Source organism: Primulina eburnea, chromosome 6 (assembly GCF_022965805.1).
Source record: "Primulina eburnea isolate SZY01 chromosome 6, ASM2296580v1, whole genome shotgun sequence".
Classification (NCBI taxonomy): domain Eukaryota; kingdom Viridiplantae; phylum Streptophyta; class Magnoliopsida; order Lamiales; family Gesneriaceae; genus Primulina; species Primulina eburnea.
In genome coordinates, this window is record NC_133106.1 from 29,719,207 (window position 1) to 29,863,385 (window position 144,179).

Here is a 144,179-nt window from a genome sequence, read left to right on the forward strand (position 1 = left end):
ATCTCTCCGCCAACATAGAGAATAAATGAATTGATATTAACAGGCTGTAATTCCGATATTAAAATCTTCTCTATTTTATATTGATAACTAAAATCTCTTCTCCTCGTAGGGCATGGAAATTAGAGCGGTCAAAATAAGTCGGTATGTCATTTGGTGGGATTGAAAAATTGTCAATTCAACTTATCTATGTAGCATTATAGAACGAACTGAACAATCAATTTTTAGTTATATTTAGTGGGTTAGGACGTGCTGATCCTCAACATTTCACAAACTTCTATTGGCGGGGCGAGACAGATAGACTGATTGTTTGTATGGGACGGGCAGACTCGGTAGATCTAATCCATTTTGAGAACTCTACTAGAAATTTCAGATATTTTTATGAAGAAAAAAATTTAAGGAGGGACATGGACCGTGGAATAGGATGAATGTGGGACGTATAATAAAAGGCGTAAGAAGTTGAAATACGAGGATAAATGTGATGGTAGAACAAAGTATTGATGGTGGGATAAATTTTAAGGATTAGATTAAAAAATTGTAACGGGCTTTTGACTTATGACTAATTTCTTATTGAAGAAACCAAACAAGGGATGTCGAGAGATTTATCAACTCATACTCGTCTTAAATGGAACACCAAACACAGCCTAAAAATATAATTTCGCATTATTATTATTTTTATATGAATGAGCATAAAATCAAGTATATCACAAAAAAATAAAAAATAATCATTCTCAATATTTCAGTGGTAAAACAAATTTTTTTTGGTTCAGAAATTTTTTTTTATTTTATTTTGAGTTTTGATTCAATAAAATTTCAAATTTTAGTTTTTGTACAGTAACTTTAAATTTTTTTTTTGTTTTTTTTTTTAAAAAATCGTAACTATGTATTGAACTTTTTGAAGTACTTAATTTTACTTGTGAAATACTTAATTTCAATTTTAAAATACTTGATTTAGTAAATGAGTGAACTAAGTACTTCAAAAAGTTCAATACTTAATTGCGAATTTTTTTTAAATAAAAAATATTAAATTAAATGTATATGTCATTCAAATACATCGGGAAGGTGGGGTGGAAAGAAAAGTTGACCAATAAAATAGGAATTTATTCAATTTTTATTAATCAGAAAGGATAAAAATGTAAGAATACATGAAACATGAAGTAAAAAATAAGTTGGACTTTTGTCGGTAGGTATTAAAACACAAAAAAAATGATGGGTATTGAATCTTAAATTAATTATAGACATATGTATTTTTCTCCAAATTGCCCTTGAAATAAACCGTCAAAAAACAAAAGTTTTTGTAAAAAACCAATTTTAAAAACTTAATAGATTAAAACCTAGGAATCTTTCAATTTAAATAAAATAATTTTAACTCGTTAATATTTTTAAATTTTTCTTGGCCTTAGTAGAGCTCTAGCTATAATTTCCCCTCTCACACTGTCCGTCCATAACTAATATAAATACAATCAGAACCCATAATCCATGCAATTACCTCTTCCCGTCTCTCAAATCAAAATCATAATATGCTGGTGATTTTGTAATATTAAAATAATCTGCTAGTAAGCGTAAAAGAAAAGAAAAAAACAAGAAATTTTCAAGAAATGCTAGCCTTAAACATCCCCGCGGCGTTCCTGGTGGTGGCAGTGATGGTGGCGGAGGCCGCCACCGGGAAGAGCGTGATGTTGTCTCTGGAGAGAAGGAACGACGAAGGAATGGAACTGAGTCGACTGAGAGCGCGTGATCAACTCAGGCATGGGAGATTACTGAAGGAACAGATCAACTCTACGGGGATCGTAGACTTCCCCGTCCAGGGAACCTATAATCCTTATCTTGTTGGGTAAAGAAATCTAATCACATATTTATCTTGTTTTTCTGTTTGCTGAAATTGTTGGAAAAATGGATTGTGTAGCAATTTAGAAACGATAATTACGTCGAACGAATCGGTTAATGAGAGAAATCTATATCGTTAATAGATTTTCGTAATAAAATTATTTCTTGATTATCAACTAGGTTGAGACTTGAGATGAATCATAATTCGAATTTCTTGAGCGAAAAGATTAATGAAATATATATATAAGAAAAAAAAATAAAAAAATTTACAAGAATTCACATGAATTTGAGCTATTCATTCGCAAGTGTGAACTGACGGGAAATGGTGTGTAGAACCCACTTCTATTTGCATTTGCATATTATTTTTTTCATCCATTCCTCTCTAATTTAGTTAGACATGCAAATATTTTGAATATTTGCACTTAAAATCCGAGTTTGCACGATATAAACTTTTGAATTTGAATTTTCTAAGCTTATATACTTAAAATTCAAACTTTTGAATTAAATCTGAGAGTTTTCTTCTGGTTTTGGATTTTTAAGTTGTTAACGCTTAGAATTCAATATTGAAAAGTTTGTACGACAAATTGATAGCATTCTAAGTATTTCTAAGTTCATGTAGCTTTAAAATTTATAGTAGTATCATTTCAAAGTTGATAGTAATTATCTTACAAACATATTACCAATAATCATGAGCACGGAAACAAGACAATAATGTGTCGAGGAAAAATAATCAAACTTTTGTCTCAGCTATTTTCCCATGAAATTTTTTGTTCACGGGCATGAAGCCCATGTATTCCTAAGACCTAAGCATGATATCATGTTTTTATTCTGATATGATAAGGATATTCTCAGGTAGAAAACATGATATATAAAATGGGAAAAAAATTAAATTGGCCTGCAGGTCCGGCCTACACAGGCGTTTAATTTATTTATTTTTTTTATTTTATCTGAAGCAGTTAAATTTTTGTTTTAATCTGTAGCTTAATAGGTTATTGCTATATATTTATTTTATTTTCTGTGTGTGTTAACACAATTTATTGCCTTTATTTTATTTGGTAAAATTTTATCATGCCAATTGGTAATATTAAGGATAGAGAAAAATTAATATGTATATTAGATATATTAATTAAGAGTAGGTCTCATGTGAGACCGTCTCACGGATCACAATCCGTGAGACGGGTAAACCATACCCATATTCACAATAAAAAGTAGGCAAAAACTTGTGTGAGACGGTCTCACGGGTCGTATTTGTGAGACGGATCTCTTATTTAGGTTATCCATGAAAAAATATTATTTTTTATGCTAAGAGTATTACTTTTTTATTGTGAATATGGATAGGGTTGACCCGTCTCACAGATTAGGATCCGTGAGACGGTCTCACATGAGACCTACTCTAAAAAGTAATACTCTTAGCATAAAAATTAATATTTTTTCATGGATTATCCAAATAAAGTTCCGTCTTAAAAAATACGACACGTAAAACCGTCTCACACAAGTTTTTGCCATTAATGAATATCTTGCTCAATAGCTTCTATGGGCGGCACCTCATTTGTAGGCTACCAAACATTAAGGACATTGCTTTTAACTCAAATTAATGGTATCCTATTTGTTACGGAAGTGTCAAATTTTGGACGATGTCTTAGTCGAAACTCAAATGTAACATTTCTCTCTCCCAACTCAAATTACTTGAAGTTCATTTGGTACGAAAATATCAAATTTGAGACGATGTTTCAAGTTCGAGACTCAAATGTAATAATTTTCTCCCGAAAAAAATTTAATAATAGAAGATTAATCTAAATTATTTTCATAAAAGATAGAGTAATAGTTTGGTAGACATGTTTGTATATTTTTATCTACTCTTTCGGTGTCACAAGAAGAACTAAATTTTAATATATTTTTATTATAATCTCTTGATTTACGTTTTATTCCTAGAATCATTTTTATTTCAATGAATATATAATCCATTAAAATTTGATTTTTCGAAATTCCTATATTTACCATATTTAAATTAGATATATGCAACATGTACTCATCGTTAAATATAAGCAATAAGATTTTTTAATGGTATGTAAGTTGTAACTCTCTAGAGACCAGGACTAGGGGTGTCAAAATGTGACACGACCCAACACGAAAAAAAATCAGATTCGGGTTGGGTTTTTCGGGTTCGGGTTGGATTCGGATTGGGTGAATTCGGGTTAGTGCCATGTTAGGCAGGTTTCGGGTTGGGTCGCGGGTTGACCCACGAACTTTTTTTTTGAAAATATTACCTATATTTTTATATATTGTATGTTTGAACAAAATTTATTGTATATTTATATGATAAATTTTCATCATTTAATATTTATTTTGCATATTTTTATTTTTTTAACAATGTTTTATTTGATTTAGTAAATATACTTTTAATTTTCTATGATTAAACTTTCAAATTTAAATAAAAAATTTTGTTATTATGTGTTTAAATTAAAATATTATTATTATTTTTTATTTTTTTTAAATTTTTTTCATTAATTTTTTTTAAAAAAATTAAAAAAATTAATAAAATTCGGCTTAGGCGGGTTGAGTCGGGTTATACGGGTTCGTGTTCGGGTTGGAAGTTTTCGGGTTGCTTCGGGTTCGGGTTGGAAAAAAACTAAAAAAAATTCGCGGGTTGACCCGAAACCCGACCCACCCAATTGGTTGCTCATGGATTCTCACTTGTACTCCCCATGAAAATGGCAAGGGTGCGATCCCTCCCCCCACCTCCTAGATTAGGGTTTCAAAAAAAAAAAGTTGTAACTCTCTAAGTGTGGGTTTGAATTACGTGATGAAAATTCTTGGATTTGAAATGGCATGACATCTAAGAAATAGATTTCTAATAACGAAAATAGCCAATTTAGACCTCAAAATGGTTTTTGTTTTTGGCTTTTCGTGAGTATGATAATATGACATTGAATATGTTAACAATGACTGGTATCACGTTAGTAATTACAAAACCAAATTGAATATTTTCTCTTTAAAATTTAATTTTTAAAAAAATTACATGGGGCCATTATTTGTTTAGGCTTAGTACAAATAGCTGAATGCAATTAAACTTTTTTTTTTTTGATGCAATTTAGAATTAGAATTTTTAAAATTTCTTGTAGATTTTATATTTCCCCCGCCTCTAATACAATTCAATTTTGTAGGCTATATTACACAAGAATTCAATTGGGCAGTCCCCCTCGAGAATTCTACGTACAGATCGATACTGGGAGTGATGTGCTGTGGGTTGGTTGTGAGCCTTGTTTGGGTTGCCCCTTAACCACTAACCTCAATGTGATTTTCCCCCTTCCATCTGTGAAATTATTTTTATTGTTTTTTCAATATTTATTATTTCTAATAAGCTATCGATAAAAAAAAAAAAAAAAAAAATAGAAGTTGCCCTATTTTGGTTCATATTATGTCCATCTTCGAGTCTACTAATAACTTTTTATTTCCGCTTGGACTAAACAACCAAATTTCGACGACTTAAAGAATGTGAACACATAATAGGTGAAGTTAGGGAATGATGTTTTTGGTAATTTGAACTTCTTCAAAATGAACATCTTAATTTATTTTAACTAAAAGCTTTTCTAATTTTAGTTAAAAAATTATATAAACAGTTATGAGGCTTATATTTTCTATGTTTGAACAGATTGAGCTCGAGCTTTACAATCCATCAGAATCGACGACATCTTCTCCAATATCTTGCTTAGATTCAAGATGTACTATGGGTTACGCATCTTCTGATTCGAGCTGCTCGATTAGCAACAGCTGCATATACGATTTCCACTACGGGGATGGGAGTGGGACGTCGGGATATTATGTATCAGACTTGCTGAATTTGAACATTATCTTGGGGAACTCGGAGACTACGAGTTCCTCGGCCGATGTTGTTTTCGGGTGAGTTCTGATCCTTCTTGTAATGTTCATGTGTTATATATAACTAATTTAGGCAGCCTTCCTTGTGTAGAACTACGTATTTATATGGTCCATTCGGTTTGTAAGCATTGTCCTAGGCGTTTTTTTTTTGCTAAAAAGAAGACAATGTCCATTTAGTTTCTGAAAATGTTATAAATCAAAATAAATGGTTTTCAAGTCATATATTAGGAAAATCATGAAAATTTCCCTCTTTTTTTTGGCTTTAAGTCTCTTTTCCTAACATGTCAAATATTGCTGATGTGACACATAGATATTGCCGAAATGACAACCGATGTTTTTGATTTGTAAAACGATTAAGACAAGAATTTGATTTTTTAGATTACTCACAAAAACGAAAAATCAAAACAGACTAACTTAGAGGATTACTTTTACAATTTTTTCGTTATATATCTAACTAACCTCGTTAGTACGGGCAGATGTAGCAGGTTAGAGACGGGTGATCTTACGAGTACTGATAGAGCCATAGACGGCATATTCGGGTTTGGGCAAGCTAGTTTATCAGTGATCTCGCAGCTTTCTTCGGAAGGAATCACTCCCCATGCGTTCTCTCACTGCCTGAATGGAGGCAGCGGAGGCGGCGGTATCCTGGTGCTTGGCCAAGTTGTCGATCAAAATATTGTCTATACGCCCATTGTCCCCTCGCAGTACGTATAACCACACTTCAATCATGAGTCTGATTTTCTTATTTAAATTCTGGGGGTTTACAATTTGGGGGGTTTTTTTTTGGTTGGAACATTGCATTTTTTGTCTATATTTTCATCAATTTGCGATTTTTTGTCATCTATATTGTCAAATTTCAGTCTTAGTTTATTACATATTTTTGTCTTTTTAGTAATTTTATTCATTTTTCTAATGTGACACTGATGTGACACCAATGCAGCGCTGACGTGTGTAGTGTCACATAATCGCTCATGATGAAAAATGACTAAAATTACCAATAATCAGAAGATACATTGACTAACACTTAAATTTGATCATATAGCTGACCAAAATCGTAAAAAAGCAAATATGCAAGACCAAAAATATAATTTTACCTATTATATATATATAAGATGATCGGCCGATTGTCTCACTTACAAAAAAAAAAATGTGGATCAATCAAAATTATTTTATTTTGCAGTTAGATGATCGACATATCATCTTATACAAACACACCGAGAGTAAAACTCCCGATGTAACATAGATTCACCTTATGTATATAATATTATTTGCTTACATTGTGCATTAGCATCCTAACTCGTACAATTAATACATTGAAGCAATAAAATAAGAATGAGAATTTAAATTAACGACAGTCTCCACCAACTTGATTTATTGTGTAGGACAGTAAAGTTCGGTCGAGTCCACAATAGATAATTTGGATGAATGTAGATTTATATGTCAAATATATATTATCATCGTACTTTAATTTCTTGGAAAACAAATTTTATGTGGGAAATATTAATGGTGAAACCAAGGATACAGAAAAATTACCAAATGATTTCTTGGAATGCTTCTGCTCGGAAATCACAATAAATCGTTATATCTCGAGAAACAAATTGTCATTAAAAATGACATGCCATTTGCATCTTTAACATGTTATTTCCGTGTCCTAATTCTCAGGCCACACTACAACGTAAATCTACAAAGTATTTCTGTAGACGGGAAGATATTATCCATCGATTCATCAGTCTTCGCGACAACAGACGACGGGGGTACGATAGTCGATTCAGGAACAACTCTGGCATATTTCCCCCAAGAAGCGTATAATACCTTTGTTCAAGCGGTGAGTGACACGAAAACGCGATTTTTAAATCGATACACATCAGAACTTATAAATTTTGGGACAAATAAATTGAAATACTATCATGTTTCGCAGATTACGGAGTCTGTTTCACAATCTGTGCAACCCTTTATTTACAAGGGAAACCAGTGCTACATAACTAATTCCAGGTTTTCTTCTAAATATTTTACCACATTGTGATAACTGCTAAAAACTATGGACTCGGTTATATTTTCGGTATTTTTTGATTTTAGTTTTCAAAAATTTATTGGAAAATGAAATATATGTATGATTATATTTTTACAAAAGAATAAAATTTACTAATAAAAGTCAAATCATATAATTTTGTCTCCCTGCTGATTTTTTAAATTATGTATCAGATATGCATTTAAAAAAAATGAAATGTTATGTAAATTAAAATATAATATTAGGAGATTGAAAATGGATTCCTACAAAATAAATTTAAATTGAGGTATTAGCATTATTTATGTTTTTAAATATGAGAAAATGTATTTAAAAACCAATAAACAAACAAATCCAGGGAATTTCCAAAATCTTCTTATAAATTGATCTATTTTGGTTTAGATCATTTAAATAGTCAAAATTTTGTTTCAGCGCAATAAGTTATTATCTTTGCTCTTTTAGTAATTTTTAACGAGATGGTTGACGTGAAATCAGACATGTCAGCTATATTCGGTAACACATCAGCACTATCGTAAAAGAAGACTGAAAGTACAAAAAAACAATTTATACCACCAATACCAAAATGTTACTATTTTAAGATCAACTTACGAGACGATTTTAGTAATTTACCTAATAAACACAACATAATTCCCATGGGATATATATGATTATGTTCTGTACTTTTCCCCTCTGTGTTTGAAACCTATATATTTCTTCTTGCTTCGTTTAAGTTATGATACTGCACATTTTTTTAATTATATACGATTAATTTAATTTAATTTTTTCCAGTGTCTTGGAAATATTCCCTCCCGTTGCTTTAAACGTTGGTGGTGCTGTATCAATGAAGCTAACACCCATCAATTATCTTTTACAAGAAAAATCTACAGTAAGAATATATTTTATATTAATTTTTTTTCTTTTATTTTCTTAATTTTTTCTTTTATTTATTTAAGTATAATATTGTATGAACACAATATGACTTGCTTTAAACTACTCTTGACGGGCGAGGTGTGGTGCATTGGGATTCAACCAGTTTCGGGTCAAGGATTTACAATCTTAGGAGGTATGTATTTTTTATAATCATATTTTGGGAAAAATTATGAGCAAACGTATCGGATAAGTTTTCGATATTTCTGTTTATAGAAGATGGCCCGAAATTATCTCGATATAAATGCCTCTCAAAATGTTAAATTGTATTTTTAGTCATGTATCTTAAAAATTGAGTCAGTTTTCCACTAAAGTGTTAACGGCACCACATACACTTAGCATTATTCGATATCATGTCTGTATTATCTGTCACAAAATCTTTACTTCAGCGAAGGACAAAATGTGCAAAAGAAACATAGTTATTGGACTAAGACACAAAAAATGTGACTAACTAAAATTCATAATCAAAATTAGGACAATTTACAGGACCTATTTTACAATTTTCATATATTATTTTTTTGTATCAGGTGTTGGATTTAGATCTGTATTTATTTTTCTTCTCCTTTTGACAGATATTATTCTGCAAAACAAGATTGTTGTGTATGATTTAGCTCGTCAAAAAATTGGATGGATGGATTACAATTGTAAGTTTTATACCACTCATTGCGCTTTTTTAATGAATGATGTTATTGGTACTCATTTTTTTAAAAATAAGTCTCTTGTGAGACGGGTCAATCAGATCTATATCAGAAATGAAAAGTAATATTTTTTGCATCTAAGTGGTAATTTACTTTTCATAGGTCGAGTCAGATATGAGATAATTTATATCGGACGTTGAAAAAAATCCTGGACAAAACATGCAAAGTCATGCTAAGATCAATTTTGGCAAATTAGATGACCTAAATCTATATAAACCAACATACATGACGAGTTTTACAAACCATCTGATCCGTCAATTTCTTGAGACAGATTTCCAACCCAATTCATGGAAAAATATTACGTTTTATGTCAAAAGTATTATTTTTTTTTTGCAGATATACAAGTAACAGTTACTCTAACGTTAATATCTTATAAAAGATTTATGTTTTGTAGGTTCATCGTCCGTGAATGTGTCAACTATAAATGGTACATATGAACTGATTAACGAAGGACAAACTGGAAATAACAATGGAATTGGACATAACAACTCGGCTTGTCACAAGTTAATACAAAATTCCTCTACATTATTCCTCATATCATTATTCGTTATTTTAACAATTATATAGCATTAATTGGACATGTATTTATATTCCTTAGTACCATTCTCCATTTTAATGTAATAAATTTTTTTTTTTGTGTGCAAAAATTGTCATAAAATCATGACATCTACTCATATATAGAGTAAAATATTTCTGATTTTAAATTATTCACAAATCACTAGCAATACCCCATAATTTTGTAAAAATTAAAATTTGGGTTACTAAAATAATATTTGAATTTCAGTTAGAAATCAACAAACGACTTAAATTTTTCATCATATCACATTAAAATAAATTTATTTTTATTTATAATGCATATTCTAAGAGTTACCAATAATGATAATACTTTCGAGTTCATAGTTGGTAATGAAGTAATTCAAATCTACACTAATTATCTAAGTGATTAGAGTTCCAATTTCTGCATTATATATATATATATATATATATATATATATATATATATATATATATATATATATATATATATATATATATATATATATAAATTATAGTGTAAATAGACGATAAATCCTTCATTGATTTCTCTATATGTTTTAAAAATATTGTCTTACATTTTATTATTCAAAATTTCCAATTTAATTAAAACTGATTAATATTATTTAAATGTATAAAAAAAATTAAAATTAAGAAATATTTGTAAAAGTAAATGCTATTTCAATTTCATTTTAAGTCGTGTGTATATATGATTGTCATGAAATTCTTAAAGAGAGTATCTAACAAGGAAATATAATTAGTTAGAAATGGAATGCATTAGCATAATATTTAAGGGACAACAACATTTTTTGTCATTTAACTTACACATTTTTCTTTTTTGTCATATTATAAATCAATTCACAGTGTTAGTCCAATAACTTGCAAATTTTTTTCATTTTGTCCTCTTTTTTTTTACTGGAATTCTTACGTGACACTGGAAAATGATAATATGACATCGAAAAATAATGACATATCACTGAACATTGTTGAAGTTCCGATATCATGCCAGCACTCAGGTGAAATATAAGAATAAAAATGAAAAATATTTCAATTTAATTTATTAAATCATGAGCCGGTCAATAACATGATAAAAAATTGAAAAAAATTGCAATTAACAGGATAAAAAATATTGTTTTCTGAACATTATACACGAGGGCTAAGGAGACACTGATCAAGGACCTTGATTATTGATGACATCTTCATACCGATCATCAATATTCATGTATCACAAAATTTTCATGCAGTGATTTTGTTGCTTTCCGTTGATAATGTCTATGATTATGGACGTCAACATGTGATTGAAAAATGAGAAAATAGTTACGATTTTTTTAGTTAGTGGAATATGATTATGAATGTAGTATGATATATGAATAATAAATAAAATATATATATGTAGATACCATAATGAATTTATGACTCTAATTCTTTGTAAAACTTGAACCAGACGTTGAATTAAACAAAGATTTATAATCAATAGCTCAAGCGTCACGTATCGGTTATTTTACCCAGAAAGAATAATTATTGTACACAGCATGTTTGCTATTAGGCTTTTCTTTAAATATTCTTCTAGATATCATAACCATATAATTAGGAGTTATAAACGACAGTGATAGCCATAACATCCTTGGTTAAAAGCATTTATTAGTAGATTTGCTGTGAGGGAGGGAATCTTGATAGCCATTTTGTTGAATCATTTGACATACCCTCGCAAAACCTTCTGCTCCTATTGCATACCGTTGAAGAGGCTCAAGGCTGTCATCAACGGTTTCTTGCTACTAGAAATTTTGGTGGAGGAATGCTCCGCTGAAATCTTGGAAGGTCTGGATGTTCCCCGAGCAAAGCAGATTGAACCATTGTTGGGCCGATATGTCCAGGGTGGTAAGGAAGACCCAACACTTGATGGGATCCGAGTACTGATGTAAGAGAGCCACATTTTTTTAAAACGTGACAGATGCTCTTCAGGGTCTCTCGTCCCATCATATTCCCCCACGTTCGAGAATTTGAAGTTCTGGTGCAAGCAGGGACGGATCCAGGAATAAGAGTTGGGGTGAGCTTGAACTAAATATGATAAGTTATATATTATTAAAAAAAAAGTACATTATATCGTTCAACGAAGTTGTGCCTTACGGGATTTTAAAACATAAAATTCATCAATAATAGAATTTACACCAATATGTTTAGCTAAATCTCGTTCAATATAGAGTGTCAAACAATCGGCAAGAAAGTCATCCTCCATTTTATTGCGAAGTGCCGTCTTCACATGCTTCATTGCTGAAAAAGCCCGTTCAATAGTGGCAGTAGACACAGATAATGTCAAAACAAGATGAATCAATCTAGTCAACATAACATAAACACTTGACCGTCCACTCTCGGTCAATTGCTGACACAACTCAACAAGTGTAGAAACCTTTAAATTCTGCATCACATCGAGTTTATAAATGTATCAATTCATACTTCAAAACAACAATTTCTTGATCTGTGAAATCTCCAGGATAAAACTTCTTCGCAAGCTTGCAAATATCATCACTGTTAAATGAGTCAAATGAATTTTTAGGATCTAAAGCTATACTAAGAGAAAGAAGTTTCACCGATGACTCATTGAACCGAGTATTTAACTCCATCAAAATGAAATCTATTGCTGCATTATAAACATCAAAGTGGTAATGATGTTCTATTGAATAAACCGTCGCTAATTAAAACCGCCGATCCACCTTTTTTTTATTTTTTAATAATGTAGCGACGGTTTTAGCAATAACCGTCGCTAATAATTGCGACAGTTTTTTGATAAAACTGTCGCCGTTCCACATCGGCGACAAGTTTACTAAAACCGTCGCAAAAGTAGCGACGGTTATCAAAAACCGTCGCTACAACCGTCGCTAAATAAAAAAATGGGCTGGTCTATAGCCCAGTATAGCCCTAGCGTAGATCCGTCTCTGGGTGCAAGTGTGCAACTATTCTGCCAATACGTCAGCAGAAAAAAGATGCATCAAATGAGAGGAGGTGGGGTTGTTCTGCTGCTCCCTCAAGTGATCCATGTCCTAAATCACCGTTTTTTTTTTCTTGCATATGTGCTTCGTGATCACCCCTAGGAGGAGAGTGGTTTGTTTCTTTGCCTCTGAGCTAGCACTTGGTCAGTGGTAGTAGTTATTAGTTGAGTGAGTTCACTAATATTGAAACATCGATTGCGTTGTTGTTGGCTAGAGTCTCCTTGATCTTCATGTTTAAGATTATTCCCCTACCTTGAACTCACCATCTTTTCTTTGATTTTTCACGGACGATGCAAATTGATGTAACCAAAATTTTACCTTAGGTTCGGTCTAGTGAGCACATCTTAAATATCTATGAGTTCGGGATGACAACAAGGGGTCGGAGGATCTTCATATATGAAAAAAATTAGATGGCACCAGAAATATTTCTAAGAACATAAAATTCAGATCAACCCTAGTATAAATTTGACCACGAGGCGGGTCAGACTTACCTAGGTTTCCTAATAGGACTCGAGTCGGATCGTGCTACGAGAGGTACCACAATCTGTAAATTTTCACATAAAATTACTCAATACAAAAAATGATTATATATCCAAACATTAGTTTACACACACAATACTTAATTACTCATCATGTTGCAACAAAAAAATTTAAAGTGTTATTATTTTTATATTAAATTAAAGTAGTCAATTTTTATATAATCTTCAAATATTTCCAAAAAAAATATTTCTCAGAACAAATATACCTATTAAGATTTTACTCTAAAAAAAATCAGATAGACTACCTGATTACCTTCTCGTAAAAAACTAGAATCCTCTTATTCATTTACGGTTAATGAGATCCTACCTATGTGGTCACTACCTTCACTTCATTTCAAGGTAAGATAAAATGGTTCTATATATACATGGAAAAATCTTGGCCATTCATCAGTCACGAAGACAATTCTCACATAGATAAGATGATTCATTTACTAGTCAGCTTACCCGACCGTCAACTAGACAATTTTGGTGGCCAATTTCAATTTTTCCAACGGCTTGTCGGTCTTCATGACTGGGGTTTTTTTTTTAAATAATATATTTTTAAAACTTATTTACTAAAATATTACAGATTCTAAAACTTTATCAAAATATAACAATCCGGAGATTGAAGTTCCGGATTCAGAATCCGGAACAGACTGGAGAATCCGTGCCCAATCCATGTGTCCGGATTTTAATTTTTTTTAAAAAAATAGGGCGATCGGCGACAGTTTAATCAAAACCTGTCGCATATGCGACGGTTTAAAAAACCGTCGCTATTGGCGACGGTTTTACCAAAAGCCGTAGCTAACTACCGTGACCCCACTTTCCCACCCCGTGACTCCTCCCTTCCATTCCCGTGACTCCTCTTTCCAATTTAAATTGCGCCGAAAACGTAACAATTCGAACACATTTTCTCAGCAAGTCTTCTTTGTTTTTCTTCTTCTCTAGATTCACTCATTTTTTGTTATGTTTTTTGCGGCGACAGTTTCGATTAATAAAAATTCGTCTCGATCGGACGTTGTGTTGATAAGCTTGGTTTTATCGAAAATTATCAGGTATGAAATTATTTTATTTTTATTGAATTAATGTTGTTTTATAATTTTTGTTTTTGTAATAAAGCTTAACTTTTTGAGATGTTATTTCATGCGAGTGAATCTTCAGAGGTAACATTATTTTTTTTAAATTTAATATATTATTGTTTTGGAATTAATTATACGAGTGAATTAATTGTTCTTTTAATAATTATATTGTAGATGTTGTGTTTTATAAGTTTAATTTTTAATAAATAATATAAAAATTCTCATAATTAACATATTGTATTTTAACTGTTTAACGTGTCAATTATAATAATCTAATAAAATATCTCGCGCATATGCGCGAGAGGTTCTGTCTCGCACATCCATTTACTCGCGTATATGCGCGCCTCCAGCCGCGCATATGCACCCAAGGTTCTGGACGTTCCGCGCATGTGCACGCATTCAAGCCACTCAAGTGCGCGCATGCTTCTGCATTCCTCGCGCATGTGCGCCCATACATGTCGCGCATGTGCGCGGGGATCCTTCCTTGCAAGTTGTACCTCATGCCAAATCTTCTTTCGGCTCTCCCGATCTGATCCGTTCCGTCTATAATTATCTCAATTAATAGATAATTCATTTCAGATTAATCTCATATTATAGTAATAAAATATCGGGATTTACAGTACATGCATTAAATTATCAATAATAATAATAATAACAAATTTTTTTCAATAATATATTTTGAATTAATTTACTTAAAAGACTTTTTTTGTAAGTAAATTAAGTTTTAAGGTAACATAAATTTTATATATAGTAAAACAATTTTGAAAAATTAAATTTATCTTGTAAATTTTTCATTTGTTTTTGTTTATTATGTTTTTTTTCTTTTTAATTTATTTATACTCTTAATTGTTAAAATTGTTCATTTGAAAATTGTAATTACATATATTTAAAAATTTTAATTTTTAATACTATTATTATCTAAATTTAATTACTATAAGTATATTTAAATTACTGTCATTAGCTATAAATAACGTAATTGTTTAAATTTAGCGTAACTTAACAATTTAAAATCCGTGCCTTAGCGACGGTTTAGGTTACACTGTCGCAGAAAGCGACGGTTTGCGGTTAAACCGTCGCCGCTTTCCTTTTTTTTAAAACAACAAATTAAAATCCGGATACATGTATTGGACACGGATTGCTATTCTCTTGTAGCCTAACAGCGACTCATTCATGGCGTCTACGGATAATCCTCTGCTCCTGGACTTCACCTTCCCGCCGTATGATGTGATCGAACCCAAACATATCCGCCTCGCAATCCGATCAATACTCAGCAAACTTGTGAGTGGGTAACTGCCCAGAATTCTTTACCAGTTCAATTGCATATATGCTTCAACCGCGTTTGATTAACGAAGTTGAGGGATCAATTTTTGTTTTATTTTTTTGGTTCCTTGGTAGACTATTTATAGCTTGCGACAACTTGTGAATGGGATTTGAATTGTTTGATTTCATGTTTATTTAAAGGAGTTTATGCATATCTATTAGATAGAGTTTGAACTATATCTAAATCCAAGTGCATCTTGAATCGAATGCCACGGACCGACCCTTACAATTTCTTTGGCTTGTGAGCTGTAGGAGGCTGAGTTGATTGAATTGGAAAATACAGCGAAGCCCACATGGCCAAAGCTGGTAATCCCTCTGGAGAAGATCATAGACAGATTATCAGTCGCTTGGGGGATCGTTAGTCACCTCAATTCAGTGAAGGATACGCCGGAGCTTAGGGCCGCGATCGAGGAAATTCAGGTGATAATGGATTATTGGTTGGTTTTGTTTCCATGGATGAAAACGGCTTTTCGTGGCTGATTTCTGTAAAAGAAAATAATGTAATTTGCAGCCCGCAAAGGTTGAATTCGAGTTGAAATTAAGGCAGAGCAAGGTCATTTACCATGCGTTTAAAGCTATTAGAGATTCCTCGGACTGGGAAAATTTGAATGACGCCCGCAAACGAGTGGTGCTCAGTGAGTTTACACTTCGGTTTAATTTCAACGTTTATCAAAATTCTTTTGACACATGCACATACATTTATATATTTAGGTCTCATGTGAGATCGGTCGATCTAGTCCATACATAAAATGTGAACTTATACTTTTGACATAAACAATAATATTTTCATGGGTCGTTTCTTATAACATATCATAAAATTAACCGGTGAGACGGTTCACTGGAGTTTTTGGGATATAAATAATCCAACCTAGTATGTTAGCAAAGGCTGAGCAAGAATACCATCCAGGCTGGACTTGAGGTCATGAGATTGATAGGTGCATGTCTCTTTCTTGATTTTGAGAGGGGCCGAAAAAAAGTGTAGTTAATCATTGTATTAGATTCATTGGTCCGAAAGAAAGAATTTTTTTCAAATTGAAATTAATGAATTTTTATCTTTGATCAATTATGTTGCAAGGAATGTTAAATGGATTGGTTTTGTTAACATTTATAAACAAAAGAGAGATCTTAACTTCTTAATTATGTAGACTTAGTTAATACTTGGTTTTAAAATGGCAAGATGGATTCTATGTAATTGAGATTATTTGGAATATGTTAGCCTTAATACAAATAGTTTAAATATTTTACTTTACTGTCTTTTTCATTATGTCTAAACTTCATGGGTTGGTTTTGAAAAACTCAAATTAATGAAAGAATTGAATGATGCACCCTATTGTTTGAGGTGCTCAGCTTTTAAAATTTGACTCAAACCCCAAAAAATCTTAGACCTGATTGCTCCCATGATTAAGAAAAGCAAAATCTTAGTGGCATTACTTTATTTAAAAATGAAAGATTATTGTATTGAAATTTAGGAATGTTTCTTATGGATCTTAATGTAATGAAAACTCCTGCAAAATAAATTTATTATCTTTAGTATAAAAAATATCGTCCTAAACGTAAGTGATCAAACAATTATTGCTATAGCTAGTTCCATCGAATTCAATTCTGAATTTTATGCAGTGAAGTTAAAAGAAGCAGTTCTGAATGGAGTTTCTCTTGATGATAGCAGCAGAGAGCGCTTTAATGAAATAGAACAGGTATTGGCCTAAGGAAATTTATCATCTACAATCAATGGAACAACTCATTTTTATTGAATTTCCTCAGACTATCAGTACAAGATACTTAAATTAATGACGCGACGAATCATTTTCCATTTTCCTACGTTTTCATGGGGATTTAGGAGCTGGAAAAACTTGGTCAGAAATTTGAAGAGAACATATTAGATGCCACAAAAAACTTTGAGAAACTTATAACAGACAAAAAGGAAATCCAAGGCTTGCCTTTTACCATCCTGACGATAGCTTCAGAGACTGCGATTCGCAAGGTATCATACAGTCGATTATTAATTTTTTTGAGCTGAATTTGAGGCCTTATTTCTCACTTGGGAAGTAATTTTCTTACTTTCTTGATTATTAAAAGGGTTATGAGGAGGCGACTGCTGATAAAGGCCCTTGGATTATTACCTTGGATGGTCCAATGTATCGCTCTATCTTGCAGCATTGTTCTAATAGATCTTTAAGAGAAGAAGTTTTCAGGGCCTATGTAACCCGTGCGTCGTATGGACCTCTAAACAATACGCCTCTTATCGAGCGGATTTTGCAGCTCAGATTGGAGAAAGCGAAGCTTCTTGGTTATTGTAACTATGCTGAGGTATCTTTAATTTCACGAGTCTTGAGCTGAGTTTGTTTTCTTGCACAATGTTTTTCTCGCAGAAGCTCACAAGTTTCATATTTTAGGTCAGCATGGAAACAAAAATGGCTACCATTGATAAAGCGAATGATCTAATAGAAAAGCTTCATAATGCTTCTTGGAGTCCTGCCGTTAAGGGTACGTAGATGGATGATTTTAACTTGACATGTTTGATCAACGCTTGAAATAATGATATGTGACGGAATATGTATGAATGAATGTTGAGTGAAGTGGTGATATTATTACAACTCAAATTTATTAAATTTTTATCGGTATCTTGAACTTTTAGAATGTGTGATCTCATGGGCCCAAGTGGCTCAGTTGGGAACTTCTTTTATGCCTGTATATGATTATGATGTTATAGATATTTAACTTTTTCTTGTATATTTTTGTGGATTATTTTTTGGGATGCCTGTAGACATGGAAGATATTAGAGACTTTGCTATAGGTCGAGGTGCTGAAGAGGCTAAAGATATGGATCAGTGGGACATTAACTTCTGGAGTGAAAGGCTCCGTGAGTCCAATTATGACATAAATGAGGTTGGCTTCCCTCCCTAGTTTATCTTACCAATAGAATGCTTCAAACATAACATTTTTTGAGAATGGAATAAGTTTTATGTCTAAAATTTCACATTGAGATGGTAATTCTGATTTATAATGATACACTTCCAACAACCAGAGTCATTCACTTTATCATCATACCATATGCATTTGTATTCTAGTTCCTGTTAGGTAAAAACCACTGTTCAAAAGGTGGCGCCTAGGTCCTAGGCGGTCACCCACCGTATCGATTTTTAGAAAATCGGTGACTCTAGGCGGTGCTGGAAAAATCGTTTGCCTAGGCAGATAACAAATTTTATAGGCAGTTCGATTTTTTTTTATAAAAAATAATAAATTTTAAAATATTTATAATGAAACTGATGAGCACATTTATGCATGTTCTGACTACACCTTGATAACGACATAAAGAAATTGGTTGGATAGTGAAGCAAAGTTTTAGTTCAATTTTCTTCAAGAAATCTACTTTTTCAGGAAGAACTACGCCCATATTTCTCTTTGTCAAAGGTCATGGACGGTCTTTTCAACCTGGCAAAGAGGCTGTTTGGCATAGACATTGAGCCAGCTGATGGCATTGCTCCGGTAAAGTTTCTTAAAAATTCTGCTGCTTTAGGTTGTCTTTCTTGTTGAGAACCCAAGACATGTTTGGACATTTGTGCTTCTATGCAGGTTTGGAATAAAGATGTCAGCTTCTACAAAGTCAAGGACTCTTCACACACTACCATAGCATACTTTTACTTTGATCCTTACTCTCGTCCATCAGAGAAACGCGGCGGAGCGTGGATGGATGTCGTTGTTGGTCGAACTGTTGTGTTTTCTAGTGACAATAAGTCACCTAGGTTGCCAATTTGCCATGTTGTGTGCAATCAAACACCACCAGTTAAAGACAAGCCTAGTCTCATGACAATCCGTGAGGTGTGCATCAGAATACTATTTGAGTCTAATCAAAACTGTGCATTGAACTTTAGCTTCATTCAGTTATCTCTTACCATCGCCCGACCCCGTGATTATTTTTTAATTTTTTTAGTTTTTATTTCCATTATTCAGCTCCTATAAGCCATAGTCAATATATATGCATCTATTTGTTCATCGGTTTTATGATACATCTTTATTTTTCAGTGAATGTTCATAATTTCTTCAGGTTGAGACTGTCTTCCATGAATTTGGCCATGCGCTTCAGCATATGCTCACCAGACAAGATGAGGGTCTTGTTTCAGGCACTAAAGGAATAGAATGGGATGCTGTAGAAATAGCTTCTCAATTTATGGAAAACTGGTGTTACCAACGGTAAATGATCTCTACTTATGCATCCTTTGTCTTCTACCAAATTATAATGTCCCTACTGTATATTCTGAACCCACTGTAAACATTATTGAACTTTATGTGCTTTGTTACTAATGATGAGATAAACAGGCAACATGACTTTAGTTTCTCCTCCCCTGGCTACCGTAGCACCTTTGCAACTCATATTTATGTCATATTTGATGTCACTACCTCATGAATTAACAATATCAGGTTTCCAAATTATGTGTGCACGCGGTCTAAATTTATGAAGGCTGTTTACGTAATTACGTGAGTTATTTGAAAAATGAGATAAACGGGCAACTTAAGTTTCCACCGAAACTCAAGTTATACAAGTTGTGGCAGCAAAACAGTGGCTAATAATCTTGCATGCCTTTTCAGGGACACTATGTTAAGCATAGCCAGGCATTATGAAACTGGAGAATCTCTTGCAGAAGAGACATGCTTGAGAGTTCTTTCTGCAAGAACATTTAGGGCCGGTTCACTATTGCTTCGTCAGGTAAACTTAAAGCTAAAACTGTGAAAGGTTTTTTTATCACTTTTTTCTCTATCTATTAATATGGCCATTGAGAGTACCTTTCTCTACTATTTCAGAACATGTAATGCTTCTTTCTTGATGATTGCTCAATGGTTCCAAGACCATCAGAAAATAAGATTCTTGAACGGTTGAACCCTTTGATATTAGAGTTCAGGTCCAAGGCTAGGTGGTGTCTTATCGAAGGGATTCCTATGGCTAGCCATACGTCTTAGCTGTCAAAGGCTTCCTATGATTTAATATGGTAGAATCTAAATATTTGAAAATAATTATAGTAGACGATCAATTATGTAATTTACAAACTATTGAACATCAATAGAACAAATAACCATTATCTATGAGAAAATAAGATAGTATCAGCCAACACCCCTAGTGGTCTAGTGGCACAAACCTCTCCCAATTGAGGATTAGCCAACACCCTAGTGATCTAGCGGCACAAACCTCTACCAGTTGAGGAAAGGCGTGGTTTGAACCCACATTAAAGCAAAAATCTCCCCCCACACCCGGGCTCATCTTTCAAGGCCAAGCCCTTGCTTCTAAGCACAAGGGTTGTCTATGCAAAAGGACGGGCCTCGATGGGCATTGGGCTTAGTTGCACACCCCATGTGGACTTGTAATAACTATGCTCAAACTTTATTTTCCTTTATAACTGCTTTTTGAGCATTATTGATAAGATAAAAATGACTTATCTACCACCATATACGTCCAACTAGGAACAAAGAGTACTCTTTGATGCCTTGGGTGTTAGGTGACTGTCACCACTAGTTCATCATAACTATATTTCGTGGTATATTTGTATGATTTTCAACACCATTTCGTGCTTGCAGCTACGTTATGCTAGCTTGGATTTGGAGCTACATTCAAAATATGATCCACGTGCGGCAGAGTCGGTACATGACATAGATCAGAGAATAGGAAAAAAGACTCATGTAATTCCTTTGCTTCCACAAGACAGATTTCTTTGTAGTTTTAGCCATATCTTTGCAGGTTGGCCGACTGCGTATCTTCTTTCATCCAATCCAGATTCATGTTCGACTGTGATTTGACATTTTTTTTACCATGTATGTCCAAAATGCAGATAAATATGCAGCTGGATATTATAGTTATCAGGTTGATTCCCTAACTGATTCTTTGAGATATCTAGTTACTCATTTAATATTTTGAAAAAAAGAACCCCCACTAATTTTTTCGCTTCAAAGTTTGCTTGAACTTTGATCAAAATTATGATGTTTCAGTGGGCAGAAGTGTTATCTTATGATGCTTTTTCAGCATTTGAAGAAGGTGGTTTGGACAATGAACATGTTGGTATTTTGGCTCCAAACTTTTACCTGCATCGTGTATCTTTTTTTAAATTCAGGTTCAAGTTTAAACTTGATGCATCTTCAACAGGCTATTAAAGCAATGGGCGGTAAATTTAGAGAAACAATCTTGGCCATTGGAGGTGGAAAATCTCCTAATGAGGTACTTGTAACACCAGATCGCGTGTTATCATACACAAGTTCTCTGCAAATGTTAATCAGAATCCATTATCTCACACAAGTTTTCGTCTAATGTTAATCAGAATCGATTATATTTATAAATTTATGCTGATATTGTCAGTCGAGTTATATTTTCATTTTGCTTCTCATTCAGGTGTTCATGGAATTTCGAGGGCGCGAGCCTTCACCTGATCCATTTCTCCGTTACAATGGTTTACTACCTGTTGTTGTACCTTAGCGATTCTCAAGTCCTTCAAAATAATGCAACAAGAATCCAGGCATGCAACGCCATTGTCCTCCAAGCCTCGTGGCATTCGATATTCGAAGGCATTTTAAACCAGTTTGTCCATCTTTGATATAGAATAAACGAGGTGATTTTCGATATATCGAAGAATTCCGTATTGCGAAAAGAATACTGGCATTGATTGGTGCTTGCGATTCCTCAAAGAATTCCATAATGCGAAAAGAATTAAATTCTAATTTATTACTGTTCTCTAACAAAGTGTTATATTATATTTTAATATTTAATTTTTTTAGAAATATCTCTATAGAAGTTTGATTAAATAAATGAATCTGCTTGAAAATATAACTTATTTATAGTTTCAAAAGCTGGGTGTAATTTTTAAAATTTTAATTTATGCTGATGTTCATTGTATGTTATCAAAAATAAATTATTAATCAATTATTCAAATCGTTAATATTGAGATTTAATTGTAGTGTCTCTTATATAGATATTTTTTTTTTCAATGTAATTAGAGTTAACCAATCAATTTATAACATAAGAAAATAATCAATTTACTTGATGATATATAATCGTACTAGAATAGTTGGGTAGTTTTATTTTTATTTCTTATAACGATATATTAATTTATATTTATAGACTTGAGTTCTTACAAATCACCACACAACCTAATTTCGATTATTTCCCACTTTTGTTTAATTTTCCAATAATTTGTCAAGATAAATACTCAAGCCTATAAATAATTACACAACCCACTAGTTTTTTTTTAACCGCAAAACTTGTAATATTATTGAGATTGAAAAGTATCATAAATTACAAGATTTACAAACCAATAAGGAAAATCATCGGGCATCCAAACAAAGGAAGTTGGGTGAGAAATAACAAAAGACGTTAGTGAATCTGCGACGACGTTCGCAGTACGTCGAATGTGGTTTCATTTTGTTGATTCAAATTAAACCCTCCGATCCATTATGTTATAGGGTAGGTAACTTAAATATATAATCAAACAAAGAAGTGCAGCCCGATAATATTGCCATCGGAGTTATTCGGGTAGTATTTTTCTACCATTGTTGCCAAACTTTTGGTTATAAACATTTTATGGGCAAAAACTTGTGTGAGACGATCTCACTGGTCGTATTTTGTGAGACAGATCTCTTATTGAGTCATCCATGAAAAAGTATTACTTTTTATGCTAAGAGTATTACTTTTTATTGTGAATATCGATAAAGCTGATCTGTCTCACAGATAAAGATTCGTGAGACCTTCTCACAAGAGACCTACTCCATTTTCAAAAGCAAGAAATCGAAACGATAATTTTTTAAAATAAAATAAAATAACTAGGGTTAGGTCATATGCGGCAATAATAAATAGAAATATTAAAATAAACATTAAAACCATCACCATAACTATTATGGTGAAAACAATAATTATTTATATATGTATTACAAACTCTATCTATATATAATATAAAAATAAAAATTAGATTTCCCATTTGACAGAAAGGGCCTTGGCTAATGTTGGTAGGATCATACTTACGTCTATATATTAGAACTTCTAATGTGACAATCAGTATTGGAAAACTAAGGAATCCTGCAAGCCATACGATGCCTGCAAATACTTCGGCAGATGATATGAGCATCGGCAGACTTGGCCGTGACTATGGGGAGCCTCAGCCGCAACATCGGCAAAGGATCAGCAATAAGCCCAGACACGTACTCAGAACGCATCTGGAAAAAGATGATGACATTGTACATGTGAAGAGCTTAAGTGAAAGTAGCTTATTGTATGGTCTCTATCAGTTTTCACGTCCATATACCATACTCGGAACGGTGAGTAACATTTTTTTAAACCGCTACGGCGGTGTCAGCTAGCTAGATTCGAAATTTCAAGCAACGAGGGGTGGCTTGCTATATTTTTTAAGGGATGAAACTTATAATAATATTTCTAGAGAAATAATTATGGATCAGATTTGAAAGTTGTTTTGATTTGATCAATATCAGTTAGAGCTACTTATTGACAACATAAATGGCAGATTCTGGGCATAACATCAGTTTCCACTCTGGCCTTGAATTCGTGGACTCAAGTGTCACCTTTTTTTCTTTTGGAAGTGTTCAAGGTTATAACTCTTTCTAGCTAGAATATCTTCCATTTCATCTTTAACGCGAGCTTGTGTGTATGTATTTCTTCCTTACGGAAAATAGATCAATAAGTTGTTTTGTTTTGGCTTACATAATTTCGATATGAATAGTAAAATTTTAATTTTAGTCCGTTGACACCAAATACGTCTACAATATCCAACACAATTTTAGCAATTTATTAGTGTTATGTCAGGACATCGACGAAAGAATGATGAAAGTAAAAAATTACAGAAAAAGACTAACTTATTGAACTAAGAACGAACTTTTACTATTTAAAAGACAAAAAACTAGAACAAACCAAGTGACATGATAAGGGGCGGAGCCACCCTTGGGCTAGGGTGGGCTCCAGCCCCACCAACATTTTAAAAAAAAAAATTAGTATTTAAATTTTTTTTAATTTTTTTTGTCAATATTAAAAATAAAACAAAATTTTTATCAGTATTTTTTTTTAATTATTTTTTAAGTCTCACGTTTAAAAATTAAAAATAAAACAATGACCACAAATCATAATTCATTAGTGTAATTGATTGGTTTAGTGTAATTGATTGGTTTATTGTCGTATGTTATGAAATTATGCAACTTTGAGATAAAAATTCGACAACTCAAAAATTATATTGAATATTTAGTTGTGATTATTCGAGTTGCAATAATATTATCTTATGATGTATATGAATTTTGGAGTTTGAATTTTTACCCTAAAAATCTTATATTGTACTTTTTTATTTTAAACATGATTATTTTAAAAAAAATTAATTAATCTAATTTTTATATTGTACTTTTTTATTTAAAACATGATTATTTTAAGAAAAAATCTAAAATTTCGATTAATCGTGTTACTAACCGAAATAATCGATTTTTTCGATTTGGTTTGTTAGATTTTCGTAGTAAAGTTCGGTCGGGTTGGTTTGTCGAAAAAAAGTTCAGTTAATTCGATTTTAGAAACTTCGGTTCGATTTTAACCGAACCTATTACTGTCTAATACAGGACGGAGTCAGCCCCAGGTACCTATGAATCCTGGCTCCGCCCCTGGACATGATCATTCTTGCAATGTTTCCTGTCTTCTTTAAAATTTTTAAATTTAAGAATAACTTATTTAAATAATTATTATTCATAAATGCCAAAGAGCAATACTGTATACATATATTGCCAGGTTCATGAAGTTTCTTGTTTGATCCATTTGCAGGCAATTGTTCCAACCCTTTTTATGAATATATTTGTGGTTGGACTCAACCAAATATATGATGTTGAAATAGACAAGGTAATGACTAAACTTCACACTTTCTTATGCATAGCTTTTGATTTTGATAAATGGAGATTTCAAATCCTTCATTTCTCAATTTAATCTCTTTGTTCACCTATTTTGTTACTTTTTGAAGTTTTAGTTTAAATTTGGACTCTTTGAACCTTTCCATAACATCAAATATCCCAAAAAGAAATAAATCAAATGAGTGCGAGAAAGAAAATAATATGAGCCAAAGGATATATATATATATATATATATATATATATATATATATATATATATATATATATATATATATATATATATATATTTATATTGTTAAGAGCTTTTAAATAATAGATTGGAATAATATTAATGAAATTATATTAAAACTTTATAATAACCTGGTGACTTGTTTTTAAATATTATAAGATCACACACAATCATACCCCTATTGAAATTTTAGTCCGCTATATAGTTAAATCTCAGTCTTAGTCATGTATGTTTAATTAATATATGGAAATTGTGGTCCGATTTTGTCCGGAAACCCGGCTCTCCAGAGTTTGATGATTTTGCGTCGAATATTTCCTATGGTATAAAATTGAGGATCCTTCAACCAACTGTTCAAAGGGATTCAAGAGCATCTTCTTTTCAAATCGACATTTCTCAACCACATTTGAAATATCCCCAATTTTTATGCCTTGTAAGCAAGCTCCGACGTCAAATCATCAAACTCCGGTAAGTAGGGTTTTTCCGACCAAAATTGCCAAATAATAAACATACAGAACTAAGATTACAATTTGAATATTTAACGGCCTAATCTCAATTTTCCCTGATAAATAAGTTAAAATTCCGCGAGTGATTTTTATGGAATTTCATAATAGGCTTCACTCTCTACATCAAATATTTAAACCATCATTATTTTTTTTTATTTTATCATTAATTTCTCCATTATATATACCAGTTAAATGAACCCGAAATATAAATATATTTTTATTTTTATTATACGAAATGCAAAATCTGATTAATTTTGAGCATACTATATGTAAAAATTTATCACTTCTTCTTTTCAGGTGAACAAACCCTATCTTCCTTTAGCTTCTGGAGTAATTTCAATGAAGTTGGGGGTTGGAGTCGTGGTTATATCTCTTATAATGGTAACTAAATTGTTAATTAATTAATTAATATATATTCCAATATGAGTAAAATACTTACTCAATTAATTAATTGATACATGCATTGTGTATAAAATTGAAAATTAAATAATTTTGTTCAACATGTTTTTTAAAAAAATACATGAGATAATTAACTTTGAGATTATAATATATATATTTTCAGAGTCTTGCCTTGGGAATGATATCTGGATCACCGGCCCTAATGGTTGCTCTCCTTTGCTTTTTTTTATTAGGAAGTGTATACTCCTTAGAGGTGACACAAATCTATCTACATCTTTTATGTATTGAATTTAGTATATAGAATGATCCGGTTTCATTTTTCGTTCCACGACGGTTCATCCTAGCTATCAGGTCAAATGATTATCTGTCTTCGTGTTGGATTCGATGATTTTGAAACCGGATTAGTAGTTTTGTAGCCAATATTGAATTTGACTGAAAAATAACATGAATCGTATATGATAAATGAATAAACACGATTCGATTTAGAATCTTTTTGTAGTTGATGATTTACTAACCTTCCTTCCGACGATATGTAATAATGCTTCACAATGATCCGATGTACATCATGAATAAAAATGAATCGATCTGCACAGTCCAAATGCTTTTACAATGGTGATAAACTTTCGTGTTTGCTAAAAAAAATGGAAGTTAAGTCTGGCCGCCTTTTTGTTTATAATGTCTCGGCCAACCCTTTGCTTATTTTGATAACTTTTTTAAGGCAAAAACTTGTGTGAGACGGTCTCACGGGTTGTGTTTTGTGAGACGGATCTCTTATTTGGGTCATCCATGAAAAAGCATTATTTTTTATGCTAAGAGTATTACTTTTTGTTGTGAATATCGGTAGTATTGATCCGTCTCAAAAATAAAGATTCATGAGACCGTCTTACAAGAGACATACTCCTTTTTTAAATTAATCACTATCCAAAACAAAGGAAAGATAGGAAATCGTGATATGGAAAACTACTCCCTCCAAAACATTCGAGTATAATATTTGAATGCATTTGGGTCGGGTGGGGTCGGGTGGGGTCAACCCTCATGGGAGACCCGATAACCTGGTTTTATTTCCTATAAAATTGAACGATCTACTTTTGCTTCGTAGTTACCTTTTATGAGGTGGAAACGAGATCCATTTCTTGCAGCAGCAACCATTGTAATAGCTCGGGCTCTAGTGGTTCAATTCGCTTACTTTATTCATATACAGGTATTTTACAAACTTTACAATTAGTCGCAAATCGCAATATAAAAAATGTATACTTTATTAGGATCGACCAATTGATAATAAATGGTCGATACTACTAGAATGATTTTTCTTTGGATAATAGATATTGTAACTGTTATTATTGTGGTTGGTTTAGTAGGTATTCTCTTTAATGGTTTATATTCCGGATTAGGTTCATCCCTGTAGTAATCGGATGAATTGAGTTGTTGACGTAAAAACCCTGCATGATTCCCTTCTTTGTTTGTCTGATTTAAGGGGAAAGGGCCCGTTGGATTCTTAAGAATCGATCTTTTTTTGGTATGCATGACAAAGTTGATTTAGTTCTCTGCTGTTTTAAATAACTCCATTCTATTTTTCTGATTGATGATTCTTTTTAGAAATATATGGTCAATAGTAACATTGTTACTTTTATTTTTATGTTTTAATTTTTGGAGACATCGTATGAGTTCCAATATGAAGTCTCATTTATTTGAGGGAGTTGGATCAATCGATATACATCATGTCGTATTGAAATTATTTTTAGAATCTATAAATTACATTTTTCACACATAAGATTAAAAGAGATTTACCAAAATCATCCTCTAAAATAACTTTTTTATTTTGGTCATTAAAATAGTCAAAATTTAGTATTATTTCAACGAGTTTTTTTTTTTAATTTTTTTTAGAGTATTGACATAGACTGGATTTGAAAGTAATATCTGACACGTAAACAATGTTTGCTATCATTATTTCGGTACTTCATCCAATAATGCCTAAAAATAAAAATAAAAATAAAAAAAAACAAAAACAAAACAAAAAAGAAAGAGAAAGAGAAAATCAAATTATGTGCACCAACACTAAATCCTATGTAGACCAAATTGTAAGATGATTCTTATAGTTTTTTCCTATAAGATAAAATAGGGGCGAGGAAAAATGCTAAGATTAAATACCTATCAAATTTAAATTAAAGATATAATTTTTTTAGAGTATATCTTTTGTGAAACGACCTCATGGATCTTTATTCGTGAGACGGATCAACCATGGTCATATTTGCAATAAAAAGGTTAAGCTTTTGGCATAAAAGGTAATATTTTTATGGATGACCCAAATAGAATATTTGTCCCACAATATTGACTCATGAAACTGTATCACAAGAGTTTTTTTGAATTTTTTTATAGGGAGATCCTGATAGAACACAACTAACTATTTCACATGTGCCGACAAAAAGCTATCATCCCATCTCGATTAATTTTTTTTTGAAAAGATTATAAAAATAAACATTGCACACTTCAACTATATAAAAAAATGTATGTGCGCGCGTGATTAATTCGTTATTTAAATCTTCGAAGTTTTCTTGATATGTGCAGATGTACGTTCTTGGTGAACCATTAGTGTTTTCCAGGGGAGTTATATTTGCGGCTTGTTTCATGTTCCTATTTGCCAGCGTTATTTCCTTGTTCAAGGTACTTATTTCTTACATAATATTACATACAATATATTAGGTAAAACAAAACTTGTATTTTTGTAAATATTAATATACATGTAAAAAAAATCGGAAAAAAATCTATATATTTCTTAAATAATATGAAATATTGTAAATTAATTAATAGAAAGTCCCTAATGAAATATAATAGTCTAAAGTATAAACATTCCACTGGATAATATATTTAGAAAAAAAATGTATGTAACGAGAACACGATTAAATTAATTAATCATATATTACCTTTAATTTTAAAATTATATATAAAAATGCTTAAAATCACATTATTAAAAAAAAAACTTAAATCCACATTAATTCTTTAAAAAAAAAAACCTTACAGGACATACCTGATGTTGAAGGAGACGAAATGCATGGTTGTAAATCATTCAGCGTCATGCTTGGACAAGAACGTGTAAGTGATACGTAATTTCTTTCTTAGAAAATTATAATATTTATTCTGTATATTTGTTTTTGTGTGATTTCGATTCATCGTATGGTCAAGACTAAGTCATAGTCTCTTACCTTTTAATTTTTTTTTTTTAGTTTTAGTTTTTTATGTAATTTTAGTTTTTAATACTATGTGTCATTGTACATGTCAGCGCCACATCATGAATTACTAAATAAAATTTTTAATATTATTTTTACAATATATATATATATATATATATATATATATATATATATATATATATATATATATATATATATATATATATATATATATATATATATATATATATATATATATATAAGAGACTAAAACCTTAAGTTTTGTATATTTAAAGGGTAAAAATTTGTGTGAGACGGTCTTACGGGTCGTATTTTGTGAGACGATCTCACGGGTCGTATTTTCGTGAGACCGTCTTATAAGAGACCTACTCTATTTAAAATCGCAATGAACAGATTTCGAATTCTCTCATTTATTTTAATGATTTTTCCTGTCAATTTTGAAGGTATTTTGGATGTGTATTAACATACTTATGGCGGCTTATGGTGGTGCCATGGCCACAGGAGTTTCTTCCTCTTATTTATCGAACATAATTGTCACTGTGAGTATTTTCCCTATGGTCTAATTTTAATATCTTATTTACTGGATAAATATCATCGATTAAAAAAATATTAATTTATTTATTATTAAAATCAAGGGTAAATTTGCTTTAAATTCATACACTCAAACTTAAATTTGCATTCAGTCTGTTTCTATTAAAATTATGTATTTGTAGTCTCTGATCCACAAGAAAATATATTTGCACTACGTGAGGTCGCATCTTTTTTTCAGATGAAACTCGGTACAAAACATTAAAAATATGATACTGATATATAATATTTGAGTACCAACTGTGTCAGATCTTTACTGATATATGATTTTTGAATATCAAACACATATAACAAATATTGGTATTGTTTGACACAGTTTAATTTTCTATAACACTTTAAGTCAACAAGGAAGCAAGCAAAAGTATTCTCTTTATTCTTAAAAAAAAAAAGAGCATCGTCTCTTTACAATAATAGTTTATTAAAAAAACATATTATGAGTTTTTTTTTCTATAAAAATTATAATTTTGTTTTTCCTTTTAAGTCTACGATTAAATTTATCCCGTACCCTTTTAACATTTAATAGTAATAATAATAATAATAATTATTATTATTATTATATATGTAGGTTTTGGGTCATTTTTCACTTGCATCTCTTCTCCTGTATCGAGCCCTCCAGATTAATATATCCACTGCAGGATCTCTCCATGGTTTTTACATGTTCATTTGGAAGGTAAGTAGACATGTATGCTGCTCAAATTTAATTTTGTTCCAATTTATTTTGAGATTTAATACATACATACACACACTCACGTGTGTAAAAAATTAACGGTAAACCTAAAGTGTATAAAGATATTAGGTGGTGATTATTTTACTTTGAGATTATAACAATACACTTTTTGAGAAATCGACGTCCGCGATGGATCAGTTTGAATCAAACCTAGCCTCAAAAAAATTTATTACTCAATAATTTGAAGATTTTGTTCCATGAAAAGTTAGCTAGCTTAAGCCTAATGCATGAATCCTTAAACATTTTGTGGGTTTTCAACTATCAAACTAACTAAACTTTGCTATTATTGTGGCAGCTTTTCTATGCAGAATATTTCTTGATTCCTTTTATGCACTGAGACAGAGAAAAAAAAGGAAGTTTTCAAGTTTAAAGGAGAGCTTGCTGATTGTTGAATCTGAAGTTTCTTTCTTATATTTTGTCTTTATCAGTATCTTATCATAATTTCATCTGTTCTGAGTTGTAAGACAAATATTTAAAGAATAATATATATATTTACATGAACATGAGTTGGTATATGATGACACAACAATATTTCTCGGTTTTAATGTTTCAAAAGTTCGCCAACATCAATTGTACTTGTGTTTTAATCTGATTTGGGAAACGAACTATGAATAATTTCTTGTTTTGATTTGAGTTGGGATATAGATGCCAAAACTGACTAACAGAGCTGGCCATCTTTTGGCGGGTTGGAAAATTATCGGCTCAACCCACCTATTGTAGATGGCCGGAATGACCGATCCAACAGACTTAGCCAATTTTATATGTAATTTGGCAGGTTGGTGCAGGCTGCTAGCAACCTGCCTCAATGCACTACAATGCTGGAGGGTAGGCCCACTATTTTGATAGGTTAGAAAATTTTCAATTCAATCCATCTATTTTATGGATGTTCGGAGAATGAATACTCCTACGTCACCCCTTCTTCCTTCTTAAGAAGGTTTTCAATAAAAGACTTTGGCTCTACAAACTTTTTGCAACAGCCCACTCCAATCAGGACTTATTACACTGTCTGTTTTGGAACTCTTAGTGATCACTTTATACTTCTGGATTTAAGAACACTTTGTTGGGGAAAACCCATAAACCGCAGAATCCATCACGTTAAATAATTAAGAATTTGACTGAAAACTTAAGCGGAAGCGTACTTGAAGCCATAATTCTGAATTGTTTAGAACGTGTCTTGATCTTCCAGATCTACGCGCTCTTTCCTTGAGAGAATCATTTAGTTTCTCTTAAGAACTATTTTCTTAATGGGTGAGAGAATAGTGAAAGTAACAACGCGAGATCTGGGGACCATGACCCTTATTTATAGATAAAGTTTACCAATATCTTCTGATATTTCTGTTTTAGCCCATCATAAAAACAGAAATTACACTTATGTCTCTATACATTAAAGGCCCACAACCCATTAGATACATTAAAGCCCAATAATCCGAAACATTAATTGATCACTTTATTTTGGGCTTAACTTAATAGACAACCCACAACACATAATTATTCACATATAAGCCCATATAAATAAATTGATCCACCAATCTCCCACTTGGGCTATATGTGCAACTTTATAATTATGTTTGTGAAAATAACCTTATGAGCTCAAAATTGTTGTCATTCCGAAATGTATCTATAACCAATCCGGTCCATCAATTACATCAATATAGGATCAAAGCAGTCTTCGCTACACTAAGGTAACTAGACCCATCAATTGTCACATATGCCAACACAACTGAATGACATGGATCATGAAGTGGATGTGTAGCATGGAAATTTCATGCAATGTGACCGTAACATGCCTATTTCCAACTGGTCCTCCCTTTAACTTTATTGAGATCAAACTTTAAATCATAATCAGAGTGTGACTTAACTTGAAATTTATTTCTGCAGAAAATAAATTTACATAACTGTAACTGAAAATGTCTACAACTGAAAAAGCATTTAAAATAACAAACTCCCACTAAAACTGAATTTCCTCAATTGACATAACACCCATACTAGCAGTGTGCTCATGAAACTGTTTGGGTGGTAGTCCCTTAGTAAGCGGATCCGCAACCATGGAGTTTGTACCGATATGCTCAATAGACAACTTTCCACTCTGAATTCTTTCTTTTACAATCAGAAACTTGATGTCAATGTGTTTTGACTTCGTCGAGCTCCTGTTGTTATTGGAATACATAACTGCTGATTTATTGTCACAATGTAATCTTAGTGGCTTTTCAATGCCATCAACAATGCGCAGTCCTGTGACAAAATTTTGCAGCCATATTCCATGATTGGATGCCTCATAACATGCTACAAACTCAGCTGCCATGGTGGAAGAGGCTATAAGTGACTGTTTAGCACTCTTCCAGGAAATGGCACCTCCAGCAAGAAGATAGATGTAGCCCGATGTAGATTTCATACTATCTTGGCATCCAGCAAAATCGGAGTCAGTATACCCAATGATCTCAAGCTGATCCAACCTCCGATATATGAGCATGTAATCTTTTGTTCTCTGTAAGTACCGTAAAACTCTTTTGACTGCTTTCCAATGTTCCACTCCTGGATTACTTAAATATCGTCCCAACATTCCTGTCACGTACGCAATATCTGGACGTGTACAAACCTGAGCATACATCAGACTCCCCACTGCAGATGCATAGGGAACCTTCTGCATTTCTTTTTCCTCAAAATCATTCTTTGGGCATTGTTTGAGACTAAATTTGTCTCCCTTAGCCACAGGGGTATCTGTTGGTTTACAATCTTGCATCCCGTATCGCTTGAGAACTTTCTCGATATAGCCTTTCTGAGATAATCCAAGAATACCCCGAGAACGATCCCGATGTATCTGAATACCCAGTACAAAAGATGCATCACCAAGATCTTTCATCTCAAAATTCTTAGCTAGAAATCTCTTGGTTTCATGCAACAACTCTATATCGTTGCTAGCGAGCAGAATGTCATCAACATATAAAACCAGAAAAATATGCTTACTCCCACTGAACTTATGGTACATACAATCATCGACCAAATTCATCTCAAAACCAAACGAGATGATCACTTGATGAAATTTGAAATACCATTGTCGAGATGCTTGCTTGAGCCCATAGATGGATTTCTTTAATTTGCAAACCATATTATTTGTGTCTTTGGACACAAAATTTTCTGGTTGCACCATATAAATCGTTTCATCAATGTCACCATTTAGAAACGCAGTCTTTACATCCATCTGATGAAGCTCAAGATCGAAATGCGCCACCAAAGCCATTATAATCCTTAAAGATTCTTTCGAAGAAACCAGAGAGAAAGTCTCTTTATAATCAATACCTTCTTTCTGTGTAAAGCCTTTAGCGACAAGACGAGCCTTATATCTTTCCACATTGCCTTTCGAATCCCTCTTGGTTTTAAATATCCATTTGCAACCAATGGGCTTCGTACCTTTAGGCAATGGGACAAGATCCCATACGTCATTATCCTTCATGGACTTTATCTCTTCATTCATGGCATCATTCCACTTTTGAGAGTTAGAACTTTCCATGGCTTGACGGAATTTAATAGGATCATCCTCCATCAATCCAATGTCTGCCTCATGTTCTTGAAGAAATACGATGTAATCATCTGGCACTGCATTTCTCCGCTCTCTAGTGGATCTCCTTGATGACATAGGTTCTGGAGGTGCTTGAGTTTGTTCATCTGGAATGAGAGGATCTCTAATATTGTCTTCATCTATTGTGTCTTGGTCAAAGTGGGGAATATGATCCTGATCAATGTCCAAGACACCTGTGGGAATATTTACATATTCCTCTTCAAAGACAATATCCCAGACTTTATCTCCCCCCGCAAACTCAACATCCTCAAAGAACCGGGCATTTTCCGACTCAAAAATCGACTTACTTGTGGGATCATAAAACTTGTACCCCCTGGATCTTTCAGAGTATCCAATAAAATAACAACTAACCGTCCTTGAGTCCAGTTTCTTTTCATTAGGCTTGTAAGGCCTTGCCTCAGCTGGACATCCCCAAACGTGCAGATGCTTAAGACTGGGCTTTTTACCCGTCCAAAGTTCATAAGGGGTTTTGGTCGCTGCCTTAGTTGGAACCCTGTTAAAGATATATGCTGCGGTCTTTAGTGCTTCTCCCCAGAGTGATTCTGGTAAGGTAGAATGACTGATCATACTCCTCACCATGTCCTTAAGCGTTCTGTTTCGTCTTTCAGCAACACCATTCATAGTGGGCGAACCCGGCATAGTGTACTGTGGGACGATACCGCATTCCTCTAGGAATCTAGCAAAAGGTCCTGGACGTTGTTCACCTGAACCGTCATATCTACCATAGTATTCACCACCACGGTCAGATCTAACGCTTTTAATCTTTAAGCCAAGTTGATTTTCAACTTCAGCTTTATAGTTTTTGAACACATCCAATGACTGTGCCTTTTCATGAATGAGATAAATGAAGTCATATCTTGAAAAATCGTCTGTGAACGTTATAAAATATTGCTGACCATTCCAAGAAGCCGAAGGGAATGGTCCACAAATATCAGTATGTATAAGTTCTAAGACGCTTGAACACCTATTGGCTTCAAATCTCCTTTTGTTGGTTTGTTTTCCCTTTATACAATTAACACAATTATTAAAATCTGTGTAATCTAAAGGTTCGAGAATTTCGTCTGACACAAGTCTCCTTATTCTCTTTTCAGAGATATGACCCAATCTTTTGTGCCATAACGCAGCTGAATTCTCATTGGTTAATTTTCTTTTAGTGCCTCTACTTGTTTGCAGGGATTCATTAAATGAAGCAATAACATCCAAAGAATAAAGATTATCGTATCCTGATAAAGAACCTAGAACCAACCAATTTTGAATCGAGAAACAAACTGAATATTCCATTTCCAAAAGAACAAGAATAACCAAATTTGTCCAATGCAGAAATGGAAATCAAATTCCGTCTAAAAGACGGCACAACAAATGTTTCATAAAGATCCAAATATATTCCAGTCTTTAACAATAATCTAAATTTTCCTATTGCCTCAACTTCAACTTTGTTGCCGTCACCAACATAGATGAATCTTTCAGCATCATTTGGTTTTCGGTAATCCAGGCAACCCTGCATGGACACACTGATGTGAGTTGTTGCACCAGAATCTATCCACCACGTGTGTCTAGGCACTGAAGTTAAATTAACCTCAAAACAAACCATATTCAGAAGCATATCTCTCTTAGCATTCCAAGCGTGATAATTACTGCATTGCTTCTTCATATGCCCATCACTGCCACAGAAAAAACAACCAGAACTTTGAGAATCACTAGGATTCTTCTGTTGTTTCTTCGGAGGCTGTGTATCCGCAGCAACCTTATCCTTCCTTTTCTTTCCTTTATCCTTCGAGGTAGAGGTATAATGAGCACTTTCTGTCTTGTCTTGCTTCAACCTGTCCTCTTCCTGGACACAGTGCGAGATGAGTTCATTCAGAGACCAAGTCTCTTTCTGACAGTTATAGCTCACCTTGAACTGGTTAAACTGAGTAGGAAGAGATATCAAAACCAGATGCACCAGCAAGTCCTCAGAGAGGTCAAGCTTCAGTGCTTTCAACCTTGAAGTAAGATGAGACATTTCCATAATGTACTCCCTGATGTTGCCCTTACCCTTATACCTCATTGAAACTAGGCTTGCCAAAAGTGTACCAATTTCAGACTTTTCACTTTTAGCAAACCTCTTTTCGAGATCTTGAAGGAAAGCCTTAGCTGTAGCAATGTCGCTAGACATTGTGCCCCTGAATGTTTCTGGAATGGCCCTCTTCATGATCATCATACACATGCGATTCGATCTCTCCTACCTTTCAAACTCCCTCTTTTCATCAGAGGTACTCTTATCCGTAATGGCGGGAGGAGAGTCAATCCTTATCGCAAGGTCTAAATCCATGACTCCGAGAACTATCAACAAATTCTCTTGCCACGATTTAAAATTTGAGCCATTTAACATAGGAATAGAATTTATGTTGGAATGAATATTTGCAGGAGTCAAATCTGAACAGAGAACAAAAACAAAACATACATGCTCAACCAAATATCCAAATAAAATAATCAATAGATTCAAATAATGTAAACCCCCATAAACAGAATATCGAGCACTCCATTAATGTTTCATCTTTGGACAAAAGATTAACTTGTAAGTGATATCCTGGCGCAGCAGTCAAACACTGATAGTAACTATCATGTCAAATAACAACCTTCCTTTGGGCCGATTTATTATTCAAATGAAAACCGAACAACTATCACATGTTTACCATCACAATTGCATATGTGATTATATTAAATATTAACCTTCCTTTGTGCCGATCAATATTCATATAAATCCCATATACCCAAAATCCTTTTGTATTTCAAAATAAAATTAATTTCCATAAAAGAGGTCACTTTGGCGACATTTTATTTCAATTAATCAATTTTAAAAATACATATAACCTTATCATTATTTGAATTAATGAAAATTTAACCTTAACCGAATAAATCTGAACCGAAAAAAAATATATTATTTTTTTTAAATTTTTTCGGAAATTCCGTACGGGTCGGGCCGACCGACCCGAATCCGTACGGTTCGGGCCAACCCGGTCCATAAGACCCGACCCGAATCCGTATGGGTCGGATCGACCCGGTACGTAAGATCCGGTCCGAACCCGTATGGGTCGGGTCGGCCTGTTCCGTACGACCCGACCCGAAACCGTATCTTTTTTAAAAATAAAAAATAAAAAAATCCGAATTTTCGATTTTCCTCTTGAATATTTTTGTTTGTCGCGAAATTTTGCGGGCGTGCCAGGCACGTGTTCGTGCCAAATATGTGAAATAATCTGACTTTGTTTACCAAGCGTTGCGGGTCTCGATTCGGCCGTAAGTTATAACTCCTTCGAAATGACTCAAAAACGTAAACACGAAATAAGGAATATGACAAAATTATAGAAGGAATCCATTAACAACATCAAATTTAATTACGTTGCTATGAATTTGAACGACATTATCACAAGAAAGTTGGAGGAATATGCGAAATATGAAGAAACTAAAATACTGGAAATTGAAAAATGAGCGTGCAATTGATGATAGAATTCTGCAGAGCTTTTACTGTAGATTTTTGTGTGTAGTTGTTGAGAGTTCTTTTCTGATCGTCTTTACCCACTTTTGTTCCACTATGTACGACAGTCTTCCCTTCCCCCGTCACTCCACGTTCTTCCACTTCCTTCCACGTCGGGTCCGTGGCAGCGAACTGCTATCACGTTTCTTCATTGGGCCACTGTATTTTTACTTGGGCTTTTTCTCTGCTTGGGCTGTATCTCTTGGGCTCCCAAGACTTTGGCTAAATAACTACAAGTTGGGTAATGGCCCATCTATTTGGGCTAAACAATTGCCCCCCGTAGCCAATTTGGCCCATGGGCCAATTTGGCTATGTTTTCGCACGTCCCTTTTCAAACACGTAGAATTCCCTCGCACATTTCCAAGCATTTTTATTTCCTTGGAGTCCTTCAAAAATGAGTTTGAAAATGTACCCCCTTCACAATACAAGATCCTGGCTTGTTTATATTTCTATCACAAACCTTATTTCCCAATTATCTTCCTCGATCTCCGCACCAAATCCCTAAACCTCCTACGCATTCCCTTCGTTCCTTCCATTGTATCCTCATCACCACACTTCTTCGCTGGAACACAGAAACAAAGCTCCCTCCTACCGCCCTTCGTTCCTTGATTTTGCCCATTGTCCGGACGCTTTTAGTCGATTACGAACCTCAGAGTGTGGATCGATCTGGGCGCAACCGAGGTCTGTTCTTCCTTTGCGTGATTTGGTTCCTCCTCCTCGCACCTTGCTGCCCGTGCGACTCCAGGAAGCAGGTAGGTTCTTGGGTTCATACTTTCCTTCAATATGGTGGAATTAATTGTGTGGACATCCTCTATTTTTGTTCGAAACTTTGCATTGATACCTTCAGGTGGGCGTTGTTCGGGCACTTGTGGTAATGAAATCATTATGCCGTTTAATGCTCTATCCTGTCAATGTTAATTTTTCCTTTGAAGAGGTTTCCTGATTTAAGATATGAAGTAGCTCGTGTGTATTAACTCACAGGGACAAGCAGTGATTCTTCACTTGTGAGCACCTATCGTTTTACCCGTAGGAGCCAACCTCTTTCCCCTAATAGCAGATTTGTTACTGGGATGTCTACTTCTGGGTATGTTTACTCTTTATCTGGACGTCTTTGATAAGCCTCAATTCATCTCACTTTGAATTTAATGCCATTTGCAGACCCTCAACGATCATCGAGGAAGACTCGAATTTGGTGGAAATTTTTAATCATGCCATTGATCCTTCCTATCTCCATATTCCCTTATCCACCGAGGCCACCAACATGCTTTTTCCTCTGCCCATCCTTGAGCCAAACGTCTTACTGCTAAATCGCACTGTTGTACCACCCTTTGAGTTTGTCAAATTTAAATCTTTACCCAGAGGAGACGTTAACTAGAATGTTTGGGTGGAGAGGTTGAAAAAATTTGATGGGGGAATGTGGCGAAAGCAAGGCCTTTACCAATTCATCCAAATGTCCACCACCGACCGTACCTTCAATCTTGACCTTCTTGAGGGTGCCATTCGGCTGTGGGCACCGCATTGTAATTCCTTTATTTTTCCATGCGGCCATATGTCCATCACTCTTCAAGATGTTTTGCATCTCACTGGTCTTCCCATTCTAGGAAACGACTTTGCTAGCCTGGTAGATGCCCGGGACGTACCCCAGCTCCCTGAACAGTATTGGAGCCCTTCTTCTTACTCTCAGATTATCAGGTCTTGGAGCGCTCTCAAGAGGACTTCCCCTACCAGCGAAGAACGTATATCCTTTATGTGGGTACTGATATGTAAGTATCTTTTTTGTCCTTCTTCTGGTAAGCCGACTATGGAATATCTGGCCCTCGCTCGGTCTCTGAACACTGGAAATGTACACGGTCTTGGTGTGATGTTTCTGGGATCACTCTACCATTGGCTGAATGTTGCCGTGAATGATGTGCCCCTCTCTAGACTTAACAGGGTGATGTGGTTTCTTCAGATGTGGCTGTTCTCTTATTTTCCTGAGTTAAAATCCCCACCCGGCCTTCTTTCTGAGAGGTTGTCACGGAGGGAACTAATGGCTTGTCAGAGTACTTTCACTGTTGCAGGGGTGTGTGCTTTTATGCGATCTCTGCCCTTCTCTCGAGCAGTTCACCGGCCACCATTCCTCACCATCACAGCCGAGGATTACTCGTGGATTGGGTATATGGCTACCAGTAAAGCGACAGACGTAACTTCCTTGGTTAACAATGTGCGGATTGCCACCCTACATCCTCGTTTCCTAGTACATGACGGGGTGTCCCCCCGTGATCAGAGTACCCATGTTTTTGAGTTTTACAATCCAACCTTGTACCTCTCCCAGCTAGGTTTGTGTCCAACCGTCCCTTCAAACGCTTTGTATCTGCCTCGCTCCCTGAACGAAATGATGAAAGCGGAGTTGTCTCAAAAAAAATTCACCTCCCTATCGTTGATCGAATTATCGGAGCAAGTCGAATATTTTAAGACTCCTGTTGTGGAGGCCCCCATTTCAGTCTCCGATGACTACCTTGCATGGTGGACTGCGAGATACAGTTGTATTATCCCTGCAGAGCTGGACATATCAGGCATATTTTCCCCTGCTTTTGTATGATTTTCTACTCTGAGATTTTAAATATTATGTATTTGGACATGTAGATCCTCAAAGTCCTCGACCAGCCTTGGATCTGTCGGTTGCAAGGAATGATAAAAAAGGCAAGGAGGGGAAGCCCAATCCTACCCCAGTGATTCCGTCTGTTCAAGTGAAACAAGTATCTGTTCCTTCGCCGTCGAGACGGCGGACTCGATCTACCACTCATTTGTCTCGGGCAATCCAACCACTCACCTCCATTCCTTCAGCTGGCCCTGTGACGGTGGAAGAACTTGACTCCTCCTCAACCTCCAGTCCTTCCAGAAAAACCGAGTCGGATGAGCACATCCCTTTGGCCACTCCTCTGGCCGCATTCAAGCGTAGAAAAGTTCTTCCCGGGGGTCATTTTGATGATGTGGTAGAGAAATCTCCCTCGGCTGGCTCCCATTGTCAGGTAATAGCCATTCTACTCTCCCTTTCATTGCCAGTTATTGTTTGGGTCTCACCTTCTCTCTGGTTTTGTAGGATTTATCGGCACGGAGGGCGATGGTCTCTTTGGTTGAAGAGAATCAGGAATTTGACTTTAGCTTTTTAGATTCCGGGGCCTCCCCTATGGTTTCTTCTTCTCATATTCCTACTGGCTTGGAAGAAGCCACCGCCAAGGCTTCGCTGCGGCATTTTCTAAATATAAATCTTGATGCCTTAAGAACCATGGAGAGAAGCACCATTCTGTCTGCCATGTCCATACTGCAAAGTAGCCCTGATTTTTCCTCCGCATCCCCGTTGCATGATATACTGAATACTCTGCCATCTATGTTTTCTGCTTTTCAGGCTTCAAGTTCCACTTGTTCCGAGACATTGACTCAGGTAAGAAATTTCAAGGGACAGAAAGAAAGATTGGATAGCCTACTCTCCGAGAGACAAACTGCCTTATCCATTTTGCATCAAAAGACTGCAGAGTTTGATGCCAAGGAGGAACTGGTGAAGAAACTAGAAACGGAACTCGCTCAACACAAAGCTGATATGGTAACTCTTCTGCACGAGAGTGAGGTTGTAAAAACTTCCTCCGATAAACTCAAGCTCGACATTCAATGTCTGGGTGATGATTTGATGAATCAGAAACAAGCCTATCAACAATGGGAGGATGACTTGAGGGCTGCTGAGCGAACTCGAGCCGAGTGCCTGTCCAAATGGGAAGAATTGCGCCAACTTGACCTTTCTTGATACTCCGTCTCATCTCAGTTTATGTTTGGTGTTTTTGGGAATTTTCTAGAACACTAATGTAATGTTTTCTTGACATATTACACTTGTTTGCCATGATTTGGCTTGTTCTTTTGTTTCGTGAATGTTGGTGAATGACTAGAAACCCAATTTTGCTGTTGGAATATAATTTTGTTTGGATATCTGTTGCTTGGGGGTTTGTTTGTAGGTATTCACATTTTGGCATACTACATTTACAAGGGAAACTCTGCCAAAATTTTTCTAAAGAGTGAACATCTCCTAACGACGCAAATCAACGCAAATCAACACATATTCCCAATGAACGGCCAAACCACATTGTTCCCAATAAAGTTCAGTGAAGTTTCAAGTCCTGCACTAAATGAACTTCGTTACGTCGTCGACTTGGCCCACTAGCACCATGAGCATTTTACCTAAACTAATTACAACGGACTCCATGAGCCTAATTTATTTATTTACATGTACTTCATCACTATTTACAAACAAGTTCAACAAGGAATGGCTTAAAAGCCGATTCCTTGCATATTCATATGCACTCCTTACAAATTAATTACGACAGATCTAAACAAAGTGGTCATTTAGCCTACTTAGTACTGCACTCCTTCGCATCCCGCTTCATGAACCCTTCGGCTCCGACATCTCCACCCAACTACTGGGATAATAGTGCTTTAAATACTTGCCATTGATGCATCTTCTATGTGGCCTCCCATCCAGACTGGACAGCCAGTATGCGTTTCCATCTAAAACTCGATAAACTTTGAATGGCCCTTCCCAATTGGGCGACCATTTGCCGAATTCCCTGTCTTTGGATCCAAGAGATAGGATCACCTTCCAAACCACGTCTCCTTCTTCAAATATTTTCTTGTTCACACGTTTATTGTAACTTCTGGCCACCTTGGACTTCTGCAGCATCAAAGCATTATATTTCTGCATTCTCAGCTCATCCAAATCCTCAAGTTCCATGATCATAGCTTCAGTGTAACTCTCTGGTTCCAAATCATTTTGCTTCATTACTCTCAAAGAAGGGACTACCACTTCCATAGGCAATACTGCATCATGCCCATAAGTCAAGGTGAAAGGGCTTGTACCGGTAGCACTTCTCTTTGATGTCCGATAAGCCCATAAAGTTTCTGATAACAGACGGTGCCAATCTCGGGGGTTATCCTCCATCATCTTTTTCAATATTTTGATCAATACTTGGTTTGAAGCTTCAGCTTGACCATTGGACCTGGGGATAATGAGGTGAAGAATTGATCAACTGGATTCCATAATCCTCGGCAAATTCCTTCATTTCTGACCCCACGAACATAGTTCTCTGGTCAGTGGTGATCGATTGCGGGATTCCAAATCTGTGAATAATATGTTCCTTCACGAATGTAACAACATCTCTCTGTTCCACCTTCTTCATAGGAAGGGCTTCAACCCACTTGGTGAAAAAATCGGTAGCCACAATTATAAAGGAATGTCCTTTTGATGAAGGAGGATAAATTTTCCCTATCAAATCCATGGCCCACCCCTGAAAGGGCCATGGTTTTATGACGGCATGCAATTCATCAGCTGGTATTCTCTGGATATTTCCGTGTTTTTGGCACCGTTGACATCCTCTCGAATATCTTATACAGTCCTTCAGCATCGATGGCCAGTAATGGCCATGTCTGCGGATTAACCACCTCATTTTAAACCCTGACTGGTGTGCCCCACATATTCCTTCATGGACTTGCTGCATTACTCTCATGGCCTCTGGGAAACCCAAACATCGCAGCAACAAACCATCATCCCCTTTCCTGTACAGTTCATCTCCCATCAAGATATAATGTAAGGTCCTCACCTTCAAACCATAATGCACCTTCTGTTCAGGATTTCTCAATGCATCTTTTATCTCATCCCTCCAATCTCCAGCGAGGTCAACATCAATATCGAAAGTATCCACTTGTATTCCCCGCTGTTGAATTGAAGGGTGATTTCTTTTTTGTATCAACAAGAGTTTGTGGGTGAGCTCGGGCGACATCTTTAAACCGGAAGCAATTTGAGCCAATTCATCAGCTTCCCAATTGTCTTGCCTTGGCACATGTTGGAATGTCACATCTTCAAAATCATCAAGAAGCTGTGAAGCAGCAGTAAAGTAAGGGGCCAACGCCAAACTCGAACATTTATACTCCCCTGACATCTGCTTGAGAACCAACTGGGAATCTCCTATAATCAATACATCTTTAGCGCCCAAATCTCGTAAATTCTCCAAACCAATCACTAATGCTTCATATTCAGCCTGATTATTGGTGCAAGGGAAGTCTAGGTTGAATGACAAGGCAGTCTTCACACCCGTTGGGGATGTTATCACGACTCCCACCCCTGATGCCCTCTCTGTGCTGGAGCCATCAAACTTTAATATCCAAGGATGATCAACATATAATACTGGGATATCTACTGGTGCACTCCCTGCCGCATCAACCATAGGGTGGTCTGCCAAAAAATCCGCCATGGCTTGGCCTTTCATGGATTTTTGGGGACAATAAATCAATGTAAATTCGGCCAAAGCCAGCGACCATTTGCCAATTCTCCCAGTCAAGATAGGCCTGTGAAGCATGTATTTGACAAGATTTGTCTGTGAAATCACATAAACTCTTGAATGAATCAGGTAATGCCGCAGTTTAGTACATGAATAATACAACGCCAAACACAACTTTTCTACGGCTGAATATCTAACTTCCACCTCTGTTAATGAACGACTCAGATAATAAATGGCCTGCTCATGATTCTCTTGATTATTTTGTGCTAAAAGACATCCAATAGAATCCTGAGCGGCCGATCCGTACAATTTGAGGGGAAAACCATGTTTTGGGGGCATCAAAACAGGAGGTTTAGACAAATACTCTTTTATTTTATCAAAGGCTTCTTGGTGACACTTTTCCCATTTAAATTCTTCCGATTCTTTCAACTTTAATAATAGAGAAAATTCACGAGTTTTACCTGCCAGGTTCGAAATAAATCTTCTTAAATAATTTACCTGGCCGAGGAATCTTTGTAGCTCCTTCTTATTTTTCGGTGGCATCGCTGCCATAATAGCTTTAGCCTTATTTTTGTCCACCTCTACTCCTCGTTGGTGAACCAAAAACCCAAGGAAATTCCCAGCCTGTACACCGAAAGCACATTTCAAAGGATTCAACTTCAAGTTGTGCTGCCTCATCCTTATAAAAATCTTCTTAAGATGGCCAAAGTGATCTGCTGCTTTTCTTGATTTCACAAAAATGTCGTCAATGTATACGTCCAAGCATTGACCAATCATGTCATGGAAAATGGTATTCATGGCCCTTTGGTAGGTTGCCCCTGCATTTTTTAATCCAAATGGCATAACAAGCCATTCAAACGTGCCAATCGCTCCAGGGCATCTAAAAGCTGTCTTGGATAGATCCTCCTTTGCTATTTTTATTTGGTTGTATCCTGAAAATCCATCCATAAATGACATCAACTCATTTTTTGCCACTGCATCAATTAACATATCAGCTACTGGCATGACATAAATGTCTTTCGGGGTGGCACAATTTAAATCTCTGAAATCTATGCAAACTCGAAGCTTCCCATTCTTTTTCATGACCGGGACTATGTTTGCCAGCCACTCCGTGTACCTTATCGGACGGATGAATTTTGCTTTAAGCAATTTTTCAATTTCTTCTTTCACCCTTGCTTCAATCGCCTTGGACATCCTTCTAGCCGGCTGTTGGTATGGTTTGAAACCATCTTTAATTGGTAGTCGATGTTCCACCAATTTACGGTCTATACCAGGCATATCTTCATATTCCCATGCGAAACAATCTTTGAATTCTGTAAGAAGTTTCACCATTTCCTTTTGCGTCTCTTCCCCCAATAAATCACTGATGTACGTGGGTTTAGGGCATTCCACAGTTCCCAGATTCACCTCTTTCAAAGGGTCTTGAGTCTCCGGCTGCCGATCTTCCATTTGAGCCGGAGCTAAGACTATGTCTTCCAATTGTAACTCTGTTTCCTCACTAATATCAAATCCGTCTTCAAATATTACTTCAGTTTCATCAATGTCCCATAATTCCTGAGATTGGATTTCAGTCACCAGCTGCTGCAATGTGGCTTTCCACTCGGAAGTTGCAGCCAGTTCCATTTCTTCTTTAGTGAACTTAATCATCGACCACCTCGATAAAAGGTCGAACCATGGGTCTAGGAGAGACCATGGCAGTGGGTTTGAGAATTTTTTCAACTGCTTCCCTTACCTTCTTGGTGTCCATGTAGACTGCTCCTTGCTGCCCATTCACCTTGTACTCACGAATTCTGATAGGTCCGAAGGCTCCATAATAGTATCTAGCTTCTACTGCGTTGGAGTTTGACTGATACGGCTGTGAATCAGCCTGTACCACTTCCACTTCATCCCCTTTCCACATCAACAATAACTGGTGCATGGATGATGGTACACAATGATTGGTGTGAATCCAATCTCTTCCTAACAAAGCGTGGAAACTAGCACTGGAATTTACCACAAAAAAGGCTGACAACGAAGATCGGGAGCCTACAGTGATGTTTGCTGGCAACACCCCAAGAGTTTTTGTAGACTCTCCGGTAAAGGCTGCCACAGAAACTTCAGTGGGAATCAAATCCTCCACCTCCTTCCCCAATTTCTGAAGAATTCTGTACGACAAAATATTCACAGCAGACCCATTATCTATTAACACTCTAGACAACGGCTTTCCATTCACATGCGCTACAATATAGAGTGGTTTAATATGCTGAGTCATTTCATTTGTGGGTCGTTTCATCAATACTCTTTTCTCTTCATCGACAAAAACACCGACGCTTTCATTCAAAATCTCAGTCTGAACAGGTTGTGTATCATTTTGATTTCCAGCGAACACTTCGGACTCACACATCCTTTTGCGTTTGAATTCTTCTGGCAACATTAACGAGCCAGTGGCACATTCAAATGAAATCAAAATCTGCCCCACTTTGACAGTAGCCCTCTTGACTAGTTCACTGTCTTCCTCCGATAATAGATCATCATCTTCCTCCTCATTATCTTCAGTAGCCTTCCTCCCAAATTTTTTCTTCTCTTTAAATGACTCCTCTACCCCAGACCTACGTTCGGCAGCTTTTTCTCTCAACAAACGTCGTTTTTGGGTTCTAGAAAGAGGCTTTGGGAATTTTGGATGTTCTACTCGCCTCCATACACCATCAGGGATTGCTCTGGGAGGAACAACAAAGCGGGAATTCCTCTCATATTTTTTATCAGTGTTCATAAGAGATGGCCTCTGTATTATCTTATGAGATGACTGCTGGCCATTTCTTCTCTCGTTATTCATCGACCAAGAATACGGGCTCCTTCTGAGGTACTGGTTCACCGGCCTTCTGGCCATGGATTCCCTGTCATACCTCATATTCCTTCCAGTATAATGCAGATCTTCCTCACTGTAATAGCGGTCTTTTCCATGACAAGTTTCTGATTTCTTCTCTTTAACCTCAAACATCATTTTCCGAGGTACCCAACACTTCTTTACAGTAATTCTTGGCCTAATGGACATGTCCATGTTTCCACTCCTCCTCCTCTCATTGATCAAGAAGCGCAAGTCAGTACTGCTCATGTTCACATTGGCTATCGGGGGAAAAGGATCTTCATCCACGATCATTGCCTCTTTTTTCTCGGGGAATTTCAAGATCCCCTTGTTGATTCTTTCCTGCAAGACATTCTTGAAAGCCCAACAAGCATTAGTATTATGATTGAAGGAATTGTGGTACTTACAGTAATCTCTCCCTTTCAATTCCTCCCTAGTGGGCAGCTTATGGTCTGGGGGGAATGTTATAAAATTTTCCTTCACTAAATGATCAAAGATTTCCTCCGTCCTTGATGCATCGAACGTATAGGGAGTTTGCGCTGGAGGCATGTTTTTCTTGGAAAGTTCTTCACCCTTGCGCCTCAACGAAGGGACAGTGCGTGATCTGGAATTTGCTACTTCTGCCAATGCAACTTCCTCCACTTCCTGGAAATAAGAGCCCCCTGTAGATTTTCTTTTATGGCTCTCCTCTCGTAACAATTCCTCATACTCTGACACTTTGGCAGCGAGTTCATAAAAGTCACGGAATTCCATCCCTTGGAACTTCTTTCTAAGTTCAAAATCGAGTCCTCGCTGTGCCATCTTCACGTACTCTGATTCAGGAAGGAAAGCTCTGCACCTGCTTCTCACCTTCTTGAATTTACAAATGAAATCATTAGCAGATTCCCCGGGTTTTTGGACCACTCTTGACAATTCTGCTATACTAATCTCAGGTACCGTCCTGAAGAATTGTGTATGGAATTGACGTTCCATATCATGTCAAGTCATAATAGAGTTCCGAGGCAGCGTTGCATATCATGTGAAAGCAGTACTGGTCATGGAATTTGGGAACAAACGTAACTTGTAATTAGAAAAGTTCTCCAAATTTGCCAATTTCCCACACTGAATTGTAAACCTGGCTACATGTTCCATGCTGGATTGACCGTCTTCCCCGGAGTATAACGTGAAGTCTGGAATGCAATATCCTCTTGGGTAAGGGTTTTCATGATCCACGATATCAGGATACGGTTTATGGAATTCTGGTCGGTTGATTGGCCTCACTCCTGGGCCATACAACTCTTGAATCACATCACGTACCATCTCAAAATCCAACGCTGGAGTTTGTCTTAAATGGTGAGGAGAATAGGTTGCCCCCCGAGTATTATTCCCCGAACCTGGCGCTGGATATCCACGCACTCCCCCGTCAACATACATCCCTGGATGTGAGTTAGGAGACGTCACAGAGAACACGTTACCAGCCATTTGTTTGCCATTGTTGCAGTTTTGGAACTTCAATCCCAATTCCTCATCCCTCTTGTGCGGAGGAGTGTATCTCCCTCCCCTGGAAGATTCTGGAATTCGTGTTTCCCCCAAGCGGCGATTTTCACCTGCTTGAGAAATTCCTGATCCCTGGCCTTGATCTTTTGGCAATTTAACGTCAGTTTCTTGGAGTTCAGCATTTTCTGGTGTAACAGCCTCTCCTCTTACAGATTTCCTCCATTCCTTCATTTCTGCCACAAATTCCATCATAACAGTAGAGAAAGTTTGGGTCATTTCCTTGAAATCACAGCGGATATTTTTCTCCATAGCCAACATAAAGTTCAGCGAAGACCCGTCACCACCAGAAATAGCAATTCCTTCTTTCATAGTTTCTTCCTCGAACTGGTGTACAAGCCTTTCAACCGTTCTTCCTTCTGCATCAGTTTCTTCCTCCTGTGAACGATGATTTTTTCCATGTGATGGAGGAATTCCTTCATTCTTCTCAGTACGCTTTGGAGGCATTTGGTCCCACCGGGCGTGCCAACTTGTTTGTCGCTGAAATTTTGCGGGCGTTCCAGGCACGTGTTCGTGCCAAATATGTGAAATAATCTGACTTTGTTTACCAAGCGTTACGGGTCTCGATTCGGCCGTAAGTTATAACTCCTTCGAAATGGCTCAAAAACGTAAACACGAAATAAGGAATATGACAAAATTATAGAAGGAATCCATTAACAACATCAAATTTAATTACGTTGCTATGAATTTGAACGACATTATCACAAGAAAGTTGGAGGAATATGCGAAATATGAAGAAACTAAAATACTGGAAAATGAAAAATGAGCGTGCAATTGATGATAGAATTCTGCAGAGCTTTTACTGTAGATTTTTGTGTGTAGTTGTTGAGAGTTCTTTTCTGATCGTCTTCACCCATTTTTGTTCCACTCTGTACGACAGTTTTCCCTTCCCCCGTCACTCCACGTTCTTCCACTTCCTTCCACGTCGGGCCGTAGCAGCGAACTGCTATCACGTTTCTTCATTGGGCCACTGTATTTTTACTTGGGCTTTTTCTCTGCTTGGGCTGTATCTCCTGGGCTCCCAAGACTTTGGCTAAATAACTACAAGTTAGGTAATGGCCCATCTATTTGGGCTAAACAATTTTGTTGAACAAAAACTGGAAGGAAAATCGAAATATTATACCAAATCTTTAAATTTTACAACCAAATCTTTTTACCAAAACTGAAACTTTAAAAGATTTGGTTTTCAACCAAAATATTTTCCAGATCTAAAACATTATCAAAAAATTTTCAGATCTAAACCAAAATAATTTTCAAATCTGAAACCGTATCAAAATATTTTCAGATCTGAAAACATATCAATATATTTTCCAGATCTGAAGCCATATCAAAAAAATTTTAAAAAAATTTTATTTTTCAGATCTGGATCCAAAAAGTATCCAAAAACTTTAAACAAATCTCAATGATTCAAACATGAATGGCTCTGATACCACTTGTTGGGGAAAACCCATAAACCGCAGAATCCATCACGTTAAATCATTAAGAATTTGACTGAAAACTTAAGCGGAAGCGTACCTGAAGCCATAATTCTGAATTGTTTAGAACGTGTCTTGATCTTCCAAATCTACGCGCTCTTTCCTTGAGAGAATCCTTTAGTTTCTCTTAAGAACTATTTTCTTAATGGGTGAGAGAATAGTGAAAGTAACAACGCGAGATCTGGGGACCATGACCCTTATTTATAGATAAAGTTTACCAATATCTTCTGATATTTCTGTTTTAGCCCATCATAAAAACAGAAATTACACTTATGTCTCTACACATTAAAGGCCCACAACCCATTAGATACATTAAAGCCCAATAATCCGAAACATTAATTGATCACTTTATTTTGGGCTTAACTTAATAGACAACCCACAACACATAATTATTCACATATAAGCACATATTAATAAATTGATCCAACACACTTAGTTCACCAGAAATTGAGACTAAATCAAATAACCAAAAGGTTACTGATATGAACAATCAGTTTGTTTTGAGTAGCACGAAATTGATCCTTAGAAGATCGAATGTAATGATGTTTAAAGCGTGCTGAGAGCGATGAAGTATGTAAGCTTACCAGAATATTTTGACGGTTGAGACGAGGATAGCTTACAAGAATATTTTGATGGTTCAGGCTCAAGGAGTTCATCCGCAATGCTCTGAATAATTTGATCAATGTTTTCAGTAGAAACGGACGGTTTAGATCCAGTGACGTCTGGTTCCTCTGGTTTTGTTGGCGGAGAACTTGGTGGAGGAGAGTTTGCATACATACATCAAAGGATTGGTCAACTGTGTTGTATGCAATTCCTTGGGAGAGGTCAACAGCTGTTCTGAAAGAGCTGTTGGATCATCCGTGGTGGGAGAACCTAATGGAGAGACTGATTTTTCTTGAAAGGTGATAGCTTTATCAAAATCGGATAGAAACTTCTCTGCCTCATCAACAGAAACAGTTTGAGCAGCTGAAAATTGAAGTGGAGGCAGTTGAGCAGACGTATCAATGGCAGAGATTGTTGGAGACTCAGATGGAATGTCGGTAGTAATCTGATGACTTTGTGTTTCTGCACTTGGAAAGTCTTCGGGCGTGATTTTTCCAGAAGGAGACATAGTGTTCTCTTCATCAGCCGGTTGAGTAATGGGGATGGCTTGAAACTGTTCAGAGCTCATATCTTCATGTATTTCCATCAGAGAGTCGAACTTTCCCTGTTCTGTAACTGCTTCATGATCCCTCCCTAGAGGAGAGTGGGTTGTTTCTTTGCCTTTGAGCTAGCACTTGGTCAGTGGTAGTAGTTATTAGTTGAGTGAGTTCAGTAATATTGAAACCCCGATTGCGTTGTTGTTGGCTACAGTCTCCTTGATCTTCATGTTCAACTTATGCAAATTGATGTAACCAAACTTTTACCTCAGGTTCGGTCAGGTGAGCACATCTTCAACACCTATGAGTTCGGGATGACAACAAGGGGTTGGAGGATCTTCATAGATGAAAAAAATTAGATGGCTCCAGAAATATTTCCAGCCTGACATGTTTGATGCCTAAGTCATAAACTAGACGACGATGACAAAAAAAAGTTCAAAATATAACAATGCTAAGTGTAAAGATGAGTGAATGAATTCATGGTACAACACACCTTGGTATTTATAGGGGTGGCTGGACTTGTTACTTTATCTAGATAGATTACCTATTAGGTAAATTTCCTTAGATAAGATATTGGGTTACCAGATTTGTGATGATCTGCACCATATTTCAAAGACTCGCGGCTATCCAAAATATCCGGGATTTTTCCCTTATCAATGGAGATTTGTTAAGTGTATTCATGTTTATCATTTGCAAATTGGGTCATTCATAATGGCTTCTAGGGATAATCCTCTGCTCCTGGATTTCACCTTCCCGCCGTATGATGTGATCGAACCCAAACATATCTGCCCTGCAATCCGATCAATACTCAGCAAACTTTTGAATGGGTAACTGCCCAGAATTCTTTACCAGTTCGATTTCATATATGCTTCAACCGACGTTTGATTAACGAAGTTGAGGGATCAATTTTTTTTTTATTTTTTTGGTTCCTTGGTAGACTATTTATAGCTTGCAACAACTTGTGAATGGAATTTGAAGTGTTTGATTTCATGTTTATTTAAAGGAGTTTATGCATATCTATTAGATAGAGTTTGAACTATATCTAGATTTAAATGCATCTTGAATCGAAGGCCACGGACCGACCCTTACAATTTCTTTGGCTTGTGAGCTGTAGGAGGCTGAGTTGATTGAATTGGAAAATACAGTGGAACCCACATGGCCAAAGCTGATAATTCCTATGGAGAAGATCATAGACAGATTATCAGTCCCTTGGGGGATCGTTAATCACCTCAAGTCAGTGAAGGATACGCCGGAGCTTAGGGCCGCGATCGAGGAAATTCAGGTGATAATGGATTATTGGTTGGTTTTGATTCCATGGATGAAAACGGCTTTTCGTGGCTGATTTCTGTAAAAGAAATAATGTAATTTGCAGCCCGCAAAGGTTGAATTCGAGTTGAAATTAAGGAAGAGCAAGGTCATTTACCATGCGTTTAAAGCTATTAGAGATTCCTCGGACTGGGAATATTTGAATGACGCCCACAAACGAGTGGTGCTCAGTGAGTGTACACTTCTGTTTAATTTCAACGTTTATCAAAATTCTTTTGACACATGCACGCACATTTATATATTTAGGTCTCATGTGAGATCGGTCGATCTAATCTATACATAAAATGTGAACTTATACTTTTGATATAAACAATAATATTTTCATGGGCCGGTTCTTATAACATCTCATAAAATTAACCGATGAGACGGTTCACTGGAGTTTTTGGGATATAAATAATCCAACCTAGTATGTTAGCAAAGGCTGAGCAAGAATACCACCAGGCTGGACTTGAGGTCATGAGATTGATAGGTGCATGTCTCTTTCTTGATTTTGAGAGGGGCCGAAAATAAAGTGTAGTTAATCATTGTATTAGATTCATTGGTCCGAAAGAAAGAATTTTTTTCAAATCGAAATTAATTAATTTTTATCTTCGATCAATTATGTCGCAAGGAATGTTAAATGGATTGGTTTTGTTAACGTTTATAAACAAAAGAGAAATCTTAACTTCTTAATTATGTAGACTTAGTTAATACTTTTGGTTTTAAAATGGCAAGATGGATTCTATGTAATTGAAATTATTTGGAATATGTTAACCTTAATACAAATAGTTTAAATATTTTACTTTACTGCCTTTTTCATTATGTCTAAACTTCATGGGTTGGTTTTGAACAACTCAAATTAATGAAAGAATTGAATGATGCACCCTATTGTTTGAGGTGCTCAGCTTTTAAAATTTGACTCAAACCAGAAAAAATCTTAGACCTGATTGTTCCCATGATTAAGAAAAGCAAAATCTTAGTGGCATTACTTTATTTAAAAATGAAAGAATATTGTATTGAAATTTAGGAATGTTTCTTATGGATCTTAATGTAATGAAAACTCCTGCAAAATAAATTTATTATCTTTAGTATAAAAAATATCGTCCTAAACATAAGTGTTCAAACAATTATTGCTATAGCTAGTTCCATCGAATTCAATTCTGAATTTTATGCAGTGAAGTTAAAAGAAGCAGTTCTGAATGGAGTTTCTCTTGATGATAGCAGCAGAGAGCGCTTTAATGAAATAGAACAGGTATTGGCCTAAGGAAATTTATCATCTACAATCAATGGAACAACTCATTTTTATTGAATTTCCTCAGACTATCAGTACAAGATACTTAAATTAATGACGCGACGAATCATTTTCCATTTTCCTACGTTTTCATGGGGATTTAGGAGCTGGAAAAACTTGGTCAGAAATTTGAAGAGAACATATTAGATGCCACAAAAAACTTTGAGAAACTTATAACAGACAAAAAGGAAATCCAAGGCTTGCCTTTTACCATCCTGACGATAGCTTCAGAGACTGCGATTCGCAAGGTATCATACAGTCGATTATTAATTTTTTTGAGCTGAATTTGAGGCCTTATTTCTCACTTGGGAAGTAATTTTCTTACTTTCTTGATTATTAAAAGGGTTATGAGGAGGCGACTGTTGATAAAGGCCCTTGGATTATTACCTTGGATGGTCCAATGTATCCCTCTATCTTGCAGCATTGTTCTAATAGATCTTTAAGAGAAGAAGTTTTCAGGGCATATGTAACCCGTGCGTCGTATGGACCTCTAAACAATACGCCTCTTATCGAGCGGATTTTGCAGCTCAGATTATAGAAAGCGAAGCTTCTTGGTTATTGTAACTATGCTGAGGTATCTTTAATTTCACGAGTCTTGAGCTGAGTTTGTTTTCTTGCACAATGTTTTTCTCGCAGAAGCTCACAAGTTTCATATTTAGGTCAGCATGGAAACAAAAATGGCTACCATTGATAAAGCGAATGATCTAATAGAAAAGCTTCATAATGCTTCTTGGAGTCCTGCCGTTAAGGGTACGTAGGTGGATGATTTTAATTTGAATTCTTTGATCAACGCTTGAAATAATGATATGTGACAGAATATGCATGAATGAATGTTGAGTGAAGTGGTGATATTATTACAACTCAAATTTATGAAATTTTTATCGGTATCTTGAAATTTTAGAATGTGTGATCTCATGGGCCCAAGTGGCTCAGTTGGGAACTTCTTTTATGCCTGTAATCAGGGACGTAGCCAGGAAATAAACTGAGACCGGGCTGAATGCCTACTAGCGACGGCTCTTCCAAACCGTCGCCGATTTTAGATCGCCGACGGTTTTGATAAACCGTCGCTGATCGAGATCGGCGACGGTTTTTGGTCCAAACCGTCGCTAAATAGCGACGGTTATAAGTAAACCGTCGTAATTTTAGCGACGGATTATATAAAACCGTCGCTAAACCATACGTTTTTTTTTTTTTGTACCCTGGGCTATGGGCTAAAATTTGTTATAAATTCAAAATTTTAGCGACGGATATAGTAAATCCGTCGCTAATTCATCCATATTTTTTAGTAGGCCGAAAAATCTAGCCAGGGCTGGAGCCCACCCCAACCTTTGGGGTGGCTCCGTCCCTGCCTGTAATATGATTATGATGTTATAGATATTTAACTTTTTCTTGAATATTTTTGTGGAATATTTTTTGGGATGCCTGTAGACATGGAAGACATTAGAGACTTTGCTATAGGTCGAGGTGCTGAAGAGGCTAAAGATATGGATCAGTGGGACATTAACTTCTAGAGTGAAAGGCTCCTTGAGTCCAGTTATGACATAAATGAGGTTGACTTCCCTTCATAGTTTATCTTACCAACAGAATATAACATTTTTCAAAGAATGGAATGAGTTTTATGTTTAAAATGTCATATTGAAATGGTAATTGTGATTTATAAGGATACACTTCCAACGACCAGAGTCATTCACTTCATCATCATACCATATGCATTTGTACTCTAGTTCCTGTTATGTAAAAACCACTGTTCAAAAGGTGGCGCCTCGGTCCTAGGCGGTCACCCACCGTCTCGATTTTTAGAAAATCAGTGACTCTAGGCGTGGCTGGAAAAATCGTTAGTCTAGGCGGATAACAAATTTTCTAGGCAGATCGATTTTTTTTTATAAAAATAATAAATTTTAAAATATTTATAATGAAACTGATGAGCACATTTATGCACGTTCTGACTAATTTTTTATATTATTAAATATATTTTTGTATATTTTTATAAGTAATTAATATATTTTAAAGTACCACCTAAGCGCCGTATAGTGGCCGCTAAGGCACCTAGAACCTTGGTAAAGACATAAAGAAATTGGCTGGTTAGTGAAGCAAAGTTTGAGTTCAATTTTCTTCAAGAACCTAATTTTTCAGGAAGAACTACGCCCATATTTCTTTTTGTCAAAGGTCATGGACGGTCTTTTCAACCTGGCAAAGAGGCTGTTTGACATAGACATTGAGCCAGCTGAGGACATTGCTCCGGTAAAGTTTCTTAAAAAATCTGCTGCTTTAGGTTGTCTTTCTTGTTGAAAATCCAAGACATGTTTGGACATTTGTGCTTCTATGCAGGTTTGGAATAAAGATGTCAGCTTCTACAAAGTCAAGGACTCTTCACACACTACCATAGCATACTTTTACTTTGATCCTTACTCTCGTCCATCAGAGAAACGCGGCGGATCATGGATGGATGTCGTTGTTGGTCGAACTGTTGTGCTTTCTAGTGACAATAAGTCACCTAGGTTGCCAATTTGCCATGTTGTGTGCAATCAAACACCACCAGTTAAAGACAAGCCTAGTCTCATGACAATCCGTGAGGTGTGCATCAGAATACTATTTGAGTCTAATTCAAAACTGTGCATTGAACTTTAGCTTCATTCACTTATCTCTTACCATCGACCGACCCCATGATTTTAATTTTTTAGTTTTTATTTCCATTATTCAGCTCCTATAAGCCATAGTCAATATATATGCATCTATTTGTTCATCAGTTTGTGATACATCTTTATTTTTCAGTGAATGTTCATAATTTCTTCAGGTTGAGACTGTCTTCCATGAATTTGGCCACGCGCTTCAGCATATGCTCACCAGACAAGGTGAGGGTCTTGTTTCAGGCACTAAAGGAATAGAATGGGATGCTGTAGAAATAGCTTCTCAATTTATGGAAAACTGGTGTTACCAACGGTAAATGATCTCTACTTATGCATCCTTTGTCTTCTACCAAATTATAATGTCCCTACTGTATATTCCAAACCCACTGTAAACATTATTGAACTTTATGTGCTTTGTTACTAATGCTGAGATAAACAGGCAACATGACTTTAGTCTCTCCTCCCCTGGCTATCGTAGCACCTATGCAACTCATATTTATGTCATATTTGATGTTACTACCTCATGACTTAACAATATCAGGTTTCCAAATTATGTGTGCACGCAGTCTAAATTTATGAAGTTTGTTTACGTGAGTTATTTGAAAAATGAGATAAACAGGCAACTTAAGTTTCCACCGAAACTCGAGTTATACAAGTTGTGGCAGCATAACAATGGCTAATAATCTTGCATGCCTTTTCAGGGACACTATGTTAAGCATAGCCAGGCATTATGAAACTGGAGAATCTCTTGCAGAAGAGACATGCTTGAGAGTTCTTTCTGCAAGAACATTTAGGGCCGGTTCACTATTGCTTCTTCGGGTAAACTTAAAGCTAAAACTGTGATAGGTTTTTTATAACTTTTTTCTCTATCTATTAATATGGCCATTGAGAGTACCTTTCTCTACTATTTTAGAACATGTAATGCTTCTTTCTTGATGATTTCTCAATGGTTCAAAGATCATCACAAAATAAGATTCTTGAGCGGAGGAACCCTTTGATATTAGATTTCAGGTGCAAGGCTAGGTGGTGTCTTATCGAAGGGATTCCTAAGGCTAGCCTTACGTCTTAGCTGTCAAAGGCTTCCTATGATTTCATATGGTAGAATCTAAATATTTGAAAATAATTATGGCACACGATCAATTATGTAATTTACAAACTATTGAACATCAATAGAACAAATAACCATTATCTATATGAGAAAATAAGATAGTATCAACCAACACCCCTAGTGGTCTAGTGGCACAAACCTCTCCCAATTGAGGATTATCCAACACCCTAGTGATCTAGTGGCACAAACCTCTCCCAATTGAGGAAAGGCGTGGTTTGAACCCACATCAAATAAAAAATTCTCCCCCCACACCCGGGCTCATCTTTCAAGGCCAAGCCCTTCCTTCTAAGCACAAGGTTTGTCTATGCAAAAGGACGAGCCTCGATGGGCATTGAGCCTAGTTGCACACCCCATGTAGACTTGTAATAACTATGCTCAAACTTTATTTTCCTTTATAACTTCTTTTTTAGCATTATTGATAAGATAAAAATTACTTATCTACCACCATATACGTCCAACTAGGAACAAAGAGTACTCTTTGATGCCTTGGGTTTCAGGTGACTGTCACCACTAGTTCATCATAACTATATTTCGTGGTATATTTGTATGATTTTCAACACCATTTTCGTGCTTGCAGCTACGTTATGCTAGCTTGGATTTGGAGCTACATTCAAAATATGTTCCAGGTGCGGCAGAGTCGGTACATGAGATAGATCAGAGAATAGGAAAAAAGATTCACGTAATTCCTTTGCTTCCAGAAGACAGATTTCTTTGTAGTTTTAGCCATATCTTTGCAGGTTGGCCGACGTGTATCTTCTTTTCATCCAATCCAGATTCATGTTCGACTGTGATTTGACATTTTTTTACCATGTATGTCCAAAATGCAGATAAATATGCAGCTGGATATTATAGTTATCATGTTGATTCCTCCCTAACTGATTCTTTGAGATATCTAGTTAATAATTTAATATTTTGAAAAAAATAACCCCCGCTAATTTTTTCGCTTCGAAGTTTGCTTGAACTTTGATCAAAATTATTATGTTTCAGTGGGCAGAAGTGTTATCTTATGATGCTTTTTCAGCATTTGAAGAAGGTGGTTTGGACAATGAACATGTTAGTATATTCGCTCTAAACTTTTATTTGGATCGGTGTAACTTTTTTTAAATTCATGTTCAAGTTTAAACTTGATGCATCTTCAACAGGCTATTAAAGCAATGGGCGGTAAATTTAGGGAAACAATCTTGGCCATTGGAGGTGGAAAATCTCCTAATGAGGTACTTGTAACACCAGATCGCACGTTAGCACACAAAAATTCTTAGCAAATGTTAATCAGAATCCATTATATTCATCATTATCTCACACAAGTTTTCGTCTAATATATGTTAATCAGAATCGATTATGTTTATAAATTTATGCTGATATTGTCAGTCGAGTTATATTTTCATTTTGCTTCTCATTCAGGTGTTCCTGGAATTTCGAGGGCGCGAGCCTTCACCTTATCCATTTCTCCGTTACAATGATTTACTACCTGTTGTTGTACCTTAGCGATTCTCAAGTCCTTCAAAATAATGCAACAAGAATCCAGGCATGCTACTGTTAAGGATAATTACGAAGATCAAGAGATGATTATCACCAATAAAGGAAGAAATCGGTATACTCAAATCAAGGATCATCATACACATTGATTGACATAATTAGAGATTGACATATGCAATTAGTTTCGGACTTTCCTTTTTACCAAAACTTGTACTTGTATTTATTCAGTGTAAAATCATTGTAAGAAATATACTGAGAGAGCTTCCGTTCACTTATTCTCTCACTTCACATGGTATCAGAGCTTGACCCTACACCAACAAACCAAAACAAAATGTCTTCAGCTTCTTCTTCCTTGCTAAAGCAAGAACCTGAACTCAATTTGCAGTCATTTCACCAATGTTTTAGTTTGATCTCCATCAAACTAAATCCAAGCAATTTTCTTCTGTGGCGATCCCAAGTCATCCCACTAATCCGCAACCTTGGTATCTACCATCACATCCATGTGAATGAAAAACCAACAGAAGAAATTGTGAATGAAAAGGGAGAAAAACAAATGAACTCCCAATATCAAATCTGGCTAACAAATGATGGACTCCTAACTTCGTGGCTCCTTGGAACCATGACAGAAGATGTCCTTAGCACGATTTTTGGAGAAACAGGAACTGCTTTTGATCTATGGACATCACTGAGTGTTGGTACAGGTTTGATTATTCTTACCAATCAGACGACTTACCCCAAGCTCTTGCTGCAATTAATCTTAACAGTGAAAATGATCCATCATTTTACGTTGATTCTGGGGCTACTGCGCATATGACAAATGATGCAGGTAAATTATCATCCTTAAAATCTTACAAGGGCAATGACATGATTTTTGTGGGTGATGGAAATGCCTTACCAATCTCTCATGTGGGTGATGCACATGTTTCTACCAAAGAAGGGAAATTTAAATTAAATGATGTGCTTGTCGTTCCGCATTTGAAAAAGAATCTGATATCTGTTGGAAAATTTGCATCGGATAATTATTGCACCTTTGAATTCACATCTTCTGATTTTGTTGTTAAGGATCAAAATCAAAGGATAATTGCGAAGGGGCGTAAAAAGGGACAGTTATATGCCTTGGATGGAGTTTTTCATGAAGCCTTGAGCGCAATAAAGAAAGGAGGTTCTACGTCTACACTATGGCATCAACGATTAGGACATCCTAATTCAAAGTTATTATCTTTGTTAAAAGAGAAAAATGTCATTGATGTTTCTTATTGGATAGCTAAATCAAACATATGTATCAGCTGTCAAATGGGAAAAAGTTGTAGACTCCCCTTTAAAACCAATAATAAGATCTCAAAGTTTCTCATTCAAAAAATTCATTGTGATCTTTGGGGGCCAGCTCCTATAGCCTCAAATCAAGGTTTTCGATATTATGTGATTTTTGTTGATGACTTGAGCAGATTTACATGGTTATATCCTTTAAAGAAAAAGACAGAATTTCTTGATTGCTTCATCAAATTTCAGAAACTTGTGGAGAACCAATTCGATCAAAGAATCAAAATTTTTCAATGTGATGGTGGAGGAGAGTTCAGTTCAAATACTTTTATTGATCATATTCAGAATTGTGGAATTGATTTGCATGTTTCTTGTCCTGGAACTCCCCAACAGAACGGTGTAGCGGAACGAAAACATCGACATATTGTTGAAACCGGACTTACCATGTTATTCCATGCAAATTTACCTTTATCCTTATGGGTTGAAGCTTTCCTTACTGGTGTATATTTGATTAATCGTCTACCATCATCAGTTCTGCAGAATGAAAGCCCTTATCACAAGCTTTATAACAGATATCCAGATTATAATGGCTTGCGAGTGTTGGGATGCTTGTGTTTTCCTTCCTTGAGACATCAAGGTGGTTCGAAGTTTGTCAAGAAAACATACCCATGTGTTTTCATTGGATACAGTCCAATACACAAAGGGTATCGATGCCTAGAGCCAAAATCAAAACGAGTATACATTTCGCGACACGTCATTTTTGATGAACAAGCCTTCCCCTTCAAACCAACACAGCTGGTCCAAAAATCTCAAAATTTTTCCCTGTCAGAATTTCCGAATTTGGATGAGCTGATTGGCACGTCGGAAGATTTTTCGAAACAGGATAGTTCTCAATCCTTAATTGCTCCTAATTTCATAAATTGTTGTGACAATATTTCAAATGCAGATGTCAATACTTCCACAAACTTGGAGATGTTTGGTGCTGATAGTACAGAATCTCAAATCATTGACTCATCAAAGTCATTAACTACAGAAACTCGTGGCCCTTCTACACAATCGCAAATTATGCAAAATGACTATGAGCATGCTGAAGAAACTTCGATCGAGCCAAGGATAGAGTTATTATCCGAACAACCACAAAATATGGAATCTCAATCACCTCTCATTGAACATTCTGAAGCAATTTCTCAAACCACTGCTCGACCAATGAGACAACGCAAAACGCCTTCATATTTGCAAGATTATGCAATTGTTGCCACAAAAGAATCCCTTCCATCAGAACCAAACAGCCTCAAAGAAGCCTTAAAAGATCAATGCTGGATAAGTGCTATGCAAGATGAACTTGATGCTCTCAAGTCAAATGGTACGTGGGATTTGGTTCCTAGGCCCTCTGGCGTCAACATTGTTGGCTCAAAGTGGATTTATCGAATTAAAACGAAACAGGACGGAACAATTGATCGCTTCAAAGCTCGTTTAGTTGCAAAAGGCTTCACACAAGTCTCGGGTGTCGACTATGACGAAACCTTCAGTCCGGTAGTTCGTCCAACTACCATACGGCTGGTGATTGCTCTTTCATTGTCATTCAAATGGCAGATGAGGCAACTCGATGTTAAAAATGCTTTCTTGCATGGTAATCTTAAGGAAATTGTTTACATGGAACAACCACCAGGATTCATTGACTCCACAAAGAAAAATCACGTTTGCTTGCTTAAGAAGTCAATCTATGGATTGAAGCAAGCACCTCGTGCTTGGTTTGACAGACTCTCTCAATATCTGCTACAACTTGGATTTTATTGTAGCAAATCCGATGCTTCACTTTTCGTCTATCGTGCTAATGATATTATCGCTATTATTCTCATATATGTAGATGATGTAATCCTTACAGGAAACAATGATGCATTTGTCCAAGGATTAGTTGATAAGCTGGGCCAAGAATTTGCTATCAAGGACCTCGGATTACTGCATTATTTTCTTGGTGTTGAAGTGAATTATTTTCCTGGTGGTGTGTTCTTGTCGCAGCAAAAGTACACTCATGACTTGCTTCACAAAACACAGATGCTTGAAAGTGTTGCCTTCTCTACACCCATTACGATAAAAGAGAAAACGCAACCATCAGATTCAGAGCCTGTCAATGCGACTGATTTTCGAAGCATAGTAGGTGCACTACAATATCTCACCTTCACGAGGCCAGACATAATTTATGCTGTCAACAAGGTTGCTCAGTTTCTCAGCAGCCCTACACTAATTCATTTCAAGGCGGTGAAGCGTATTTTGAGATACTTAAACGGTACACGAAATTTTGGTGTTCGATATATAACTCAAAGTCCTACAACCCTCTATGCCTTTAGTGATGCAGATTGGGCTGGTTGTCCAACCACCCGAAGAAGTACTACAGGATTTTGTGCATTTCTTGGTGCAAACTGCATCTCTTGGTGTTCAAAGAAACAACCCACTGTGTCCCGCTCTAGTTCTGAAGCCGAATACCGATCCATGGCCTCCACAACAGCAGAAATAACTTGGTTGACATTCCTTCTTCGAGACATTGGGATTAAATTATCACAACCACCACAACTGTTTTGTGACAACATTAGTGCACTCCATATGTCAGTTAATCCGATGTTTCATGCACGGTCAAAACACATTGAACTTGACTATCATTTTGTACGCGAGAAAGTTGCGATGGGCTATCTTGTCACACGATATATTCCGTCCTTGTCTCAGCCTGCTGACATTTTTACAAAACCATTACATAAGAATGCTTTCCAAAGGTTTAGAAACAATCTGGGTGTTTGTCCCCCTTCATACACCAGATTGAGGGGGCATGTTAAGGATAATTACGAAGATCAAGAGATGATTATCACCAATAAAGGAAGAAATCGGTATACTCAAATCAAGGATCATCATACACATTGATTGACATAATTAGAGATTGACATATGCAATTAGTTTCGGACTTTCCTTTTTACCAAAACTTGTACTTGTATTTATTCAGTGTAAAATCATTGTAAGAAATATACTGAGAGAGCTTCCGTTCACTTATTCTCTCACTTCACAGCTACGCCATTGTCCTACAAGCCTCGTGGCATTCGATACTCGAAGGCATTTTAAACCAGTTTGTCCATCTTTGATATAGAATAAACGAGGTGATTTTCGATATATCGAAAAATTCCATAATGCAAAAAGAATTGAAGCACATTCACGGTGGGATTCTTTTAATCAGAAATTGAATTCACGTGCATTTGGAGATGTTTTTCTTTGTAATAATTTAACTTTGGATTGTACAAAAACCTACGTTAAAATTGTATCGGAGACTAAAAATTTAAATTGTTATATGCTTATTTATAATAAAATCTAGACGGTACAATGATTAGACGTTTCTTTTAATCTAAAGTACAGTAAAAATTCTATGTTAGACCATGGAAATATATTGATTTAAATCGATGTATCATATTTTTTAATTAATATAAATATAAAAAACTAAAATTTATCGTACATATTTTAAAAAATAATTAAGCGATATTATATCATTGTGCAATAATTGTTTCTGCTACGAGTATGATCGAATAGAAACACTTATATTAATTTATTGTTGAGTATTTATAAGTTTTGGTGACGTTATCTAATTCATAAAACTCGGACGCATTAAAATTCAGCAAACAAGTAAATTCAATAATCCCCATTTCAGTAGACTTCTCGCATTTACTTCAGAAGATATGATTAGGGCCTACTGAATTCGGGAAGACGATCTTCACTAGACTTATCATAATATCTCTAATGTAGACTAAATTGCATGTACCAGCCGTATAATATTGGATTTGTTTTCTTATTTGACGAAGACATATTATCAGCAAATTCAAATATCAGTGAATGTTCAAAGTGTACAAGACACAGAAAAACATTTATGTCTGTTGAATGTCTGTGTCGCCGGAATTTATTGTTTCTGTAGTGCCAAAACTATCTAGTACACGTAAACCTCATGCATGATAGAATTAATTATCTCGTTGCTTCAAACTTCAAGTACACACTGAAATTATCCAATTTGGTGGATAAGGATAACTTGTTTTATTTTCATGCACTCTAATCATTTGTATATGCATGTGAGGTAATTAGAAGAGTGAATCTTTGAAATTTTCATAAATCATATTCGAGACAGATAGAGTTTGCACTTAGTTGATTGAAAACAGACTTAGGTTGTTAATCCAGCTGAATTCACTTAAGTTTTTAAAACCGTAAAATCTTTCAAAAAGTTTATTATTCACTAGTCCCCCTAAACACATTTTCGAACCGGAAGTCCGATTCTAATCCAAATGTACTGAAACATGCGGTGTCCGTTGAGTTCATTTCACGGGCACTGCCTCATTGATCAAAGGCCGTTAAATAATACACCCTGAAGTGTCAAGTTAAATTAATCCATATAAGATAATGGCTGAGATCCGTGTGGGCACGCCGCGTGGTGGTTGTTGACGGATAGTTTTTGTTTATATAAGTAGTCGGTCAAGTAAAATGATCGAATGATAGATGTTGAAACAGTGTGGTGGCTACTTGATCTCCAAATAATATATTGAATCGGTTGACCTATAACAATTTTGTTATTACCATAACTAGAAACTTACAACCCAACACATATCCACGTATGAAATTAGAATCATTATTCAATGCATAAATTTATAAATATTTAATATTTCATTTTAGATCTAGTACACAAGTTTAAATTTCGAGACAAGGGAACTAAGCTTCATTTTAAAAAAATTATTGATAAAAAATCAAGGGAACAAGATATCATCTGTATTACGTCACTAGTCTCTTAATTTTGTAATTTTTAAAATTTCTTTATTTCTTCTCTCACTGATAACAATAATAAGACAAAAAATTAATTTGATTATATTAAATTATAATTATTACTGTTCTCTAACAAAGTGTTATATTATATTTTAATATTTAATTTTTTTAGAAATATCTGTATAAAAGTTTGATTAAATAAATGAATATGCTTGAAAATATAACTTATTTATAGTTTCAAAAGTTGGGAGTAACTTTTAAAATTTTAATTTATGCTGAGGTCATTGTATGTTATCAAAAATAAATTATTAATCAATTATTCAAATCGTTAATATTGAGTTTTAATTGTAGTGTCTCTTATATAGATATTTTTTTGCAATGTAATTAGAGTTAACCAATCAATTTATAACATAAGAAAATAATCAATTTACTTGATGATATATAATTGTACTAGAATAGTTGGGTAGTTTTATTTTTATTTCTTATAACGATATATTTAATTTATATATATTTATAAACTTGAGTTCTTACACATCACCACACAACCTAATCTCGATTATTTCCCACTTCTATTTAATTTTCCAATAATTCGTCAAGAAAAATACTCAAGCCTATAAATAAATACACTACCCACTAGGTTTTTTTTTTTTTTTTTTTACTGCAAAAACTATTATTGAGATTGAAAAGTGTCATAAATTACAAGATTTACAAACCAATAAGGAAAATGATCGGGCATCCAAATAAAGGAAGTTGGGTGAGAAATAACAAAAGACGTTAGTGAATCTGCAACGACGTTCATAGTACGTCGAATGTGGTTTCATTGTGTTGATTCAAAGAATGTGTGATATATAAAGTATATGTGACTGTTTGTAGTTAAGTCACTGTTTGTAATGTAAAAAGATAAACATATAAAAATAGATAAAAATATATATAGGCTATGAATTTTGACGGCTAACATATTTCCAAATATATAATCTACCATGTGCACTACATGACTAGACTCTTTTAATTTCCCCTAAATTCCTGGCTACCCAAATTAAACCCTCCGATCCATTATTTTATAGGGTAGGTAACTTAAATATATAATCAAACAAAGAAGTGCAGCCCAAATTGTTGTCAAACTTTTGGTTATAAACATTTTCAGGACAAAAACTTGTGTGAGACAGTTTCACATGTCGTATTTTGTGATACAAATCTCTTATTGGTTCATCCATGAAAAATTATTACTTTTTATGCTAATTAGAGTATTACTTTTTATTGTGAATATTGGTAGAATTGACACGTCTCACAGATAAAGATTCGTGAGATCGTCTCATAAGAGACCTACTCCATTTTCAAAAGCAAGAAATCGAAACGATAATTTTTTAAAATAAAATAAATAAATAACTAGGGTTAGGTCATAGATGTGGCTATAATAAATAGAAATATTAAAATAAACATTAAAACAATCACCAAAACTATTATGGTGAAAACAATAGGCAAGATGGAATATATTTCACAATAATTATTTATATATGTATAACAAACTATATCTATAATATAAAAATAAATAACTAGATTTCCCATTTGACCGAAAGGGCCTTTGTTAATGTTGGTAGGATCATACTTACGTCTATATATTAGAACTTCTAATGTGACAATCAGTATTGGAAAACTAAGGAATCCTGCAAGCCATACGATGCCTGCAAATACTTCGGCAGATGATATGAGCATCGGCAGACTTGGCCGTGACTATGGGGAGCCTCAGCCGCAACATCGGCAGAGGATCAGCAATAAGCCCAGACACGTACTCAGAACGCATCTGGAAAAAGATGATGGCATTGTACATGTGAAGAGCTTAAGTGAAAGTAGCTTATTGTATGGTCTCTATCAGTTTTCACGTCCACATACCATACTCGGAACGGTGAGTAACATTTTTTTAAACCGCTACGGCAGTGTCAGCTACCTAGATTCGAAATTTCAAGCAACATGGGGTTGGCTTGCTATATTTTTTAAGGAATGAAACTTATAATATTATTTCTAGAGAAATAATTATGGATCAGATTTGAAAGTTGTTTTGATTTGATCAATATCAGTTATATATTAGAGCTACTTATTGACAACATAAATGGCAGATTCTGGGCATAACATCAGTTTCCACTCTGGCCTTGAATTCGTGGACTCAAGTGTCACCTGTTTTTCTTTTGGAAGTGTTCAAGGTTATAAATCTTTCTAGTATCTCTTCCATTTCATCTTTTACGCGAGCTTGTGTGTATGTATTTCTTCCTTACGGAAAATAGTTCGGTAAGTTGTTTTGTTTTGACTTACACACTTTCGATATGAATAGTAAAATTTTAATTTTAGTCCATTGACACCAGATACGTCTACAATATCCAACACAATTTTAGCAATTTATGAGTGTTACGTCAGTACATCGACAAAAAACGATGAAAGTAAAAAATTATAGAAAAAGGCTAATTATTGGACTAAGAACAAACTTTTACTATTTAAAAGACAAAAAACTAGAACAAACCAAGTGACATGATCATTCTTGCAATTTTTCCTGTCTTCTTTAAAATATTTAAATTTAAGAATAACTTATTTAGATAATTATTATTCATAAATGCCAATGAGCAATAGTACTGTATACATTGCCAGGTTCATGAAGTTTCTTGTTTGATCCATTTGCAGGCAATTGTTCCAACCTTTTTTATGAATATATTTGTGGTTGGACTCAACCAAATATATGATGTTGAAATAGACAAGGTAATGACTAAACTTCACACTTTCTTATACATAGCTTTTGATTTTGATAAATGGGGATTTGATCAAATCCTTCGTTTCTCAATTTAATCTCTTTGTTCACCTATTTTGTTACTTTTTGAAAATTTAGTTTAAATTGGGACTCTTTGAACCTTTCCATAACATCAAATATCACAAAAAGAAATAAAATCAAATGAGTGCGAGAAAGAAAATAATATGAGCCAACGGACTCTAGGAGATATATATAATTGTTAAGAGCTTTTAAATAATAGATTGGCATAATATTAATGAAATTATATTAAAACTTTATAATATCCTGGTGACTTGTTTTTAAATATTATAAGATCACACAAAATCATAGCCCTACTGAAATTTTAGTCCGCTATATAGTCAAATTTCAGTCTTAGTCCTATCGTTTAATTATTTGGCAATTTTGGTCCGATTTTAGCCGGAAAACCCATGCTCTCCGGAGTTTGATGATTTTGCGTCGAATATTTCCTATTTTATAAAAACTGAGGATCCTTCAAGCAACTTTCCAAAGGGATTCAAGAGCATCATCTTCCCAAATCGACATTTCTCAACCACATTTGAAATATCCCCAATTTTTATGCCTTGTAAGCAAGTTTCGACGTCAAATCATCAAACTCCGGTAAGTAGGGTTTTTCCGACCAAAATTGCCAAAATAATAAACATACAGAACTAAGATTACAATTTGAATATTTAACGGCCTAATCGCAATTTTCCCCGATAAATAAGTTAAATCCATACCATGGACTTATTTGGTGTGTTTGGCATCCAACACTTATTAAAAAAGATCATATTTAACACAACCCTAATTCTAAAATAAAATAAAAACTTTTATATAACAAACATATTTAGATTTAAACATACATAAACTTGCGTGTGAAAAATAAAGTAGCGAGTGATTTTTATGGAATTTCATAATAGGCTTCACTCTCTACATCAAATATTTAAACCATCATTATTTTTTTATTTTATCATTAATTTCTCCATTATATATACCAGTTAAATGAACCCGAAATATATAAATATTAATTTTTTATTATATGAAATGCAAAATCTGATTAATTTTGAGCATACTTTATGTAAAAATTTATCACTTCTTGTTTTCAGGTGAACAAACCCTATCTTCCTTTAGCTTCTGGAGTAATGTCAATGAAGTTGGGGGTTGAAGTCGTGGTTATATCTCTTATAATGGTAACTAAATTGTTAATTAATTAATATATATTCCAATCTGAGTAAAATACTTACTCAATTAATTAACTGATACATGCATTGTGTATATGTAATTATTTAATTTTCATATCTTATGAAAATTAAATAATTAATTGTGCAACAAGTTTTTTTTAAAAAAATACATGAGATAATAACTTTGAGATTATAATATATATTTTCAGAGTCTTGCCTTGGGAATGATATCTGGATCACCGGCCCTAATGGTTGCTCTCCTTTGCTTGTTTTTACTAGGAAGTTTATACTCCATAGAGGTGACACAAATCTATCTACATCTTTTATGTATTGAATTTAGTATATAGAAAGATCTGATTTCATTTTTCGTTCCACGACGGTTCATCCTAGCTATCAAGTTATTGATTATCTTGTCTTCATGTTGGATTCGATGATTTTGAAACCGGATTAGTAGTTTTGTATCCAATATTGAATTTGACAGAAAAATAACATGAATCGTATATGATAAACGAATAAACACGATTTGATTTGGGATCTTTTTGTAGTTGATGATTTACTAACCTTCCTTCCGACTATATGTCATAGTGCTTCACAATGATTCGATGCACATCATGAATAGAAAAGAATCGATTTGCACAGTCCAAATGCTTTTACAATGGTGATAAATTTTTGTGTTTGCTAAAAAAAATGGAATTAATTCTCGCTACCTTTTTTTGTTTATAATGTCTCGGCCAACCCTTTGCTTATTCTAATAACTTTTTTAAGGCAAAAAAATTGTCTGAGACAGTTTCACGGATCATGTTTTGTGAGACGGGTCTCTTATTTGGGTCATCTATGAAAAAATATTATTTTTTATGCTAAGAGTATTACTTTTTATTATGAATATCGGTAGAATTGACCCGTCTCACAGATAAAGATTCGTGAGAGCGTCTCACAAGAGATCTACTCTTTTTTTTAACTAATCACTATCCAAAACAAAGGAAAGATAGGAAATCGTGATATGGAAAACTACTCCCTCCAAAATATTTGAATGCATTTGGGCCGGGTGGGGTCAACCCTCATGGGAGACCCGATAACCTGATTTGATTTCCTATAAAATTGAACGATCTACTTTTGCTTCTTGTAGTTACCTTTATTGAGGTGGAAACGACATCCATTTCTTGCAGCAACAACCATTGTAATAGCTCGGGCTCTAGTGATTCAATTCGCTTACTTTATTCATATACAGGTATTTTACAAACTTTACGATTAGTCGCAAATCGCAAGATAAAAAATGTATACTTGGTTACGATCGATCAATTGATAAAAAATGGTCGATACTACTGGAATGATTTTTCTTTGGATAATAGATATTGTAACTGGTATTATTGTGATTGGTTTAATAGGTATTTTCTTTAATGATTTATATTCCGGATTAGGTTCATCCCTGTAGTAATGGGATGAATTGAGTTGTAGACGTAAGAACCCTGCGTGATTCCCTTCTTTTTCGGCTGATTCAAGGGGAAGGGCTCGTTGGATTCTTAAGAATCGGTCTTTTTTGATATGCATGAAAAAGTTGATTTAGTTCTCTACTGTTTCAAATAACTTTATTTGGTCTGCATAACAAAGTTGATTTAGTTCTCTACTGTTCCAAATAACTCAGACCATTCCATTTTTCTGATTTATGATTCTTTTTAGAAATATATAGCCAGTAGTAAAACTGTAACTTTTATTTTTATGTTTTAATTTGTGGAGACATAGTATGAGTTCCAATATGAAGTCCCATTTATTTGAGGGAGTTGGATCAATCGATATACATCATGTCGTATTGAAATTATTTTTAGAATCTATAAATTACACTTTTAACACATAAAATTAAAAGAGATTTACCAAAATCATTCTCTAAATAACTTTTTTATTTTGGTCATTAAAATAGTCAAAATTTAGTATTATTTCAACGAGTTTTTTTATTTATCTTTTTTTAGAGTATTGACATACGCTGGACTTATAAGATGATTCTTATAATTTTTTCCTATAAGATAAAATAGGGGCGAGGAAAAATGCTAAGATTAAATAACTATCAAATTTTAAATTAACGAAGTAATTTTTTAGATATATATCTTCTGTCTCACGATATTGATCATATTTGCAATAAAAGGTTAAGCTTTTGGCACAAAAGGTAGTATTTTTTATGGGTGACCCAAATAGAAGATTTGTCCCACAATATTGACTCGTGAAACTATATCATGAGAGTTTTTTTGAATTTTTTATAGGGAGATCCTGATAGAACACAACTAACTATTTCACATGCGCAGATAAAAAGCGATCATCTCATCTCGATTAATTTTTTTTTTTGAAAAGATTATAAAAATAAACATTGCACACTTCAAATATATAAAAAAAAATGTGTGTGCGCGCGTGATAAATTCGTTATTTAAATCTTCGAATTTTTCTTCATATGTTCAGGTGTACGTTCTTGGTGAACCATTAGTGCTTTCAAGGGGAGTTATATTTGCGGCTTGTTTCATGCTCCTATTTACCAGCGTTATTTCCTTGTTCAAGGTAATTATTTCTTACATATTATTACATACAATATATTAGGTAAAACAAAACTTGTATTTTTGTAAATATTAATATATATGTAAACAAAATGGGAAAAACATCTATATATTTCCTAAATAATATGAAATATTGTAAATTAATTAATAGAAAATCCCTAATGAAATATAATAGTCTAGAGTATAAACACTCCACTGGATAATATATTTAGAAAAAATGTATGTAAAGAGAACACAATTAAATTAATTAATCGTATATTACCTTTAATGTTAATATATAAAAATGCTTAAAATCACATGATTAAAAAAAAAAATTTAACGCCACAGTAATTCTTTCAAAAAAAACCTTACAGGACATACCTGATGTTGAAGGAGACGAAATGCATGGTTTTAAATCATTCAGCGTCGTGCTTGGGCAAGAACGTGTAAGTTATACGTAATTTCTTTCTTAGAAAATTATAATATTTATTCTGTATATTTGTTTCTATGTGATTTCGATTCATCATATGGTCAAGACTAAGTCATGGTCTCTTACCTTTTTTTTTAGTTTTTTAATATAATTTTAGTTTTAAATATTATGTGTCATTGTACATATCAGCGCCACATCATGAATTACTAAATAAAAGTTCTAATATTATTTTTACAATATATATATATATATATATATATATATATATATATATATATATATAAATATAAGAGACTAAAACCTTAAGTTTTGTATATTTAAAGTGCAAAAACTTTTGAAAGACGGTCTCACGAATCGTATTTTCAATGAACAGATTTCGAATTTTCTCATTTCTTTTAATGATTTTTTCCTGTCAATTTTGAAGGTATTTTGGATGTGTATTAACATACTTATGGCGGCTTATGGTGGTGCCATGGCCATAGGAGTTTCTTCCTCTTCTTTATCGAACAAAATTGTCACTGTGAGTATTTTCCCTATGGTCTAACTTTAATATATATCTTAATTACTAGATAAATATAATAGATTAAAAAAATATTAATTAATTTATTATTAAAATCAAAGGTGAATTTGATTTAAATCCATACACTCAAACTTAATTTACATTAAGTCTCTTTCAGAAAAATTATGTATTTGTAATCTCTGATCAACAACAAAATATATTTGCACTACGTGAGGCCACATCTTTTTTTCGGATGAAACTCGGTACAAAACATTAAAAATATAGTACTAATATAATATTTGAGTACCAACTAGTTTCAGATCTTTACTAATATATAATATTTGAGTACCAACTGTTTCAGATTTTTACTAATATATAATTTTTGAATATCTAAACATATATAACAAGTATTGGTATTATTTGACACAATTTTCTATAACACTTCAAGTCAATAAGGAGCAAGCAAAAGTATTCTCTTTATTCTTCATTAAAAAAACAAAGAGTATTCTCTTTACAATAATAGTCAAAAAAAATATAATTTTTGTTTTTCCTTAAGTCTACAATTAAATTTATCCCGTAGACTTTTAACATTTAATAATAATTTTATTATTAATATTATATATGTAGGTTTTGGGCCATTTTTCACTTGCGTCTCTTCTCATGTATCGAGCCCTCCGGATTGATATATCCACTGCAGGATCTGTCTATGGTTTTTACATGTTCATATGGAAGGTAAGTAGACATATATGCTGCTCAAATTTAATTTTGTTCCAATTTATTTTGGGATTTAATACATACACACACTCACGTGTGTAAAAAATTAACTGTAATTAAACCTAAAGTGTATAAAGATATTAGGTGTTGACTATTTTACTTTGAGATTATAACAATATACTTTTTTTGAGAAGTTGACGTCTACGATGGATCAGTTTGAATCAAACCTAGCCTCAAAAAAATTTATTACTCAATAATTTGAAGATTTTGTTCCATGAAAAGTTAGTTAGCATAAGCCTGATGCATGAATCCTTAAACATTTTGTGGGTTTTCAACTACCAAACTAACTAAACTTTGCTATTATTGTGGCAGCTTTTCTATGCAGAATATTTCTTGATTCCTTTTATGCACTGAGACAAGAGAAAAAAGGAAGTTTTCAAGTTTAAAGGAGAGCTTGCTGATTGTTGAATCTGAAGTTTCTTTCTTATATTTTGTCTTTATCAGTATCTTATAATAATTTCATATGTACTTAATTCTGCGTTGTAAGACAGATATTTAAAGAATAATATATGTGTGTGTGTATATATATATATATATATATACATACATCATACATGAACAATATGAGTTGGTATATGATGCACTGACACGGCAAGATTTCTCGGTTTTAATGTTCAAAAGTTCGCCAACATCAGTTGTACTTATGTTTTAATTTGATTTGGGAAACGAATTACGAATAATGTCTTGTTTTGATTTGAGTTGGGATAGAGATGTCAAAACTGGCTAACAGGGCTAGCCGTTTTTTGGCGGGTTGGGAAATTATCAACTCAACTCACCTATTATAGATGGCGGGAATTACCGATCCAACATACTTAGCCAATTTTATATGTAATTTGGCAGGTTGGTGCGGGCTGACCGCAACCCGCCTCAATCCACTATAATGTTGGAGGGTCGGCCCACTATTTTGATAGGTTAGAAAATTTTCAATTCAATCCATCTATTTTACATGGTAGGACAACCAACCCAATGATTCTAGCACATTTTCACATCTTTAGATGATACAAATAGAGAGAGTGTGGGTGTGTATCGGAGACACATTAATTATTACACGAAAATAGATAGAAAGTTTGGTAATTGGTGGTATTTTAATCGGATTGTTTTATCGATTAATGCTCTGTTATATATTAGACAAAAGAAGAATATAATAGAGAGGTAGGGTTAGACAGGGTCGGGTGCCCAATTTTTCGGGTAGGATTTTTTATACCCAAACCCTACCTGACTAGTCATGTACCCGGTTGTGTTCGAGTTTGTTAGTGTGGATTTAAATCTTAACATTTTATTTCACCTAACTTATAAAGTTGTAGCATTTTTTTCCTTTTCAGTTGAACTTATAACACCCAAAAATAAATTATATATTTTACCAATTATTTATCAGTCATAATAAAGATATGTTACTGTCAGATAACATACAAGAAATAAATATATTTACAAAAAAATATGATTATGTGATATTGATTGATTTTTATGTGAAATGAATTGGTGGAGATTTATTTGCTATGACTTATTGATGCGCTAGAATTAAGATTTTTATTATGAGAATTTATTTATTGTAAAACACACGAATGGTTGAATCATTGAATGATGATGTCGCCTTCATTCCTCATTTTCGTGGAATTAGAGAGGATTAGAGGGACCGTCTCACAAAAGACATCCTAATTACTTTCATTCCCTATTTCGTGAAATTTTTTGTGCTCAAAACTGGTGTCAATGGTAATGAACTAATCTCAATATGCTAAAATACTTTAAATAGAAGTGCATAAATACTCTCACCGAACTCAGTGAATCAACCAATCAAGAAACTCAGAAGTTCGAAACTTGCAGCAAGAATTCAAGTGCAGGAAAGTAAAAGCTCAAATACTTGTTTCTGGAAATTCGAACAAGGAATCATTAGAATACTTTGATTGTTACAACGTCTTGTACAACTGCCTTCGACAAGACTTACCAAAACTCCTGGTAAACAACTTTGATTGAACAAATGGAATTTATGTGGAATGAAATAAAAAACTTGAAATTGATAGTGAGTAGAAAATCAGTACATAGTGATCCTTCGAAATGGTCTGATAAAACTTTTAGAGTGTTCTCAAATTCAGTAGAGCTTCCCTTTAACATTTGAATGAATGGATCAGATAAGATTGGTGGCAAATATGACTTTATATAGACACATTGCAACATTCAATTTTAAATAGCTATAATTTGCTCATACATTGTCCTCATCCAAAAATAGTACTAGGTGTCACATGTATTTTGTCTATAGCCAAAAATAATATGTCACATTAAAATGTCTGGCACACTATATGAAAATATCATATTCAATTTGTATTTATACTTCAAACATTATCTAAATTCGAGATCTTTTGATAATTGTGTCTAACCCATTTAAGGATACATCCATAAGTTTGCTGAAAATCCAACTAAGGGTATGCAGATTTGAGTTCTCAATTTGGCAGAGGCAGACTCAAATAAGTGATACTTGATAAATGTTGCTTCGGAGAATATGCCGAAATGTTGCTTTCTGAGTTATATTGTAAGGTCCAAAATGCGATAACGTAATCCAACTGCATGCAAATCTAGGAAAAATGACTCATTTAAATTATTTATTTGCATTTATTAAATGTAGTAGGTATGTTTGCATGTTTAAAATATGGATTTCTACTAGAATGCATAAAACTGTATTTTAAAGATTATTGAAGACGCGATCGAGGAATGAAGACTAGAGACTATAAAGAAAAAATATTTTTATTAAATGATTATCTTTATTTATTTAATATATGGTATATTTTATAAGTTATTTTCGAAAATGATGTCTTTTGAGGTGTTTTACGCCCCGAGTCGTATTTTAAACCGGTATTCGATTTTTTTACGAAAATAAATACTTTTTGGGAACTCAGCTAATATTTTAGAAAAATTTCCTAAACAAAATATTTTACCTACATTATAATGGGCCTAATGAGACTATTATACCAAGGTTATTGGGCTTAAACTCCTACCCAATTATTTATATCAAAATATAGAGTTTCCAAACCCTAAACACACACAAACTCACGCCAAGCACTAGGACTCTCTCCATCAGCACGATCACACACCCTCACATCCAAGGCAATTCAAGTGATTTAGGAAAAGGAAAACGCAGCAAGGTTTTCCTGTCTCTCCGCCAACGTCCATCGCATAAAGGATTGTTTTCGTGGGTGAAACATGCAAAGGCATGCCTTAATCCTCCTTCACTCATCGTTCATACCATATTATGTTTGTTTATATATGATTGCATGATAAATATGATCTCCGCTTATATATTTCATTTTCATAGCTTGTACAAGATAAAACTTGAGTTTTCATGCTTTTAAATTCATGCTAATGATGCATAAAGGGGCTGCCATTGTAGGGTCATTAAAGGGGATGTTTTTCAGTATGTTAATGGTCTTAAGATGCATGATGTAGGCTGGTATGGCTCGGGATAGAAGGGGCCGCACGTTATAAGGTTTTGGAGGAAACTAGGGCACGGTTTTGGGTTCTTAGGAGGGTGCGGCTGCTAGCTACTGTAGAGACGTGTTCATGGGTCCTAAGAGGGCTAAGTCGTGGTCCTAGATGGCTGGTACTGTACCTGGTGCAAGAAGGAGGGTTGTAGGCATGAGTTGGGGTCGTGCAAGGCTTGAAGTCGACGGGTTAAGGGTTGTGGCATGCATGGGCTGTAGAGCTGGTCTAGGAAGGGTCTAAGGGTTCGATCAAGATCCTAGGAAGGTTTCATAGGGTCTGGTCTTGTTGGTTAAGGGCTAGGTTCGAAGGGGTGCAAGGTTGTTAAGGTTAGGGTTTTTTCGAAAAAGGGGCAGGAATTCAGTAGGCTGTTAGGGCTATTCTATAGGTCTTAATTGCTTGATTGGGGTTGAAAAAGGGTTAGTTATGTGTTAATAATCTATTAGTCAAGTTTGGTTAAGTTTCGAGTCGATTCAGCTTAAAACCGGGACGTAGGTTCAAGTTTTAAAACGAATTGAAAATTTAGTCGAGAAGCTTAAGTTTACACCTAAGAAATGTTTATGGGTGTATTTTAAGAGGTTATGTTAAGTTTGGATGAATTTGAATCGTCGTCTTAAGGTCTAATAGCAAATTGAGAAGTTAAGGTTTCATGGACAAAACGGTCATTTTACATTTGAAAAATGTAAGACGTCCTGAAACTGTCCTGAATGCTGTAATGAATGTTAAAATGTTTTTTTGAATGTTTATGGAATTTTATGATGAAAAAAACGATAAAACTAAAAGACGTGTTTCATGCTTGGTTTAAAAGAAAAATGATATATGCATAAATTTTTATAAGATGAAAATGATGAAAGGATTGAAGGAGGTGACTTGATTGTGACTAATACCAAAACGAATGCGAAAGGATATGATGATATGTAAGACCAAGGTTAACTTGACGGGGGAGAGTGTCGCTAATATCCCCGTCGCCTGGTACCATGGTGACCAGAAGTTGAAATGAAAGTCACAATTAATTATCTGAATTCAATAAAAGTGAAATGTATACGCATATGATGAAAGGAAAAAAATATGATGAAAGAAAAAATGATTTAAAGTTATGCACGTTCATTTCAAAGTTATTTTATTAAAAGTATTTTTCACTATTGTTTGTGGATGTATATATATACTTGTTATTACGGTTAATGTTTGCTGAGTCAATAGACTCACTAGGTGTGAATGATGCGCGTGAGGATGTTTATAATGATATGAGAGGACTTGATGGTTGATCTGATTGGGCTGATGGTTCACATAACTGAGGACATTTGCTAGTTTTTTTGTATTAGTAAAGATTTTATGATTTCTATGCTTTTTAGGGGTTTTTGAGATAATTTAAGAGCTTATGTTATTTTTGAAAAATACTAGTTTTAGGTTTGTTTGATTTACGATTTTATATTTTTCGCTGCTTTATTTTTTTATTTTCAAATAATAGGTTGGTTGGTCTATTTTAAATGACAAAATTTTATATATATGTATATGTATGATTATTTCCAAATTTAATTTTTTTCCCAATTCCGGACTAATGAATTATACATATCCTCTCTATATCCCTCCCTTTAAAATCAACGATAATTAAAATAAAATTTATAATATATATATATATATATTATAATTAGATTTTCAAGAAAATTGAAGTCAATAATGTTTTCAAATTCGTCCAACCCTTTCCATTCTCTTCGTTCCTTTTGACGGTAGAACTAAAACCTCCCCTTGTGTGAGAAATCACACACTAAACACTCTATAGACGGTTCTTTGATCTGTGTTGAATTTGGAAATTGAATTCAAAAGGTAGAGATAAAAGCCCGAATCTACGTCTCCTCTCGAGGTTTGACCCTGTTTCTTTCTCTTTTTATACGTTATTGTATATTCGTTTTGGTGAATCAAGATGTAATTTTTTTTGTTTATTCTTGTTAGTGAAGAATTAGATGACATGGGTTTTTGTTTTATTTTATGAATTGATTCAATAATTGTGGGGAATTTGATTCTCTGGTTGTCAGAGGATTTCTTGATATGGGCCTCTTAATCCTTGACTGGATTTCGAGATGCGTTTTACCCAAGGTCGTATGTTTTGGTGATTTGAAAGATCGTATTTCTTGGTGCCTTGATTACAGATCGCGGACTTTTGTTTTAGATTACAAACAAAAACAAACAATGTGATTATATTTTTGTCTGACGTTTTAATGTAAAGAATTTTGGAAATATTGCTAATTGACATGTTTTTACAATTTTCATTTCCTTGCTTTGTAGTTTCGTTGGTGAGAAACTGAGGGAAGCTCGGAATTTCTACAATATTTACGATGAAGAATAGCGAGAGGCTGGTTAATTTGGCATTGGCAGGTATGATGTTTTTCTATTTTAATTGTTACATTTCTCCACGAAAATTATTATTTGTCTGTTCTATCAATTGTTTGCCCGAGAATGATGCCATGAATTTGTGCATATATTAAACTTACCCTTGATCAGTCTTTGCGGGGTAAAATTTCCTTCTTAACTTATGGACGTGTGTCCTTTTTTGAGTGTTCGTATCCACGGCCCAACAATAAGATGAAAGAACTTTGAAATTTTATAAATAATATTTTAAAGAAATATAGTTCCATCTCGCCTTGAAAAATATGGGTCTCCCCCTGCTTGTGTCTGATTATATGACTTGAGGCTCAATGACGGTAAAAATATGGCGGTTGGATGGATTATAGTTTCTTTTTCAGTTTTTGTTAGCACATACTGATCATGTGTTACTTTGTTTGATGCAGGGTTGACCATCGCCCCTCTTGTTTTGAATGTAGACCCCAATCTTAATGTAGTTTTGACTGCTTGCCTAACAGTGTATGTTGGATGCTACCGCTCTGTTAAGCCGACTCCACCGTCGGTAAGTTGTGTATCAAATGAAAAGCTACTGATCTGATTTTGTATGCTTACGAATTATACTTTTCATTTTATTGAATTACACTATTATGTTTTTCAGGAAACAATGTCTAGAGAACATGCCATGCGATTTCCTTTGGTTGGGAGCGCTGTGTTGTTGTCATTGTTTTTGCTTTTCAAATTTTTATCGAAGGACTTGGTTAATGCTGTGCTAACATGCTATTTTTTTGTACTTGGGACCGTTGCTCTTTCGTATGTTTCTCTTATACTGGTTATCATTATTTTTTCATTTTTTCTTGTGGTAATTTTTTTTTTCAGTTTAGTAGTGAACAATGGTACTTATCTACAAATCTTCCTTATTTATTCGAACTTTAGGGCAACGTTGCTACCGGCGATTAAACGAGTTTTGCCGGAGCCGTGGAATGCTAACATCATTACCTGGAATTTCCCATATTTTCGGTGTATGTAATCATCATGGTCTCTGCTTCACATCATATTGCTTCTTACATTCAGACTAATGATATTTATCTTTACTTTTTTTTTATACAGCTTTGGAAGTTGAGTTTACAAAATCACAAATCATTGCAGCAATTCCTGGAGCTTTCTTTTGCGCATGGTATGCGTCAAAGAAGCATTGGCTAGCTAACAATATCTTAGGGCTCTCTTTCTGCATTCAGGTTTATGAGTTACACGTTTTAGTATCCTTAAAAGCTGTCGTTTTTGACAGAAATCTGAAACGTCCACTGCGGATTTCCATTTCACGAGAACTGGTTTTCTGACTTTCATGTTTATTTTTAATCATTTAATGATTCCAGGGAATTGAAATGCTTTCACTTGGCTCATTTAAGACTGGTGCTATTCTCTTGGTGAGAGTTGCATTTAGTTTCTGTAAAAATGTTTTTGTACTAAGTTTACATGTCCATCAACATATTTCTCTTAATCTTTCATAGTGTTGTTTGTATCCACAGTTAATGAATGCATAAACATTTTCGAATTGCAGGGTGGTCTTTTTGTATACGATATATTCTGGGTCTTCTTTACACCAGTGATGGTTAGCGTTGCGAAATCTTTTGAAGCCCCTATTAAGGTCGGTTCATATTTCAAGACAATCAAATATTGACCTGGCAAGGCGTTGGAGACTTGTTGAAGAATTTTTAATAGTTCAATCCATATATATCATAATCTTGTCTCCCTTTGGCAGCTTTTATTTCCAACTTCGGATTCCACACGGCCATTTTCAATGCTAGGACTTGGTGATATAGTAATTCCAGGTACGAAAATATCAACTTAAAATTTTGAATGTCATATCAAATTTCAATCTAAAATCCTGCTGGAGAGCAATGACTACCACTGTGATAAAATGTAAAGATTTGATTGTTGGAGAGGGTAATTGTTGGTATTGCAGCAGATGATCGATTTTTATTGGTTTTATCATTTATGTGTTTAGTGCTTATGAGTTGTAAGTGCAATTGTTAGGAGAATGCAGAACTCTTTTTTTTAATCAAAATAAACGATTGCTAGGATCTAGAATTGCCCTTACTAGCACAGTGAGTGAGATATGATGCTTGAGTAGTTGTGCAGTTTAAAATTTTTGAGTTACATTTTTTTTATCAACTATATCTTTTGGTATAAGGTTAGACACTAGGTCCAACAAATACTACATGTTCACCCTCTATAGAACTTTTATGATTAATTTCTTTGCTCAAGCTAGTGCTTAGACGAATCAAATATTAAGATATGTTATTTTCCAGGAATTTTTGTCGCCTTGGCTCTACGCTTTGATGTTTCAAGAGGGAAAGGAATCCAATATTTTAATAGCTCCTTTGCTGGATACACATTCGGTTTGATCCTTACCATCGCAGTTATGAACTGGTTTCAAGCTGCACAGGTTACTAAACTTTTCGGCAAAATTAGATTATCGTCCAAAATAAACAGTACCCTCGTATTATTTTTATGATTTACATAATTACTCTTCTTATTTAATTGTACTCGTCTAGCCTGCACTGCTATATATCGTGCCAGCTGTTATCGGATTCTTGGCTGTACACTGCATATGGAATGGTGAAGCCAAAGCTGTAAGTAATCCACGCTTGAAAATCTTCTTGGCTGGCTGTATTTCATTACTCTTCTTGAAACTTTAGTGTTTTTTTTTCCAATGCAGTTGTTGGAATTTGATGAATCTAAGGCTGCGACGAGTTCGGAAGAAGAAACTGATGGAAACAAGAAAGTCAACTAATGATATTTGATAGGTTGGAGACGAAGAATTTGAAATGCATTTAGTTGAAAACTGAGGACATTTGACAGTTTAGCAACATTTAACTCATGCACCAGAGTTTTTGTGTCAAACTTTCTTACATTGGAAAGATGAAATTTTATTACTCATCAATTTTATGAATATTCTGCTTTGAGATTGATTTTATTCACTGATGGCTTCAATACAATGTGGTGAGGGATATTACATGTTTTTTTTTTAAAAAAATTCTTCACCAATTTTATAAAATCTGGATTCTTCACACATTCACGGCAGATATTTTAATCATACACTGTTTTCTTTTTTTTAAAAAAAAAATTAAAAGAACACAAATTTAAGAGTTTTAAATACAAAAATTCAAAAATGTTCATATTCTAATTATCATTATTAATTTTTTATCATATTCTAATTATCATTATTAATTTTTTATAAATCATATTATTAGTAAAAATAAAATTAAAAATAAGTTGATTGATGTTAGTACGTTTTTCTTTATTTTTTCAAAAATTAAATCAACACATATTTAAATAAGTAAATAATTTTTTAAAAACAACAAAAGTATTACGAATTTTTTGAAAGATAAATTATTGAAATATTTTATGAATAAAGATTTTTTTTATAAAAAATGATTGACCGATTCGTCAATATAAGGTAATCTATATTTCAATTATTGAATTTGAACTTAACTTTCATTTTTGGGATGTTGTAGTCTTGTTTTATCAAATAAGACTTGTATCTAAGTTCTAAAAAACAAATAATAATAAAATTTAAAATAAAAAAAATGATGCTACATATACATCGATATTCGTACAACATAAAAAAATAAATATAAAATTTAATTTGTCAAAATCTCACTTTATATTAAATACAAAATTTAGCAATATAATAATAAAGTTTTACGATATAATAATTCTAAATATTATAATTATATATTTTAGCTGGACAAGAAATAGCAGTGCCATATGCCAAGAGGCAATGGAGGATGCAATGTGGCAGCAGCGTACGGACATCCACATTATTTTTAAAATAATTTTAAAATATATATATTTTTTTTAAAAAAAAAAATATGTTAAGAAAATAATTATATTAGTCTGAATTTTTTTACTCTAATTTTCGGTTAATCATTGTATGGATCGATTTTCAAAGTACAAAAATCGAAAAATTGCCATCCTAACTGAAGGTTTAGGGAAAAAAAGATATAAACCAAACCTTGGTTTTGAAAAATTAAAATCGTAATAAAAATTCATTTCATGCTTAAAATCGTTTAAACTTATATAACTTGAAACTTATTGTGGGGACCCGGACGCTAATCAAAATCATAATCGTCATTGGGACTAATTAATCAATTATAAAACAGGGTCTAAATTTTTTTTTTTTAAATGCGGAACATAGTGAAATCAAACTAATATACAACTCAGTATAAAATAAAAGTACAATTCTTGTACCACAAACATCTATTCCACCAAGGTTTAAACATCTAATATCAAGTGTTCGACCATATATCTAATCCAAGTCCGGAGCCTCCACTCTAATCACGATCTCTTCTCATCTCCTGGACCCTGAACCTGTCCCACCTGTTGTCATGTACACATACAAACAAGACAACAGCCGGATAACTCCGGTGAGAATAAATCCCAGTATAAATCAAAGAACATGCAGTCATATGTTCAATACAAAGCATGAAACAGATAACAGTAATACATATCAAAATCCGAAATGTAAACAATATCAATCTGTCGACAATACTCGTGATTCCACGATTCAGACTAGACTCATTCCTAGCCTAGGGATCCCGGTGTCCAGATGTGGCATTCCTATATCGACAAACAGTAATAGAAAGGACTCCAGTTCTATCCAAGTCGATATAACCAAACATTCAGTGTCCAGACGCATCCGTCATAGACTATGGTCTATCACCATATCTTGTGACATCGTGCAATGTACCCGTGGTTACCTGCCACTATCAGGTACTTCTGTCACAAGATTACTCGTCTAATGCATTCTCCTATAACTCCATAGAACAAGCATTTAAATCAAATCATTAAACACAATGATAAACAAATAATAAGTATGTGATTTAGGGAAACTCAAGTACATCCTACTTGAGTCGATGTCCCAATACACATTGACTTATACTTTTCGTTGCAGTTTTGGTCTGGAATCCAAACTCTGTCAATCCCTCAATCTGACAATGGCAGTACCAATAATCTCATGTCAATATACCTTTCAAATCAATAACAATCTGATCAATGTGGATTTAATTCAAAATCAACGGCACAACGGTACAATCTCAGTATCCCCGTCAATACCAAATCAACAGACATCGATTACAAATCATAACTCATGTCCATTACAATCTGTAATTCAATCACAATTCAAATCTGTCTGGTATAAATCAATATACCCTAAAAATTCATAACAATTCCATAATCAGTCTGTTTCTCAGTCTGACTTCGATTCTACGATGTCTAACATATCAAGAACATCATATATGAATCCTATTCAATTCTGACAATATCATAATTCCAAAACATGTCGAAACGTAGTAAAACTTACGTCAAGTTGTAGCCTACGTCGATAGGATTACAGTACTGAAGTCAGATTACAATTTGGACGGACGGATTTCTCAGAAAAGGCGTAAGGATTTTTCACAACTTCACAGAAGCTTTTCTCAATTTCTTTTTTTCCTTTTGTTTCTGAAGATTTTCGTTACTTGTATATATATACTCACGTATATGCATCAATACAAATGTCCAATTTTCCTTCTGCATGGCTCGCGCTCGGGCGGTGAAAAATTACCGCTCGAGCGCGGCATCCTCTGCCCAAACACTCGGCTTGTCACGCACTGGCGCTCGGGCGATGAACAACTACCGCCCGGGCGCCACATCTTCTGCCCGAAACATATTCCTATTGAACATTGGCGCTCGGACGGTCAAAAACCACCACTCGCGCGCCACACTCTCTGCCCAACTTTCTCGAATTTCACATGTAGTCTTATTTGCGTGTCCCGATTAATCCTTTCATAATCATATCAAATTATATATCAATAATTATAGATTACAAGAATTAAATTTCCGGGCATTACACTTACATTTATGATATCTCTATCCAAAACTCTATTTTAAAGCAACTGCATTTTAAAATAGCGTAATTTCTGCACCAAATAAAATATTCATCTCCAATCCATTTACTTCAAATCTTACTCTAAAAAAAATATTCTCAAAATATTTTTTTTATCTCCAATTTAGTGATATATTTATAATTATATTTTATATCAGATATTTAATATTATATTTTTAATAATTGCGATAATCTTACATAAATGATTATTTTAATTATTTTAAATATATTATTGAAATCTATATTATATGAATTGAACTAGAAATAATTTAAAATGGTGAAGTAAAATTAATACACAACATTAAATTAAATAACATATTACAAATACAACTTCAAATATTTGAACGACCATATTCATTATCAATTAAAGCATTTCGTACATCATAATGGGTTGGAGATGCTCTTATGGTTCATTACGTGTCACACTTTTTAGAACAAAAACTAAAATCATAATAAAAATTCATTTTCACGCTTAAAATCGCTCAAACTTGTAAAACTTGAAACTTGATATTTACCGTCCATCATGTTTCACAGTTTTTAGAACTCCCATTTTGAAAGGTTAAAATAACCTATCTACGAGCCAAGCTTTTTGGACAGAAAACCAAATGACACTTTGCTGATAATTTGTTATTTACTCTCAAAATACATAGAAAACAAATGTCAATTACGCGAGGACAAACAATTTTATATTGAAAACAACTCGCCGCAAATTTACAACCGGAATTAATAATTTTGATATGTTGTTCATCCATCGTACCTACCAATGAGATGAAACTCAATAGACTACGTGTATGTGTCTATATATATATATATATATATATATATATATATATATATATGTAGGAACTAACTCAAATTTTTGGTGTACATGTAATTTTGATATGTTGTTTCCTATACTCAAACTTTTGGTGTACATATAATTTTGATATGTTGTCTACTGAGTTTCATCTTATTGATAGATATGATGGATGAGCAATATATCAAAACTAAATATATGTCGTACTCATACAAACGATATTTAAAATTAATCTAACTTGGATTATGATTAATTTTATAAGTTTCTTGAATCTATTTATCTATCTATTATTTTTAAAGATACTTTTGTCATACAAACGAAAATGAATAATCGTGAAGTTTGTTTTGCAAAAAACCAAACTAAACTTCAAATTGAACACAGTTGTCTTTAATAAATATTTTAAAATAAAAATATATTATACAATTAATTTTTAAGATCATTGCATAGGGACAATTACGAAGAATAGGAAAATAAAAGGGGCCTAGTGAAATTTGGGGACCAATATTCAATCCAATAGGAGAAGTTGACCTAAAAATGTAGCAATGTTGTTTCATGCCAGCTTTTGTTCATGTGCTACCATCGGTGGCTGGTGCTTTTATAAAAGATAGGCCTAAAATTATGGATGAAAATAGATTCATTTAAAATTCATTTTGTATTATAAAATTCGACATGCATGCATATAGTATATATCTTATGTCGTTATTCTAAGATGAGTCGATATTATTCATTTTTAAAAATCTTTCCATATTCAGAAGAAAAGAAAAGTGATTCGTATTTTAAACCGATTGACTCAATACAATAGTATTTTTGGAATAAAAAAATTAATTTTGCCATGGGTGGGTGGGGTAGAAGATTTGTCTCACAAAATTGACTCGTAAGACGGTTTTATAAAGGTTTTTGTGTTTTGGTAAAATGTTGATAATAATTTTAATTTTTTTTTTTAAGCTTGGTTCTTCATATATTTTTGATGTGCTTAAAGGGAAGGACCATTTTTTATAAAGGGGCCATGATTTTGACTGGTGGCTCCATTCTCCTTTTCCTTTTTCGAAAAGCACATAGAGCTTGCTCCTTCGCTCGTGGTGTTGGTCCTTGTCAATTCCCCCATTTTCTTCTATTTTTGCGGGGAAAAACATGGATTCAAGATATGATTGATTATTTTATTAATGAATGTTCAATTGGCTTTTTAATTCACTTTTTTTATATAAAAAAAATTGTTCTTATTTCAATTAGATCACTTTTTCTTTGCTTTTGAAAATATTTCGACTTGATTCAACTTGTTATATATATATATAATAACAAAGTTTTTAAAAAATTTCAGAAAAACAAACAAAATCCAGTTTTATTAAAATCTTCTACACCACAAAACGCAATATTTTTTTTTAAAAAAAATCCAATTTATATCGTAGACTGTCATGATTAAAATCTTTACATGTTTTATATCTGCATTTTAAGACCTCACTCAGCCGTTACTAATCTGATAAACTCATCACTCTGATATATATGAATGAATGATATGTTTAAAATGAATTGTATAAGATCAAGTAATTTTCATTTTATAAAAAATAATGGTTAGTGAAAAATGTGCAACTTCAATATTTTAAATCGTAGAGTAACACAAACGTCAAGTTTCGATCGCTCTCTTAAAAGTTGCAGTCATTGCTCCCGAACAATTTTTCTTTGAATAATTGAATTCATTGTAATTAATCCAAGAGAATCATACACATGACATTTGATTCTAATACCAATTATGGGTACAAGTTTTTTCTGTTTACCAAAAAATATAGTTAGTGGTAATGGTACAAATACACTTTTTAAAATCGTACAGCAACACAAATTTCACTTTTAAATCAGTCTCCTAACTAGCAGAGACAATAATATGAGTTTCATTTTTTAATTTGTTTTTGGTTGAAGAGGGCGTTGTTACTATTGAGTTTTTAAATTCGAAACTTCGTCCCAAACTTTTGGAACAAGAGCATGTTAGAAAGAATGAAAATAATATTTACTTGTATCGACCACATTGAGTGATAAATGAAAGTAAATTTAAAAGAGATATCTTCCAGAAATTTGCATAATAGTTTCTGTTAGGATCAGAAAAGAATTTAGAGGAGGAGGGGTTAAATAAACTCTTTAAGAAATCGTCGTTTTTAAATTTGTTTACAATCGTTTTTAGGCGGTTGAAACTTTTCTCGAACCATTAGAAATGAACCACTTAAAAAATGCGGAAGACGGTTCATAATTTATAATAATAGCTACAACCGGTTGGCTAGCTTGTTAACAAGAAACATTTCAAAATGTAAGAGATTGCAGAATTAAAGACACAAGATTTATTGATGTTCGAAGATAAAACTCCTACATCACTCCTTCTTCCTTTTCAAGAAGAATTCTACTAAAAGACTTTGGCTTTACAAACTGTTGCAACAACCCACTCCAATCAGAACTTATCACATTGCTTATGTTGGAACTCTTATTGATCATTTTATACATCTGGATATTTAAGAAACATCGGTTCACTAAACCACTCAATAAATCAAATAACCCAAAGGTTACTGATATAAAGAAACAATATGCTTGATAACACGAGATTGATCCTTGAATGATCATATAGATTTCTGATAAGTGCGTGCTTAAATGAGTGATAAAAGATGAAACTTTAAAGGCGGTCAAGATCTTCAGATATGTAAGTTTAGTGATGTTACAATATAGCGGTAGAAAAGCTAGTATGTCGTAGAGTGCAAAAGTCAGCGATCTCTTTGCATTCTTCAATTCTTCACTTATATAGGCTATCAGTCCAGCGGTCAGAAAAATATGTAACATAAACATGTAGTGTTGAAATGATTTGTGGCTATCAGCTGCGAAAACATTTAATACTCTCTTTGCTTGTGCAGCTTTGAATCTTGTTCCTCTGAAGAATTGCAGCTATATCCTTTTTATAGTAACTGTTTGCTCTATCAGAACTTGTAGGATAATTGAATAATCTTTCCATTTTGTGATAGTGACATAAATGAAGATCTTTATCGGGACTGGAGCAAGATATGGTTGACTTGATCAGTGCAAAACTATTGAATGTTCTGAGTCGGTCAGATAATGTTCTTCATTAAGTGTTCAATAAATAGCTCCTTAAATGAAGCCGTTGAAGTCTTTAAGTAGCCGGTTGGAAAACTTTTAACGATTGAAACTCTTCAAACTGCTGAGATTCTGCAAGCGGTTGAGATCAAGGGGTTGAAGCGTTCCTGTTGTGCACGATAGATTGTGGTTGTTTCTTGAAACAGTTAGACGCAGTTTTGATTTTATCAATCACCAAAATTGAAGGGTAATAACAATATCTTAACAGTTTCTATGTCACAAAATTTACACATGAGATAAAATTTTGAGTGATAAATGAAGTAAATCTAAAAAAAAACTCATCCAGAAATTTGCACAATAGTTACCTTCATATATGATCATACAAAAAATTTATCTCACGAGTCAATTTTGTGATGCAGATATCCGACCCGATCTGAAACATGGAAAATATTATTTTTTATGTCAAAAATATTAATTTTCACTGTAGGTATAAATCAGGGTCGACCCGTTTTAAGGATTATATAGATTTACTTATGTCATCATGCTTTGTTGTGTTCCTTTATATTTTTTTTATATAATCAATATTTTCACGCCCCTGACCCGAGGCGAGTGACACTGACCCAATTATACATTCGATAACAACAAACCACAGAAATACAAATTTCAAAAACCAATCTAGGCGTTCATACTACCGAATTACATTTTCTTTATAATGTTCAACTCAATAACAGAAACAATGAAATATCTAACAAATGTAGCAGATTAATATAATATAAAATAAACATAATTATTTGAATCTTCTTCATCTGCACCAAAATTGGGCTTTCTCATCTTCTTCGATCTTTCCTCCATTCTTATATGAGATGGGTGAGTCATTTAGTAAGCAAAGGAATTATCCCAACTTTTTTAATCATTTTCAACTATATATCCACATAAATTAATCACAAATGTATATGTACATCAATATTATATTTTCAAGACAAACATGAATCAAATGTATGTAGTGAACAAATTATGAATTTCATGACTAACTGATCTTAATCTCCTATATTTTAATCATCTAAGGGTGATGCAAAAATAATGAATAATATGAATCAAGTATGTTTAGGATATGTATTCATGTCATTTGTTCATAAACTTATGCACTTCAAATATACTTATTTGAAGAATCAGACTTTAAACATATAAAATACATGCTGGTTAGTTTTAAATCAAATTACACGAGTTTTAAAAAATTCCACTTATCGTAATATGCTTAATAGAGTTTCGCTTGGTGTTTGAAAATAGTCTGTTCTACTGAAATGCTGATCGAAAATAAAGTCTCTCCTTGCTCGAATTTTATGGTGACTTATTCAAAATTTTGTGTGTTATTTATAGAGTGAGATTTGACTGCTAACATCTCATTTATTGTCATTGTCTATCATAACTTCAAATTAATATGTTGGTTACAAGATTTGAAATGGTGAATGATGATTCGCTACAATTGATCATGCTGAAATTGTATGGTGAAATTAATAACTATGCTGAAATCGCTAACGTTGTTGTATATAGAGTATGATTTTACAAACATAATTTGGTACTTACTCGCAAGGATCACAAGACTGATTTTACACTAGGGGTGTGTTTGGTTAAGTTGATTAAATAAGGATAGATTAATAGTCAAATATTTATCGTTAAAATTTTAAGATGTTTTAATAATCATTTTGACCCGGTTTATGATCCAATTTTATTAATCAAATAGTTATCCATAAAATTGGATAATAAACCGGGTCAAAATGATTATTAAAACATCTTAAAATTTTAACGATAAATATTTGACTATTAATCTATCCTTATTTAATACACTCAACCAAACGGAGCATAGCAGAATGAAAATTTGCAACTATGTATATTTGATTTGGATAGGCAAAAGCTTGTATTTTGGAAGACATCAGTTAGAGTAAAAAAAATAATTCTTGATATACTTATTTGCAAACATTTCAAGCAATTCATAATATTTTTCTATTTAGGTTTCAGCATACTCATGTATAATAAATTACTGAATACAATTAGTATTAAATTTTTAAAAAGGCTGATTAAATAAAAGTTAGCATGTAAACATTTTTAGGGTCTACTTATCACATAGTTGTAAAAAAAATTCACATACTTTTGTGGATTTACTGTGGAAGATTTTCTTAGAAATTTATAAAATTTTACATATTTCAATGAAATTTGTACTAAAAAATATACTAATATATCTGCAAATAAAAATAAATACATTAAATTTTATTAATATCTTTTTATAAAGTTTAATGTAAACATTTATATGAGTGTAACATTTTACATATTATATTATGTAATCTGATTTTTGTTTTGTTTTTTTTAAAAAAAACTATTATACATGTGTGTGTATATACTTATTCATGGATATTATAATTCCTCAAATCAATATTATATTTGATCGTTTAGAAAAATATGTCATCAATATTAAATCGAATTAAATTCAAATGATTAATTTTTTAAAATAAAAATTTTCATATAAAAATGACTGTTCATTCTGCTTTGTTTTTTTAAGAAAATCTTTTTTGTCAACTTTCTTTGAGGATTAAAAGGACAAATCAACATTATTTATTAAAGGAGTATGTCTTTTGTGAGACGGTATAATAAATTTTTATCTATGAGACGGGTCAACTCTAGCGATATTCACAATAAAAAATAATACTCTTAGCATAATTAAAAATAATAGTTTTGCATGGATGACTAAAATAAGAGACATGTCTCACAAAATACGATCATTGAGACCGTCTCATATAAATTTTTGCTTTTATTAAAGATGACGTAGAGGATATATGTTATATATTGCCCCGGAATGGCTATAAAGTTGAAGGATTGATTGTGTAGGATATTAAAAATTAATATTATTCTTTCTTTCGTAGCTAATATTTAGCTCATTGTTTTTTTATTAAAATTATCTGAGTCTAATTTGGAAAAAAAAATTGAATATATATATATATATATATATATATATATATATATTCACGAATTTAGATATAAAAAAATAGTTCCCTAAAGTAATTAAAGACTTTAATTAAACATAAAAAATAATTTAAAAAATAAAGTTTTATATCTGCGGATCGTTATAATTTTTGACTTATTAATAAATATTTAATCCTAACATATTAATTAGGTGTCGAACGAGATTAGGCTTCCGATCTCCCAAGAAAAATATTTAAATATTTCTTTAGGGAGAGGTAGACTGATTGTAGAATTAAGTGTGTTTGGTCGACAAAAGTATATTGAGATGAACGGCTTATTGAGAAGAAATTATATTATTGATAAATGTAAGGTGATACGAGACAACATCAATAATAAAACACTATCTTCTCCGAACTCATAAACTTAACAACCTGATTCACTGACAAAAACACTAGTCTCTACGGACTCATGCATGGACTTAGTTGTTTGATCTGTTGACATCCAAATAGGTACATCCCTTATATTCACATGTCACTGAATATGAGATACTATACTATCAAACGTATGAGTATGTCTCTTGTGAGACGATTTCATGAATCTTTATCTGTAAGACAGTTAAACCCTATCGATATTCACAATAAAAAGTAATACTCTTAAAATAAAAAGTAATATTTTTTCATGGATGACCCAAATAAGATATGTGTCTCATAAAATACGACTCGTGAGACCATTTCACACAAATTTTTGTCCATATGTACGATGAGATGATTTGCTTAACAACCAAAACTTTGAATTAATGATAAATACATGATCATAACAAAATTATCATAAGAAGATGTCAATTGTACACAAAATAATTCTAGCAAACTGCATTAGCAAGACTGTTTAAAACTATGATAATTTTTTTAAAATATCTAAATTTATTTTAATTGAATAATTTGCTTCAAGTTGTTAACATCGATGTATGATTTGATTGACTATACGAGCAGTAAAATAAGTCATGTGAGACACTAAATCAATATCAACAACAAGAAAATATTATTCTATGTAAAATGATATGAAATAACACTATTAACAAGATAAGATCATCTCTTAAATCATGGACCTAACAGCCCCGACTCATTGACACATAGATAGGTATAACACGTCAAAAATTATTTAGGATGAACTTTGTGTAGTCACAATAAAAGAATATAAAATCACACTTTATCTGATATGTATAGTTTTTGATTTAGCGATTATCCTAAGAAACAATAAAATTTTATGAAATTATAATTATAATAAAAACCTTAAGATCTCATGTTTAATATCTACTAATGTTGAGAAGCTAATTTTTTTTATTCAATTTGAATTCAATTTAATTTAATTTAAAAGGAATAAACGTGTTAATAGTCTCTTTCTACCACTGCCTCCGTCTCCCTCACATGCACATCTTCACACACTAAAGCACACACTTGTGCTGTTAATAATCAGAATCCATTGGATCATCACGTCAACCTACGCCGCCGTGCGAGCTCTCGCAGTCCATTTCGCCGGTCTTCCGCTGCGTCTTCGACGGATACTTCGTTGAAAAGTTAGTTGCTTTTCCCGGTCCTTGGCGAGCGCCGAACTGTACGGTTGCATTCTGTGTAATTGTCGCGGTTCTAATTCTACATGTGGAATTGTAAGTAATAGGAGAGGAGAAACGAGGAAGTGTTGGGCAAGCGTGAATGATTGGATCGATTGGTGGGGTTTGGGTTTTAGGGTTTGTTTGGGAATTTTGGAGCTGGGTTTCTGAATCCTGATATCTGGGAAAAACGATAGGATGAGCAACTCTGATGTCAGCAGAGCTGGTGGGCCAGTGGAGAGAGACATCGAGCAGGTGAGATTTCTTGACTTTAATGAGCGTGGAGCTGGTCCGTTTGAGCTACTGTCAGTTGAGTTGTGTAGTCTTTGTTCAGTAGATCTACTGTGCCTTTTGTTCAGTTATTTTTGCTGATTCGAGTGGTTGATGAATTTTTCAGTCGAAATTTTTAATTGCGCCGCTGTTACATTTGTGATCTTTACCGCAACGAGTCAGATAGTTTTCACTTGCTTGGGAAAATGAAACTTATCTTATAAGAAAAATTACTGGTGAAATGTGAATTTTTTTGATCGAGACTATGACAAACCCAGCTCTCCCATAGGTTTGAAATATATATTCTTTAAGTGATGGCCGGCTTAGTTTCATTCAGTGGAGATCATATATCTCATCACGTGAATCTGTGAAAGTATTTGGAGAAGCTTCAATTGACATTTCTGGAAATTGGATGTTCTGCATGTGTTTTTCCCATTCAGCATTTCTTTGCTTCATAAGTTCATTTCATGCATATAAATCTTTGTAAATGAATCATTAGGTTAGATGTGGGAAAGAGATTTGTAACGTGTATTGCAGATGTAGGAATTTAAGCACTTGTGACGTTTTGACTATGTCTCTAAAGTACATTCTTCTGCATCAATTGTATCGAACTCTGATTTAAAATGTTGCCTCAACTTGGAAAAAGATCTATCTTGTTTTAAGTATAACAACTTAATTCTTTTAAGTTTAGCATTTTAAATTGTAGTGATTTATTGCTGTGACTTATTTCTCTGTCTTTACTAAAATTTATGCAAGATTCTCGTTTCTTTATCAATTTTAGTCAAATGTTCTGTTATGGAGATCATTAGCATCAGTTATTGGTACTTCACTATCTTTCTTTTTGTAGGGTGTGACAATACTTGATCAATTTGTTCTTTCGCTAAGTATGCTGACCGTGCTTAATATTTATATTTAGATCTAGACGAGTATCTATAAAATAAGCAGGCTATTGGCTGATTTTTGTCACAGGCCATTACGGCACTTAAGAAAGGTGCGTACTTACTCAAGTATGGAAGAAGAGGAAAGCCTAAGTTTTGTCCGTTCCGGCTGGCTAATGTAAGGTTCAGTGAAGTTTCTTGATGTGGTGCATTTGGGGTTTCATATGTTCATTTTTTGTTTCAAAATTGAGCCTGTATGAAGTCTCATCCACTCCTAGTCTCCAATGCATAAATTTTATGTAAAACTTCTTGTTTCTAATTACCATGCATGTTGTGAGCTGAATTCCGAAGCTTTTTTCACTCTGATAAATGTGTTCTATAGGCTTGCAGAACATGAATGCTCACTCTCCTAATCAAGTGATTGTCTAATATTAATTTAAGAACATTGCATGAGTGTCGGATTCAAAGTTTATTTACATAATATCATAATTACGAAGGTTGTTTTCTGTTTCCAAGTTATTGCCCACTTTGAATATATTCCGAGTCCTCAATTATTCTGAGAATGATTTTGTCTATGTAGTTAGGGGGCTGATGTTGTTAGCATGGAATGAAACTTGATTGTATCTAGTTGATCGATAGCCTGGACAGCAGTCCGTCTCCGTGGCTCCAATTTTTTTTTGTGTGGAATTTTTTTGATTTAGCTTCTAGAAGATGCTACACTAATATAAATCTTTGCCATCTGGGAAAGCTTATTGTTGTATTTGACACAATTGGTACACAATTCATGAACCTGGAGGAATTTTTTTTAATATAAATGTTTTGCCATTCGATGGTTGGTTTCCATTTTTCAAGTCAAAAGATATTAGTTTGTGTTTCTTCACTCGATGCAAAGGCCTGACAAGACACTGAAAGATCTCTTGAATGTCTTGTTTTCAGGATGAATCTGTTCTGATATGGTTCTCAGGTAAAGAGGAGAAACGCCTTAAACTTAGCCATGTGTCCAGAATTATATCTGGTCAAAGGACTGTAAGTTTCCACATCTTTTGTTGACATTTATCATTGTTATTCTATAAAGTGATAAATCTCCAAAAAAAAAAAAAAATCTGTTAGAGTGTGGAGAGGATGACAGGCCAAGAGCTAGGTCATGGTTGCTAGATATTACCAATGGAAGCTTGTATGCAAGTTTTAAACATGTCATTTCATGATTTATAATGTCGAGAAAGATATCAGAAGTGATGTTCTTTCTGCCAAATAAAGGATTTTTTGGATTAGTTGCCCCAGAATTTGACTGAAGTTATAACTTTTTATCAAATTCCTCGAGTTATTATGCTAGAATAATCCTTGCTCTTATCCTCTCCGTGATGAGCTGTTGATAAGGTGTCCTGGTTGAAAGGTCTTAAACATGATTTGATTGATTTGATTTTTAACTGTGGTGCAGTATTACTGAATAGAGGTTTTGTTTTGTAAATGGGAACATATCCAACAGGACCATTAAATGTTTGCTTCAATTTCTGAAATTTTCTGTTGACTTTTTAATCCTAATTTTGGTATCCTGATTATTTATTCCTTTAAATTTATATTCCAGCCAATTTTTCAAAGGTACCCACGACCTGAGAAGGAGTATCAGTCCTTTTCTCTTATATACAACGACAGATCACTAGATTTGGTACGAGACCCATTTTCTCCTCCCAAGTTTTTTTTGAGTAAATTGTTTATTGCTTTTTGATTCTCTTGTCAAATGGCATTACTTTAAAATTATGGTGTTTTGTCCTCTTCATTTGGTAGATATGCAAGGACAAGGAAGAAGCAGAGGCATGGTTTAGTGGACTCAAGGCATTGATTTCACGTGGTCATCAGCGTAAGTGGAAAACTGAATCAAGGAGTGATGGAGTTTCGTCTGGAGCTAATAGTCCCAGAACATACACTCGGAGAAGTTCTCCGCTGCATTCTCCATTTGGAAGTGGCGATAGCTTGCAGAAGGTGGAGTGAATTTTTATTTAATTTGCTTCACATGCATGGCATATCTCTTCTTATTTTGGATGTTCGAAAGGCATCTACTCAAGATTGCTTTTTTCCATTGAAAATGTTTAAATAATTCACAAGTCACTTCAGCAGGATGGACCTGATCAACTCCGCCTGCCTAGTCCATGTGAAAGCCCTCCTAAATATGGTCCGGATAAGACATTTTCGGATGTGATTTTATATGCTGTGCCTCCCAAGGGTTTCTTCCCTTCAGAATCTGTCAGTGCTTCTGTCCATTCACAGTCATCTGGTAACTCAGAAGGCTTACATGGTCACATGAAAGGAATGGGAGTGGATGCCTTCAGAGTAAGTCTTTCTAGTGCTGTCAGCTCATCAAGTCAGGGTTCTGGTCATGATGATGGTGATACCTTGGGGGATGTTTTCTTTTGGGGGGAAGGCACTGGTGATGGTGTTATCGGTGGTGGACCACACAGAGTTGGAAATTGTCTTAATGCTAAAATGGACTCTATGTTGCCCAAGGCAGTGGAATCTGCTGTTGTATTGGATGTTCAGAATATTGCTTGTGGTGGACGACATGCTGTCCTAGTGACTAAACAAGGAGAAATATTCTCTTTTGGGGAGGAATTGGGTGGTAGGCTTGGTCATGGTGTAGATTCAGATGTCTTGCATCCAAAGCTGATTGATGCCCTCAGCAACACAAACATTGAACTTGTTGCATGTGGGGAAAATCATTCTTGTGCTGTCACACTTTCTGGTGATTTATACACTTGGGGTGATGGTCGTTTTGGCATTTTGGGGCATGGGAATGAAGTGAGTCATTGGGTGCCAAAAAGGGTGAATGGGCCACTGGAAGGAATACATGTTTCTTTTGTCTCATGTGGGCCATGGCATACCGCTGTTGTGACCTCTGCTGGTCAGTTGTTTACTTTTGGTGATGGAACTTTTGGGGTCCTTGGTCATGGAAATCGGGCAAGTGTTTCAAAGCCTAGAGAAGTGGAATCCTTAAAGGGTCTCCGTACTGTACGAGCATCTTGTGGTGTTTGGCATACTGCTGCAGTTGTTGAAGTTATGGTTGGGAGCTCAAACTCAAGTAATTGTTCTTCAGGCAAACTTTTTACATGGGGAGATGGGGACAAAGGTCGGCTTGGACACGGCGACAAGGAAGCAAGACTTGTTCCAACCTGTGTTGCTGCTCTAGTTGAACCAAACTTTTGCCAGGTTGCTTGTGGACACAGCTTGACAGTTGCTCTTACAACCTCTGGCCATGTATACACCATGGGAAGTCCTGTTTATGGGCAGCTTGGCCGCCCTCAAGCTGATGGGAAGCTCCCAGCACGTGTTGAAGGAAAACTTTTGAAGAGTTATGTGGAGGAGATAGCTTGTGGTGCCTATCATGTGGTCGTGTTGACTTCGAGAACTGAAGTTTATTCATGGGGGAAGGGAGCAAATGGGAGATTGGGTCATGGGGATACTGATGACAGAAATTCTCCAACCTTGGTGGACGCTTTAAAAGACAAACAGGTAAAAAGTATTTCTTGTGGTACTAATTTCACCACAGCTATCTGCCTACACAAATGGGTCTCAGGGATTGATCAGTCCATGTGCTCTGGATGCCGTTTACCATTTACTTTCAAAAGAAAACGCCACAATTGTTACAATTGTGGACTTGTGTTTTGTCATTCATGCAGCAGCAAAAAGTCACAGAGGGCTTCTATGGCACCAAATCCTAACAAAGCATGCCGAGTTTGTGATAATTGTTTCAACAAATTGAAAAAAGCTATTGAAACTGACTCGTCGACTCAGTCATCTGTTAGTAGAAGAGCAAGTATGAATCAGGGGATAAGCGATATTGTAGAAAAAAATGAGAAGTTGGACACCAGATCCCTTCCCTATCTAGCTAGGTTCTCTTCAATGGAATCCTTGAAACAAGAGGAGAGCCGCTCTTCCAAAAGAAACAAAAAACCAGAATTCAGTAGCAGCCGTGTATCACCTATCCCAAATGGAAGCTCCCAGTGGGGGGCGCTTAATATCTCCAAGTCTTTCAACCCAGTGTTTGGCTCGTCAAAGAAGTTTTTCTCAGTTTCAGTTCCTGGATCAAGAATTGTTTCTCGAGCAACATCGCCAATTTCAAGACGGCTCAGCCCCCCTCGTTCTACTACACCAACTCCCACTTTAGGAGGACTTGCATCTCCTAAGGTTGTGATGAATGACACAAAAAGGACTAACGATAGCCTTAGTGAAGAAGTTCTTAAATTAAGAGCGCAGGTACTATAAGTTTCCTTCTTATAATGCTTCTGGGCAGTTTTATTCTTTTCTTTTTGCCCAATTTTTATTTTATTTTGATGCGTGCCGATGGATTGAAAGAGAGATATGTATACAATATGACGTTTCTTTTTCTTGGGACAGTGAATGTGAGATGAGGAGCGATAATACTTATATATCACTAGTAATTTAGTAAGTTGAACTTAATTTCTTTCAATCATCCACTCCGCTTGTGTGGAAATGAGAGGAATGGTTTCAGTTTGTGTTGCAATCCATCAGTCATGGAGACTGATGGAAAAGCTTCATCCACATTTTAATGAGGACCCACCCGATCTGAAGTTGCATTACAACTATTTAAGTTGTATGTTCATGGAGATGATTATCGATATAATTAATGGTGCATATGAAAATCCAACGTAACTCCTTTTGACACTGCTAAAATAACAGGGTGAAGCATTAGATGTGGTTATGGTGTTGCAGGAGAATATACTAGGGGTATACCAACATTTTCTGGTCACCCTGATTGTTTCAGGAGTTCACAATTTGGAATGAACTATTGGAAGTCAATATCTTTATTTGTACAGGATAAGGCTTCATGATGATTTGAATGACAATCTGTGTGATTATTGAATGCATTCCTGATATGCTTTCTGTTACCTGATTAGATGATATTGAAGTTTTAAATATTTGACCTCCTTTTCTTCAGGTGGCAAGTCTTTCCAGCAAGGCTCAATTTCAGGAGATAGAGCTAGAAAGAACAACCAAACAGCTGAAGGAGGCAATAGCAATTGCAGGAGAAGAGGCTGCCAAATGCAAAGCCGCAAAAGAAGTGATAAAATCACTAACCGCACAAGTAAGATGCACACTTTCTGTTCATCAATTGATGGTTTGGAAGTTATGGATTCGCTTGAGTGTATTGATGAACAAAAGGCTTACAACAGCATAAACATCTTTGGTAATGCAATCACTATAGCATTATAGCAAAGTTAAGCTCAAACCAGATTGCTCTCTTTTGATTTTATGTTTAAAATCATGGCTTCTCCTTCATGGTTATCTGTAATAGTAGACACCCATGGATGATGTTGCTAATACTTATAATATTATTGAGGAGTTAGAGATTCTTGTTGATTGCAACTACATTTAATCTTGTCGTGGGCAGCATCACGCTGAAATGTCCTCTTGCGAAAACCCTCGGGTGCCTCAGATGGTGTTCCGTTAGGTGTAGAAAGTTAAACAATTTGATAAGTTTTATCTGTCCGCCTTCTAAAAGTGATTTTAAGTAACGATCAACATGAGAGCAATATTGACACCTGATGGAGCTTTCCTTTGCTCATTCACCCAGATTGACTTTTTTTACTCAACTTGTCTATAAATATCGGGTTAGAACTCTTAGAGTGATAGCCATTCAAATTTTATTCAGCATCAAAATACCCGTGACTTACTGGCAAGGAATTCATTGCTCATCTAGAACTTAGATAATAATTGCAAAATTGGTGGAAGATGGCGCACAAAAGAATTTTTAAATCGCTACAAGACACCTATCCATAAAAAATTTTGATGGCTTCACTTGCTAATAATCTATTTTATCATCTGTAGCTGAAGGATATGGCGGAAAGGCTTCCTCTTGGCTCTGCTAGAAACACGAAATCTCCGAATTTCACTTCTCTTGGCTCTCCTTTATTAATTGATGTTTCAAATGCGTACGTTGATCAGTTTAATTGTCAAGTAAACGGCCAGGCGCAGGAGTCTAACGAGTCAAACAACCTGCTTTCTAATTGGTCCAGCACTGCTAGTAATCGCAGTTTGGGTACCATCAGACAAGGTCACACAGAGGCAATGATGAGAAATGGAAACAAAGCAAAAGAAAGTGATACACATAGTGAGAATGAATGGGTTGAGCAAGACGAGCCTGGTGTTTATATAACTCTTACCTCCCTACCTGGAGGGCTTAAAGATCTGAAGCGAGTTCGTTTCAGGTATGTCGTGTAGTGCTTTGCCCTCTTTCTTTTTTCCCCTTCTTGAATTTGGTTAGATGTAAACAAAGATGGAATCCCATCATTATTTGCATATTCTCTCAACTTAACATGCATTTCTCCGGAGGACCCGAGCTTCAGGCGCGAAGTTTACAGCAAACACTGATTGATTGATCTGAATTCCTAAGTAAAATCAGTAATCATATATTGGTAACTAATGACACTAACACATAAATTTCTATCAATTTACATTTGTTCATATCTGAAGGACAGAAAAATTCCATATCTAGTTGAGCCACATCCATTCCCACCAACGAAAAATGGGAATGTATAAAGTTTTGGCTACAGAAATTATTAAACTGCTACAATTAGTATGTAGTGAAAGTGAACATAGTTGGATGTGGTTGAATGCAGTCGGAAGCGATTTACCGAGAAGCAAGCAGAACAATGGTGGGCTGAGAACCGGGCTAGAGTATATGAACTATATAATGTACGGGTGGTTGACAAATCAAGCATTGGCGTAGGAAGTGAAGAATTAGCACATTGACATGCAGACCTCTAGTATGTACATCGAAATTTTTCCTTTCATTTTCACCAAATACATGTCTTCTTTAGGCGCAGGAACTGTCCTATCTGATCAAATATGTTCAGCATTCGTCTTCCAGGTTTGGAAGCCAGGATTGCTCTAAGAATACAAATTAGAGGTTTTATTGTGGGATTTTCTGATCTTTCAACCCCCCCCCCCCCCCCCCCCTAACCCCCCAACCACCACCATTTTTTAACTTCTGTTCGTTGTTATTAGGATATACGTTGTATTTTTTCCGTCGGTTCCCCGTGTGTGTTGGGGGGATGAATTGAGGATAAGAAATGTAAATTCTCGCTAATATGCTGGCTCTGATAAAGTGAGCAGCTTCCATGTAAATTTCTTAATCAAATGCATATTGAGTTTTCTGCTTGATTTCTCCTTTGCTTGATTAGTAGCTTACCCTGTTCATTTTGTGTGCAGAATTATATTTTCTTTCTAACCATTCTTTCTTTCTCCTATTGCAAATTATATTAGCTTGTGATTCACACTTTTCCTCTTCTGACCTTTGTTATGGTTCTTCGTTCCAACACACTCCTTTGTATTTATGTTCGTGGTTGAGTCAAAGATGAATTCTTGCTCGCTATGTTTGGTTCAAATTCAATTATCGATTTTTAAATGAAAAGAAAGGCTCGAATTATACCTTATGTTCGTTGCTTGTTGAAAATACATACCATTTTCATTCTATCTTCACCAGGCTATCACGGCCTATTTCACTTTCAAAAATTGATAATTTTATATATTTTTTAAAAACCCACTTAATATAACTAATTATTTAAGTCTATCGGTGATTCGCAAGCCTTCAAATTTTGATCTCATCACAGCTTGAAAAGTATTTAAAACATGTCGAAGTTGGTCTGCTCGGGATTATTTGGATTCAAATCGTGTTTAATAGACTAACACCCTAGTCTAAATTACACATGCATATATATATATATATATATATATATATATATATATATATATATATATATATATATATATATATATATATATATATATATGTGGATACTTGAAATGTTTTTCAATTGTGAACGGATTTAATTATCTTTTATATATTTATTTATTTCAATTATCTAATATTATCTATAAAAGTGTTGATACTGGAATAATTTTCCAATTGTGAAAGGACTTAATTACTCCTCACATATTTACTTATTTCAAGTATCAGTCTATTATTTAATAATTAATATCAATTAACTACATTTTATGGTTATGGTTTTGTGTTTTGGACTTTTTTCCCTTCTATTTCAATTATCAATTAACATATGTAGTAATTTCAAATTTATTCTATTAATTAATAATTAATACCAATTAACCACATTTTATGATTATGGTTGTGTGCTTTTGACTTTTTTCCTTTCTCTTTTTTCATTAAAATATTTAATTATGTCATATTTCATTTAAAAAAACATTTATTTCATTCTACATACATATAAATGTGTGGATGTGTTTATATATTTCTATTATCGAGTAATATATGTGGTAATTTAATACTATATACCTATAAAAATGTGGATATTTGAATTTTTTTACAATTGTGAACGGACATAATTACTCTTAAGATGTTTATTTATTTCTATTATCGAGTAACATATGTGGTAATTTTCACATTTAGTCTATTAATAATAATAATTAATACTAATTAACCACATTTTATGATTATTGTTTTATACTTTTGACTTTTTTCACTTAGCTATTTTTCATTATAATATTTAATTATATCATATTTCATTCTATTTCATTTTTTTAAAAAAAAATCATTCATTCTATATGCATATAAATGTGTGGATTATAGGAAAAAAAAATTCAATTGTAAACGAGCGTTAGAGAAATAAAATTGAGTTATATTCATAATGAAATGACCCACTATAAAGTATATAGAGTTTTAAATTTATACATTCAATAAATAAAATTTGATAGTTGAAATATCTGGTAAGAATGTTTAAGATTTAAGCAATAAGGGTCTAAAGATAAACTCGACAATGGCTTTCAAGAACACTGAAACTAAAATCAGAACTCAAACTTTTCTTGACTTCAGTTCCAAAATCAACTCTCATAATATTTAAATTTAAGGCATAACTGTTAAACAATTAGTTTCACCGTCTCATATTTGTATAACTTTTTTATTTAATATTTAAAAATAAATAATAATAGCAATTTAAAAATTTATATGTCAGAAAAATTTATAAATTCGATACACAAAATTTGTTAGTATGCGATCTTTTGATATATAATTTTTAATATATATATATTTATATTTTAATAATTATGAAATTTACGAAAATAAAAAAATCTACAGTCAAATAAGTGAGAGAAATATTGCATATAGTTTGACTATTATACAGCTCTAAAACTTAAAAACAAATTATTTCAAAGGTTCAATACTATGACATATTTCATATTAAAAAATAGATCATAAAAAAATAGTTTGAAATGTCCAATGTACATACATATATAAGTACTAAACACATATACATACATAATATATATATATTACGAGTTATAGTTTATTTGTTTTGAAATCAAACTAATTAATTCAACAAATTTAAAAAATAACCTTTTTATGCAAGTTTATTTATTTGGTTATATTTCAAATTTTTATAAGAAAATCAACAGATAGTTTTAAACTTGTATTTAATAATTATTGTATGAGTTTTTTATATTTATCAAATAATCTTATTTAAATGTGTATTTCATTACCTATGTTGATTTATTTATTATTTTAAAATTATATTTAACAATAAATTAATAATCATCGATTTAGTTTAAAAAAGATCAATTCTGATATAAAATTAATTATCTATGATATAAAATTTTAAAAACAAAAAGGTAAAAAAAAATAGGCGTTTAAATATTATTTAAATGGAATATTATGCATTATATTTTACTATCAATATTATTATTTCACTAGTTTTGATATTATTTTGATGAGTTAGTCACAATATTTTAAATTGATAATTATTTATCGTTAGTGTGCTTAATTTATGTAAATTATGATTTATGCATTGATAAAGTCCATAATTTGTATTTTCAATTTACTATTCTTCATACATGATGTTTGGATATATATTTTTTAACAATTCTTTTAAGTTCATTTGGTTCTATATATTTTGCTAATTAAAATTTAATATATAACATAAAATTAACAGTTTGATTTTTAATTCAGCAAAAAAATTGAAATTAAATTATTTAAATTCTTAATTAATTTATTCGTCTAACATAACAAAAAATTAAATTCAAATAAATAACAAAATGATTTAAATTATTTTTTTATAAAATCAAAATTTATATTTTTATCATATATTTGGTATTTACGTGCATCGCACATGCTTCATGCTAGTTATCTTAAAAGCATAAATAAATTTGAGTTGGTCTCATGTGAGACCGTCTCACGGATACTAATCTGTGAGACGAGTCAACCCTACCCATATTCACAATAAAAAATAATACTCTAAGCATAAAAAATTATACTTTTTCATGGATGACCCAAATAAGAGATCCGTCTCACAAATTCGACCCGTGAGACCGTCTCACACAAGTTTTTGCCAATAAATTTTGGCTGTGTTCACGGATAGATCGGTATATTTGGATTTCATGGGATTTATATAAAATATATTTGATTGAGATAATATGTAATTGACAATTCTTTCGATATAAAAACTCATATAAAATCGTCGAGCTAATTTTGTTAAATGATCTCCAACCCGATTTAAGAAAAAATTTAAATTTTAGTTTATATGACAAGTATTAATTTTCACGACATATATGAATAGATCAACTTGTCTCACGAATATATATCCATAAGACCGTAACATGAGACATATTTTAATTTTGAAACACTTTGAAACTGTATGTAAAAATATATAGGAGGAAAAGATGAAATTGACATACCAACATAAATTATTTGTCCAAATATTCATAATGAATCTAAGTTGAGAACTTTGAATCTACTTCAAATTACTTGTCCTACATATGACATACCCATTTTGCTATATCCAAGGGAGGTTGGATATACATTAGAGCAACTTACAAGAACAATATTAATACAGCGGCCTTGAGCCATCATCTCCTTATCAACCTCACAGGAAAGCCCCCTTTCATCTTCAGAATAAGCGACAAAATATACGGTGGATTCGAAATCCTCTCAGGAAGTCCACCCCCATCAACAGCAACAACCTCAAATCCGTATATTATAGCTGCAGCAACAGACTTCATCTGCAAATAAGCCATGTCCTTCCCAAGACATATACGCGGTCCACAATGAAAAACCGGAAACTTGAATTGATCACAAGCTTGAAAAACTCCATTTTCATCCAACCATCTCTCCGGCAGAAACTCTCGGCAATTAGCACCCCACAATCTCTCCATTCTCCCCATCGCATAGGCTGAGTAGTCAGCGAACCAGCCTGTTAGGAATCAAATATGATAGCTGTAACGAACATTAATATTTTCAGGATAATGGCGAAACAAAATTAGATACGATTTTATCATTTCTAGTAGGATTAAGGTACTCAACCACATCATCCCAATATAATCCTTCGTGGTTAGCCATCGTATTGTAAATTAAATGGAAAAGTAACGAGTTCTAGGCATCTAAGCATATATCTATGAATGTAGACCTTAACCAAACCATGTTTCGCGCTTTTTTCCATATTCAGCTAATCTTACTATCCTAAGATTTTGACACAAACCTTTGCCCACAAATGTGCCACTTCTTAAAATGTCATCTGACAAGGTTAATCTTGAATTGATTGGTAGAGGAGGAAATAGCCGTAGAGACTCGGTCAAAGCAGCCTGCAGGTAATTGAATTCTTTCAGCATCTTGTAGCTAAAAATTCCAGGTAATTCATCAGGAGATGCTCCTGATAATTCGTTATAGATTAAGCGCTCACACCGAGGATGGCCAGCAATCAACCAGAAGAACCAAGTCAGTGCTGTTGAGGTGGTATCTTTGCCTGCATCGAAGTATATTTTCAATCCTCGAGAGTGAATTTCTATAATTTGGCATAAACTAGGGAGGTGTCGATTTAATTTACCCAAAACATTTTTTTTTTTTGCGTACCTGCAAGTATGAAGCTGATCACTATATCCCTCAAGAATTTCCTTTTATCATCTTCATCATGAAACTTCATGTTTGAGGACGAATACATAAACCTTGACAGCAAATCTTGAGGAGATTCTTGCTCGTTTATATATCCAATTTGACAACTTTGCTCTTTCAGTCTAATGATATTCATTGCAAAGCCATCGATAATTCTAATTGCTTCTCTGAATTGTTTTTCGCTTCCTATGCCAAGTGACCTTTTGATTTTCCATAATAAAGGTAATGGAAGCATGAACCTGCTTGAACTGTGTTCCACAGCATAATCAAATGCATAAAAAAATGAGGAGCTCGAGGAATGAAAGCCATTCTTTCGCAAGTCCAAAGATGAAGGATTGACACCAAAAGCAATGTTACATACATTATCAAAAGTGAACTTACTAAGAACATCTTGAAGATCGATCACTTCTCCATTCTCACAGGCAAAGGATAAGTAAGGAATCAACCGTTTCGAAAGCTGGGATTGAACTGTATCTGATATGAAATGCTTAAGGGATTTGGTGTTGAATTGGTGGCTGGCAATCTTGCGTTGAGTGAACCAGATTTCACCATCCATATTAAAGATGCCATTTCCGAGCAGTTCATTGAGGACAGACTGGAATCGAGAGCCTTTCACATAGTTGGAGAAATTGGAACGGAGGATGTGGTCGAGATTAGCAGGATCAGCCGTGCAAATTACATGTGAGAGGCCAAGAAAGAAGTTCACTTGGATAGTGAGGGATGGTGATGTGGAGAGTAAGTCGGCAACCCAGTCATGGAAGCGATGGCGGTTGTAGAGGAAGCCTACAAGGTTTCCAATTAGAGGGTACGACTGAGGGGTCGGGTTCTTACTGTAACGAACAGTGTAGTGACGACGGAAGGGGAAGTATATCACCCACAGAACATAGAAAATCAAAGTAATGAAGCATAGAGAAGCTACACTGAGATCCATCACACTGCCAACTCGTCAGCACATTACTTCGTCCCAAATCAAAGCCTGGAAGAAGACAAAGATTCAAGGGGGAGTTCCAGATATATCTATCCCATGTTTAAACTGCAAAAAGTACACGTGGAACTCCTAAAACGGTTCTTTTGCAACTTACCTAGTCATTTAAATGCATTGTGGATGGAAATGGATCTGGGAAGTTCCACATATATCTATCCCATGCTAAAACGTTGGTCGATTTGTCCTGCTATATTTGATGAGAAAAAAAATTATGAAAAATATTCGAATGAGACAATACCTATTGGTTATTTATTTTGATTGTGCTTGAGTGCACAAACAAAGACATAGGATATGTCGTGCTATCAACCACAAGAATCACGATTGATACAAGTTTTATGATCACAAAAAAGTTTTGAAATAAGAGTTAATATGGAATGAATCGACAGACATTGATGACACAACTGAAATGAAAGCATAACAAGCAAAATAAGGAATATGATATCTTGAAAATTAACCTCGACACATTGCTAAGCAAACCAAGAACCTCGGTAAATGACACAAGAAACTTGATATACGATATTGCACCGTAGGTATCATACCTCAACACACAGGATTAGGGTGGACCAAAATAAATATAAATCTTAAATTTTCTTTGACAAAATATTCATTATAAAATAGCATTTTAATCAATAACCTACATTTAATTTTATTAAAATTTAATTAATAACAAGCAATAATTCAATCAATCCAAAAGATGCATAACCAAAAAAGTCCTAAAGATGTATAACCGAAATTCGATCACTAGTAACCTAATATACATGTTGGAGAAAAATATAACAGAAAATGTCTTCAATTGAATTTATACAACAAAACATATCTTTGTTTTAAATAAAATTAACAAATAATCCATCACATAATGATAAAGCTACAAAAAGAATATATTAAAATAAAAATACATCAACAAAGTTCTTCAAGCTCCAATTGATCATATAAAAAAATTACAACATATATCACGAAACTTATATTTAAGACAAACTTAAAACTCATATCTAAAAAACATTAATCTTAAAGAAAGAACTAACAGTTCAGGACAGGTACACTGCTTCAATATCTTAAAACATAAAACTCTGAGCTTCTGAAAAAAATTCCCAAAAAGTATATCTCCAAGAATTGAGAGATTCAATGTCAAAAGCCAAAAAAAAAATATTGAGCAGATATACAATAAAAGCATGCGATCTGATTTAAACTTTCGAGTGACGGGAATCAATTGAAATTATCAGAAACCAAGAAAGGAAATCAAGAAAAACAGATAAGTTCTGAAATTTGCAGCTGATTCAAACAACCAAAATCCATCCATTGATTCTTGATGAGAATACAAGAAGAACATGCACATGGAAATCAGTGTGTGAAAGAAATATTTGATGGAACCTGCTGGTTGAAGATGAAGACTGCTGCCCAAAAATGAAGTGGTGCCGGGATTTCGATTCTTGATTTGGATGAGATAGGGTTAATTATTATATTTTATCAAATATATATATATTTTTTTAAAAAATTAAATGCGACTGAATCTCAAATTTGATTTTCTAGAATTGTTTTTTTATTATATGTAGACCATCTTAAGTGGACTTACTATATTACAGTGAGAAAATCATAATTTAATAACAATATATATTTAATGAAACAATATCATTAAATAAAGATGCAGAGATAAGTGTGTTTCAGACATCAAGATGGAAGTGCAGGAAAGTCAAATTACCAAACGGTTGATTCCATCTTACATGTAAGAATATTATTTTTATGATAGAATCAAGAGTCTAAATTTAACCACATATACATGAGGTCAATTAATTTTTTTAAAATCAAATATGTATGTGAATTTTATCCATCCAAACTATGTGGGACACTGCCCTCACATTAGCATCGAAGCAACCGGTATAAACAGCAGAGATATGCAAAAAAGAAAAGTAGAGTTGACCAAGAGAACTCACACACCATGTCAGTGAATCTCGCTTTTAACGGCTTCGTCGATGCTGTCCCTAATGGCACTGCCCTTACTCATTTATTAGCTGCCAAGTGGCACTTAATTTCAAACTTTTTAAATAAATAAAAATTTATGAAAACTTAAGTGTTATCTCAAAAAACGGTTCACTAACCATGGTTCACTTTTTAAAAATGAGAACTCGTCAAATTCGAGACTCCTTTTTCCACCTTTATTTTTAAGTTTTTTTCCCAATCTTTTTTTTGTTAATATTAATATATAAATAACAAGAAAATAAAATAAGGCAAAATAATTATGACGAAAAGCCGGTTAGTGAACCGCTTTTTGAGATAACATATGAGTTTTGATAAATTTTTATTTATTTAAAAAGCTTGAAATTAATTGCCACTTGGCAGCTAATAAATGTTAAGGACAGTACCCGTAGAGGCAGCATCTATATTACCCTTTTAACATAGAAATCTTATTGATTAAGTACTCACACTTATGTCCACCGAATCATTCAAAGAGTATATTGTATGACCTAAAAGCACTGTGAGATAAAATGATTGTTTGTTTCAGAGTTAGTGCGGTGTACGATGTTGTAACATCTAACAGAACATCAGTAGAATATTTCGACACACAAAACTTCACTTAAATAAATAAGACTTATCAAACTAAATAACCAAAACTATGAATGCATCTTTTGTGAAGTCGAGAATCATTTTTGATGTACAACACACTAATCAATACTGTGATTATGTGTTATGCCTGCGTGTCTTCAACAATCCATGACAACACAACACTATGTCTTGGCTTGAACACTTGATTTTTTCGACATAATCAATTCTCGTGCTTGCTCTCTCCGTGATATCTCTCTATCTTTTTTCATGCATGTTCCACAATAGTTATTTTTTATTATTTATACGACGAATCCTACAAGATATGGAAACCTGAGTTTCTTAGAAAATAAACTCTTTTATCCAAAAAAAAAAATCTTATCAAGAATAAATTATATTCCTTTCAAAGGACAACATATTAGTCAATATCAGATTATCAAATATCGTCAATGGTCGCCTTGCAACATTTGTTGATGCACCTAATATCAACATTCTCGCCAATTTGATTCAAGTGGAAGAAGAGTGCTTATAGTAGCAGCATATTACAAGTCAAACTGATCGAGTGTGTGTGCTATGAGTTTCAATTGAGAGTCTCACGTCATATGGAGTCGAATAATACAATAAGATTGTATAATTCAAAGTAGTGAAATCCTTCCTAAAAGATAAGAATGAGAAACCTAGAATGATTTGACCTTCTAACTTGAGTACACAAATAATATATTTCAATTTAACAATTTTACACGTATGTTCTGCACACCTTATACTTGTTTATCTTTTTATTTTTTTTCATTGATTTTTTTCAGCATGAGAGTTAACATTACTTTAATTTAATTTATCATTTTCATTCACAGACAAATCAAGTTATGGAACAAAACTATTGCAATTTTGATTTTCTCGTTTCACATCATTTAATTTAAATTGTCAAATATTTCTTTCAGCGTTATTCTACTGTTGCAACTAAAATATTTATCGATATCTCTCGTATAACTCCGAGTTGATGTATTTTTACCCTTTTTTTTTCTTTTTTTAATACCTAAACAAATCTTTGGAGTCATTGATTACTTACTATTACCCCAAAAAAAATTAAATTCTATATGTCATAGGTATAAATTATATAATTTTGAAATTTGGAATGTATTTATAGATGAATATCTATATAGTTTTAGCATTAATTTCATTTAAAAAAAAAACAAAAGAAAAATTGATGCACAAGTAACCTATTCATGACTCGTGCCTTGAACAACATGGGAACTTTTGCATTTTTTAAAGCAAATATTGATTTTCTTTTTAAATACAAAGAAAAAATGATACGAAATTGTGTTAACTCTCTTTATTTAGATAGCGTTAATAAAAATGAAATCCTCGTATATTAAGATAAAGATTGTTTTTCCTAATTTAATTAATTAAGAGCTTGCTTATACCTCATTTCATTATTGTTTTTATGTCTGCTTATTATGCTTTACTTTACTCAATTATTAATGCTTATTATTGATTTATTATATGATTATATTGAGACATTACATTTCATAATGGCTATATTTTTGGAAATAAAATTCTTTTATATTTTCAGATATAATTTATGAGAATTCTAGTTACGAGAATAACCTTAATCAAATAATTTTTTTTTAAAAAAATGACATTTAAATATATTCGGAGATAATCGTTTTTAAAAATAAAATTTGACCAAGATTATTCGAGAATGTCTATTCTCATTCTTCAAAATTTTTCCTTGTGTAGATGTTATTTCAATGAAACTTGATGAGTCGATCCACGTATACGTCTTGCTTTTACTACTATATAAAGAGTTACTCGTATTACTTGACGTAAAACAGATCTTTAAAAGACCGCCCACCATGTATTTGTCAAAGGTTGCAAAAATGGAACAAACACACGGAAATAATTTGACCAAAATAAAATATCTTTTACAATACATTTGGATAAAATTGACCACTCAAAAAGAAGTTATTTCCAACGTGTAACACCTGCTAGCCGCCATCAATCTCCCCACGGCTTCACCCACCACATTCCCCTCCCCGTCCCCACCAAACGCCGCCGCCGCCAACTCCTCCATCCCGCTGTCTCCTCCGAGGGAAGCCGGCCTTATCACCGCCACCGTCGCGCCCTCCATCACCTTCTGCAAACTGGGTACCTCCAATTTCTCAAGATACCACATTTTCATCCTCAAGGAATGAACTTGATCGTCTCCTTTTTTCTTCGAATTCCTCATCTCTTCAATCTGCCCTCTGTTCATGTACACTTTTCCTTGATCACTCTCGTCTGTAATCACCACATTTTCGATGTTTTTCTGATCTTTCGCAATTTCTCGAATTAATTCATGTCTGGCTGATGCTGCGATCAAGCATGAGATCGTCCATACAACCCTCAGTTTCATCTCTTCATCGGAAATCAGATCCGGTCCACACACTGTTTCACGCAAATTCTCTTCGATTTTGTCGCTTTCCGAGTAAGATTTGGCACCAAGAATAACGCAGCTCTGCATTTGGCTTCCGAATTCTGCTTTCCATTTCAGCAAATTCGAACAAACATCTCGATTCTTCCCCGTTTTTGAACCCACATTTTCATCGCCATAACTGGGAATCTTCACGTGAAGCGATCGGATCTCTTCAAAAGGCTTGAGAATCTCATTCGGTGCGTGATACGAGCAGCCATCACAGTCACACTCCTCTTTCTTGGCCCTCAGTTTGATCAATCCAGAAATGAAACGAAGGGGTTTGATAATCAGGGATTTAACCAACAGATTCTTGGAGAAAATCCTACTCCAATGCCCAGTTTCATGAGCTTGGATAACTGGTTTTCTCCGAGGGACTCGAAGAAAGATCTCATCAACTTGAGTCACTATGCTACAGAAACGCCTGCACTACTGCCATGGATGCACACAGAGATTTAGCATCGTGTAATCTGCTAAAGACCGAATGCAAGATCTCATCCGGCAAACGATCAAATAAATTTTCTGAACCGAAGCTCATAATAATTTCTTGGCCACAACTCATCTTTCGATCTGGACTCTTTTTCTGTAAACTTTTGAAATGTGAAAATCTAGTCGAATTCTTGCAAGTATTTGGCGGATGAATCACGCATTTATATAGAAAATATGGCGAGGATAAGGAGGAATCTAGAACGAGAAATGCGTGGAAAAAGTAGATGCTGACGCGGGGGAATGGAAAATTCACACGTTTTTGTTTTGTGGGAGGTGACGTTGTTGACTCAGGAAAAACCAATGACTATTTTAGCAGATATCAGAGTTTCTTGTCGTGTAACGGTCGACAGGTGGCTTTTTGGGAAATAAATGTGGGCTTTTAAATTTTTATCTTTTGGTTTTTATAATCTCCAAAAATATTTGAGGCCGACACTGTTAAAGTGCATGGGATTGTTCATATATATAATACGGGATGATTAAAGAAGATTGTAGATCTTTGAATTTAATTAATCACAAATTTTATTTTGGTGGGGAGTGAAAGAGTTTGAGTCATGCATGTTAAACTTTTAAATATGTGGATGGATAGGTTTGATCATTTGGTTAATTCGATTAACTATCGAATCGATTTTATAAAATTGGATCGATCGAATTTTTCTTGAGAAATTCGAACCGATCAAAATTTTCACCAACGCTGAACAAAGTGAGTCGATAATTGAATTGTTAGGATTGATGCAGACGATGATTAAAAAAATGTTACGGGAGATTTTTTTTCCCGACTTTTCGGTTGAATTAACAAAACGTGATTTTCTTGATCAAATCAATCGCTTGAGCACCCTAGAATGTGTATGTAGTGAATATTATGTTTGAATTGATAGCAAATATGATAAGTAAAGCAGATGCAAACCCAACCGATAATTCGAATAGCACTCCATTTTTTGCTCTAATGGCTACTAAAACTCTCCAACAGCGCTTGTTCTGTTTGTCTTAATCTCCGAGGACTAACTTGTTCCACGAGAACTGTTCTTTGTCGGCCGAGAGAATTATCAAATTTCGATGCACTGACATCATTTTCTTTGTGACTCGGATGTACTGGATTTGTCTTCTAGTTCATGAAACATTTGGAAACCGATACCAACACTTTAAAATTTAGGTATTTAAGTCTCGATGTCTTGGGTTCAAATGTTGAGTAAAGCGAACAAAACTATTTTTTAGAGGTGAGATATTTTATGAATGACATGGACATGAGCTACGGCTCATGCTGGACCATCCTAACGACCCATGACCAGTAGCGGTGCATGGTATATGCCGAGGCTCATATTGGTTCAGTCTGATGCTCCATGATCGTTACAGGGTCATATTCACAGCATATCCAAACATATTAAAATTTCAGGCAAAAAACGTTTATTTCTTATGCATTTGGTTATCATTTTGTACATGATGTAATAGTTCGACTACCAAGAGATTTTTTTTCTTGATATTGGAAGAGCTTAGTCGATGATATACTTAATTAAAAGGGATCAATGATCTGTCTTGATGTGTTGAAGTCATCATTGATTAAAAGATGAGAGAAATATGTTAAACTCGAGATGAAAAAGACATCATCTTTGAAGATAAATTATGGTGTTCGTCTCTTGAAATTCTCACTCCATGAAATATACTCTTGAAGGGAATTACCAAAATGATATATATCTCGAATGTGTATCAATAAGAAATTAGATTTTATTTAAGCAGGTGAATTCTTATTTACATATGTTTTTTTAATAACTTTTGTGACATATATAATATAGTTCATGTTTGATATATGTTTGAATAGAAGCATAAATTGTTTAAGGGTCGATTGTGTATTCAGATGGGGTGAATAACTTTTTAAAGATGGGGTGAATAACTTTTTAAATTTTTTGGAACTATAATAGTTAGTTCTTGAAATGTCAACAACGAACCGAGCACCGAGATGTTATATTGAGTTTGGTTCTACCCAAACAGAGATTATATTAAACATTCTGAAAATCATTTAAAAATTTGCAAGTTGAAATAATAAAAACAGTTTGATTGAAACATTTTATCAAGTACTTCATATGCAATATTTTGATATTTAAAAGATACATAAAATTCTTCAACTATGTCTACAAAAACAGTATTAAAAGTAAGTAAATGCAATAAATAAAAATATACGAATTTGTTTATAGATGTTCGGAGATTTACAACTCGTATATCATTCTTTCTTCCCATTGAAATGATTTACTAGAAGACTTTGATTTATACAAAAAATTTGTACAAATTCATTTCGACTTAGGACTTATGACTTTCTTAATCGAAACTCTTAACAAACTTTCGATTGGAGGCCGCAACTTCATAATCCACATAATATTTAACGTATTTATGTCAAGACTACAAATACAAGTTTTAATATCTTGGTGAGAAGATTAGTACTCAACTAAACTTAGAAGATCACGCTCACTGCTATTAATGATCGAGTTTCCACTCAAACTCCTTATCTGGAGATGCTGACAAATGACATTCACAACTTATCTGAGAGAATGGATAAATTACTTGCTAGGGTCTTTATCTATTTTTTATATATGATTGATTGTGTGTGAGATGAATTAATTAATTACAATGTAAATACTCTCAAATATATCCTCACACATAAAGGAAAAAATTATCACTAAGATAATATATCTATTTAGACTCACATTATTGGGTTTAATCTTACTTTAGCTAATTTCTTCATTTAGGCTTTCCATGATTTGAATTCTTTCAGAAGCTTGTATTTGATCCTTAAGATGTTGTATATATAGCCTCCAAGAGTAATATATGCGTTAGACACAAGAATACGACCGTTGGAAAATGTTCTGTATGATTTCTGAAGTAAAATGGCCATATGCGTGTTTCTAGCAGGGTACTGGTCCGTTCCGGCTTCAGGAGATGAACGGTTGAATGATAAGCAAAACAGTTGAATGAATGAGACTGTTGAATGAGCAAAACAGTTGAATAAATATGGTTTAATCTAGTAGTTATAGCTCTTGATTCATTGATTTTTGGACAAAGTGATGAACAAAAAAGTTATAACCCTTTTTTGTAGCTTTCCATAGACTCAAGAATCACTCAATTTCAAGTTCATCCAAGAGAAATATGCTTTAAATACTGGAACTACTCAAGCCTAGCAGGTAGCTACATCCGTGTTGCAAACCATCAACGTCATCGCGACTTATCGGCTTCTCAAGCTCCGATTTATACTTCAATGTTGGAAGATTATTTTTAGATCATTGTCTTAGTTTTGCAACTCATTCTGATCTATCGAGCCGTCAGATTCGTGGATGTGTGACCGGTCTGATTTTTTGACCACCATTTTGACTCGATAACATCAGAATTAACCCAACGGACCTGAGATACAATTTCTAGAGAATTGTGTTGGCTTTCCAACCGTTTTGGTTTCTAGACATTTGGATAATTAGTTTGCAATATATTATTAAAAAAATTTATCTCACTAGATTTTCAGCTTTATTTCATTTGAGTTCTAACTTGTCAAATCTCTCAATTTGACATATTGCAATTGCACACATGAGTAAATATATTATTAATATAAAACAAATTTTGTTATAATCAAAGTTAAGATTGTTAGCATTTTCGCAGCCCGACACATTACATACTTAAATGTTTGAAGTTTTTTAATGCTCTCTTATCTACGTATGTGTATATATAATTTATTAAATATTCTAAATTTGCGGGAGCTTTAAGTTGGAAGAATCTTATTTATTCTCATCTAAAATCGATTTATTTATTTTTATTAAATTTATGATGATGCAACATTATGACTGCATATGATGACTGAGAACTTAGTGAACTTTCGAGTCTATGATCAATAAGACTTTTACTGCCAATTACAATGATTTCTCAACGAAATTTTTAAGCACAAATTGAACCTCAATGATCAGACTAAACAAATAAGTGTGTGCTTGCTCTAATCAGTTGGTCTCTCAAAAATCTCGATCTCCAATAATTACTTAGATAGTTTGGAATGTTAAGAATAAGAGAGATGAGCATTTTGAGAAACTTCGTGACTGATCTATTTATAGACATTGTCTGAGACAATCGTCTTTTTAAATCTAGTGGTTGTTTCCTAATACAGACATCTTTGTGCAAAGTTATCATATTTTTCGAAAATCGTACACTTTGGGTAGTGTGCGTGAACTCTGACATTCAATGGACTGAAAAAGTTACAGGATTTTATCCAATAGTTAGCTAGACTATGTTCTTCAAAGAATGTTAAGAGAATGTCCATTGATTAGACAAACTGATTCATTGAGTCGAACTGCTCTATTAGTTATGCTTCGACATTAGTTAGACTCTGATTTAATAGTTTGCTTAGGGAAACTTATATACGCACAAATGATCAGTTTCTCTCTTGAAATCAGTTCGTCTAGGCTTTGTATTAATCCATTAGACCAACAACCTTGTTAATTCATCGAAACATAAATTCTCTAACATTATGATATTACAAATAATTTTTATTTTGATTTATAAACATATATTTATAGTTTAAAATTTTATTTATAAATTTTAATAATTTTTTATATTGTTATACAATTTTTTTATGTTTATTATAAGTTTATATTTATATAATGATAAAAATATAAAAATAAATATATTTACATTATAAATACTTAATTATTTATTGTTTTTAGAATTTGCTATAGTATTTTTAGTTTACAATATTTCAATAAGCGTCACAAATTATTGCTTATTTAGTTAAAATTATCATTATATATAAAAGTGGTGGATTAAAGAAGAAAAAAAAGTTGTTTATTTATTATATGTTAGGATTATATTTAATTGTATTTATCATTATACTTTTCAAAATAGTTCATATTTTTTCAATTCACGTATACTAAAGATTATTTATACTAGCGTTCTATAATTTTTTTAATGTAAAATAATGTTTGTGGAAAACATTTAGAGGTTATATTAAAATTTGAAAATTATTTTTTACAATAATATTTATGTTACAATAACTTGTAATGATAACTTGAAAATTAAGTGTCGCATGCATATATACGACGACAACGTAGAAGAATTAGCCATGTAAGTATGCCTAATTTTGTTTGTAACAATCTACTTATTCAAATTTCTATTTTAATGAAATAAATAAATAAATAAATAAATAGTATCGTAAGACTAAATTTAAACTAATTAGAATAAAAAAACAAAATTCGAGGAATTTACAATTTTAAATGCAACTGATAAGGACGGTGGGTTTAATCGAGACAGAACGTGAACCAGGTGGAATTAACATTTATTATGAGAAACCTTTATATATATATATATATATATATATATATATATATATATATATATATATATATATATATATATATATATATATCGACCCAATTAGGAATATACAAAATTTAAGACTAGTCTAGATTCGAAGTGGGGGTGTAGCACGTGGAATTAACATTTATTATGAGAAACCATTTTTGTATTAAAAACTTTGGGAATTTGAACAGTAAAGATGCGAGTCATGTATACATATACAATACTATTTTAATATATCCGCAATTAATTGTTTTAATTTTGGTGAAGTTCTTTACACTTTATAAAATAAATATTCTTCATGTACTATATATATATATGTGTGTGTATTATGTAATAACCATGGTCATTGTTGGAAACGAAATTCCGGCGTTTGACAAAAGATTGACCTACTGATTTTAGCAACTGAATTGGACCAACTGATCGGCGTAACTGAACACGTCATCAGTCAACTGATCGCTTCAACTAAAGTATGTTTCTTCGTCAACTGATCTTTAATAGCTGATCTCTCAGCTGTACACGTCATCAGCTGACAGCGACAACAGACATATAGTACAGCCATCTGCAACTGGTAGTGGCTCGCCGCATTTCAGAAATGAACAGTGTACTATTGTCAGGATATATCAACGTGGCAATCAACGGTTAGAATATTCAAATATCTTTAATGTTACCGTTGAAAGGGAAGCCTATAAATAGTCGAAGGCAGCAGCTGAAGCACTATCGCATTCTCAGTTATCTTACTTGCTGTTACGCTGCTAAAATATCCGTTCACACTCAGAAAATCAAGCTCACGCTTATCAGTTTATCAGTAGTATTCTAGACTACGTTCTTGAGCTTTCATAGCACATTGTAATAGATTGATAGAATTCCTAAATCGTGCTAAGATCAGTTACGATCTGTAAAAGTGTTGTATGCTAAGAGTTTCAGTATTGGCAAAGTGATAAGTCCAAACTGAAGTGGGTCAGTATACTGATTTGTATTTGATCAAAGTTTTTTAGTGAAAATCCTATCTGCGTGATAGAAGGGGTGACGTAGGAGTTGTTCAAATCTCTGAACATCCAGGAACAAATTGTGTTGTTATTACCTTCAGTTATTATTTTCAGTTAGCTATTCTATCCTTCAGTCAGTTAGTTTTTCCGCAACTGTTTACTCAGTTTAACTGATTGTTGTTGACCGAAAGAATATTTTTAGATTCAGTTTGTAATACAACTGAAACCAGTTTGTCGAAGAATTATTTTAATTGAGCAGTGTTTATTCAACCCTCCCTTCTAAACACTCTTCACCCGATTCACCGATCCTTTCAAGTGGTATAAGAGCGAGTCATATCCTTTCAAAAGAATATCTATACTCAAATTGTTCATTATGTCTTCATTTAACAAGATCCACATGTTCTCCAGAGAAGATTTTGACGATTGGAAGATCAGGATGCAGGCTCATCTAGCTGCACAGGATGATGACATGTGGTACGTAATAACTGACGGACCCATGAAGATTTTGAAAGCCAACACAGCAGTTGCAATCACAGATGGGGCAACTCACCGTATTGAAAAGCCCAGAGATGAATGGACTGCTGAAGACAAGAAAAAAGCAAATTTGGATAATGTAGCAAAAGACATATTGTACAAAACACTGGACAAAGTGACGTTCAGTAAAATCAAGATGTGCAAAACAGCCAAAGAGATTTGGGAGAAATTAATCCAGCTTTGCGAAGGCAATGAACAAACCAAAGAAAACAAGCTATCTGTTGCTGTACAAAAGTTCGATAACATCAGAATGAAAATTGGAGAAACGATGCATGAATATGATGAGAGAACCAGCTGCATCATCAACGAACTGAATGCACTTGGAAAGGTGTATACAAATAAAGAAGTAGCATTGAAGGTTATCAGAGGTCTTCCCAAAGAATGGGATGTGAAAACCATGGCTATGAGGGAGTCTAAAGACTTGAACAAAGTTGAACTCCATGACTTTTTTACTGACTTAAAAGCATATGAGTTTGAACTGCAAACTCGAGAAGGAGAACCATCTACCCCAGCAGCAAATACTGCCTTAGCTGCAGTGAGATCAGAACCAACTGGTTCAGTTGAGAAAGCCGCAGATCAATTAAGCAATGACGCCATGTCATTGTTCATCAGGAAATTCGGAAGATTCATGAGGAAGAATCAAGGAAACTTTCAGAAGCAGTACCAAAGAAACAATCCCAGAGAAGAGTCCAATGCATGCTACAACTGTGGCAAACCTGGTCATTTTATTGCTGACTGTCCAAAACCTAAAAAGGATAGTCAAGCTTCGACTGAAAGAAAGAAGAAAGTGTATGAGCATAAGAGGAGATCTAAGGACGACAAGAAGCCTTACAGAAAGAGGCATGAAGTACTCCTAGCTGAGGATAGCAAAGCCAAATGGGCAGAGACTGACAGCGAAGAGTCAGAACCAGAAACCTCTTGTAGCTCTAGTGAAGATGAGGAAGAAGTGAAGTTCTTGATGGCTGATGATACAGAAGTTCATTCAAGCAGCCAACAGATATTTGACTTCAGTTCAACTGATTTCACAAGAGAAGAACTTATTTCGACTCTTCATGACATGGTTAGTGAATATCAAAAGCTTGCCTTATCGTTTGAAAAGGCTAGAGTAGAGCAAACTGATCCCTCTGACAATAAGACAACAACTGATGTATCAGTTGAAATGTTGAGTCTAAAAAGGGAGATTGCCGAACTCAATACTGAAAGGAGCAAGAATCAATTAATGATTCAAAAGTTAATGCTTGAAAATGCAAAGCAAACTGAGCTCATTCAGGCTTGGAATAAATCATCCGTTGCATTGACTGATATACAGAACTCTCAGAAATCATTTACTGATAAAACTGGCTTAGGGTTCAGTAACCAGGATGAAATACCCTCCAAAGATATTCAACCAAAACTGAACATGGACAAAGGGAAATATATTCACTTTGTCAAATCAGTTACGGTACAAGAACAAGTTGAGCCGAGTAAACTGATTGAACAGCCGACTCATAATATGAGCAAGGGCAAAAGATGTGGTATTGGTTATAGTCCAAGAGTTGTGACTGACTCACGAAGTCAGCCAACAAAATTTTTCAGCAAATCAAGTGGCTATTCAAATTACTATAATAGCAGGCCAGTTCAGAAAAGATACTGGCTGAACAATCAGTCGAAAAAGGGCAAATCACATGTTGTATCTTCTACATGCCATACATCACACACACACAAGTCGGGAAAGACAATTTGGAATACAGCAACTGGACAGTCAGTTAGACTGATCCAAGTTTGGATTCCTAAAGGACTAATCAACTTTGGACCCAAATAGAAAAGGGTACCACAATCTTATCTTGTGTTTGATTGCAGGTAACAGGTACAAGCATTGGATCTATATGGTATTTGGACAGTGGATGTTCACGCCACATGACTGGAGACTCAAATTTATTATCTCAACTGACTAAGTACACTGGACCAAACATCAGTTTTGGAGATAACTCTAAAGGTAAAACTGTGGGTTAGGGTAAGCATATCCATGGTAATTTCACCATTAATGATGTTTTATTAGTTGAAAATCTCAAGTGTAATCTGATCAGCATTAGTCAGTTATGCGATAATGGATTCTCAGTTCAGTTTGACAAACATTCTTGTTCAGTCAAAACTTAACTGAAGAGTTCATCCTAACTGGCAAAAGGTGTGGAAACACTTATAAAGTTAGTTGGAATGATCAGCCTTATGCACCAGTATGTTTTATTGCCTCAAAATCTTCTAAAAACTGGTTGTGGCAAAAGAGATTGAACCACCTAAATTTCAAATCTATTGCATATTTGAGTAACCACGATCTTGTTACTGGATTGCCCAAAATGGATTTTATCAAGGACAAAATTTGCTCAGCATGTCAGTTTGGTAAACAAATCAAATCCTCTTTTAAGAACAAGGGTCGTAAATCTTCTTCCCGATGCTTAGAACTGTTACATATGGATCTATTTGGTCCTATACCAGTCACGAGCTTAGGGGGAATGAAATACACCTTGGTGGTTGTAGGCGATTTTTCAAGATTCACTTGGGTTTTATTTCTCAAGTCCAAAGACCAAACTGCTGCTCAACTGATTAAGCTTTTCAAAAGATTATTAAATGAAAAATCAGTTGGAATTGATAGAATCAGGTCCGATCGAGGAACTGAATTTATCAATCAAATTCTTTCAAATTATTTAGAGAATACCGGAATCAAGCATGAGCTCTCAGCAGCCAGAACTCCTCAGCAAAATGGTGTAGCTGAAAGGAGAAATCGGACCCTCAAGGAGGCTGCTAGAACAATGCTTGCTGATTCCTCTATCTCTCATAGGTTTTGGGCAGAGGCAGTGAACACTGCGTGTTATACTCAAAACAGATCAATGATTAATAAGAATCATATGAAAACACCTTATGAGATCTGGCATGGAAGAAAAAGTGTGGTTTCTTACTTCAAAATATTCGGCTGCAGATGTTTTATACTTGTCAATGGTAAAACCCATTTAACAGCCTTTGACGCTAAATCTGCAGAAGGAATATTTCTTGGTTACTCTTCAATAAGTAAAGCTTATAGAGTCTTCAACAAAAATACTTTGAATGTTGAAGAATCTATTCATGTTGTATTTGATGAGTCTACACTAACTTCTAAGCCAACTGATACAGTTGAGCTAGCTGATAGATTTACAGATATAAGCTTAGACGACGATGATGATGAAGAAGATATCCACAATAACCAAAACAATCTCCAAACACCCGAACCTGACATATTGGATCAATCAGCTGAATTGGAAGCAAATATTGACAATCAGTTAGTGGAGCATACTAATGAGAATCAGTTTCCAACTTAATTAGCTCCAACTGAAACTGAAAGCATTCAGTTGCCTACTGAGGAAATTGCTGATACAGAAGAAACACATTCTGAACTCAGATGGAAGAAGTCACATCCTCCAGAATTAGTGATAGGTAAACCATATGATCCGGTAAGAACAAGAAATCAAATGCTTAATTTATTTATACATTCAGCTTTTGTGTCTCAACTGGAGCCAAAGAAAACTGATGAAGCTCTTGCCGATCCTAACTGGATAAATGCAATGCAAGAAGAGCTAAATCAATTTATCCATAACAATGTCTGGAACTTAGTTCCAAGACCACTCTCAAAAACTGTGATAGATACAAAGTGGGTATACAGGAACAAACTAAACGAAGATGGATCAGTTGTGCGCAATAAAGCAAGGTTGGTAGCACAAGGATATAGGCAGGAAGAAGGAATTGATTACGATGAGACTTATGCACCAGTTGCAAGACTGGAGGCAATCAGAATATTCCTAGCATACGCCTCATTCAAAAACTTCAAAGTCTACCAAATGGACGTAAAAAGTGCATTTTTGAACGGCCAGTTGCAAGAAGAAGTCTACGTTGAACAACCCCCAGGTTTTGTCAATCATCACTTTCCTGATCATGTCTATCATTTGAACAAAGCCTTATACGGTCTTAAACAAGCTCCAAGAGCTTGGTACGAAACTCTTTCAAAATTTCTAACTGATCATGACTTTTCAGTTGGATCAGTTGATAAGACATTGTTCAAATTTTCCAAAAATGATCATATCTTACTTGTTCAAATCTATGTTGATGATATTATCTTTGGGTCAACTAACCCCAAATTATGCGAGAATTTTTCCAAGTTGATGCAGGAAAAATTCGAGATGAGCATGATGGGTGAACTAACATTCTTCTTTGGTCTACAAGTGAAACAACTGGATTCAGGAACTTTTATCAGTCAAACTAAATACACGAAGGAATTGCTGAAGAAATTTGGCATGGAATCATGTTCAGCTGCAAACACCCCTATGAGCTCATCAGTTAAATTAGACACTGATCAAGGGGGAATGTCAGTTGAGAGGACACTTTACAGAGGTTTAATAGGTTCATTACTGTACCTAACTGCTAGTCGTCCTGATATTGTGTTTGTTGTATGTATGTGTGCGAGATTTCAAGCTAACCCTAAACAATCACATTTTTCTGCTGCCAAACGTATCTTGAAATATCTTAAAGGCACGCAAAATGTTGGTTTATGGTACTCTAAAGATTCATCGTTCAATTTAGTTGGCTATTCAGATGCAGACTATGCAGGATGTAAGCTTGATCGAAAAAGCACAAGTGGATCATGTCAGTTTCTAGGAGACAGACTGATTTCTTGGTTCAGTAAGAAGCAAACATCCATAGCAACTTCCACAACTGAAGCAGAATATCTTGCTGCTGGAAGCTGCTGTGCCCAACTACTCTGGATTCAGTAACAACTGAAGGATTATGGTGTTGAAGCAAAAGAATCACCAATCTTCTGTGACAACACGAGTACAATCGCTATCACGTATAATCCAGTTCTTCACTCCAGGACCAAGCACATTGATGTTAGACATCACTTCATTAGAGATCATGCTTTAAAGAAGAACATCAGATTGGAATACGTCTCAACAGAACAGCAAGCGGCTGACATCTTCACCAAACCACTGGCTGAGACTAAATTTTCTCATTTTCGCAATATACTTGGATTAATTAACTTATCCTAATTAATTATCATTGTTTATAATTCACATGTTAGCCTTACTGGCTTCTTACTAATTGCTTAAGTGAGTTGCTTATTTTTATGAATTTTTAACTGATGTCAGTTAGCGTCTCAGTAGTTCTTGTGCTTTTATCTCATACAGAACATTGCAACCAGGAACAAAGGAGAACAACGATAAAACAAAATAACCATTTTATTAATAGGAGCGGGTTACATTCTCATAATTTTTTCCTCCACATCAGCAATCCACATACTAAACCAAGCAGCTAGTGCTGAAGAAGAGGTTTTGCAGAAACTGTGGGAGGAAGCGATGCGGTGGAGGAGCTCCAGCTCCTTCAGAAGAAAGAGTTGATAGAGATGCCCATCCTTGAAGACGTTCACCCCTGCAGGAATATTCAAGAGCTCCCGCACCTCTCTTAGTTGGGCCATCCGTTTGAAGGTGGTGACCTGTCCAGAGTAGTACCGGAACTCCAACTCTTGCAACTCCTCCCAGTAGGAAAGGCTTGAGTAAAAGACTTCGTCTTCTATGGCCTCTTTTTTGGCCTGCAGTGACAACGGAGAGACGCTTGAGCTTCCAGCACCGGCCATTGTTCTTCTCTTTGAAACTATTTGCTGAGATAGCTGTGACTAACCATCTTACTCTTATTTATAGGCCAAGATGAGGGAAATGAAATGACATTTCTTAAGTGACGATTAATCTGCCAAGCACCAGGCTCTCCTTTAATCATTTCTGTCCTTTACCGTCATTTTGTTTTCTTTTGCATTTATTAAGGGGGAATAATGGTCTAAGAGGTTAACTGAGAAGACAGTTGTTAGTGTATTTTCAACTGAAAAGACTCAGTTTGTACTAACTGATCATTCAGTTGAATCCTTCACTAATCTTCTCATATAAGTTAACTAATTAAATCTATTTTATTCCAAATCAATGACGTGACTATCTGCTAATCTCATGATGAATTTCAGTCTATGACGTGGATTCAATTTTTACCGCTCAAATTGTACACACGCTTATAGCACACGTACACACTCAACTTTTTCAAAATTTCTATGGACTGACACGTGTCCAGATTTCGAATAGTCACGTACATATGTACCATTACCCGCCTTGATTCAGTTTCACCTTACATTTATCCACAATCTTTTGAGAGCAAGAACTATTCATCCTTCGAATTTTCTCTCAGGAACTCAATCAGTTTTTAATGGCAACCCAAATTCCCGCTTATATGCTGAACGCTATGGCCATTAATTTTGGTTCCATCTTATCCTTCGGCGATGCTGAAGTAAAGAAGGTGTTTCAGAAACTCGAAGCTGCTGGACTCAAAACATTTTTAGGGCAATCCTCGCAGGACATTTATCCCAAAGAACTTCAGGATTTCTACTCCACTGGAATGATTGATTCTGAAGGTAACATTATCTCTACTGTCAATGGTCAGTCGCTGACCATCTCTGAAGATTTTCTTGGGGATGTATTTTCTTTACCCTCTGATGGTGTGGCACAACTCTCGGATGTTAAGGCATCTGATATTGAAGATATGCAAACTCTTCTATCTGCTGATGGACGGAAGATTAAAGTTTCCGATCCTAAGAAGGAACTGAAGCATGAAATTCAGTTGCTTGCTGATATAGTTGCCAAGGGGCTTTTGGCAAAAGCTGGTTCATTTGCTGCTCTTACCTTGGAAAAATTTCAAGCCATTTCTGCTATTATGGCTGACCGCAAGCTTAACTGGAAGCACCTTATCTTTACCATTCTGAAGAATATGTTTCTATCCTCAAAACAGTCCAAAGGATTTGCTGTTCAAATCAGTTATCTATTGAAAGTCAAGGGATTTGTGGCTGATGATTCTGAAAGGTCATCGAGATTTAAAGTGTTCAATGCAAAGAATACAATGCCTACTCAAAACCAGAATGGATATAACTCCTGGTCAGTTTGTGCAAATCAAACAGGAGATTAGGTCTCAGTTAGCAGCTCCCAAATCAGTTAAAAAGGCCAAAACCTTGGGTCAACTGAAGGCCACCAAAAGAAAATTGGTGTTGAGTACATCTGAGTCAGAAAAGACTCCATCTCCACAGATTACAAAGAAACCAAGAACCTAAAGGGTTAAAACTACTTCGGAGTTTCTCCATTCCCATTGACGCACTGATTTCTTCGACTGATTAGTAGCCCATAGAAGCAGTTCCTCTGCAGGTCATTCCACAAGAAGCTTCAATTAATACCTCAAAGGAATCAGTTAGGATCAAAGCTCCTCTGATCCAGATATCTCGTCCTCCTGTTGTGGCACCTGCTAGACCTAAAGGCATCAAATTTGTAGAGCAGGTGGAATCCACTCGAACAGGACTGGAAATTCCTCATCTCTTGAGTACTGATAAAGGGAAAGGAAAGTTGATTGCAGAGTCCAGACCCTCCAATTCGATTCAGACTCATATTGATCTTGTTTGGGCGAAAGTTAACAGTTTTGCTGCCTCCAAAATCAAGTCCTATGAGGCTTGGACAGCTTACCGCACCGAAGTCTTCGCCAAGCAACTGAGAAAGAAATCTGAACTGAGCAAATTCATCAAGCTGGAGGCCTTTGTGCTTAGGACAGTCAAAGCTGCCTCGATTGCTCAAGCCATGGAGAGGAAAATTATCTGTTTGATCAGACCAGAGCGAAGAAGTTGGCTCAAATTGTTGCCAAGCTAAAGGCCAACTACTTGCCTACCAGTCCTACTGCCTACGCTGATCAAGCTGTAATCACTCAGCTCGACACTGATATCATAGGACTGCTTTCCCAAATCAAGTTCTGGGAAATGGATCAAGAACTGGTTCTCTATCAAGAAGATTCTGATGATGATGACGAGGAAATATTGGAGGAAGCTCCCTCTGAAAGAACATAACCATCATCAGCCTTAGCTCTTGTTCCAACTGAAGAGCCAGCTCATGATAAGCCTCTTTCACCCACTGTTGAACAACAAATGTATACTGATGCTGAGCTTTCCTTCGCACACATTGATGAAGTCATTCAGGCAGTTGTGGAAGAATCACAGATCAGCGCCCCCATCTCTGACAAAGTTGATCCATCTGCTGATCAAATCCATCCCGAAGCACTTATTTCTACCGAAGAACATATTCAGTCAGATCCCTCGAGTGATCAAGTTATTTCAACTGATGTGCCCGTCAATTCCATTGATCAACCTTTAGAGGCACCAGTTTCTGCTGTGTCACCATCTGCTGAACCAAACCCCCCTTCACCACCACGGGATCAAGGAGAACTTACTACTGCTGATACTTCAGTTCGAGATGCTGCTGAAACAATCTCGACTGATCAAGCCTTGATTATTTCTGAACACACTACAAGTGAACCCAGCACTTCTCGACAATCTCATCCTCCATCCTCCGCAGATTTTGATCTTATTTTTGAAGAGGTTCAAAATATGCAAGACATTATGAGTCAATTGATTTCTGCCATCTCGAAGATTCAGAACACTCAACTTTCGCATGCTCTGAAGTTGGAAGATAATCAGGAATCGTTAAAAAGTCTGAAGGATATTAAATCTGCTGTTTCCGCTCTCTCTTTCGCCGTCAACGACATTCAGAAAAATAGAGGAATCATTTCAAGCTTGATTGCTACTCAAAACTCTATTAACCGACGGGTCGACAGCATGGAGTCAATTATGTCAAGAAAAGTCGAACTGCTACAACTCTCTATGACTACTGCTATCGATAACATCTTAACCTCTGTCAAGCTCCTTTCTACTGATGTTGGGAAGATATTTCTCAAGATGGAACAGTTTGACAAAAAGGGGGAAGAAATAAAGGAGATTTTAGAGCAGCAGAAGAAGCACTAATAGACGCAGTATCTATTGTATTTATTTTTGAAGAAATAAGAATTCAGTTGATTCATCAGTTAACCGCCATATTATTTTATCTACTTTGAATTCAGTCAAGTATTTTCTCTATAGTTTTGTCAAACACCATAAAGGGGGAAATTGTTGGAAACGAAATTCCGGCGTTTGACAAAAGATTGACCTACTGATTTTAGCAACTGAATTGGACCAACTGATCGGCGTAACTGAACACGTCATCAGTCAACTGATCGCTTCAACTAAAGTATGTTTCTTCGTCAACTGATCTTTACTAGCTGATCTCTCAGCTGTACACGTCATCAGCTGACAGCGACAATCGACATATAGTACAGCCATCTGCAACTGTTTGTGGCTCGTCGCATTTCAGAAATAAACAGTGTACTATTGTCAGGATATATCGACGTGGCAATCAACGGTTAGAATATTCAAATATCTTGAATGTTACCGTTGAAAGGGAAGCCTATAAATAGTCGAAGGCAGCAGCTGAAGCACTATCGCATTCTCAGTTATCTTACTTGCTGTTACGCTGCTAAAATATCCGTTCACACTCAGAAAATCAAGCTCACGCTTATCAGTTTATCAGTAGTATTCTAGACTACGTTCTTGAGCTTTCATAGCACATTGTAATAGATTGATAGAATTCCTAAATCGTGCTAAGATCAGTTACGATCTGTAAAAGTGTTGTATGCTAAGAGTTTCAGTATTGGCAAAGTGATAAGTCCAAACTGAAGTGGGTCAGTACACTGATTTGTATTTGATCAAAGTCTTTTAGTGAAAATCCTATCTGTGTGATAGAAAGGGTGACGTAGGAGTTGTTCAAATCTCCGAACATCCAGAAACAAATTGTGTTGTTATTACCTTCAGTTATTATTTTCAGTTAGCTATTCTATCCTTCAGTCAGTTAGTTTTTCCGCAACTGTTTACTCAGTTTAACTGATTGTTGTTGACCGAAAGAATATTTTTAGATTCAGTTTGTAATACAACTGAAACCAGTTTGTCGAATAATTATTTTAATTGAGCAGTGTTTATTCAACCCCTCCTTCTAAACAGTCTTCACCCGATTCACCGATCCTTTCAGTCATAAGTTGACTCAATATGAGCTTCAGTTCATACTCATATAACACTACTGATCATAGCCGTAAGTTGATCTAACATGACTCATATCTCATTGTCTATGCACCGGTACTCATAGAATGTCGCACATCTGGAAAGTGATTTCTTTCACCCCCAATATTCAAACTCATGACTACTAGATTTAAGTACCTAAATTCCTAGAGTGTTGGTACTACTAGCCCAATTGATATCAACACTCTAGGAATCTTGATACTCTTGAAAGTCCTGAGTTCGAGTGTTGGAGGAGGCGAAATAAACTATTTTTCAAGGGTGAGATATTTTTTGAGTGACGGTACATGGACATGAACTACGATTCATGTCAGACCAACTTATGACTCATGACTTTTAGTGGTACATAGATATGAGCTGAGGCTCACGTTGAGTCAGCCTAAGACCATGGTCATCACATATTATCTCAGTCTTATGTATTTGGATTTATGTGTTTTCAAACAAATTAAGAAAAGTTAATAAGAATTAATTTTATAAAAAAATTACGATTTTATCGTATGTTAGGATCGGAAATTGATTTATGTGAAGGAATAAACAATATCAATAAATTCTAAGAAAATTTCCGTTGGTCTTAGCAACACTAAAATAAAATTCTCGTCAATTGGGTATCAAGAAACTAACGACTGGGTACTAAGCGGAAAGAAGCTCACCGGCACGGTATGAACACAATAAATGACTTAAGTATGAAACCGTTAAGCTATGAAATGAAAGCTAAAAATAGAGTAATTGAAATCTAAATTGCACAAGTTTGTTTTCTGGATGTTCGAAGACTTGAATAATTCATACGTCACTCATTCTTTCTCACGGAAGGATTTCACTAAAAACACTTTGACAAATATAATGATTTACAACTGTCCATTTCAGCAGGACTCAGTACTGCCTAACTAAAACTCTTAATATCTCACAAACTTAACACAAATATAATGGTTTACAACTGTCCCACCTCGAGCCAGTTACACTTAATTAATCGAGAATGGGGAGCCTATATTGAACAACAATTATGCATCTAGACTCTGCCCGTCTAAATCTGTAACTTATTTATTTGGCTACATCACTATGCAATTTATGTACGACAATTAAATTCCTTAAAATGACTATAAGATTCAGAAGCATGAAGTTTTATAGTTATATCCAACATATAAAAACAAGATTTATAAAGAAAATGATCAATCCCCTTCAAGCAGAAAATATTCACGTGAAAATACATGAATATGCATAGCTAATAATTATAAAAGAGCTAATTGTTGATTTCGATGCAATCACACGCTTGCTTCCTAAACTATTTGCATGTGTGTAATTTATAAGAATTGCATTTTTTTCTCATGAATTACATGAAAACAAAGAATTTGATGTGTACACTTGATTATATTTAAATGGGAAAAAATCATAAAAATTAATTTTGGAACTATAATATATATATATATATTAAAAAACTAATTAATATGTGAAAGTTGAATTTAGATAAATATTTTTAATAATTGTTTTAACAATTTTATATTTTACTCTTTTACGGTAAAAACTTGTGTGAGACGGTCTCACGGGTCGTATTTTGTGAGATGAATATCTTATTTGGGTCATCAATGAAAAAATATAATTTTTTTTGCTAAAAATATTACTTTTTATTGTGAATATTGGTAGGATTGACCCGTCTCACAGATAAAGATTCGTGAGACCTTCTTACAAGAGACCTACTCTTCATTTACACATACAAGAAATCAACATTATCGATTAGATGCTAACTATAGTTTATTTTCATTTTGTTGTGTATTCATTTAAGACATATATCATAAGTATACAAATGTAATAAGAAATACGCACATTATATTCAATGAGCCTATTTATTTATTTATTCTTTCTAATGTGTTTGCTGCCAAAACAACTAGATGTCTAATACTTTAGATTATTATTTAGAATATGGTTGTTATATTATTTGATTATGTTACACATTACATGTTTTATTTTGATAAACATCTTATTCATGAAAAAAATTGATTATATTTTAGTGTTTTTGGGTTAGATTTTTTAAGTCTTTCTCAGATTTAAAAATTTTAAGAGAAAGCTTTGATTAAAGATCAAGATCAAAATTGTTTTTTTGGTTTTGCTTCTAAAACCAGAAGTTGAACTATTGACATACAGTTCAATTTCGGTTCCTAGAAAAAAAATCCCAAATCGGAAACGGAATTAAATAAAATCGTCTTAAATTTTAAGATTTTTTTTTCCTGAGCAATAGGGAGGGAAAAGCCTCGAACACGAGACATTCAAATTTGAGAGTAACATGCTACAAAACCAAAGGACTGGTAGCTAAATTTTAAAATCTTGTAGTAGTACACATACACAACTTAAATTATATGAATAAACTATTTGACTAATATAAAATATATATAACCATTTATTTTAAATTCCTTGGAAAAAAATAGCATTATTTTATAGTATTATTGTTTAACAATTTGTTTAATTAGGTCATATATAATTTTGTTATTTTAGTTTAAACCGTTGATTTTTTTTTTTTGAAAAAAATTAATTCAAATTGACGCAATCCATAATCTAAACCAGAACAATGTGGTTTTAATAATGTTTGGGCAATCTAAAACCCTTTGTAATTTATTTCTTAGGCCAGAAAACAATGTAGCTAGTTTCCTTATCCATTTCTTACGTATAAGTGTAAAATAGAAAATTTATCGTGGAGTATCACTATTTTATTTTTGTGTTGGAGGGACGGATAACTTGAAATCTCGTTCCGAACTTAAAATTTAATAGACGACATATCATATTTATTGTTACACAAAAAAATGTTGTCAGACGATCTTACATGTTAATTTTTTCATACACATATAGCTAACTCGATCTAATTCATATATTTTTTATGTCAAAATTATTATTTTTTTAATTATGTATAGATGGGATGGACCGTTTATATGTACCCTCGAAGAAGAGACTTATTATTGGTGTTCTAAAAAGCACGTTAAGCCTGAAACTCGACAAAAACGCCTCGCTTAAGAGAAAAGCGGAAAACAAAACGGTACAACAGAATTAAGCGTAATTAAGGAGTTTAATTAAGCGTGTTTAAGTACAATTAATCACATATGTTTATTTTTAATTTTTTTATTTTAAAAGTATGTCTTGTTATTTTAAAATAATAAATTATGTTTATAATTTGGATGTTTATTTTTTAATTTTAATTATGATTAAGTGTGTCTGACAATAATTTGACAAATATTTAGTAATTTTTAATGTAATGTCTAATTATAAAAACAAATAAAGATTGTAATTTTGAGATTTTTATGTTTTTATAAATATGAAAATCAATATATTAGACTTAAATTTATCATATTTATGTATTATTTTATCTTTTTATTAATTTAAGATAATTATAATTATACGAAGATAAAAAATATTTTTTCACGTTTAAACCCTGTGGCTTAAGTTTGAAAAACTTGGATTTTCACGCATTTGAGAACTTTGCTTATTATTATATGATTGGAAGTTGGGAGTTGGGAGTAATTTTCAACTACGCACTTCCAAGTTTCGGCTCTATTTTCACCCTCTTCTGCTATTTACCCATCCTCTGCAATCGATCGAGCAAAAAATGGCTTCTTCCGCTGTCTCCAGAATATCCAACATCCGGAAACACTTCAACCCCTTAAATCCCACCTCAAAGGTTTCATTTCCGTGCCCCATTTATGGATAATAATTTTTTATATGATCGTGTGGTGCTGGGTTATGATCAAGGTGTCGACTGAAGTTTTGATGTTCATATTAAATCTGCTGTTTCAGTTTTTTGTTTTGGTTTACAAATCAGAGTTTCCTAAATTCGACTCTATATATTGTTTCTGTTTGCTTTGTCTGGGGGGGTTGGAGGGCTATCAGAAGTGGCATTTTGGAAAAGCAAGTAGAAAATCCTATACCCAGAAAATGCTTACATTTTTTTATTCAAAATAAGCGCTTACACAGTTGGGCCTCAATAAAATGCTATTTTAATCTATAACTTATGTATCCAAACTGATAGACATCGACATGTGGCAATGAAGTTGTAGAAAAAAATGATGTGTAACAAGTAAAACGTCCCTGTTCTTCTCCGGTTTGTGCACCATATGAGCTGAAATGTTTCTGTGTATATAGATTGTTTAGTAGTCTCATTTTGTTGTTTGACTTCAAATCATCATACTTGGCTGGTATTGTGATTTTGGATTGTTTACTTTTTTCCTCATGCTTAATGATCACCATGTGAACTTTTTCTGTTTCTGGGGCTCTGGTAGACTGATATATTGTGTGTATAGGGTGAGAAAATAATTAAGATATCCAGTGAAGTTTCAGAAGCTTTATCTTATGGGAAAGCTGTGGTTGCTCTCGAGTCCACCATAATATCTCATGGTATGATTCAAAAGCTTCTAATTCCTGCTCAAATTTTTTATCAACACCAAGTGCAGAACAATTGAAAAATATGGCCCAATTGGCTTTGCTTTGGTTGAATTCTTCTATGCGAGTGGTAAATCAATTTAACGGAGGTCATATTTTGACTGTGATGGTTTGTTGGAATATATCTAAATCATCTTTTGTGATTAAAATCCTTCCATATTGAAGTTTTTTTCCTCCTCATTAATGAGTTTCTGTACAATAAATAAAATAAGCCATGTTTCTGCCTTTTGTATTTCCTTTTCAAGTGTCATTTGATCATATAATCCCCTTTTAAACAAATGAAAGTTAACTTGTTTTTTTATTAATTGCTTCCATGATAACTCACATAATTTATTGTACTTTGACATTTAATCTTTTTTCTCGCATTATGTACTTAGGAATGCCATATCCTCAGAATCTCGAAACTGCAAGAGAGGTGGAGGCAATTGTGAGACAAAATGAAGCTATACCAGCAACAATTGCTATTTTGGATGGCATACCTTGCGTAGGTCTTTACTCAAAACTTTTACTCTGTTCACTTTGAGTCGCTCGGAGTTCCAACTTGTTGTTTCCCTTTTCTTCTGGAGAAATATGGGTTTCTTTGTTATGGAGATTTTGGATGCCATAAGAATGAAGTTAGTGGATCCAAACCTTACTTTATTGTTCAAAAGACTTGAGCTAATGCTTAGAGATAGATATTGATCCGAATATAATTGTATATCTATACAAGCACAATGAGATTTTCAAGAATATTTGGATGTGATTCTGGTTGACAGAGTTTGTCACAACTTCAGTATAAATTCTCTCATAGGATAAGCAATATACGGTTATTACCTTTTAAATTGGCTTCTTTTTCCACCACCATGTGTTATCGTGGGCGAACCAGCTCTTATTTCGGAAAATACTTTGTGTTTTGGTTAATTAGCGTCAGCAGATTAGATATCTTATTGTTGATAAATCAAGAGGAAATCACAGATAGAACCTCATATTTTAGTGATTGATTGAGATATGAAAATATTTCCATGACTATTATATTTTGTAATCTTTCATTGTACTTTCTCCCCTCTGTATTTGTGTACATTGTATTGATAATATGCAGAATAATAAAATAAGAGAAATTTTTTCTCTCTTCTACGTTTACTTGCATGATATCAACAGGGTTCAACTATGGACTTTAAAGCATCCATGGTTCGTTCATCTTCGACCACCAGCAACACCTCTTCGCCCATAGGTATATCTTCTTCCAGTACCAGTGAAAGGTCCAAGGTCGCTACTTCACCATGTCCAACTCGTGATTGACAACAAAGGCAAACTCGGATATTTGATCCGCGACAACACAATCACCTCCAGGGACTGACTCATATCTAACTCAGTGGAAGGCAGGAAGTAGTGGATTCAATAGACTTAATTAAACGTCGGAAAGGTGACCCTGTGTCGTTGAAGACTAACAACATTTTCTACCTCCCGTAAGCTCGTTACGCTTAACGCCCACTTACTTAAAGACTCGGGTCGTGAAGCATCTGGCTAGGTCAGCTACTCCCCCAAGAGAGTTCTCCCGGTATTAAATCCCAACTGCAGAATCAAGAGCGCCGGATTTTTTTGAAAGGGGAACGGAGATCCCCTTGCGCATAAATTGAAAAGGAAGTGACAATGGGCGTCATGCCAAGCCTGCTTTGGTGGAAGTAGGACCTATCGAAGTCGGAACTATCAGAAATAGAATAGAGAATCTCAGGTGTTTCCGCGACGACACCCGCTACCCAGAGTGGCGCTCCGAGAATTCGATGGTTATCGCATGGATAATTAATTCCATGGATCCAGCCATCGGTAAACCTTCTCTTTTTCCCCACGACCAAAGATGTCTGGGAGGCGATACAGGAGACCTACTCAGATCAAGACAATCACTCCCAAATGTTTGAATTAACCACACGGATGTGGAAATTGCAGCAAGGTACTCTTGGTCAGTTACCACATACTATAACGAGTTGCTTGTAATCTGGCAAGAATTGAATTTTTCGAGGAAGAAAAATGGGAAATCTCATATAATGCGACTCGCTTAACGCAAAAAATTTTCAATGACCTTTTAAGTGTTTCACTACTTGTTTTCCCGTGTCTAGACTCATGATGGAAATCCCTCTAAATTTTTTGGGATCGTGGCATTTGTTCATGATCGTGATCCTTCGTGTTCTAAATTGAACCCTCGTGTGGATAAATGTATCTTTGTAGGCTATCCCCAAAATCAAAAGGCTTATAAATGCTTTGACCCAACATCAAAAAAATATTTTGTATCAATGGATGTCTTTTTTTTTTTTGAAAGGACACCTTTTTACACAGATTCCCATCTTCAGGGGAGCATACCATCAAGTCTGAATTTGCCATGCAACTTGATGCCCCTCACACTACTAATTTTTCACATCAAACCTTGGGGAACCATATTTTGAAGGGAACAAATGATACTGAAAAATGGTTCAAAGGTCTTGTCTACTTAAAACATCATTCAACAAAAAAAAGAGAATACTCTATCCCAAAGCACGACCAAGCATCTACTCAGAGGTTGAATCAGGAAATTCACGATGAGAGTCTCAGTAATCCAGATGTCACCGTACCGGGTATTCCCAAAATTTCTAATGATCTTGATCTTCCTATTGCTTTGAGGAAAAATGTTAGGTCTTGCACATGACATCCTTCGTCTAATTTCGTATCATATAAAAACCTTGCATCTTTGTTTGAAGCTTTTATTTCACAATTATCGAATCTGGTTCTCCCTAACAATGTTCATGATGCTGTTTTTGAGGAAGCAAAAGCTCTGGAAAAGAATGCTACGTGGGAGTTAGTGTATCTACCCAAAGGAAAAATTACAATTGGCTGCAAATGAGTGTTCAGTACAAAGTATGGCTCAGATGAATCCTTAGAACGATACAATACACGTTTGGTAGCAAAAAGATTCACACAGACTTATGAAGCTGATTACTCCAAAACATTCTCTCCCGTGCGAAGTTGAACACTGTTCGGATTCTATTATCAATTGTTGTCAATCTGGATTGGCCATTACACCAGTCACCAGTTAGATATGAAAAATGCATTCTTGAATGGTGACCTAGAAGAGGAAGTCAACAACATTTCTTAAGGGTCAAGGCTACACTCAAGGACAAGTTAACGATACTCTATTCATAAAATCTATCAGAGACAAGATATCTATTTTGATTGTCTATCTGGATGATGTCATTCTGACGGGATGACATGGAGGAAATGGACAAATTGAAAAAAAATGGCTACTGAATTTGAAGTTAAAGATCTAGGCCGACTAAGATACTTCCCGGGAATGGAAGTCGCTAGATCAAAAAGGGGAATTGTCGTGTCACAGCGCAAGTACACCCTTGATCTCTTAAAGAGAACTGGGATGAGTGCTTGTAGACCAGCCGATAAACCAACTGATACGAATGTCAAACTTGGGGAAGTGAAAGATGGTACACTTGTTGACATAAAGAGATACCAACGATTAGTGAGAAAGCTAATTTATTTGTCACACACACGTCCTAGCATTACCTTTGTTGTATGCACTCTCCATACGAAGAACATCTTGAAGCAGTATCGAATTCTTCATTACTTGAAATGTTTTCTTGGGAAAGGAATTTTGTTTAAAAAATGTGAAGAAAAGGAATTTAAGCATATACGGATGCTGATTGGGTAGGATCAGTCGTCAACAAAAGATCGACATCTTGATATTGTACATTTTTGTGGAGGTAATCTAGTCACATGGAAAAATAAGAAACAAAGTGGTGTTGCAAGGAGTATTGCTGAAGCCTAATTCAGAGCATTGACAAATGGAATATGTGAAATTATGTGGATCAATAGAGTTTTAAAAGATATAAAAAAACCGTCAAGCTTACCGATAAAGCTCTATTGTGACAACAGGTCAGCTATCAGCATTGCCATAACCGGTTCTACATGATCGAACGAAACACATAGAAATAGATAAACACTTCATATTCTTACAAAGGGTTTGCTTAGACAACTTGAGATTCAAATCAGCAAGTTGGGCATGACAGACATCTTCGCACCATGGTTTCCTCCTGATAAATCAAGAGGAAATCACGGCTAGAATCTCATATTTTAGTGATTGATTGAGATATGATAATATTTCGATGATTATTGTATTTTGTAATATTTCTTTTTAAGTTGTACTTTCTCCATTTTATATTTGTGTACATTGTATTGATAATATGCAGAATAATAAAATAAGAGAACATTTTTCTCTCTTCTATGTTTACTTGCCCTTATCTTCATTTCACTTTTTATGAATGCTTCTATTCTCTCGTCTCATGTTGAAAGTGATGTTTTTTGCAATGGTAGGAAATGAATTCTCGTTACATATCGTATTGCTTAATTGTCTTGTTAACTAATATTTCATTTTAAAATATTGGATGGTTAAAGCAGGCATTTCTCCTGTGTTTGCTTCTTCTATTTTTAGTTGGGTGGGGGAGTGGAGGAAGGAAATCTCTGCAATGAACTTAGATTTTCTTGTGAATGTTTGAAATTTCACATTCTTTTACATTTATTTTGTTGATATCTTCTGAGTTTTTTCTTTGAACTTGCTTCTTGTATACTGGAGGGAAACTAAAATGGCGACAATCTTCTGATTTTTGAAGAAGCTTTAAATTTGTAGGTTTATGCTCTGAAGAACTTGAAAGGTTGGCCATTCTGGGAAGAAAGGCTCGAAAAACAGCTCGCAGAGACATCGCCCATGTTGTGAGTATTTGAAGATAAGTCACACTTTGTTTGCTGTGTTGGTTTTGTGTCCTCACTCTAAAATTTTCAATTCTTGATTGCACCACGGCAAATTCAAGTCTTTATCAATTTTGGTTGCCATGCTTAGATGCTAGATGAGATCTTCAATTTGGTTATTTTTTCAAAATATTTTTTTGTGTTTGTTAGTACATGGTATGTTTTGAAAAGTTAATAAAATCCTAATGACTGTGGGTGATTATCTAAGATATTGCCATCATATACTCACTTATTCACTATATCAATATGATTTCATACTGAGATTAATGTCAACCACCCGATTCTTCAAATTTATTGATTCACAATACATGTCAACTGCATGGCATTTCGTGAACTAGGATTTGTTTCCCTCATAAAGCTAGCTAGTATCTTGGAGTTTGAATATCAACTTTTCAGGTAGCTACTAGAGGAAACGGTGCGACAACGGTTTCTGCAACAATGTTTTTTGCTTCCATGGTATTCCTTGCTCTGTAATAATCATTTTTAATACGTCTTTCCTTCTTATGAACACTCCTTTAAGGCAAATAGTTGCGCTACCAACTGTTAAGACTTCAATCATTTGCAGGTGGGCATTCCAGTATTTGTTACTGGTGGCATTGGGGGAGTTCACAGACATGGAGAGAGTAGTATGTTTTATCATTATTTTATTTATGTAGTGAGAAATATGCCGGGGTGCTTCTTGCTTTGAAGTATCTAGTAAAAAGATGTGGTGTAATTTGATGTTCTGTGCTGTATATATTATAATTGCATTTGTTTTAATATATTCAGTTATGATTTCAATTCGGTGAGTTGCTTGATTGGTTGAAACCAAAAAGTAAACTATTTGGTAGAATGGAGTTAAAACCATGATGAGCTCATTCATTTGAGAAATAACTTAATTGTTAAACGTTTTCATATACATCATGCAAAATCAATGAGAGTGAAGTATTATTGGAAAATCCAAAAGTAAATAACTGGAACAAGTACCTGATATAAACTGAACCTTTTGTTCCATCGAGAATATGCACGACCGACCTTTTAGTTACCTATTTTCTGAAGAATAGTTGTATTAACTCGTCCTGATTTGGTAAATGATTTTTTTTCTCTTTTTGTAGCTATGGATATCTCTTCAGATCTCACAGAGCTGGGAAAGACTCCTGTTGCTGTAGTTTCTGCCGGTGTGAAATCAATATTAGATATTCCAAGAACCTTGGAATATTTGGTATGACCCTTTATTGTTTCACATGTCACACCATCTTATGCAATGAATGCATACTCATTTTCTGTTGAGTTTCAGGAAACTCAAGGAGTTTGTGTGGCTGGATATAAGACTGATGAATTCCCTGCTTTTTTCTCTGAAACAAGTGGTTGCAAGGTAACCTTTTTCAAAATAATAGATCTAGCAGAAGATTTGCGGTATTGCTATACCTTGTCCCAGAATTTTTATGATTATGTCTTGAATTACGCGATGAAGTATTATGGGATTGATTCCATTTTTTTCATTTTATACCGCTCATTAAAGTTGTCTAAAATTTATACCTGGGTCCTGGTTTTGCTTTGTGAAAGTTTCTAATTCATCTAGTGTTGAATCTGTATTACCAAAAAACTGTGGTCTCCTCTCAGTACCAATATTTAGCTTGCTTTAGTTGTTACCGGGAGAAAACTGTTGATAGTTTACTATAAAATTTCAGGCACCTTGTCGTGTTGACTCACCTGAGGATTGTGCTCGATTAATAGGTAGGGAGCTTTCCTTTTTGTTTCTTTTTCCTCAGTTAATAACGTTACTGAGCTTAGTACTATTTTCGACCACTATAGATTCAAACATGAATCTTGAGCTCGGATCTGGAATCCTGATAGCGGTCCCTATTCCTAGAGAACATTCTCCTTCAGGAAATAAAATTGAATCAGCCATACAGAAAGCTCTTAAGGATGCTCGGTAAAATTTTGTACCTGATAATCAAATATGTGAAATAATGATGATGATCTGGCTTGTTTTTCCTATTTTTTATATACATATTTCATTTGAGTGACACAGGGAGCATCACGTAACTGGCAGCGCTGAAACTCCTTTCTTACTTACTAGAGTAAACGAACTGACCGGAGGAACCTCCCTTGCTTCAAGTATTCTTTGTCAGATACTTTTGCATCACTAACCAAATAATATAAAATATCGATTGAAGGGCGTTAAACATCTCATTTTTTAAATTTCCTTAACGGAAACGTTAGATATAGCTCTCGTGAAAAATAATGCACGAGTTGGTGCTCAGATTGCTGTCTCCCTCGCTCATCTCAGACAAAATGCTACTAAAGGTGAGCGTCTCTTTGGTCTTTCTAGTTTATTGCTTCAAAACAACGATGCACCTCTGTATCCATTTCTGAAGTAAGTCTTCAAAAACATGATCTTCAACTTGCTATGAACTACCAGCAGACTTGTTAATATTTGATTGCAGGTGCCTTATGAAACAGTGAGGACGTAATTGCTACATTATCTTTCGAGAATTCAATGATAACTAAACAGACATGCTCGCTACACTTGGAGGAGTTGCAGTCTAATCTTTTAAAGATTTTTCAAAACTATTTCCCTGTTTGTTCCAACTTCTCTCCCTGTAGAATCTGTTGGGGTTTGAATACACCAGAATGGTCATATATGCATAATTTCCAGTAAAACACTGTCTCTTAATCGATCTCTACTTCTTTCCTCTTGGACTTGGAACTTCACATGTTAATCAAGGCAACTTCTTGAAACCCAGATGGAAAATTCCCATTTAGATAAGATCCAACAAATATTTGTTAATTTTCTATATTAAATCAAATTAGGTGAGCGAGATTTCAAGGTCACCACCATGTCTTAGGATTCTGATGTCGTAGTTTGGAATTTTCCTTTTATCTCTTCCTCTTTTTTCTTGATAGGAGAAGATAATACCAAACTAAAGTTGTTTTAGCTCTGCAGAAGAAAAGGAATTGAATGTTGGAAGCATGTGGGAGAATTTTCTTGTTATTCCCACACTTGGAACGCACTAAGGAACAAAAGCCATGGCCCATTGTTTGGCTTTGTTAGGGCATGTTTGGAACTTAGTTGATTTCCAAGAATATTATATGCTTTGGGACAGTTCTTGATTCCCCATACACTTATGTCATGACAAGAACACCACGAAAAGGCTTCCTTGAAGTGGGGTGAACCCACCTAAGCCATGTTAGAACAAGAAACATAGTCATTTATTTCGGATTTTCGAGAAATTTTGAATATTTTGGGAAAGTGGTAGCTTTTTAAGCCATTTCAAGCAAGATTTTTTTTTTTAAAACCTGTAATGCTTGGTTCAAATTTCAATGATGAGATTATAAATAATGTATAGTATAAAAATGATACACGAATATATTTGGATAAAATGATAGTATATAAAACTAATTTTTTTGTAGAACGTGAACCAAACATCAGACAAAACAAGAGTACGTGATCAATCGATATCTTATCCTCTGTAATGAGCGAGGTGATGTATATTTGTTAGAGTTGGTCTCATGTGATACCGTCTCACGGATACTAATCTGTGAGACGGGTCAACCCTACTCATATTCACAATAAAAACTAATACTCTAAGCATAAAAAATTATACCTTTTCATGAATGACCCAAATAAGGGATCCATCTCACAAATTCGACCCGTGAGACCGTCTCACACAAGTTTTTGCCTATTTGTTATTGTTGTATTGTTAATCAAGACACGAAGTTTGTGATGTAATACATATTGAAGATAAATTATTTAGATTACAGCCGAATCACAAAATATTATCCATTCAAGAAAAATTACAGACTCGTCTTATAAAATATTTATCATGGTTTTTATACTTTTTTTTATTTTCTTAAAAATCCAAAAAAGAATTTTGCTGAATAAAAATATGGGATTTCATTATCATAATTCCATTTTAAATTTGGCGAGTTTTGAAAGTGACAAAGATATGAGAGTGATATTACAAAAAAATCCTCACAAAATACGAAGTTTGAATTATCCGTCGACAAACAATTGATTAATTCTTATTCGTAATAGTTTGTATCGGCAAAACGTATTTAATTTTAGAGTAAGGCAAGATCATTGCTTTTAAGAAAATTAAATTATACAACTTTTGTGTGTGTGTTTGATTCCAATTTGTCTTGCTTGTCGACCAAATTAATACTAAACGAAGGTAACAAGGAAAAAAATATTTTTTTATGAATCATCCACTATTTTTAATAGTAATTTAAATATTATTTTGAAAAATATTAGTAAAATTTATAAATGGTGTCCGAGAAAGATTTGGTTGAAAACAAAAACTTGTGTGAGACGGTCTCACATGTCGTATTTTGTGAGACAGATTTCTTATTAAGGTCATCAATGAAAAATATTATTTTTTATGCTAAGAATATTACTTTTTATTGTGAATATCGGTAGGATTGATCCATCTCACAGATAAAGATTCGTGAGACCGTCTCACAAAAGATCTAATTTTAAAAGAGTCATGTTAGGATGTATATTTAAATCGATACTATATGATGACATTTTTCTTTATCAAGTCTAATAAAGGATTAGAAAATATTGTAAAAAAAATATCTAATTGAACTCAAAAGTATTTCTGTAATTTATCATGCAAAATAAAAGCTTGAGTGTAACTTTAAATATACATGCAAATTTTCCAAATTTAAAATCCATTAACAACACTACATAAAGGAAGAATCGTTAGGTTTAAATTTTTTAATGATAATTTTTTTTTTCATCTAGACCCATGTTATAAAATATTACATATAAAATAGGTTTTATATCTTTCGCACACAAAATATTTGTACTGAAGTGGTAGTAGTTACTGATATATAGATA

At 34.2% G+C, this 144,179-nt stretch overlaps 9 protein-coding genes and 1 pseudogene across 20 annotated transcripts; 8 read left to right on the forward strand and 2 right to left on the reverse strand.

The window, feature by feature from the left end:
* The first annotated feature begins 1,497 nt into the window (after window positions 1–1,497).
* LOC140833444 (aspartic proteinase 36-like) lies at window positions 1,498–9,971 on the forward strand. Its single transcript, XM_073197775.1, has 10 exons — window positions 1,498–1,831; window positions 4,989–5,118; window positions 5,477–5,724; window positions 6,180–6,407; window positions 7,366–7,528; window positions 7,622–7,695; window positions 8,498–8,594; window positions 8,717–8,771; window positions 9,208–9,279; window positions 9,728–9,971. Exons 1-10 carry the CDS (start codon window positions 1,596–1,598, stop codon window positions 9,898–9,900), a joined length of 1,476 nt encoding a protein of 491 aa, XP_073053876.1. The 5' UTR covers window positions 1,498–1,595; the 3' UTR covers window positions 9,901–9,971.
* A 5,617-nt stretch (window positions 9,972–15,588) lies between these two features.
* On the forward strand, window positions 15,589–22,474 carry LOC140834126 (organellar oligopeptidase A, chloroplastic/mitochondrial-like). 2 transcript variants are annotated; one of them, XM_073198784.1, is made up of 17 exons: window positions 15,589–15,729; window positions 16,024–16,191; window positions 16,283–16,406; window positions 17,389–17,465; window positions 17,609–17,752; window positions 17,848–18,078; window positions 18,165–18,255; window positions 18,536–18,657; window positions 19,150–19,257; window positions 19,345–19,590; window positions 19,817–19,962; window positions 20,359–20,476; window positions 21,340–21,499; window positions 21,591–21,622; window positions 21,748–21,813; window positions 21,902–21,973; window positions 22,145–22,474. In XM_073198784.1, exons 1-17 carry the CDS (start codon window positions 15,622–15,624, stop codon window positions 22,226–22,228), a joined length of 2,097 nt encoding a protein of 698 aa, XP_073054885.1. In that variant the 5' UTR covers window positions 15,589–15,621; the 3' UTR covers window positions 22,229–22,474. The 2 variants fall into 2 exon arrangements, with proteins under 2 accessions (XP_073054885.1, XP_073054886.1); XM_073198785.1 differs by lacking the exon at window positions 15,589–15,729 and having other exon boundaries at window positions 17,394–17,465.
* A 1,353-nt stretch (window positions 22,475–23,827) lies between these two features.
* LOC140833445 (probable homogentisate phytyltransferase 1, chloroplastic) lies at window positions 23,828–31,757 on the forward strand. Of its 2 annotated transcripts, XM_073197778.1 has the most exons (11): window positions 23,828–24,060; window positions 24,264–24,347; window positions 25,553–25,627; window positions 26,665–26,748; window positions 26,930–27,019; window positions 27,866–27,967; window positions 29,332–29,427; window positions 29,785–29,856; window positions 30,398–30,493; window positions 31,108–31,212; window positions 31,565–31,757. In XM_073197778.1, exons 1-11 carry the CDS (start codon window positions 23,836–23,838, stop codon window positions 31,604–31,606), a joined length of 1,071 nt encoding a protein of 356 aa, XP_073053879.1. In that variant the 5' UTR covers window positions 23,828–23,835; the 3' UTR covers window positions 31,607–31,757. The 2 variants fall into 2 exon arrangements, with proteins under 2 accessions (XP_073053879.1, XP_073053877.1); XM_073197776.1 differs by lacking the exon at window positions 31,565–31,757 and having other exon boundaries at window positions 31,108–31,360.
* Window positions 31,758–52,347: 20,590 nt separating this feature from the next.
* Window positions 52,348–59,535, forward strand: LOC140834127 (organellar oligopeptidase A, chloroplastic/mitochondrial-like; annotated as a pseudogene).
* A 7,580-nt stretch (window positions 59,536–67,115) lies between these two features.
* Window positions 67,116–74,026, forward strand: LOC140833446 (homogentisate phytyltransferase 1, chloroplastic-like). Of its 2 annotated transcripts, XM_073197779.1 has the most exons (11): window positions 67,118–67,400; window positions 67,612–67,695; window positions 68,168–68,242; window positions 69,374–69,457; window positions 69,658–69,747; window positions 70,575–70,676; window positions 71,894–71,989; window positions 72,339–72,410; window positions 72,819–72,914; window positions 73,521–73,625; window positions 73,980–74,026. In XM_073197779.1, exons 1-11 carry the CDS (start codon window positions 67,176–67,178, stop codon window positions 74,019–74,021), a joined length of 1,071 nt encoding a protein of 356 aa, XP_073053880.1. In that variant the 5' UTR covers window positions 67,118–67,175; the 3' UTR covers window positions 74,022–74,026. The 2 variants fall into 2 exon arrangements, with proteins under 2 accessions (XP_073053881.1, XP_073053880.1); XM_073197780.1 differs by lacking the exon at window positions 69,374–69,457 and having other exon boundaries at window positions 67,116–67,400.
* A 4,772-nt stretch (window positions 74,027–78,798) lies between these two features.
* Window positions 78,799–82,441, forward strand: LOC140834128 (signal peptide peptidase-like). Its single transcript, XM_073198786.1, has 12 exons — window positions 78,799–78,996; window positions 79,419–79,508; window positions 79,922–80,037; window positions 80,134–80,285; window positions 80,409–80,494; window positions 80,583–80,710; window positions 80,849–80,899; window positions 81,034–81,120; window positions 81,235–81,304; window positions 81,785–81,921; window positions 82,031–82,108; window positions 82,195–82,441. The coding sequence occupies exons 2-12, from the start codon at window positions 79,469–79,471 to the stop codon at window positions 82,267–82,269; spliced, it is 1,020 nt and encodes a 339-aa protein (XP_073054887.1). The 5' UTR covers window positions 78,799–78,996; window positions 79,419–79,468; the 3' UTR covers window positions 82,270–82,441.
* Window positions 82,442–93,600: 11,159 nt separating this feature from the next.
* On the forward strand, window positions 93,601–102,162 carry LOC140834129 (PH, RCC1 and FYVE domains-containing protein 1-like). 2 transcript variants are annotated; one of them, XM_073198787.1, is made up of 9 exons: window positions 93,601–94,079; window positions 95,064–95,150; window positions 95,909–95,998; window positions 96,558–96,638; window positions 96,758–96,952; window positions 97,085–99,220; window positions 99,924–100,070; window positions 100,814–101,193; window positions 101,605–102,162. In XM_073198787.1, the coding sequence occupies exons 1-9, from the start codon at window positions 94,023–94,025 to the stop codon at window positions 101,735–101,737; spliced, it is 3,306 nt and encodes a 1,101-aa protein (XP_073054888.1). In that variant the 5' UTR covers window positions 93,601–94,022; the 3' UTR covers window positions 101,738–102,162. The 2 variants fall into 2 exon arrangements, with proteins under 2 accessions (XP_073054888.1, XP_073054889.1); XM_073198788.1 differs by having other exon boundaries at window positions 97,088–99,220.
* Window positions 102,163–105,626: 3,464 nt separating this feature from the next.
* Window positions 105,627–109,365, reverse strand: LOC140834131 (cytochrome P450 94A1-like). 6 transcript variants are annotated; one of them, XM_073198791.1, is made up of 5 exons: window positions 109,231–109,365; window positions 107,960–108,046; window positions 106,839–107,853; window positions 106,468–106,731; window positions 105,627–106,182 (listed from the first exon to the last, which is right to left on the reverse strand). In XM_073198791.1, the coding sequence occupies exons 3-5, from the start codon at window positions 107,806–107,808 to the stop codon at window positions 105,839–105,841; spliced, it is 1,578 nt and encodes a 525-aa protein (XP_073054892.1). In that variant the 5' UTR covers window positions 107,809–107,853; window positions 107,960–108,046; window positions 109,231–109,365; the 3' UTR covers window positions 105,627–105,838. The 6 variants fall into 6 exon arrangements, with proteins under 6 accessions (XP_073054892.1, XP_073054891.1, XP_073054895.1 ...); XM_073198790.1 differs by having other exon boundaries at window positions 107,960–108,049; window positions 109,231–109,330; XM_073198794.1 differs by lacking the exon at window positions 109,231–109,365 and adding an exon at window positions 108,318–108,828.
* A 2,850-nt stretch (window positions 109,366–112,215) lies between these two features.
* LOC140834132 (F-box protein AUF1-like) lies at window positions 112,216–113,476 on the reverse strand. Its single transcript, XM_073198797.1, has one exon. It carries the CDS (start codon window positions 112,895–112,897, stop codon window positions 112,349–112,351), a length of 549 nt encoding a protein of 182 aa, XP_073054898.1. The 5' UTR covers window positions 112,898–113,476; the 3' UTR covers window positions 112,216–112,348.
* A 20,183-nt stretch (window positions 113,477–133,659) lies between these two features.
* LOC140834133 (pseudouridine-5'-phosphate glycosidase) lies at window positions 133,660–142,549 on the forward strand. Of its 3 annotated transcripts, none has more exons than XM_073198798.1 (13): window positions 133,660–133,835; window positions 134,455–134,548; window positions 134,971–135,081; window positions 139,236–139,318; window positions 139,751–139,810; window positions 139,920–139,980; window positions 140,449–140,555; window positions 140,631–140,708; window positions 141,025–141,070; window positions 141,149–141,269; window positions 141,369–141,454; window positions 141,560–141,643; window positions 142,284–142,549. In XM_073198798.1, exons 1-13 carry the CDS (start codon window positions 133,764–133,766, stop codon window positions 142,352–142,354), a joined length of 1,074 nt encoding a protein of 357 aa, XP_073054899.1. In that variant the 5' UTR covers window positions 133,660–133,763; the 3' UTR covers window positions 142,355–142,549. The 3 variants fall into 3 exon arrangements, with proteins under 3 accessions (XP_073054899.1, XP_073054900.1, XP_073054901.1); XM_073198799.1 differs by having other exon boundaries at window positions 142,244–142,547; XM_073198800.1 differs by lacking the exon at window positions 142,284–142,549 and adding an exon at window positions 141,784–142,078.
* The last annotated feature ends 1,630 nt before the right edge of the window (window positions 142,550–144,179 follow it).

Coding starts and splice junctions, on each gene's coding strand:
- LOC140834128 (XM_073198786.1), top strand. CDS start 79,469: ATGAAGAATAGCGAGAGGCTGGTTAATTTGGCATTGGCAG. Junction 80,900..81,033: donor AGACTGGTGCTATTCTCTTG/GTGAGAGTTGCA, acceptor TTCGAATTGCAG/GGTGGTCTTTTTGTATACGA. Junction 81,922..82,030: donor ACTGGTTTCAAGCTGCACAG/GTTACTAAACTT, acceptor GTACTCGTCTAG/CCTGCACTGCTATATATCGT.
- LOC140834126 (XM_073198784.1), top strand. CDS start 15,622: ATGGCGTCTACGGATAATCCTCTGCTCCTGGACTTCACCTTCCCGCCG. Junction 17,753..17,847: donor CAGAGACTGCGATTCGCAAG/GTATCATACAGT, acceptor GATTATTAAAAG/GGTTATGAGGAGGCGACTGC. Junction 21,974..22,144: donor GTGGAAAATCTCCTAATGAG/GTACTTGTAACA, acceptor CTTCTCATTCAG/GTGTTCATGGAATTTCGAGG.
- LOC140833445 (XM_073197776.1), top strand. CDS start 23,836: ATGCCTGCAAATACTTCGGCAGATGATATGAGCATCGGCAGACTTGGC. Junction 24,348..25,552: donor TTCTTTTGGAAGTGTTCAAG/GTTATAACTCTT, acceptor ATCCATTTGCAG/GCAATTGTTCCAACCCTTTT. Junction 26,749..26,929: donor TGGTTATATCTCTTATAATG/GTAACTAAATTG, acceptor ATATATTTTCAG/AGTCTTGCCTTGGGAATGAT.
- LOC140834131 (XM_073198791.1), bottom strand. CDS start 107,808: ATGGATCTCAGTGTAGCTTCTCTATGCTTCATTACTTTGATTTTCTAT. Junction 106,732..106,838: donor GATCAGCTTCATACTTGCAG/GTACGCAAAAAA, acceptor ACTTCGATGCAG/GCAAAGATACCACCTCAACA. Junction 106,183..106,467: donor TGGCACATTTGTGGGCAAAG/GTTTGTGTCAAA, acceptor GATTCCTAACAG/GCTGGTTCGCTGACTACTCA.
- LOC140834129 (XM_073198787.1), top strand. CDS start 94,023: ATGAGCAACTCTGATGTCAGCAGAGCTGGTGGGCCAGTGGAGAGAGAC. Junction 95,999..96,557: donor TTATATCTGGTCAAAGGACT/GTAAGTTTCCAC, acceptor TTTATATTCCAG/CCAATTTTTCAAAGGTACCC. Junction 99,221..99,923: donor TTCTTAAATTAAGAGCGCAG/GTACTATAAGTT, acceptor CCTTTTCTTCAG/GTGGCAAGTCTTTCCAGCAA.
- LOC140833444 (XM_073197775.1), top strand. CDS start 1,596: ATGCTAGCCTTAAACATCCCCGCGGCGTTCCTGGTGGTGGCAGTGATG. Junction 7,529..7,621: donor ATAATACCTTTGTTCAAGCG/GTGAGTGACACG, acceptor CATGTTTCGCAG/ATTACGGAGTCTGTTTCACA. Junction 8,772..9,207: donor AGGATTTACAATCTTAGGAG/GTATGTATTTTT, acceptor TCCTTTTGACAG/ATATTATTCTGCAAAACAAG.
- LOC140833446 (XM_073197779.1), top strand. CDS start 67,176: ATGCCTGCAAATACTTCGGCAGATGATATGAGCATCGGCAGACTTGGC. Junction 69,458..69,657: donor TGGTTATATCTCTTATAATG/GTAACTAAATTG, acceptor ATATATTTTCAG/AGTCTTGCCTTGGGAATGAT. Junction 69,748..70,574: donor GAAGTTTATACTCCATAGAG/GTGACACAAATC, acceptor TGCTTCTTGTAG/TTACCTTTATTGAGGTGGAA.
- LOC140834133 (XM_073198798.1), top strand. CDS start 133,764: ATGGCTTCTTCCGCTGTCTCCAGAATATCCAACATCCGGAAACACTTC. Junction 135,082..139,235: donor GGATGGCATACCTTGCGTAG/GTCTTTACTCAA, acceptor TTAAATTTGTAG/GTTTATGCTCTGAAGAACTT. Junction 141,644..142,283: donor CAGACAAAATGCTACTAAAG/GTGAGCGTCTCT, acceptor TTAGCTCTGCAG/AAGAAAAGGAATTGAATGTT.
- LOC140834132 (XM_073198797.1), bottom strand. CDS start 112,897: ATGCAGAGCTGCGTTATTCTTGGTGCCAAATCTTACTCGGAAAGCGAC.